The sequence below is a fragment of the Megascapheus bottae genome, chromosome 21 (assembly GCF_031878675.1).
Source record: "Megascapheus bottae isolate mThoBot1 chromosome 21, mThoBot2.hap1, whole genome shotgun sequence".
Classification (NCBI taxonomy): domain Eukaryota; kingdom Metazoa; phylum Chordata; class Mammalia; order Rodentia; family Geomyidae; genus Megascapheus; species Megascapheus bottae.
Window position 1 is genome coordinate 37,586,125 of NC_143529.1, and position 132,717 is coordinate 37,718,841.

At 49.4% G+C, this 132,717-nt stretch overlaps 1 protein-coding gene across 1 annotated transcript; it reads right to left on the bottom strand.

The window, feature by feature from the left end:
• Positions 1-40,991: 40,991 nt before the first annotated feature.
• Col6a3 (collagen type VI alpha 3 chain) lies at positions 40,992-117,151 on the bottom strand. The gene is made up of 43 exons (XM_090355113.1): positions 116,875-117,151; positions 105,199-105,319; positions 96,891-97,493; positions 90,796-91,380; positions 88,551-89,150; positions 86,691-87,263; positions 83,680-84,288; positions 81,194-81,799; positions 78,692-79,306; positions 76,971-77,570; positions 75,937-76,274; positions 74,944-75,022; positions 73,863-74,008; positions 72,357-72,449; positions 71,756-71,809; positions 70,875-70,946; positions 70,209-70,235; positions 70,055-70,099; positions 69,890-69,943; positions 69,364-69,426; positions 68,719-68,784; positions 68,285-68,338; positions 66,368-66,403; positions 65,830-65,892; positions 65,035-65,097; positions 63,761-63,823; positions 62,394-62,456; positions 61,041-61,091; positions 60,777-60,812; positions 60,233-60,295; positions 59,179-59,241; positions 57,750-57,782; positions 57,626-57,662; positions 57,505-57,516; positions 56,911-57,404; positions 54,909-55,005; positions 53,553-54,251; positions 52,059-52,161; positions 50,036-50,484; positions 48,758-49,021; positions 47,699-47,797; positions 42,465-42,629; positions 40,992-41,699 (listed from the first exon to the last, which is right to left on the bottom strand). Exons 2-43 carry the CDS (start codon positions 105,287-105,289, stop codon positions 41,662-41,664), a joined length of 8,964 nt encoding a protein of 2,987 aa, XP_090211239.1. The 5' UTR covers positions 105,290-105,319; positions 116,875-117,151; the 3' UTR covers positions 40,992-41,661.
• Between the last annotated feature and the right edge of the window lie 15,566 nt (positions 117,152-132,717).

Sequence of the window (132,717 nt, forward strand, 5' to 3'; positions counted from 1 at the left end):
GGCTCACCTTCCAAGTAGGTGCTCAATAAATGGGAGTTAATGGCTGCATTTGTAAATTATGGCTTCATCCAAGGAAAAAGTGATGGCGGCGGGGAGGAAAAGTCAAGCATTATTCCATCAAAGGGTGGAGCTGTGCACGACTGGATTTAAAAAGGAAAACACATGCACAGATGGAAGTAAAAGTTTCGGAGACGTTGAATTTCTATTTTCGAGTGTCATACGGAGCCAAGTGTAAATCTCAGCACCATGAACAAAAGGAACCATCCATCCCAGAGGTGGGGTGTGCCAGTCCGATGAAGGGAGCCAGTGCCAGTGTGCCAGCAGGGAGGGGCAGGCTGGCAGTGACATGCAGGTAAGCTTGGCAGCACTGAGTCTGCCCCCAGGCAGCGGTCTGCATCATCTGGCTGTGCTGTGCCCCTCGCCCCACCTCACCACATCCTCGCTGATCATCTTGTGGCTTCAGGCACCTGACATGCAGCCAAGCTCTTCCTTCCGCTTAATGTCACTCAGGTTCCCAAGCCCTCACATCCCCGCTGTCCAGGACAGCACCCCAGAGTGGGCGCCCACAGGCTCGTTCTGTGCTTATCCATCAGAGGTCAGACTCCCAGCATCTGCTCAGCTCCGTCGAATTCGTCAACCCCCTTTCACAAGGCATGGTTCCCACACTGTGCCAAGGCTCCCAGAATGCTTCCATAACCTCACGAGGGCACCCATGCATGTATGTCATGGACTTGATGGCTGGTAGGAGGCAAGAGTAAAATTACCTGGGCCTTGTAATTGGCACCCAAAATAGGAGCTGAGTGGGCCAGAAGGAGGTCACCTGGGGACACAGCCCTTCAACTGAGTCTGGAAGTCATCTCTGAGTAGACAGAAGCTTAGTGGAATTAAAGGACACAGCCCCCAGTTCAAGTAAAAAAAAATAACACACATAAGAATAGAAGGTCGGAGAAGCCTGACCTCCTTCTTCTTTCTTCTAGGAAGTGTGACCCACAGACATTTCTAAACACCAGAAATCTACACCCAATAAAGAAATCACTGGTGAAGGGTGATATCTGCATATGACAATCACTGATTGTCACTAATCTAATGCCAAGTACTCTCCTTCTCAGTTACTAAATGTACTGGAATTCTTTGATATATTTAGTCTATTTTTAAATGAATGCCTTGTTTGTTTGTTTCCAAGGTATCCACCATTACATTCATTGCTTTTTTTTTTTTTAACCTACCCAAGCCGTGACTTGGCCAGTGAATAGTAATATATAAATGTTATGTGTTTGGGCAAGAGTTGCTATGTCATTTTCATGAAAAGATCCTCAAGAATCACTAAGGCAGAAAAGAGCTGTTACTTCCAAGGCCACAAATGGGACATGTCGACATTCTTCCAAAGAAATTTTAAACTGGCTACATACAAGCCTGGGTCCACTTTCTTATGGAAAGAGTAACTTGTGCGTTAACCTAGCCTGAAGCCCCGAGCGTTGTCAGAGCCCCTGAGAAGCTCAGATGGAGAGGGCGCCGCTGCCATGAGTGTTTATGGAAGCCTATGAGTCACTCGGCATCTGGCTGTGCAGTCCCTTTTATCGACTGCAGGCAGGTCTTTTGTGTTCAGATCCGAGCCTACGTATTGTACCAGGAGTGCAAACGTGAAAATATAATGACCTTACATCTGGTCTTCAAGTCCTTAAATAGCTGACTTGCACTCCTAAATGCTTGAGTGCACAGCAGGTCCCTGCCTAAGAAAATAGCAAATAAAGTGCATGTCGAGGGTCTGGAAAGCCTGGCATCCTTCCCCAGACTCCTCAGTCCTCCCTCTGAAGGGCAAGGGGCAGCGCGGCGACCTTCAAGAAGGAGGCACACAGTCCAAACTTTTTGTCATCCCGTGTTTTAGTTCCAGAGGCCATTGTAAACCTGTAGCAACTGAAAAAAATTAAAACAAAATTTCCAGATTTCTCCACATGCCTTGTCACTGCGGGTCTGTCCACGTGGTGCCGTGTGTCACCAGTGAGGGCGGAATTCTAGGGCCCTGGTTCACAGCACTGTCCCCTGAGTCCGAACATATCAGGTTCACAGTGAATGCTCAGCGGGCAATAAGTAAATAGAAAAATGTGAGATAAATAAAATCCATAAAGTTCAAGTATTATCATCTATTATAAAGCAAGGGTTTAGAGTTATCCACATGTTTTTCTCCTTTAATCTTTAAGACGCTGTAATATAAATGTCCACTTTGCAAGTAACAAAGCTAAGATTCAAGGAGATAAACAATTTTCCTGGGCTGCCCAGCTAGCAGGCACAAGCCTGGCCTAAAGCCTGTACCCATGACAAAATACTTTGAGAAAATAAGCCAGTCTGTCTTCACAGGCCCACACCGTGTTCTTCAAGTACCACAGGTTGTCCTGGGCATTTGTTTGTTTGTTTGTTTGTTTGTTTTTATTTTTGTCAGTTGTGAGGCCTGAGCTCTTCAGCTCAAGGCTGGTGCTTTACCACTTTAAGCCACAGCTCCACTTCTGCTTTTCTGGTGGTTAATTGGAAATAAGAGTCTCACAGACTTTTCTGCCCAGGCTGGCTTTGAACCATTCTCCTCAGATCTCGACCTCCTGGGGACAGGAGTTTGGCCTAGTGGTAGAGTGCTTGCCTAGCATGCTCAAAGAACTGGCTTTGATTCCTTAGTACCACATATATAGAAATGCCAAAACTGATGCTGTGGCTCAAGCGGTAGAGCACTAACCTTGAGGAAAGCCCAAGGACAGTGCTCAGGCCCTAGTTCAGTCCCCAGGACTGCCAAAAAAAAATCTCAGCCTCCTGAGTATCTAGGATTGCAGGCGTGAGCCACGGCACTCAGCTGCCCTGTTCCTTTGAATCTAAAATTTGGACAGGAATACAACCAGAGGCGGAGCAAGAGGGGAAGAAGGAAGGGGACCATGAGATAACTGATTCTGTTCTGGAAAATGACAGGACAGAGTCAGATTGTGAAGGATACCCTAGGGGCAGGGTGTTGCCATCTTCTGAAAATTTTGGTTCCCTTTCTGAGATGTCTACTCAGGGTCTATGGAGTGAGGCAGAGGAAGGGTCTCCCACCAAAGGCTTTAAATCTCAATGACACATGGGGGTCACCTTCCCTGTAGACCTCCTCTCCTCCCTTACAACCCATCAGGATTGGCTTCTGAATAGCCGGTTTTCTTCTTTTCCTGCAGATTTGGTAGATGCCTTTGGCCAAGTTTTCCCATCCACTGGTGAGAAAATGTTCTCTAACCTGTCTAGAATTCGATCCCCAAATGCATACACTAGTGGCTCTAGGAGATGGGGTCTTTGGGATGTCATTAAAGTTAGATGAGATCTACAGCAGGTTACTCCCAAGACAGGACCAGTGGCATTGCACCAAGAGGAAGAGACACAAGCTATCAAACAAAGTCACAAGAAGATCCTCACCAGATACCGCTGCCTGGACTTCATAGCCCTCAGAACTTAAAAACTACTTTCTTTCCCTTCTAATTTCTACAGTCTGAGGTACTCTGTCACAGCAGCTGAAACTGAGTACAACACACTCCCAAACCTCTGTCTTTGTCCAGCCCATCTTGCTGTAACTCATCCTTTGGAAATTCTGGCTGTCTGTTTAGATGGCCGATTAGGAGAGCAAGAGATTTACATCCCCACGGCTCGGGGGAATCCTGGCCACCTCTTCCTCTGCCTTTCCATGGTGTGTTCTAGAAGAAATTTAGGGGAAAACTTCAGGAATCCAGACCTACTATGGAAGACGAGTCCAGAGCACTGGGGCTACTTCTCGGGACCACACATCACGAGTGAAAAGTGTATTTTCCTACCCTCACATCCCACTCCTCTGCTAGAAAATGGTAGACGTTGAGAAGAATGGCGACGCTAGAGGAGAACACGCAGGTCGCAGCTCTGAAGACCTTGCCTCTTTGGCTTCGTGAGTGTTTCAGTCGCAGGGACTTTGCACACGCCTCCCAACGTCCCCGATCCCTCACTCCACGTGCAGATGGGGACGCTGTGCTGACCAAAGAGGACACAGAAGCACTGAGGGCAATTCAGGCTGTAAACAAAACTGGCTTCCACCACAAAATGGACAGCTCCCTTTAACATTTCAGAAAATGGCCAGGCCACAGTGGCTCAGGCCTGTGAGCCTGCACTTAGGAGGTTGAGAACAGAAGGATCCTGGCTCAAGCACACACTGATCAGGAGAGAATATGGCACCTTCCCACACCATGGTGGGAGCTGGCATGCCCAGCTCCGCGGGGGGCCAAACTGGGAGGGTCACAATTCCAGGTCAGCCCCAGAGTACCTGTCTGAGAGACTGTCCCAGAGAGGGAGACTCATGACTGCAATCTCCAAAACAGAGAGCCTAGAGGAGCAAGACGGTGGCTCACAAATGAAACGACCCTGTCCCCAAAATATCCAATGAAAACATGGCCCAATGTGTCACATCCACCTAGGAGCCCAGAACTCAAATCTCAGTATCTCAAAACAAAACAACAAAAACAAAAGCAGAAGGAAAACAACCTGGAGACATTCCCTAACAGACAGAAATGCAAAGCCATCGTTATGGAGAAACAACCCCTAGAAATCAATGGAAGGGGCTGGCCTGGCCTGGTTCCCTCCCCCCAGTGGCTGGACTTCCACATGGCTGCACTGACTGCCACGTGGCTGCGCTGAGTCATGGCAGAGGGCTGTTATCAGGGCAGAGCTGGTCTCCCTGGTCTCCCTGGTCTCCCGGTGATGATCTGGGGCAGCTTGCAAGGACTTTGCTCTTACTATCGTTCCATTAAGACACTCAAAGCGATTTTCCTTTGAAGTTTTACGGGTTTTTTTTTCCTCCCCTCTTTTCAGATTAGTTTGAGGTCAGAAAATAAGTCCCAAGGAATCCACAAGCATACACGCTTTTGATCTGGAAAACTTCCACCCTCTCCACCCCATCTTAGACTGTCCTACATCCAGATGGTTTGCAGCTTGATGGAGCCCAGGCTGGAGAAGTCTAGAGGAATTCAGCCGTCAGCATCTTCCTGACAAGAGCTATTTCATGTACGGGGCTACTAAGCCCTGGAGAAAGGAGGCCCACAGACGACCTGGAACAATCGTCTATGAAGCTATTGTAGAAAGAGGAGCAGAGCCAAACACACAGAGGCACCAAATGTTCTAAACCAGGAAGAGCTCGTTTCAAGGGGCAATAACGTAAGCTTTGTGCTTACACAAAATGGTACTGTTTGGATAGTTTGTTGTTGTTGCTTCATTTCCAAACTTGTATTTTGGAAGATTATGGTCTTAGATCAGTCACAGGTCTTGAACCAAGAGGCAAAAACCATACAGTGGTTTAAACAGGCCAAGTTGGGTGTGAGTTATTATTTAGTAAAATTAGAAGAAGGATTGGAGTTTGTGGGAGTGAAGAGGCCGCTCCAGATTTCCCCCTAAAATACAGGGACCTCCTTTGAGACCCCTCTTCCATTCCCGATAGGCATTTCCCGTTCGCATGTCGGTGACAAACGAGTCCTTGACTTGCAAAACATTAATCTTGTGTAACCTACAATTAACCCAGACCCCACAGGAACTTAGTCAACTCAGGAAATTTAGCAAGCTGTGAGCTGTCCATTCCTGATAGCGGAACAAAGGCAAGAAACCAGGTGGATGCTGTAAATTTTATTGGCCACCTGCCTACAGTCAGCTTGTGCCTTATGGTCAATTTACTATATAAAACAAAAGTGTGCTAACTGAAGGGTTGGGGCTCTTAATTCTGACCTGCTGCGTCGGTGACGGTTGTGAGCCCAGACTCGAGCTTGCAGTAAAAGTCTCTCATGCGCTTACATTGGATTTGGCTCCTTGGTGGTCTATGGGGACCCCAAACCTGGGCACTGCAGGAGCCGCATTGTCAGAAGCGTACACTAGTGGAAATGGGAACGGCGGATGTAAAGAGCAGCCGGAATCTCTGGAGCTGAGACAGCAGCGCCCAGGGTAAAGGTTGGCCTCTAATCCCAGCGGAGAAGAGTCACACCTGCTGGAGAAGACGCAGCGTATCCCACTGAGGACAGACTGCTGTGGTGTCGCATCGACCCCTTGCTGGAAATCATCCTCTAATCCTGGCTTCAATGTTGTCTGGGTTTCCAGAGAAATTGGGGCGGTAGCTCGGGGTGGGGGGTGGACATTGCTTCTAATGTGGAGGTGCTGGGTGCCTCGGAGGACTCCCGTGCATTGCAGAAATGGGTCCCGGAGCAGCCAGCTACCCTACAGAAGATTCAGTGAGGAAGTGATTTGATCGGCAGGATGTTGGTGAAGAGACTTGAGCCTGGCATCTGCAAGCATCATAGGTTCTACAGGCACCTGATCTCTGAAGCCTGAAGATTCCCTGGAGAAACTTACCCTCGTTCCAATTTTTCTGCTAGGGAGAAGATTTTGTAAAGTATGAAAATGAAGGGGAGAGGCTGGGAGTTTGGCCTAGTGGTTAAAGTGCTTGCCTAGCATGCATGAAGACCCAGGTTCGATTCCTCGGTACCACATACATTGAAAAAAGCCAGAAGTGGTGCTGAGGCTCAAGTGGTGGAGCTCTAGCCTTGAGAAAGTCTAAGGACAGTACTCAGGCCCTGAGCTCAAGCCCAGGACTGGCAAAAAAAAAAAAAAAAGAAAAGAAAATGGAAGGGAAAAAAAGAGAAAAGTTACATTTAAAAAAAACCCAGCCTGATAAACAAGTAGATACTTAGAAATAGATTGCTAAGTATTCCCATCATTATAAGAGCAGATAATTTTATAGGAAATTGTAGAACTTGAAACTCCACTGCCTGTCTGCCCAAAGAACAAAATTCAATGTATTCTAATGGTTGGTTGTCTGCTTTGTTGGTTAGTTGTGGTTAGTTGTTTTTCTGGCTGGTTGGTTGATTAGTTGGTTACCCAGTTGATTGGTTGGTTGGTTACCTAGTTTTCTGGCTGATTTGTTCATTGGTTGTCTGCTGGTTGGTGTCCCTGTATGATGATCCCACCATTGATATGGCAACTTATAGTTAGACCTCCCATGAGTCTCACAAGGTGTCTTAAGGGAAACACTGAAAGAACAGCAGGGAATGGACTGAGGGAAAGCGTACTGCTGGCTTATTATCCACAGCACTAAGGCTTGTGCTTTAGGAACCGGGAGGAGAAAGAGACAGAGAGACAGAGACGGACAGCTTGTTCCAAAGCCATGGCTGGAAACACTTTACAGCAAAAGAACCCAAGGAGAGAAATTGTGGGGAGAGATGGAAGCTTAAGGCCAAATCACTGACCCGGACTTCATTTCTAGTTTTCACCATAGTTTCTCGTACTGTAATGGACTGCACCCTTTGTACTTTATGAAACAGCTGAACAGAGCACCCACTCCTGCTGTGCAGGAGGACTTGAAACCGCGGCCACTTAGAGACCCCGGGGATAACTATCTCCCCAGACTCCCAGGATCCACAGGTAAGTGCACAGAGGTTGTTCTTCATGAGCATTATACTGAAGCTTCGCTACCAGCCATTCCATGACCCTCCAACCCCCGGAGATGGGCAGCTCGAGGTGACAGAGACAGGGGAGTACAGGTCTTCACCCTATTTTCTCACAAAGTCATTGCTGCTAAAATGACTGACCAACTTCCTGTAGATGAAATCACTGTAAAATAAACAATTGGAGGAGATTCATTTAAAATTGCCCCAATTACATTCACTAGTGTGAATCACTGACAGTGATTCATTGACTGTGAGCCACCAAGAAATGGTAAAGATTCAACATGTATAGATGACACCCAGTAGGAATTTACAAGTGAAAAGTGTGGCTTGTATGTACAGTGGTGCGCAGGTCTCCGTTTCTATCTCCAGTAACAGGAACCTGCATTCCTCGGCGAGATGGCTGAATCTAGGATGGGAGCACAAATTATACAAAATGAGCCTGGAGTATCTTGCTCCAAAGTATAAGTTACTTCCCAAGCTTGTAGGCTTTTATCAGTGACACCTGAAAAAATATAGCTCACAGGGGGAGGATTGTTGATATCTAAACTCTTGTCACCTAAAAGAAAGCAATACAACAGATTTTTCCCCCATAACATGTCCTGTAAGATCTTTGCCATGTCCATAGAAGACAGAGCAGCAGAATTTGCAGCTGGATTTAGACTTCCAAATGTTTTTCTCTGTTCAGAGCATACATGTTCTAGTGCATTCAAGAGATGGTCTTACAAACTCACCCTCCTGTCTCAACACTTGTATTTCTCTTAAAGCAAGGAGCATTCTTAGCCACACTGGTTATGAAACTTAAAGACTAATGGAAGGATGAGAGATGAAAAAGAAAGTAGAAAGCTTTTCTAGCAGAGCAGATAATATGGAAAATAGAATATCAAAGCTTAGAGAAATAATAGATATAATAGAAAAGGAAGGGAAAATACACAAAAGGAAGGGAAATGCAGAAGAAAAGGTGAAAGAAATAAGAAAATAATCCAAGTACTTTAGGACTCAATTTAAAAAACCAAACTTACATTACAAGGGCATTGATGAAAGAGAAGAGATAATAGCTAAGTCCACAGAAACATGCTCAAGAGGAATGGCAGGGAAATTTCCCAGCCCTTGAACAAGAAAAGCCAATGCAAGAACCCTCAAAAGAGTAGACGAGGAAAGAAGGTCTCTACAATATAGTTAAAACAATGGGCACAAAGAACAAGGAACTAATTCAGATTGATGGTTATAAGAAAGAAGAACTATCACTTACAAGGAGACATGTATCAGAAGAACAGATTTATCAGCAGAGACCTCAATGGCAACGAGGGATTTAGTTATCCTAAAAATGGACAATTACCATTCCAGAATGCTCTACCCAGTGACATTTTCATTAATAAGAGAAAGACAAATAAAAACATTCTGTGATAAAAACAAACTAAAGAACTTATCATCACCAAACGGACACTAAAATAAGATATATGCAAACATAAAAACACACAAAGAAATCATATCCTGCCAGTTGTATAGCTAAACATGAGAACTATGAAAGAAGATAAAACTAAAATTAGGGGAGAGATGACCAGAATTATTACATGCATTGCATTTAAACACTTAAAATCAATGTACCCAATTCTTCAATGAAAAGACAGAATGGTGAGTTGTATTAAAAAGGTAAGACGACCCTCTCTTGTCTATAAGAACCACACCCATGGGACAAAAACCCTAGCTTAGAATGAAAGGTTAGAGAAAGATCTTTTCTATAAGACAAGTAGATTTCAAATCAAAATTAGTCCAACAAGATAAAGAAGGTTGCTTCTAAGCAAGGGAACTCACCATCAGAAGAAATAGTGATTCTTCAATGGATGTTACGCTCCCATCAGAAAGATGGCGTTGCCCCATTCGTAAGGAAATGGAAAGACTTGGGAAAAATCACATTAAGTGAAGAAAGCCAAACCCAAAGGAACAGAGGCTCCTGACTTCTCTCATTTGTAACAACTAGTATATGTCTAGGATTTTCCTAGCAGCAGAAGGATTACAAAAGCTCAAAAACTGTGTACATATGGCCATATAGGATGAGACAAAGCAAGATGAACTCCGAGGTTTATCGTTGCAGTTGTTTAATGTACCATGTGAAGTTGTTTCTTTCATCTTTTGTGTTTTCCCCTTTTAGTTTATCCCCTCTTGTTAACTATATGTGACTCTGGTACCTGGTGGGTTGCATATACATTTATTTGTTTACTTGAATTAGCAAAGAGAAGGGAAAAGCAAGATAATGAAACCAAAGACAGAGGGTGAACCGGTGTTACAGTGACAGTGTCAAGACAATATGTTGGAACTTCACCACTTGGGAGGAGGTGAGGGGCAGGTAAGTGAGAGAAAAACATGGGAAGGGGTAACAATGTTCAAGCGGTCATGTACTCGCTATCTCACGAATATAAGTGTAAGTCCTGTTTACGTCACCCTAAAATACAATTAAAAAGGAGGAAATCGTGATTCTTAACATTCATGCACCAAATATTTGCATATACAAACCAACGCTATTGGACTTATAAGACACAAATGGACCTGAACACAGTGACAGCTGATGACAAACGTCATACAGCATTCGACAAGTCATCCAGACAAAATCAGATGAATGCACCACGAAAGAATTGTGGACTGGCCTTTTGTGCAGCTGGAGTATATCCACAGTGTTGAGGAGCAGTTCCCTCGAGCTTGAAGTTAGAGCGCTTGACACTTGCAGCTCTATCTGCGCGTTACAGACACTCAAACATTTTATACTACATATTAATACTGGCAGTGCCAGGTGATAGGCTGTTCCTTATTTAATGACGTAGACATGTGAATCTACGTTCAGGTCATTTTAACTTAAAATTCATGTAACTTTGCAATGTTTGGGTCCCTTTTTGTTACTCTGACAAAAGGTTTGAGGCATGGAGATTTGTACACAGAAGAGGCTAATTAGCCCACAGATATAAAACTCGAGGGCACAGTCCCTCCATCACTTTGGCACTGCTAAAGTCCTCATGACTGAAGGCATCTCAGCAGTGGAAAAGTGTGGCAAAGCGGCAATCACACAGTGAGACAGGAAGCCAGAGAGGAGACATGGTTAAAGATAGCTTTGTCTCTGATTCTTTATGAAAAAGAAAAGGAAAGAAACAAGGAAAGCAAACAAAGAGGTGACATCACCAAAAGAAAAAAAAAGAATTGTGCTAACTCCTCTTTACAACACCTTAGTAATAACAACAATAAAATTATATTTTAAAAAATGGAATCACTCTGAGAAACACCGTCAAAAAACCATTTCCACCATGACAGGAAACCTATTCTACTACTTCTGTGTTTGTGATTTTTCTCACCAGATACAAACATATAGTCTTTCTGCCTGTAAATGAACACTCACTCTCTTTGCTATCTCTTGTCATGATCCATCTGCAAGACAATGGTTTATATCATTGATCCTTGCAAGGAAAAACCTGGAATGATTGTTTTTTCTTCTCACAATGGTTAGAAATGTATAAAAGCCACTGCGTTGTGCAATAACTAATGTGAAACAGCTCTGTTTCTGCTCCAAGTGACTTCATGTGGTTTCCATGGTAAAAGTCTATTTCTGTGGAAATTGCTCTTTCATGGAGTGCTTGGCTGCCCAAGTTCAATGCCACTTCTATACTTGGTGCCCTGTTTCAAATTGTTAGCGACGAATGATGGTAAGTTTGGATTGACCACGATGTACTGTCTGCCAAAGCAAATAATTCAGAAGCTTCTACATTGGGTAACTCAGTTGACTCTTCTGGAAGTTTCCAGACCTCAGCTCTAATATATCAAGACCCACTCCTGACATCGCTGCAATTCTGACTCACTGGCTTCTGCTGCAGCCCAGCCATCTGCTATGGGAGTCAGTCCTCCTTGGAAGCGTGTGCAGGAGGCCTTCAAAGGGCTAGGCAAAATCCCTAGGTGCTCCTTCAGGTGGGTCTGCAGGGACACTCTTGCCCCCCATCTGCTCCTGGTTCCCACCCCTCTGGAGACATGCCTCCCCAGCTGCCCAGAGGCGTCCATCTGCCTTTGGCACAATTACCTCTTGTCCTGGACCTTCCGTATTTTCCCCATGACATCCCTCCTGCAGGATACATGGGTCAGCTTCTTCAGTCACCAGCACCCCTGCTTTGCATTGGCTCCCGAAGACTCAGTCCTCACTGTCTGGGTTTCGATCCCAGCAAATTCTCCACTGGCATGAGGGAATCTCAGGGGAAGTCACTTGTTCCCCTGTGGAGGGGACAGTGCCAGGACCCCGTTCTACAGAACTGCTATGTGTCACAATTCCTCTTCTGTGGAGGGGACAGTGCCAGTACCCCGTTCTACAGAACTGCTATGTGTCACACTTCCTCTTCTGTGGAGGGGACAGTGCCAGGACCCCATTCTGCAGCACTGCTTTGTGTAACAGTGGAACCACAGCCTTACAGTAGCCATTCCATAGGCTGCATGTGCTTGGAAAGGAAGGCGGGGCCTGGGGAGCGCCTGCTCATGCAGATCTCTGCATTCTTAGCTAGGCCCTGGTGTCTGAGTTCTATGTCCACCACCAGTCCCCAAACCACTCTTTCCTCTGCACGTCTCTGTCACTCAATTCAGACAGTCAAGACGGCTTCCTAAGCCATGTGTTCACCCCAGACTCCATTTGGCATGTGTAGATCAAATAACCATTCACCAGGGAGATGCAATCACTGCGATTAGACACTTGCATCTGCAATATTTATTCACTTGATAAATAATCAGAGTTAAGGGGGGGGTTAGGTCCCATTTGTGCATATGCTAATGAAGCCACTACCAAGAGAGATCCAGCCTGGCACTGAGTTTGAGAGGATTGGGTGAAGTTAACATTTCTGTCTCTGAGCAGAGGCAGAGTGATTCCTTGGTTCCGTACGACTTTTCCATTGCCTTTTCGTTAGCAAAAGGCGAGTTGCAAAACTAGTTGAAGCTTGAATTCTTTTTCCATACTGGGCAGTTCACTGCCAAACGGGGAAAGGAATGAGCCTCTACCCTCTGTTCCATTGCCTGTTGGCAGAGTCCCTGGAGGCAACAGCACCCGCCCCGGGAAAGATGGGCCCCTCACCCTCCAGCCGCAGCCAAGGTATCGCTGGTCCTCCCTTTGCAGCTCTGGGGAGGGGCCTGAGCACGGAGCCCCAGGCATCCCGCCTCCCCCTTCCAGGTCTAGGCACCAACTCCCCAGACACCACCTGGGGCTGAGCGTCCTCATCCCTCCTCGCCTGGACGCCTGCCTGCAAAGTAGCTGCCACTGTATCTCTGAAGTCGCTATAGTCACACCTTTTTGTTCAACGGGGATTTTTTCCCCCATGAATGTGTTTTTCAGAGTCAAAATGGCTCGCCAACTTCGGGTCTTAAATTTCTCTTCCAGCCCATCACATGCCATCGTGTTTTCCTGGAAGTATTCCTGTCCACTCCAGACATGGGTGGTGGCTGGCTGTGTGGGGCACTGGGGCCTCATGCCCGCTGCCCAGGAAGGGAGATCTGGTGTCACTCTCCAGGGGAGTGAGATGCCCACTTACCTCTCGGTGTGGGCCTAGAAACCTGCAGCTCACCTGAAGCACACACCATGGGGTGAAGTAACAGAGGCCACTGCCATCCGCTCCAGGCCGCTGGGGTGCAGAATTGTCATTTGCACATGTCCCCCCAGCTCCTGCAGCCGGGATGCTTTTCCTTTCAATATGGCAGAGGTGGCTGTCATGCACCTCCAGCTGTCCTTGGCTGAGAGGGCTGGGCGGGCCTCCACCATCTTCCTCTCCTCACAGAAATCCAGGCGCGCTCCTTGAGTAGGGGACAGGAGAGGTCGGATGGAGAGCATCTGACCAGAGGGGGCACAGGCCTGCCTGGGCAGGGTAGAAGGCAGCCATGGATGGCGGGGTCTTGGAAGCTGAGTGGAAAGGTTTTCAAGGTCAGGATATAGGAAGCACTCACAGTGTGGGTTAGACCGTGGATGACAACGCATGAGCCAGGGGATTTGTTGACACACAGAGGGCACAGAGGTACAGAGATATCTGGGAGGTCAGTAAGGAGGCGGCTCAGGGACTCCAGGCACAGAGGTTTCATGCAGAAGGGGCAGATGAGGAGGCACGGAGGGCTGTGGGTGAAGAGAACTGGGAACGCTTCACAAGGCCACCGGCCAAGATGGCCTCTCATCCCAAACTCCAGGATCAGGTTTGTTAGCCATGAACTCAGCTGTCTGGAACACGGCAGCGAAGCCCAGGGGCTCACTGGGCTTGAATGGCACTGGAGGGATGGCACAGGAGGCGCGCATGTTTGTGGCGATGTTCTGGAGAGGAACCCGCAGGGGCGCATTTTCTCTGCAAGCAAAGGACATCTGCTAGCATCACATCAAAATCACCAAGACACGACGGCCACCTGAGTCAGATGGGCCCAAGCGGCCGGAGATTTACCCAGGGCGACCGCAGCGACAGAGCACCGCTTTGCCTCTTTAGCTGATTCCATTTCCTTCCACTAATGAAAGTTCCATGTAAAATCGCATGTCGTTTTGCTTCCCAGAGGGTCTGACTCACTGGGAGCTTGAGCAATGATGGAAATGAGAAGGTTTGGCAGAGTCTTTGGCACACGCCCCAAGAGAGCAAATGGAACCCACGACCACAGCTCAGAGGAAACTCGGCCACTCTGGACCCCAGGGCTTTCTCAGAGCTAGGCTGGTTTGGGGATGATCCCAAGAAACATATTCCAAAGTTCTTTGACCTCAATTTGGAAATCACTCATGTGGAGATAAAAGAGCCCACACATGGTACAGCATTAAAGGATTTAGAAATCCAACCACCATTTTAATATCACAAAACTTGCTGGATCTGCAGTTTCTATTAACTCTAACATGGATAGTATTACCCATTTTCCTGACTTGTGCAACAATGCACACTTCGGCAAAAAAAAAAAACTTTATCTTAGGCACTTTGTAAACTCAGATACAGATACATGAAATGGCTTCAGTCCTGGAAAGCAAGGACAGAGAAGATTCAAACACAGGTCTTCAGCCTTTACTCCAAGGCAGAAGTACTTCAATTTAACTCACTTGACTGGCACATTAACTTACTGCCCAAACTAGGTCCTAAGTTCCATTGAGATCAGAGACTTCTGTGGACTTACTTGCTGATATGTCCTGAGTAGTTGGGATAGAATAAGATCCTCAAATACCTAAGGAAGAGTGAATGAAGCAGGGGAGAGAGGAAAGAAAGAGGGAAGAAGAGAAGGAGGAATGGAAGGAGGAAAAGAGGGGGGAGAAGAAGAGAGGAAGGTTTGTGTTGTGTAGGTGGAAGATACTATACCTCAGGGCATGCTCTGGCCATGTCTGCATCGGCCTGATGACTGGCAAGGGAGGATTCTGTGACTTTCCCCCACCTGCCCCACCCCTCTGGGCTCGGGTGACTTGACCATCATTCCACGTAGGTCACCATTTTGCTATTTGTTTTATTTAACCTAAACATGATGGTATCATTGAAGGAAACTGACCAATATTTATTGTTCCGCCATGAAGGTTTACACAGCTTTGCAGCCAAGCCTGACTGTGCACCCATCATCTTCTTGCCTAAGCGAGTTCCACCGTGGAGGGTTGCTAACGTCCTTAGGATCAAGCTATGTACTCTGAGTGTAACCGCACGGTTTTCACGCTTCTAAGGATAGCAGTGGCTGTGTTCAGACGGTCTGCCTAGGTGTCTCAATGGCTTGAGTTTTTTGGATTGTTGGTTTATGGTTTTCTTTTTCAGTTTTTTTTCAATCCTAATGGGTGTTTTTGACTTAGGAAGGCAGGGTATTTTTAGTGAATTTGCGACTCACTGAAGTATTTGTAGGCAGTGGTGTTCCACTTATCGGGGTAGACACGGTTGTGCGTGCCTAGCGGCTCGAAAAGCACCGATTGTTCAGACATCCTCACATGGGGAGCGGGCGAAATGGACGCTCGCGTGCTGTCCAGCGGGGTCACCAGGACCCCCGCCTGCACCAGGCCTGCGATGTGCACGGCTACAACTCTCATCAGGATCTACTCCGCACTCCACACGCCATGACATCTCCACGCGGGGACTCAGCAGTGCATTTCAGTCAGTTCAGTTCTCCAGGAAGGAGGCTTCCATGATGGAGAAGTAGCAGTGGAGCCTCTCGAGGCTCTGAACATCTTCTGCAATCCCTGCCGGTGCTGCTCCCTGAATGCCTACCGAGTCCATCATTCTCCGCCTGTGCTCTGCAGTCCTCTCCAGACGTCTGGATTCTGGCAGAGTCCTCCTCAGACCGCCTTGAACTCATCTCTCCCAGCCAGTATCCACGTGACCACTCTGGAAAGCTTCTAAACTGTGAGCTGGACCTTGGATGTCTCCAATTAAAATACCCAGTGAAGGAGAGTGAACTCCAGAAGTGTCCACACTGTCCTGAAACACAATATAGATCCCTTTAGGACCGGCCCTGCTCCCTGTTCGTAGCTTCAACTCTTTTCTTCCTCCTCCAGTTTTCAGGAAACTGGAATCTTACAGAGATTGGGTTAAAAGAGTCATTTCAGTGAAACACACGTACACACGTACACACATGGTCTCTATAAGACAAGTGGTCAAAGTCAGTAAAAGTGCATGCACATTTTCAGCCAGTTGCCATAGAAACATGTGAGGAAAAAACATCTGTCCCAGCCAACCAAGCAGCAGCTTTCCTTGCTCATCGTGAACTGGTTTTGGATTTGGCTGTGGCGATGGCTGGTGTTTGGTGCCTGCTCGTGCCCACTGGGTGGACTGGCTTGGCTCTTCTCACTCTCTGGGTCCTTCTCCTCTTTCCTCTCTCTGAGCTTCCTGTGCCTCGCGGACCCCTCTCTGGTGGGCCCCTAGCTGGGGGTCTTCCCCGCATTTTCCTCTTCAGTCAAAGGCCTCTGGAATGAAGGTCAGACATCTGCTTTCCATCTTCCCACATTGTTTAGCTGAGGCCTGGCGGCCCAGACTTCCCACTCATAAATCGTTACTCATCTGGAACATACCCAGGCCGTGGTGGACGCTTTCTGACCATCTCTCCTTTTTCAGAAGAATGCCTTCCTCCTTTCCATGGCATTTCACTGAGGCTGTCACCCTCTAAGCTGGTCATTTCCTCAACTGTTTTCAAGAAGTGGACAAGGTGGGGGAGAAGCATTGAAATGCAACTCTGACCAGGCATTTTAAGTAACTACCAGACTGGTGGAGTGGCTCGAGTGGTAGGGCAGCTGCTTAGCAAGCAGGAAGCCCTGAGGGCAAATCCCAGTACCACAATGAAAAAGGACTGTATCAGCTGGTGAGACATGAGTCTATTACAGCACAAGTATGGTATTATAATACAAGAATGCTAGGTGTATGCTGGAATAAGGAGACAGGATATCTGCCATTCCAAATAAGCTTTATAAAAGCAGGGGCTGTGAACACATCAAGGCAACTATGTGCCAGCTGATAACGGAGACATTAATTATCGTAACAACTTCACAATGTAGGTGTTGTTAACTTGATTGTACGGATTAGGAAACTGAGCCACTGGGGAGAACCAACAAGTGTGTAATGGCCCTAGGGCAAGAACTTTACCTGGCACCTGACTCAACCACCTCTTAGTTTCTTCACTGCCAAGTTGTCCCATTTCACAGACAGGAGCAACCGAGACATAAGGCAATTAAGTAAAGGAAGGAGTGATTGTTATTTTTAAAATTCTCCCGAACATGGTCTCTTCTTTGTGCATCCATGCAATCCTCCTGAAAGCTGCACTATACAGATGAGTGTCCAGGAAACACTCAGCAAACTTTAAATTTAAAAAGGCTTCCACGGAGATGGTGGGAAAACCACCTCAAACTCAAGCCTGGCTATTCTGCTGACCTCACAACCCACTTCATATGTGAGGGGTGCGGTTTCCCTCCCACACCAGGCAGGCTGGCAGTGGATTCTGCTGCAGACGCCAGTTGGGCATCCCTCACCCAACCCAGTCCCCACGCTGTCTCCATGGAGATGGCCTCAGGCCCCAGGCATTGAGGATTTGGGTCCCGGGACTGTCCCCTCTTCAGATGCCAGTCACAAGCCGATTCCCCAGCCACAGATCAGGTTCAATGAATTTCCTGGAGCAGCCACAGGAACACAGTACCAGTTTATGATGAAGGGTATCACAAAACACACAGCAGAAGAGATCCATGGTGTGGGGCAGGGGGGAGGGGTGCAGGAGAGAGAAGAGCTCCTAGCCCTGCGCTGCACAAGACCCAAACGTCTCCAACCCGCTTTCTACAGAGAATGCAAGTGGTGCCATCTAATCTCACCACCTCTACAAAAATAGCACCTCTCCTTCGTGGCCACAATTCATTGTCTGGGTCCTTGACCTGCAAGAGGTCTGGGATGCGTGCAGGACCTGATAAGTCACATTGGTGTGCTCAAAGTAAATTAAGACTCGGAGCAAAGAAAACAGTCCCAGGCCTACCTCTGTGGTGTCCCCTGCCCTGCGCCCAGAGCTGAGGAAAGAGGAAACAGTGCCATTAGGAGCAGAGCCAGTTAAGGGGTGAGCATCCAGTGATGGAGCATGGGATAAACACTGATTCGCGAATAATTGCCAGGTAAAGCATATTGCTTATGAGGAGCTTATGAAATTCTGGCACTTGAAGGTGTGTTTTATAAGCATTAATGTTTCTGGATCCTTACAACAACCCTGTGAAGTGATGAGCAAGCAGTAAAGGGGGTATTAGAATCTGCGTTAGTCAGACACCACACCCACGCTATAAACCCACTTGCAAGCTGCTGATAATGGAGCCGCAGGACAAAGGACTGGGCACTCAAGGTCGAGGACATTTTTCATGTATTTGCCCTTGAGATTTCCCTGTCTTCTCTCTGATACATATCCTGCACTTGGTGGTGGCATTCTACCTTGTCCTTTCTTTCTTCAGACAGTCTTACTTTGAAAATATCCTTTTTCTTTGATCTGTTTTTTTTTCATACAACTAGTGTCACACTGTGTCCCTGGTGCATGCCTAGATTGTGGTGAAATAACTATGTCCACAATAAAACCAATCTGTACGTATGTTAATATAAACGTATATGTCAGTGAATACTTGATGTTTACTTATTCTTGCATTCATTCATACGGAAAGACCCAGGTGGCGTTCAGCTTATAAATCCAATCTTTGTATGCATTCTATAAACTAACTCCATAATTACCCACAAAAACTACACTCTTGCTTAGTAGATTCCATTTTCCATAGACAAAATATTGGCAATGAAATAGAATCGGAAATTAATTGCAAGTAACTAATCCTGACACACGGAGTTGTCTGAATGGGATGGGAGTGACATTTACTGAGATCCCTTCCCCCTTAGGGAGAGGGGCTATTAGCAGCCCAGATACTCACCGAGGCTTTGGGGTAGAATATTGGATTGCAGGTACCCGAGTACCTGCAAGGTGATTTTGTGCCCTCTGGCTGCCTTCAGTAAGGAAGTGAAGGCAAACAAGCCCTACTCTGGCATGGGTGCCTGGAAGCAGAAAAGGAAGTTGTGGTTCTGAGCAACAACAGAATGATAACAGCAAGCTTCTTCATTGCTAGGGATTCTCCCTATTTCCAGCATAGAATACTGCTAAGGTTCAGATAAAGAGTAGAACGTCCCCATGTCCAAAGCTGAAGCTGAAATACCAGCAAGGGAAACAAGATCTTCAGACAGGAAAGAAGCCCCTGGAGATCCCACAGCGGCTAGCCTGAGCTGTCTCGCGTGTGTGACGGGCAGTGCTCGGATCTCCTCGCTCTACTTCCCACAAATGTGGAATCCCAGTTGCCTTCCTCTACAATCTGTTCAGGCGATCGTTTTAGACAGCTTCACCCCAGTGCTGTTCGTAATTCTTTGCTATATTTAAGTAGTTATACAGCTTCACCTCAGTGCTGTTTTTAATTTTTTGTTATATTTAAGTAATTATACAAAGGAGTTGCCATTTAACAAATCAGTTTATGAGTGTATCTAGAGCAATATTACTTCTTTCACCATTCTCACCTATCTCTACGCTACCACCCCTTGCCTGACTCTTGTTAATTTTGCAGGAACACGTTGGGTTCTTGACTGCATTTCCCCCTCTTCTCTTCATTTGTCCCCCCTTCTTCTTGACCCCACCCCGTCTCTTTCCAGTACCTGCATGGTACTGCTTGGTTTTGTTGAGCTTTGGTTTTGCCTTTCTAATGAATTATAGTATTTGAATTCTCTCTTGAATTCGCAGTATTGGTAGTACATCTGTATGCCTAGCATACAAGTAACATATACACACACAGGGACACAGGGACACACGCAAGTTCCACCCAGTCTTCCTACTCAGCTCTTTTCCTGCTTAGCACTAACACCACTTATGCATTGATTTGTGATATCTGTGTATGAATCAGAGTAGGGTTAAGCTGATGGGATAACAGAGCCAAACAGCTACTGTGTCCGCACAATCAACCTGAGTCAAGTTGGCAATCTGGCTTTTTTTCCACAAGGCCACTCAGGGATCTGTCCTTCTCCTCCTCCTACTGGCCCAGTTATCCTTGATTCTCATACAGGAAGACAATCCAGCCTAGAGAGGTGTGAGCAAAGTTTTCACTGTCCCAGTCCAAGCCTGGAACTAGGATGTTTGATTTTACTCACTCACTTAGGAACCCTTAGACCATATATTCATATATAGCTTCGAGGGGTTCTCCAAGGGAAAGAACATGTGTGTGTGTGCGTGTGTGTGTGCGTGTGTGTGTGTGTGTGTGTGTGTGTGTGTGTGTGTGCGCGCATCTCTAAAGTAGTAGAGATCAACTTTCTCTGAACAGCCATCAGTCTCTGTGCAGTGACTTTCCACTAGAATGAGGGCTGCACAGAAGCAGCACCCCTGCCTGTTCTGTTCTCTATCATATTCATGCTGATTCCCCGCCCCACCCCGCTCACCGCCCCAAGAGCAATGGCGGCCACATGGCAAACATCCAGTAAATTCACCGCCAATAGAGGAACGTGAGCTTGGAAAATGTGATTTGAGCGTGGACTGAGGAGGCTGGGTCCCTGGCACCAACGGGAGTCAGGTGGTGGTTTACTTCCCCACACACCCCGGGAGACCGCCACGGGGAGGATTATAAGATTAAAATCCCCAAAGCCACCCAAGCATGGACAATTTCCTTCACTGAGTCTGACGAATACAATGCGCCATTTTCCAACACTTCTGGCACGCACAGTTCTCAAACCTATGCCCCAGAAGTAAGAGAGAAAGAAATGTTCACAATATTTTAGGAAATTAGGTCAGCAGAAAACTCCCAAGCTTAGCAAAGAGAGCCCTGGAATGTTCTCCATCAGTCTTCAGAAAGCACCTCATCTTTTTCAGCCTTCCACACATCCTTGGGAAGAATCAGACTGTTGGGTGAGCCGCATTCTCACCCACATCACAGAGATCTCTGTCCTCCTCCCCCACCCCCGAGTCTGGCCCAGGCTCTACAAGCAAGGGGTTCAGGCAGGCAGAAACCAGGGGCACCAGACAGACTTGCCAAGGGGTTTCTCCCACAACTAGGACAGCGACCCAACAAAGAAACGTGCATTTTTCTTTCTGTCCAGACGAAGACTGTGTGTTCTGGACCTTCGGCCAGTGCCTGATGGTTCCCGCTGTCCATATTGTTTTCCTCCACTTCCCAGACATTGTGGTGACCACTTTGTGCATGCCACAGCTGGTCTGTATCAAGACTACTTGGTGAGAAAAGGCTTGGACCAGAGAATCTGTGATCCTGCAGTTGGGAGGCAGCGGCAGAGCTGCTGTGACATCACCTTTGGGACCCATGACATGTGTGCAAGCTCAGGTCTACCTGGCAGCAGGCAGTGGAGTCTAAGCTATGCCAAACAAAGTGCCTCATTCCATTCATCTGTAAGTTGCTGTTCCTGTCGGGCAGTACGGTGATGAAGGCAAAACAAGCAGTCCAGTCCATCTTTCCCCCAAAATTGGAACACAGGGATAAGGCAGCTGTGGTCTCAGGCCCTTTGATGTGAGTGCTTTGGTTTTGGTTTTTGTTTTTAAGCTAGGAAAGCAAGGGCTAGAAGAAGATACCAATTCCCATGACAGGTGAACGATGTTGGGGGAGCTCACACATGAAACTCTTGGGTAATAACCATGATGACTGTCTTTTTATTGACCATATGCAATATGTCAACAGGATGGTGACACTCAATTAGGCAGAATTCTAGGACATAGACATTTTCCATATCTGAAAAAAAAGATGGTGGCGGGAAGTCACACTAACCCAAATGTATCTGCTTTCATTGTTTAACCAACACGATAAACTGAGTGGCTTAAAACAACTGGAAATGTATTATTTTACAGATCTGTGAGCAGCAAGTCTGAAATGGGTTCCAGTGGATGAAAATCAGAGATGTTGGCCGGAGACCATATTCCTTCCTGAAAATGCTCAGAGGCGGCGCTTTCCTTCCTGAGGGGTGGCTGCACCCGAGCTCACAGCCCCTCTGCTGCCAATCAGTGCCAGCTACACAGCATCTAACTCTCTGACTCTGGCCTCCCTTCTCAGCACTGTGAAGGACCCTTGTTGGGGTCAACAGATGACCCCCGGTAATCTGTGTATGTGCTGTTTAACATATTAGGTCTCACGTGCAACCTTCCGTCCTCTCTGCTGTGTGATGGACGTCTTCAAGGGCTAAGAGAGGTGCAGGTGGACACCATGCCATGTGACATGTCACAGCTGCAAAGCTAGCAAGCAGCAGCTGGCATTTAAACACAGACCTGACTACAAAACTGACCTGGCTCTCGTGTTCTCCTATCTCTGCTTGATTGTCATACTTACCTTTTGCCATGAACAACTTCTGGAGGCATTTCCAGCAGCCCTGCCTCCCAGCCTTCCTGTTCTCAGCTCAGCCATGGAGCATTTCCACAGTAAACTCTCCCTGAGAACATGAGAGTCCTGTGAAAACCCGTCTTACCTCCTGCCTCCTGCTGACATGGTCCGGAATGATTCTGCATGGCCCTTCTCATTCCTCCTCAGTTCTACCATCTGCCACCTGGTTTTCAACCTTAGGGATAAAGAGAACAAGAAGATCCTCTGCTCTGTTAGAAAACGTTGTGCTTGTTGTTAGGTCCAAAGAGTGAAGTGTCTTTATCTTGAGACCCCAGAGAGACTCGCGCCTTATCTTCACTACTTGACCAGTGTCAGACCAAATACCTACTGCTGCTGTAAACCAATGAGGACCCTGAGCAGGCCACTGGCCATGACCCTGTGTGCATGCTATCCGCGTCCCACCATCAGTCACTCTTGTGCCAACGCCCTCCCGATAGCACCAGCATTCCTTTTCACCCTCCAATAAACCTGTGCTGATGTTGAGCCATCTCTTTGTCTCGTCTCTGTGCCTTCAGCACATGTCACAAAGGAATGGCCCATGACCTTTCTCTCTTCTCTTCTCCTTGGTTCCTTCAATTCCCCTCTCCGTCCAGGCTCTGGCAGTGCCTACACATACCATTGGCTACACAAGCTTCATTGTACCCAAGGCTACTGACAGGTTGGCAATTCCTCAAATGTTTCTGCCCTGCTTGAAATGCCAGGAAGCCACACTAGCTTTGTAGTCGGTGAAACAGCCCAGGCGAAATCTGCATTTGTTCATATTTGACTGATATCACATTTCTAAATATAGTTAAGACTATTGGAGCAAAACACTACCACTTAATCTTGCACCAGAAATGAGTCCATTTGTGGAATTTACATCGTAATAAATGGTTTATACTTACATCCATTAAATTGTGCTTTTACAGGTTCAGCCCCTTCACACCCATTCCTTGTTACTCCCTCAGCCACACACACAGACACACACACACACACACACACAGACACACACAGACACACACCACAGACACACACACACACACACACACACACACTTTACCCCATCTGTATATGTGAACACACTGACTTCTGTTCCCATGCATGGCACTAATGCCGAACAGTCCAGAATCAGAGACAGAGCTCTGCAATCCAAAACCAAAATCTGTGGGATACTGAGTCACTGGTTCCTCTAAACACCATCAGCTGGTTAGTAATGCAGCTAATTGTACCAACTCCACCCACATTTCTCCATGCGGCCACAGCAAATCGTCAAGAGCTTTCCACATGGAGAGCAGACGGTGAGCCATGCAACCACAGTCCCAAGGCCACTCCTGCCGAAGACTGAAAGGAGGTAGGTGGGCAGGGATGGCAGCCCCAGTGTTTATCTTCTCCACATCTTCTACTGAGAGTAACACATTGGCAGGAACCGTTTCCATCAGGCCCCTTACACCGAAGTGCACAGCACCTCCCCAGGTCTGCCTTTGGATCTGCCCCTGAAGTCGCGCTGTTTCCTGTCAGTGGAATAGCATATCATCTACCCTCCTTGTCTCTGACTTACAGTGACTAATCGTGTTGCTACATTAAAGAATGTTTTGTAGCCAAACCCTGGTGGCTCATGCCTGTAATTCTAGCTTCTTGGGAAGCTGAGAAAGAAAGAATTGTGGTTCCAGGCCAGCCTGTGCAAAACAATCCATGAGACTCCCATTTTGACAGAATAAGATGGGCCTGAGGGTCATAAACCTGTCGTCTTGGTTATGACAGGAAGCCTGAACAGACAGACAATGATCCAAGCACACACCACTGCAGGAAGTGAGACTATATCTTAAAAATACCTAACATAAAAAAGGGCGCAAATCAGCCAGGCACCAGTGGCTCATGCCTGTAATCCTACTCAGAGGCTGAGATCTGAGGATCAGTTTGAAGCCAGCCTGGGCAGGAAAAAGTCTTTAAGATTCTTATCTTCAACTAACCACCAAAAAAATAAATGGAAGTGGAGCTGTGGCTCAAAGTGGTAGAGAACTGGCCTTGCGTGCCAAAGCTCAGGGACAGTGCCCAGGCCCTGAGTTCAAGCCCCACGACCAATAAAAGAAAAAAAAAACCGGCTAAAATCCTAGGCTTAGTAATAGACCTCCTGTCTAATAACCATGAGAATTGAAACAGAAGTTCAAATCTTGGTACTGCAGAAAAATGTAGTTCAATTCTGCAGCACCCCACCCAATGCCGGACGCACGGAGAGAGCCGTGGCCTTGTCCAAGGACCCTCCCACACTCTGCCTCCCCCAGCTCAAGCATATGCGGAGACCCTGGGGAGTGTGCATGTGTTCAGACGTTAATGAAGTTCCAGTTCCTATGACTTCCTTTAAGATGCTCTTGTGATAGATGGACAGATTGAAGGCAAAAGCTTGAAAAATGCAAATAATTGAAAATAAGAACAGTCCTTATCCCACGACACTTCATTTTAAGTTTCACATCTCATGAAAGTATTTGAGCTGAGTCTCTAGCATCTTTGGGATGATTCTTCCAAACACAGATTCACCGGTGCCCTTGAAAGGGTGCCTTGACCACTTGTGCCACGTGCGGGCCGGCACTTGGGGCTGCAGGACCACTAACACATCGTGCCTGGTCTGAGAAAGGCCTGTCAGGAGATCTCATGGAGGCACAGTCACGTCTGCACGGTGGTACCACTCAGTAACAACAAGACAGCTGGCCAGGACATGGAGACCATGCCTCCTCACCCTCCCTTGGGACGCAAACTTAGTCTGTGGCAGACATGGGAACTGAGATGGCACTGCAATATCACACACTCCTGTCCCACCAAATGTGCAACCATGACCTCGCCAGCCCAAGCCTCCACCTCTAAAGGCGGGTGATACCCTCTCCACTTTTGCACCTTCTTGGAAATGGCAGCTTCTTCACTATTGTTCCTTTTCCCAGTGTTTCCTCTCTGGGGGCTCTTGTGACCGATGATGATCTTATGGGTGTGAAATGGTCAGCCCAGAGCAAGGCCAGACCACTGCTTCACCATAATTGTAACTCATCTGTGAATATTTTCTTTGAAATGAGCCATGGCTAATTTGTACAAAAGCAGCTTCTACTATGTTGGCTGAGCAGAATCTTTGACCTCCAGCTTCCCACTGGACCTGGTGTCAGAACGCCCAGGTACAACAGCCCAGAAGACCCACTTGCAGCTCAAAGAAAAGCTTGTCCAATGTATAAGCATCAGCGTGATGGAGTGAACGAGCTTGTCTGGATTTGCAGGAGCAAACTTCTCAAATGTAAAATAAGAAGCTCTTCAAAAGTGGAATGTGGAGAGGAGCACTCCTCAACTAAAATATTACATAACACAACACTGTAATACTTCTAACTTTATGGTCCATTTACTTTGCCAGTCCTGGAGCTTGAACTCAAGGCCTGGGCACTGTCCTTGGTCTTTTTCAAACCTCGCACTCTACCACTGGAGCCATAACACCACTTCTGGCCTTTTCTGGGTATATAGTACCAAGGAATCGAACCCAGGGCTTCATGTGTGCTAGGCAAGCACTCTACCACTAGGCCATACTCCAAACTTTTTTTTTGCCAGTCCTGGGCTTGAGCTCAGGGCCTGAGCACTGTCCTTGGACTTTCTCAAGGCTAGAGCTCTACCTCAGCACCACTTCCGGCTTTTTTCTATGTTTGTGGTACTGAGGACTCGAACCTGGGCCTTTGTGCATGCTAGGCAAGCACTCTACCGCTAGGCCAAACTCCCAGGCCCTATTGTCCATTTTTTTTATCTACCTTTTGTAATGAAGAAGCCTAGTGTTCTTCAATAGCAAAAGCAAATACCCATTGAAGATTTAAAATAAGAACCATAATGAGCTATGAGATGACAAAGAGAATTTTGCATATATTAGCTCACTGAACTGATTTTGAAGGTGTCAGAACGGAGGCTTGGAGGTGATAAGGAAGCCTGCCTGAAGATACACAGATTTCTTGCCCAGATCAAAAGATACAACTCTATGGTCCGACTCATGAATGAGCCTTTTCCTCTAACGTCACACTCTGCCCAGTGCCCGCCCTGCCACCAGCTCCAGAGCTTCCCAGTCTCTGATCTCACCCATCAACCCTGGAAACGCCTCCCTGGGCCCACACTGTGCTGTTTCTCTTCTGGTTACTATGAAGAGGATGTGGTTTCCGGCAAGCTGGAAGCTAGGCCCTTGTAACACAAGCTATAGGGTCAGGGAGGAGGCAGGCAAGGCTGGGGAGTGGGAAAGACCACACCCCATGTTCAAATGGATATGCCTACTGAGAGGTTGAGACATAAGTGGGAGACGAGGCCATCAAGGAAGGGCCAAGCAGAGCTCTTCAACAACCTGACTCGGGCCATCTAAAGTGGGCTGAACTGGTTGCACAGAGACCTGATAGCTCCCGGGGCTGCTGTGCTCAAACCTCCAAGCAGCGAGGTGACAGGAGTGTTCCAGAGAATGGCCAGAAACAGATCCTTCAGAGAGCTGAGGCTACAGTGAGCTAAAGCTGTGGAACCACAGCAAACCCCACGCTCGAGGAGCCGTCAAGAGAGCTCTCAAATAAGATACGGAGCGCAAAACACGAGACACCTGAGCTGCCGCCCAGCTGCTTCAACTCCACGGCTCAAGACAGTAAGCCTCTGGCCCGAAGAACCTAAGCCACAAACTTCTGGCTTTGGAAACCTAAAGCCTAAGTTTCTGGCTCTCAGAGGTTAAAGCTGAAGCTCTCTTGTCTTTGATAGCCCAGCTTAATAAGCTTCTAACATTCAAAAGCTCAGGGGTGCCAAAATTAAGGTCTTCTCTTTGGCTGGTCGCCATGAGGTGGGGGATAGAGAATTCTTATCCACGAGCTGGGATCCTCCTTGAACAAAAGCCCCTGAGCAAGCTGCGTCTGACAGCACTCCCCACTGCAGAAATCCAATCTTCACTCTGCCAGGGAGGAGCCACAAAGCCTCCTGCTGAGGGAAGCATCTGTTTGTTCAGCTACGACCTAAAACACCTGACAGGGAGAACTTAAAGGGCGGAAGGTTCGTTTGTGCTCAGAGCTTCAGAGGTTTCAGTCCATCATGAGGAAGAGAGCTCAGCGGAGAAGAGATGCCAGGAAGCAGGTTGGAGCAGATAAAGGAAGGGAAGCTCCTGAAGATTTACCCACAGTGCTCTAGCCTGCTTCAACCAGGCCCGCTTGCCACACTCCCCCACGTCCCAGGAGGATATATGAATGTTGACTCCACCAGTGGTTAAAGCAGACTAGGTGAGAGCCTGCATGATCCAGCTGTCTCTGGAAAACCCCTCACGCACATATCAGAGGCGTGCCTAACGAATCTAGGCTCCTGTCAATGTGGTCGGTGTTTCTGCCCCTTATTTCCTAGCAGTCCTTCTAGGACCTTCTGGCTCGCCATGCAGCCCTATCCCCACTTTGGGTGGGGAGGTAAAGTTCCCATCCCTGGATACCCCACCTGGAGACCTAAGGCCTTTGCATTGTGTTCAGGTACTCACTTAGCCCAAATGGTTCCTCCCTCCAGCCTCTGCAATTCTAGGCTGCTGTCACCTTCCCGGGTGCTGTGGCAGACACACCTGGCCTCTCCCCAGCCTCACTCCAGTCTCACCTCCACCAGGACAACTATTGCCTGGGGTAGAAGCCATGGCCAGAATGTTTGCTTTCTTAATGCCTCCTGCCAGCACAGGGTGTGACCCACATAGGATCTCTCACCCTTCACACTGTCCCCAAACATTATGTCACACCTCAAACATGATGTCACACTTCCATCATGAAGGCATCAGTTATTTGCATTTCCCCTGCTGGGTCAGCTAGACAGAGACTCCCAGATTTATTTTGGCTTTGTAGAGTTAGCACAAAAACACCACCTAGCATAAGCACCCATCTCTAACTCCACTCAAGGACATAGACACGCAGATTCCATCTGCCTGCCTGTCTTTGTTTCTCTCTGTCTATATCTGTCTACCTGTCTGTCTGTCTGTCTGTCTCTCTCACACACAGAGACACACAAAATCACAAGGCTTCTGGGATCTGCTCGAGTCTTAAAATGGCTGGGTATTATGAGACGAGAAGAGGCCAAATCTCCATGGCGTGCAGTTTCACTTCTGGCTCTCTGTTTAGGAAAAACCTTTTCAGCAATAGCTCATGTCAAACCTTGGTCTTCTCTTCCATCTGGCCCAAGCACCAGTGGGATGGCCAAGATACTTGCGAGCTTTGGGTCAGGCACTCTTAGCTATTCTTCTCCAGCCTGGCTTACCCCAGTGGGTCACCTCCAGCTTTCACCCTGAGGCATGAATTTATAGTTCAACCCAGACTCTGCCATTTGTGCAGTCTTTTTGTTCTGGTCCCATGGTTCTTAAGTCCCATCTTGCCTGGACCACAAGCCTACTATCGATGCTTTCCTTTTTACCTGGATGGCAGGTTGGCATGCGGCTTTTTTCTAAGTTGAGTTGAGATCTCATGGACTTTTTGCATATTCTGGCCTCAGATCACCGCCCTCCCAGTTTCAGTCTCCCACACAGCCAGGATTACAGACTTGAGCCACCACACCCAGCTCTGTGAAGACTTTCGCTATTTTGAATGAGTAAATCCAGAGGGCAGATTGACTCCTGAGCAACAGTCAGCAGACCCTTCCCTTGGCTGCCATGAGCAGTGAGCTGACAGTCCTGCACCCTTGCCTTTACCAAGGTGGTTTGGCACTTCCTGATTGGTCTGAGGAAACACCTCTCCAGCTGTGAGAATCCCTGCAGTCACCACTGCTACTGAAGCAACCAGGGGACCCTGTGCCAATCACACCCACTCCAGCCTGCATTGGCCCTGCAGGATTTCCCTGCAACCCTGACAATCTTGGTGACGTTCAGTTGACCTTACTCACAAGTTATTCTTGACCTGGGCACAGCAGTGCGCAGCAATCTCAGGAAGGAGGAAGAGGAGGAGGAAAGCAGGAGGAGCAGCAGGAAGAGGAGGTCTGCCTCCCAGTAGCTCAGCAAAACTTTGTGATTGACAGAAAGACATTGTGCTTCTACGATTGGTCTTCGTGCAAGATGTGTCATTGGCAGGGCTGGAAGCCATTCTGTGATTGGTGGGATCATGATCAGAGCACACAAATGCCACACCCTTTCCGAAGCTGATTATTTAAGCAGCCATTTTCAGTCTTGTTGGGTTCATTTGAGGTGCTTCTCTTCTGTGTCCCAGCCCCCTAATGTGGCAGTAGCAGGCCCAAGAAAGGCTTCTCCAGACTAGCTTTGGCTTACAGAAAGCCTGCCTTAAGCACAGGCTGGTGACAGGTGGATCTGAGTGCTTCCCCCAACCTTAATTTTGTGAAAATCTGCCTCCCATAAATCCAGTTGTGTTCCAAAGGCAAGGTAAAAGTTAATGTGGCTGGGGCTGGGAGTTTGGCCTAGTGGTAGAGTGCTTGCCTAGCATGCATGAAGACCCAGGTTCGATTCCTCGGTACCACATACATAATAAAAAGACAGAAGTGGTGCTGAGGCTCAAGTGGTAGAGCTCTAGCCTTGAGAAAGTCCAAGGACAGTGCTCAGGCCCTGAGCTCAAGCCCAGGACTGGCAAAAAAAAAAAAAGTTAATGTGGCTGATTTAAGTGATGAATTGAACATCTGAGATCTGTTGAAAATGCCCAGTTGTTATGGGAAGCTGGGTAGTGCTGTGGGAAAAAGGGATCCCACATCAACAATAAGGAACTGAGCTGGGGGCTTCCCACACACGCAGCTTTCCCTGCGCTATAGTCCCCTTGGAACCAGAAACCACAGCTCCCAGGCGTTTGCTGTGTGCATGGTCCCGGTCACGGGAAGCAGGCTGAGCTGGCTGCAGGGGCCGGAGACCCCAGAAGTGGCTAAGAATCCCAAGGACCCATCAGGAGCTGAGAGCCTCCACAGCCAAGCCTCTGAACTGTAACCCCAAGAGGTCCACCACAGAACTGCAGGGGATGACCATGAGCAGAGTCCACAAGAAGCTAAAATTACACCAAGGGCGCTGGGTGTGTGGAGATGGTAAGAATGCTGGCTGAGCTGAGATTTTGAACACAAGAGGCTGTGAAAAGAAAAAAGTAGGAGCTAAAACCGTGGACCACAAGCTGTGGCCAAAAGTTCTGGAGAGCAGCTGTAGGTGAAAGAGCTGAGGGTCCCCACATGGAGAGTTGAAGAGCTGGAACTCTGCACACTGCTTGCTGGCACTCTAAACCCAGAGCAGTACCTTCTGCTTTCAGTGCCTAGAGCGACAAGACTCTGGCTCTCAAGATTGAGAGATGCGAGCCTCTGGGCTTGAACACTTAGCTTGTGAGACTCTATTTGCCATTCAGGCCCTCCATGCCAAGGGAGCTTACTCTTGCCTATCCATGACTTCTATCCAGATACAGTAAAAGGCTCTGCCATTCATCACTTCTGATGCTTGGGGATAAAGTTTAACTCAATGCTTTGAAGCAGAGATTAGAGGAACACTGAGGCCTTCAAGCCAGATTTATCTACAAGACACTTGCCCGTATTAAAGTCTTCCAATATGAATGCCTTTAAATTCAGCACTTCTTCCTGTTTCCCTTCAAGCCCCAGCAATCCTTATTGTCCCGCCCTTGCGGCTTTCCTCATTTACAAGACCTGCATGGCTGTGAAGACAGTCGAGCCTGGAGCCTCGCCTAAGCCACGCCCCACAAGGACCCCAAGACACAGAGACAGGGTGGTCCTGGAGCCCAGTCAGAGAGCCATCCTGACTGCTCTGACTTCTAGGACACTCCCATTTCATTCTACTCTGACATTCTCTGACGAGAAAGAGCCCTATGTCCCTGGAGCCCAGGGAAGCAGACCCTTCTGGAGGGGAATATTCCACAAGAGAAGGACTTTAGAAGTGGCCCCTCTGGTGCCATAGTTCTGAAAATTAACTATTGGTTTGGGGTGAGGTGTGAGAAACAACTTCTGCCAAACAAAGGGACCAGAGGGTCCCAGCGAGAGCCAGCAGACAGTTCCTATATTTCTGCAATGAATGAAAACCAGCTGCAGCGGCGAAGCCTGCTGAATTCCACCCCGCTATTTTTAGCCATCGTCGCTGCCACGCTGGCAGAAGCTCCCAGCTAAGTGGCATGCCCTGGGCTCCATGTATGCAGGCTGGAATGCAGCAGCTGATGCGCGTCCAGGGGCAGCACGAGTTTCCTTAAAAGGCAGGAGAAAGGCAGAAGGAAGGGCTGTGGAATGGGGTCTGGACCCCAACAGGGAGGTGGTTCCAATCTCCATAGCACCCTGACAAGCTGCTCCTGCTTATAAATAATGCTTATTTACAGGGAAATAGGTCTCCGTTTGAAACTACTGATTTGGGCCAACAGTCATCATGCAGCCGAGCTGTCTAAGGAAAGGCAATCTCAGTGTGACGCATTTGTAATGGTGACCTTAGAGCCACTCATACAACTGCCTCCCTCCAGCTTCCAGCCATTGACTTTACAAATCAAGGTCATTCTGCCTGTTGGTTATGCCTGATGCTAAGCAGATCCAGTCCTCTGGGCAAACTTTTCCCCAGGGCAACTTCATAAGAAAGTCTTCCTTGAATATATTCTAAAACAGGAGAATCGAATCGAATCCAGAGATCGCAGCCTCACACCCGTAATCCTACCTGTTTGGGAGTCTGAGAAGGGGAGGATCATGGTCTGAGGCCAGTCCAGCTAGAACAGTTCATGAGACCCCTTCTCACAGCTGGGTGCAGCGGCTCATGCCTGTAATGGTGAGCTACATGAGAGGCTGAGACTGGAAAGACTTCCATTCCAGGCCAGCCTGAGCAGGAACATCAGGGAGACTGCATTTCTGTCAGGAAAGCTGGCTGTGGTGGTGTATGCCTGTCATCTGAGCAAGAGGGGAAGCCTAAAATAGAGGGAACACGGTCCCAGTGCACACCCAGGCAAGAAGTGAGTCCCTGTCACAAAAATACTTAGTGTCAGTAGACAGGCATCCTGCTTCTTGATCCTTGTGGCACAGCCCCTCCCCAGAAGCTCCCACGGGGACTGAGTCCCAGTTCACATGGTAAGGTGCAGTGAAGTTACCCAACTTCGCTGACTTTCTAACATCACTGGGTAGCTTCTCACTGGTGTCATTCACGTGTTCCTCGTACTTTGTCAACTAGACCTGCCACCGGATCTTCATCAGTCAGCTTTTAGAGAAACCAAACTAAGTCTGGTTTATACTTGGCCCATCAGGTCCCTAAACTGGAATGTCTGCCAAACTTACCTCCTTAAAGTTGATCTTCAGTAACAGAAATATTCTTTCTCAAGTATATAGGTTCCACCAATTTCATTTTGGTGTGCCCTTTCTGTTTGTAACATCTCTGGAAAATTTGTGCAGACAGAAAATCCATCATCCTCTTGAAATCAAGCATGCCTGGCTCCTTCCTTCTGTACACGCCCAAATACTTTCTACCAAATGAAAGAACAGCAGAAAGCGTTTCACAGACACCTCTGACTCAAGACAGGAAACCTATAGCTATTTTCCAAGCTGAAAATTACTTGAGATCTGTCCTCTTTAATTGGAGGCCTTTCTTATTTGCTTGCTTCCCATCAGCCACTACAAAACTGCACAGGTTTTAAAATACTTCCCTAGTATTCAACAGCTTTGTCCTGATGCTGTGGGTCACAGAATCAGGACTAACATGAGAATGGCTCCCAGAATGGTCTAGATGGGTCTAACACCTCTGCAAGAATGCCAGCTCTTATCCATGATTCCAAGCACGGTGCCAGGTCCCTGGGAACCAAGTAGCTCGTACCCAGCTCCCACCAGCACTCAGCCTCAAGGGAGGCGTGGCACGGAAGCTCAGAGCAGCAAGGGAATGGAGAAAGAGCAGACCAGATAGCCATGCCTGGACTGAGGCCAGTGGCCTTTCCCCGCTAGCAGCTCTGTTTTCTGCAGAAGCCACACCCAGCCAGGTGGACGCCAGAGAGGCTGGATCCTGAGGAGCAGCGGGGGCCAGCGGGAGACCCAGTGGGGGATCTGGCAGAAAAAGTAGGAGCCTCCCTGTAAAAGTGAATCATTGTGAGGAAGACATGCAAAAGGCCTCTCCAGGATTCATGATATTAGCTTCCTACGAAAAGGCTGGCACCCACTTTTCACGGGTGAGGTTCCTTTGGTAGAATGTAGGGGATCATAAAAAGAATTAAAGTAGCAAACACTTGTATTCAAAACCATTCAGAGATGCTGGGGAAAGTACTAGGGTACACTCACTCATGCTCAGGTCCACGCAAGCAGCCTCAGCATGGGCCTTAGAACCACAGGAGGCAGACAGCCCTCAGGCCAGGCTGCTTCTGTACAAGCCAGAACCACATTCTAGGACACCTGGCTTCACCAAGCCTGCCAGAGCCAGAGTAGCCCAGGGTCAGATAGCAGAGAAGGAACAGGAGAGACAGACGCTCTGTCCCTGAGAGCAGACAGGGCGCTCCTGGGAGGGGGCCGGGGAGAAGACACATGCTTCACATCCAACCTCTGGAGGGATGCTCTGGGGAGCCTGGTGAGGAGCTCTCCCCCAGGAACAGCGCGTCCCGAGGCACTGACAGAGCTGCCGGTCACAGTGACTTGTCCACTAGGTCACAGCCGGACAAGATGCACCATGCTGGCCCTGTGTTTTACCATCTGTAACACTATAATGACTGCCTTTGACCAGGAGCGCCTGGAACGGTGTAAAGCACCCTGCGCAGGGCTGGGGGCGACAGGCACGCACTCTGGTCCCAGGAGCTGCCTTAGCGCAGTAGAAGTTCATTTCGAGCAGAAAGTCCAAAAGAAGTGTTCATTCTTGGCAAGGCATCTTCCACGTGGCCAAGACGGCGGCTGCTCTGAGACATCTGCCTGGACTGAGGGCCAGGCCCATGTCAGGGGTCAAGAAAGGACACAGGAGACGGGTCTTGGAGAGGAAGGGCAGAGTCCACCCAGAGTCAGGATCCCCCCACTCAGCTCCCGCTCACTGAGCCCCAAGCCGGCCAAAGGAGCTAACACAAAGTCTGGCTCCATTTGTTCTGTGGGAATCAATAGGAAAAAACTGTACATAAACCTGTTAAATCAATTGTTAGGGCAAAACACACCCGGAATCACCGTTTGGCGGCACGTGCCCTGCTGTCACTCTGGTCTCCCTGGCAACCCTGTGGTGACACTGCTTGCAGCTGGCCATCCTGGAACTCATCCACAGCAGCCCGGGGGATCCTGAAACACTCAATGGGCCACGCTCCCCACTGCAGTTCACACCACCCTGGCATCCCCTCGGGCAGCCAGGCTTGCTTTCCTCTTGCATTGTGAGGCCCCCTACCCCTTGGTACCACAGCCCATGGCTGTCTCCCAACCTCCTTCTGGGGTTAGCTCAAAGCTAATCCTGTTGTGATCTATTGGCCCAGGGGACTTTCCGCCCCGGCTGCTCTCCTCACATTCTCCCCTCCCCCACAGCAGGCTGCTTACTGTGTCTGTCAGTCTTCTCCACAGGGCAAGGATCCAGGACTGGTTTGTGCACTGATTTATCCCCAAAGTCCAGAGCGACACACGGGGCATGCTCTGGGGCTGTGGAGGGCCTTCCCTGCCCCGTCCGTCTGTCCGTCCATCCTCTTCACTGGAACAACACAGTGACATGGTATGGGATCTTCACATAAAATTGAATGTCTGGGGTGGTGGAGTCAGATAACTGTCGTCCTCTCCATTCCAGACCTGTACCAGGTGCAAAGCCAGGCCAGGGGCCTTGGAGGAAGTCGCGGTGAATGGGATGCATGGCAGCGGGCAGAGAAAGGCCAGGACTGGCACCCTGGACGAGTTCTCACGGCTCCAGTCTCCCCCGGGAGTCATGGCCGTGGCGCCCGAGCCTCCCTGAGCGGGGTGGAACATCTGGGCGTGGTCACGAGGATGTCCCGCTTCACACCACCAGGCACTCCTGTGCAAGTCCAGGAGAGGAAGCACAGAAGAGGGAAGGCCGCCTGGTTACCACTCTGCTCACCCACGCTTCACAGAGGCACTTACGTGGGTCCCCTCGTCCCATGAGCCCACGACAAAGGCACTCTCAGGGCTCACTGCACACGTTAGGCTTGTGGAATGCAAGGATGAATGAAAGGAGAAATAGGTAGACAGACCAATGCAAAACAACTTAATGTACAAGACAACAATTCCCATATGAAAATACTCTCTGGGTGGTACAGGTAACCGTTTATGGCAGAAACGAAGACTTCAGTCGAGAAACATCTAATGAATATTTAAATCACTGCATCAGGAACAGTCATTTCTATAATATCATGTTTGCCTTTCTTATAGAAAGAAAAGCATGTATGTGCGAAGGTGTACGTACACACTGGGCTATCTTATTAAACACATAGGTTGTATCTACTTAAATACTGTATTGACAGGACCTAACTATAGCATAGACTGCTTATGAACGTTGTGGCATAATGTTTACTCGGTGTTTTCTCTTGTGGATGAAGCAGGATGCATACGCTAGACTCCTCTTGCTGGCCTTTCTAATGACTCTCTATTTACTTCTGCCCTGGCAAGCGATGGCATAGCGAATCCCCATGAGAACAAACCTCTGTGTGTCTCTGAGTGTTTCCTTAGGATATATATCTGCCTGGAAACTCACTGGAAGAAAAGCCATGACACCTCAGCTGCTCTCTGAACACACTGCCAGATGGGATTGCAGAAGGTTGTCTATCTTAAGTTGAGGTCGTGGTTACTCGGGGAGATTGCTTTGTCAAATCGAGTCAGTATACATGCACGAGTGCATGTAAAGACTTCCCGAAATGCATTTGCTGGATACATCATGTGTTTTTAAAAGCATGGTGGGATAAATGAATCCCACAAGAACAGGGCAGGAAACAAGACGGTCACCATCTGCCACCTCTCAAGTGACTACTGTCTTAAGCAAAGCGCCCAAGCCAAGGGTCAAGCCTGACCTGCTTGTGAGGGCAGGGTACACTGTCAGCCGCTGGATGACAGTCAAGGAGGTGGCCGACCACATGGGGCAGTCATCGGGTCAGAGGAACCTGGGAATAATAAAATCTGTTCAAGGTGTCCGTATGAATTTAAATCATGAGTGGTAATGGCTTTACTTCTTTTCCCACAAAAAGCCTTCAGCAAGCTATCCTCTCAGCTAGCCTCTCCGATGTGTGGGGGAAGCAGAATCATAATGCTAGGGGGTGTTGCCTTGATGCGTTAAATCTTCTTTCATGGAGAGTGAGGGGAAAGAAGTAAGGCTGTGGACAGGCAGACATTCTTATCTGAGGGAAGAAAGGGTCAGTGGTCTAGTTAAACGTAGTTGGTGATTTATTCCAGGGGAGATTTTCTCTTACTAGAGGGCGTACTATTCTGCTTGCTGTTGACTTGGCACGAGTTTCTTCTGTGGCAGGCACAGACCCTTTTGCACACTGAGAAGTGTCGAAGGGTCCCCTGGTCACTGAGGGGGTCCAGGGTCAGTGCTACCACGGGCCTGGGGGGCGGAGCAGCACTGGGACAGACGAGTGCATCAGTCTTCTATGTGGCCTAGGTTTACTGGACGATGACAAGGGTCAAGAGGAAGGTGTTATTCTGTAGGTCACGAGGAGGGTGGCGGAGAGCAGAGAGAGCAGAGGGCCCTGGAGCTGCTTCAGTGAGAACTTCCTGAGTCGACTGGGTCACCCCCTCCTTCCTCCGCTCTGCCCGTGCAGCCTCTCTGCGCCCGTCTCCCATCCGTCGGCGGTACTCTGTGGCCCTCTGCGGTGAAGAGGCATGCACGAGGCTATCCCGGGATGTAAGACCTGGTGTGTATTCCGGGCCATCCTAGACCATGAAACCAGCCATATGGTGGGACTTCTGCTCAAATCCCACTCCAAGCCATCACCCGTTGGACTCAGGCCTCCAGCACAAACTCCAGCCACTTCTCCTCCTTGGTACCACCTCCAGTGGCCTCAGTAGTCACTGCGAGCCGGTGCCTTCCATTCTAGGACCACTCATCCCCAACAGCGGTCACTTCTCCCACTCCATCCCTGCCGTCAGCAGATCTCACACCCAGATCACATCAAGAGCAGAGACAGAACCCTGGCAAGCCACCTCCACCGGAGCTCATCCTCTCACCCATCTCCATGACAGCATCCCTGCCCCTCCTCTTTCCTTCTTTGAAGACCCCTTTCTTCCCTGGGTTTTCCCTCTTCATCAAGGCCACCTGGAAAAGCATCAACTGTAACAGAAGTTTCAATGAACATCAGAGCCACCAGACACAGTCCTACCCTGAGGTGACCAGCGTCACCACTCCACAGCCAGCTGCCCTGCCTGGGGGCTGCAGAAAGGCCACATCTCCTTTGCTCACTGACCCCTTCCTCCTCAGTTCAAGCCTGTCCCCCTTTCCCCGGAAGGACCTGAGTAGGGAAGAGCGCTGTCGTGTTCTTCCTCCTGATTTCACACCCATTTACATCTGTGCCCACCATCCGATTCCTCTCTTGTTGCAAAGACCAAACCTCCTGGTGCCCCCTGGCTCTCCACCTCATCGTCATGCTTTCCGGGCACAGTTCCTGAAGGAGCTACTTTGTCTTGGCTGTGTACGTGTGTCCCTCATTCTCAACAACACATGGCTGGTTTGTGGTCTGGCTCTGCCTCTTGCATCAGCTCAGAGCCCCCTGTACACCCGGATCCTAACAGATCCTTGCAGGTCCACAGAGCCCACGCCGAGTGAGTGCCTGGCCTGCTTGCCGCTGGCCTGGCCTTCCAGTCTCCTGGAGCTATATCACCTCCAGCTCTGACATGGGTGGGCTTTTCCTTGCAAGCAGGCCAGGGGCAGGTGTAGAGAAGCAGTGCGTGGATGAACTGGACCTGCCTGCACGTAGGCAGGGAGAGAGCAGAGGGCCCTTCTCTAATGTACCTGGAGTCCTCCAGTGATGGGGCCAGCCCAGTTTATTTGCAGATGCCTGGAGCAGACCCATGGCAGAGGTGAGGAGGTCCTACTCACATGCCCGAGTCCACTCACTTCCCTGGAGTCTGGAGACTGGAGAAGTAAACACCGGACAACCCTTGCTAAGAGTGTTCGATCCCCAAGGCCCCGTGGGCAGTGTGCATGCCAGGGGCCGTGTCCAGTGAGCATGTATGAGTGCACAGGAAGGCCAGCCCAGCAGGAGGAGGACTTCTGGCCACCCCTACTCCCTCACACCTCAGTGGGGCTGTGAGATGCATGTGCCATGGCAGTCCTGGGTTCCTCTCCAGGCCTCACAGTGGGAGCTGACTTCTCATGGTTTAATAGTGGCCTCCCCTATTTGAGGGAGTTCAAAAAATAATATCAGAGCATGCTAACACCCATCTGGGAATCCACAGCTCTCTGTTTCAAATGTTCCTGTGACAGTTTGTGTTGGGTTCCTGGTGGACTGTTTTTCCAGAGACATCACTAAGGGCTACAGCTTGGGGCACAGAGCTGAGTCTACCACAGACACTGCTGACAAAAAGAGAAAGAGCTGGTGGCCTTGTAGGGACAAAGCAGTGCTGAGAGGCTGCACACTTCCCTCCCTTCCCTTGGAGGAAGGAGGGGCATTCAACCCTTCCTTTTCTGCAGCCAAAGCCCTAAAAATCTTTTAACAACACTCAAGTTGCACAGCACGGTGTCAGGAATTACTCCTTCCCACCCGAACTGAGTCCAGGGCTAGAACCCAGCCAGGTGGTGTCTGAAGATCATGGGAGTTTCCTATGGATTAAGTGACCCTGTAAAGGAGTGAGGTTCAAGCTAACTTAGACCCTGCAAAGGAACTCTACTGGATAAAGAAAGCGAGCACCCAGATCCTGGGGAAGAAGTTCAGCAAAAACCAGGTCTAGGCACCCAACATGGAGCCTGTACGTTCCTCTTGGGGAAACGCCTGCAGATGGGAGCAGGAGCAGGGTGGCAGGGTGGGGGCAGCAGCTGGCAGGCGCCAGCTCAGACTGCTTCTCTGGAGTGCAGCAGAGACTTCCAGTGGAGTAGTCTGTAGACCTGATGACGAAGGAGAGATTGGGCCAGGGACTTCTTACAAACTCCATTCAGAACCAAGATTCAAGCATGCCCAGAATCTGAAACGAAGTTCAGATAGACAGAATCCTGCCTTAAGATTCAGTAGTCATGGTCTCTGTAACCAAGAATGATGAGGAACGGGGGGCGGCGGGGCGTCAGGCTGAGTTCTCATCACTGGAACTACAGCATCAGCAAAGGAGTTGAAGCAGGTGGTGGAAATACTAAGACAGTGTTACGGGTTGAATTGTATCACCAGAGTCCTAACTCCATCCTCACATCCATCCACATATAACCTTATTTGGAAAGAGAGTAGGGGCAGACTTAATGAGTGAAGATGATGTCACACTGGAGTAGGGTACAAACCGAATACAATGTGACCAGGCTCCCTATGGGAAGACAGCCATGTAAAGACAAAGGCTTCCAGAGAGAAGCCATATTAATGGCTGGTGGGGAGCAGCTGCATGTGGAGAAGTCTCAGGGTTGCAGCCACCCCAGAAAGCAAGAAGAAGAGACAAGGAAAGGGCCTCCCTCCTGTGTTTTAATGGGAGCACGATTCTGCCATGATGTTTGGTTTTGGCCTTTCAGCCTTGACAAATGTGGGAGAGAACACGTTTCTTGTGTGCGTTTGGTGACAGGAGCCCTAGCAACTAGCCCTACGGACTGCTTCATCCACTGCACCACAGAGCTGCATCCGCTGGCCCCGCCACACCCTTCCCGTCTAATGAGACAAACTTGGCTCAGCCTGAGTGGGTAACAGGCAGACGCACGTGGAAGAGGCTGCTTCCGGGGAGCTCAAGACCCCTCAGACCTGTGCCAGACAGAGGCTTCTCGGGGGACGTTCCAGAGACTAGGGGAGACTGCCAGGCTCCTAAAGCTTGAAAGTTCCCTCAAACCTCCCTGTGCCCTACAATTCCAATTAGCTCTGTGTAAACTCAGATCCTAGCATCATGGGCCAGGAATCCCTGAGCCTCTCCCAGGACCCCACAAATAGCCAACAGAGGTACCCTTGGCCTCCACTCACTACCCTACCTGTGCCCCGCTCACACGATCAGAGTGACATGGTCACCAAGCCCCATTCCTTCCTGTTCTTACAAAGATACTTCCACTCTGAGAACTTAGAAATGTCCCACAGAACGCCATGAACTCGTGTTAATTACACGAAGTCAGCTCCTCTCTCTGCCCGCCCGGCAGACCAGCCCCAACCAAAACATTACCCAATAAATTCCATTCCCACCAAAGTAGGGGATTCAGGTACCACTTGAAAATGTGTATGTTGGCATGTACATGTGTGTGTGTGGACGTGTGGACGTGCACATGTGAACACACATGTATGCACATGTGATTTCTGAAGACAGTAAGGAACGATCTTTAAGGAGAAAAGTGCATCCTCTTAGAAAGCCCAAATCTTACACAGAGACCCCTAAATAGTATTGGTGTCCAGGAGAAACACTGGATTTCCATCCCAGGCAAACAAAGAGTCATTACAGGGGCACCAGGAAAAGGGCCTGAGGCTGTGGCGCCACACAGGGGTGAGTGAGCTTTAAAGCCAGGCAGAAATCCCCCAGGGCCCCAGGAAGGAGCAAGGACAGCTGGCCCTAGTGCACTGATATGTGCTTGGATCCTCCATGGAAGAACTTCAGACACACTGTTCGGGGGGCTCTGTCCTGGAACCTCGGGAAAGAGCCTGGACCAGACCTGGGACTGGGCCAAGTTTCTCCAGCCTTGGGTGGTTCTGACAATAAAGACTCCGGAAATAAGATAGCCAAGAACACCAAGCCAATGACACTTTCATTATACTTTATTAAAAAGTTTCTTTGTATAAATTTCCTAAAGATTTTAAAATTAAACCCGACCCCTCCCCAGACTCCAAAAAAATAACACACTAAAAGATGCCAAAAATATTCTCTATGATGACTTTCTTTCAATCCTTAATTAAGGCTTTGGTCACAACAGTGCACACAGATCATTGGGGTTTGCCTCGTTCTAACTAGATCAATTGTCAGCGGATTTAGAAGAAAGAAAATGAGCTAATCTAGGAGACCAGGGGGTGGGGAAGGAGGAAAGCTGGATTTGGGGTTTTCCATCTACAGCCATGCTTAACTAACAGAAAATAAAAGTGAACCAAGCAGAAGTATATAAAGGAATTGTTTTCTAGAACTTCAATTTGCCCAGAACAGGGATAACAGGAAACATGTCTAGGAATGTTCACATACACACCAGCTTTGGCTATTACCCACGGGTTGGAAGTATACGACAGAACTGCCTGGAGACAGATCAGGGCTCCACAGATACGGTTAGCACCATGTTGACAGGGGAGCGGCAGAGCAGAAAGTTTTCCCCCAAGGTCGTGTCGATCAAAGCAGGAAAACGCATGCCCCAGCTTCTATGAGGACCGTTAGAAATGGCTGCTTCCTTCTTCTCAAGAGGTATGTGTCGCCCGCCAGCCATTTCTAGGTGCCCATCACATTGACGACGGGTTTGGTGAGCCCTGAGTGTGGATGGAGGGGAAGTCAGGGCGGGGGTGGGGAGAGGAGAGGGCAGAAAGAAAAGCCATGTTACTGACTGAAAAGGCAGCCTTGGTCTTCCTCTTAGTAGTGCTGTGGCTGGTTCCCCGTGGCCTTCTTGGCTTTGGGTCTGGGCCCTGGGTTCAATCTGGTCGCATCCACATGGCTGATTCATCTCCGTGGCCTTTATGCCAACAGAACCATCCCCATCCCCAGCTCTGGCACTGACCCTGGGTCCCAGCCCAGATTTCTCCTGTTTTCTTCCCCATTAGGGGAGTGTCGACCATGATAGAAATATTGCATAACCTCAGTGTTAACACTATTATTTATCAGAAGCAAAATTACTTAAAGATGAACATATGAAAGTATTTATCTTTAGTGTTTTCTGTAATTGATCATTGTATAATTTCCTCAATAATCATGCCTGCTACAACATTCTATGAGTAATAAAGGCTTGATAACATTTCTTGAAGAGTGACCAAGAGTTGATGGGGTGTTTCTTCGCTGGCGAAAATACAAGTATGTGTTTTAGGAAACAAAACAACAATTCAAAAAAATTAATTTCATGTGTGTTTTCTGGTTGAGCTTATCTTTTGTGTATTTTTCATGTGCTTTCTTTGGGCAAATATGTAATTTGTCCTTCTTTTTCAGATCTTGTAGTCGCTGGAAATGTATGTTTCAAGGTAGTTAGTGACCTGGATCCCCCAGCGTCTTTATTACAGCGGTTAACACAGACCTTCACTACTCACCAGGAGCGCAGACTGCTTCACATTCTTCCTGTGAATCAAACCTGTTCTCGTTGCCCCCGCAGCCTCCAAACCAAAATCTCCCGCAGCTTTTCTTGTTGTGATCATAGTACCAAGCCACACGGAATCCCCGGCAAGTTCCCGAGTCCATGGGCAGCTGGCATATATCTAAAATGAGGAGCCAGGGCATCAGGAGAGAGCGCCAGGCACTCCCAGAGCTGCAGCTGGCAGACTGGTCACCACAGGCAGAGGTTTCACCTGCTAATCCCAGCGTCCCTTGAGGAATACATAGAGACAGACCTCTGAAAGGCCTTTCTCTACCACACTCAGAATCCCAGACTTTCTGTGTTGCTGGATTACTTGACTTGGGTGGCTAGATGGGGTTGGGAGAGATGGAGGAGAAGGAATGATGGAAGGGATGAGAGTGATCGAGTGCATTGTACCCAGACACTGGCCTGTCAAATAGGAACCCCTTTACACAACTACTTACACAATAGAACATACGTGCATACATATACAGTATATATTTTTTTAAGAAAATGCAAGTATCTCTGCTTTTTCAGTCCCTAGGTCATTCTGCTCTCCAATTCCTTCTATATTTAAACAAAAATTCAGAAACCACAGGCCTTTCCATTCCTTAGCAAAATGGCATTTAAATTATGGCAGAATAGGCTTGAGAAAAAACTCTCAACAGGTTTCACAGCACACGAATCAGATTCCAATTGGAAGCAAACCTCCTCTGTGATACCTATGTACAGGCATGTGGCTGAGCTAGCCCTGCGACATGGGGACCGAGAACTAGCACCAGCTTAAACTCATGACAACAGAAATGCCCCATACTGCAGTGGCTTAGAAACCCTAGAATCACTGGGGTGCAGTTAAGGAAGTTTATGTTTAAACTACACACAGGAGCACTGACATCTCTTCAAGACCTGCAGAGCAAAGCTTGCATGCACAGCGAGGCTTCTGTTTACAGAACTTTCTGGAACACTCCAGCATGTTCTGGGAAAGAGATACATGGATGCCAACTGTTATCTGAAGCCAAAAATAAATAAATAAGTAGAGTTGGAGCAGATAATGCATGTTCTGGGAAGAGCTACCAGTCTTACTCTTGCAGGTCTCCCCTCAGAAAGCCACCTCCAGCATCCTTGGTGTCCAGCTGAGCTGGCTGGATGCAGCTTCGGCAGGGTAGACACATGCTGGGATGAATGATTCCAAGAGAAGAAATCCTACGTGCATCAGTATCATCAAGGTTGAGTCAGACATGACACACATGAGGGACTGTGGCTCCAATCTGGTCTCAAATGCCCTGATTGCCAGGCTGTCCTGCTTAGGTGATCCCAGCATGCAGGCTGGTGACTCCACACGTCCTCTTGGTCTAGTTTCAGACCTTTTCGGAAGCCCTGGAAACCAGTGGTCCACTGAGAGCGTTGGAGGACCCAGGGAAGCCAAAATAAAATGAAGACAACTCATGCAAGCAGCTACCTTGCTCTGGAATGTACCAGCACACGAGGTAAAAGCCTAGCTTCCAGGAAATGGTGGAGAGATAACCTAGCAAGGCAAGGCTAGTTTTCATGGTTGCTCGTGTTATTTTGTTCTGTTTTGGTGCTGGGACTTGTACTCAGGCCTGGGTACTTGTCCTTGAGCTTTTGTACTCAAGCTTGTGTTCTACCACTTGAGCCACAGCTCTACTTCCAGCTTTTTGGTTCTTAACTGTAGATAGAGTCTCACAGGCTTCCCACAGGCTTCCTTCCAGGCTGGCTTTGAACTCAGATCTCAGATCTCAACCTCTTCAGTAGCTAGGATTACAGGGGTGAGCCACTGGTCTCCTGAGCCTGTGTCAACTTCTTAAAAAAATTATCCTGGACATTAGTGGTATAGCTGACTGGCACAGGCCCTGGGCTCAAACCCCCAGGACTTGCAAATACAAACACAAAAGCACAAAACAAGTCTGGTCATTTCCTCCCATGCATTATAGTCTAGAACTCCACTTTTCATTTTACTTTGGTTTTGACCACAAGTTCCTACCTAGACTCAAACACTGGTCACCATGTTTCCTGAATTCCAAATCAGAAGCAATGCCAAAATACAAACCCTTAAGACAGAATCTCCCCTTTTTGGAGAAAAGTACAGTAAGCAAGGGTCAGCAGCTAACATTTAATAAAAACTAAGGAGCATAATTCTGCAAGTCGACCCTGTAATTCTAACTAGGTGATGCTACAGAAAATGAAATTAAATGAATGAAATGTGTGTATGTCTGCATAGAAAGATGAGTTTAAAGACTTAACCTTGCCCGAATTGTTGAGACAGTTTGTCTTGGGAAGTGTGCTGTGGCTCAAGTGGTAGAGTACTGGTCTAGAGAAAGCCCAGGAACAGTGACCAGGCTCTGAATTCAAGTCACAGGATTGGCAAAAAAAAAAAGAAAGAAAATTTGGCTTTAGAGAAATAATGTGCAGTATAGTCATTGTTAATGGGTTGCAAAGTATCTGTGCAAGTACTAGATGTACAGTTTGTTGGGTATTTGCTACTAAACGAAGAGTGACTACTTGTCACTTTTGTGCTACCTCTAAAAGTATAAATATCATTAAAATATTGTACTCCCTGGAGTAAAGGTCTGAAGTAAGAAGGGAAATGGGGAGGGAAGGAAGAGGAAAGACCTTTATTGGCTTGCTATTTCTGCTTATTCTCCTTCTTTTGCTCTCCAATCTAAATTTTAAACTTTTTGAAGTAAAGTATCTAATTAGTTGAATTCAAAACTTGCTCTCACATGAGAAATAAGGCACCTACTACCTGGCCAATGTAACTGTAACCCTGTACATTACCCTGACAATAAAAAAAAAACTTGCTGGCCGGGAGTTTTGCCTAGTGGTTAAAGTGCTTGCCTAGCATGCATGAAGACCTGGGTTCGATTCCTCAGTACCACATACATAGAAAAAAGCCTGAAGTGGTGCTGAGGCTCAAGTGGTAGAGCTCTACCACTTGAAAGTCCAAGGACAGTGCTCAGGCCCTGAGCTCAAGCCCATGACTGGCAAAAAAAAAAAAAAAAAAAAACTTGCTCTCAAAAATGACTGTGTAGGAGCCAGCAGTTTGGACTAGCAGTAGAGTGCTTGCCTAGCATGCACAAAGCTCTGGGTTCGATTCCTTTGTTACATACACCGAAAAAGCTGGAAGTGGTGCTGTGGCTTAAGTGGTAGAGCACTAGCCTTGAGAAAGCTCAAGGACAGTGCCCAGGCCATGTGTTCAAGCACAGGACTGGAAAAAAATGACTGTGTATATATGCACACACCACGTCCACCAAGCCAAAGAGTACCAAGCAGCTTTGCCAGGCAACGGGCAGTTCCATAATTGTAGCCTACAGGGATCAACTAGTCAGAGTCTTGCTCTTAAGAAAAACATGGAATTGAAATCTTCACCACCGCTGAATTACCAAGTGAAAATTTCACACACGTGCATCTGTTCATATACCACACGTTCACATTTCCACACTCACACGCACAGGAAACACAAAAGAACACATGTAACATCAGGCTGAGACCACCTCCCCACCATTACAACACGAGCCAGATTTTAGATTCACCTGTATCAAACGATCTGCAACCTGGAAACAAACCCAAGCCCCAAGTTTTGAAATAATCTCTGTCATATGGAAGAGGAGATCTTTGCATGGCATCAAGCTGGCTATGGTGGCATACTCCCATAATCCCAGCTACTTGGAGAAATGGAGGCGAGAGGAGGTGAGTACTCAATACTAGTCCAAAGAAAGAAGATTCTATCTCAAAAATGAAGCACAGACAAAAGAACTGAGGTGTAGCTCGGGAGTATGAAGCTAGCCTATCGTAAGTGAGACCCTGGGTTTCAGCCACAGAACACACACACACACACACACACACACACACACACACACACACGCACGCACGCCAGTACAGGTCAGAATCACTCTGTAATCCTGAAACTCGGAACTCTATATTTAAAAAGAGAACAGCTTTGCCAGATTTGTGTTTCAGGATTATGTTGTTTATGTGAACTAAACACTGTTTACATATGCTTGTCCTCTGGACCACATATAAAGGAATCCAAAACTCCCCTGAATCTTGCTGTCTAGTACTCACTCCAAGCCATCTTCTCTCAATGAAGCAAAAATTTGCTAGAAAACAGTCTATGGCCCACAGTGGAGAGAAGAGGAATAAAAGTGGGCAGAGAAGGAAACAGAGCTGTTAGGTGAGCACTGGGTCTTTGCTGATCTGCATCTTGGAGGAAATCCAGTGTGTTCTCTGGCCTGGCTCTGAGGTCAAACCTCCTGCGGGGAGGGAGGGTTCTTGTCCGGGCAGCTCAGGCTGCACTGGAGGGTAGAGGACACGGCTGCCCCAGGCAGGGCAGTGGCCTGTGCACAGCCTTTGCTGTGAGACTCAGAAGAATGCTGATGGGTACAAACCAAAGTTTCCTTCCTCACTTCCAACCCTCAATACACATGCCTGCTTCCATCTTGCAGTTTCAGTTGAACCATCACAAATTCAAATTCTGTCAAGTCTTTTGTGATACAACTCCCCAGAAGTTAAAATTTAAGTTGGTCCAATCAACCATGAATTCCTGGCTGGTTTCTACACATGTCTATTCAAAGAAAACTTTCTAGTTTTCTATCAGTCTTTCCCTTCAAAGGCCTAGAGAAGTTTGAAAAACACATAGCTATGTCTAACAGACCTGTCCCTAAACTCGTCTCCAAAACCAAACTATAACTAAACAATCTTCAGTCTGTTAGGAGGCTGTTTATTTACCTGTACTAAACATTGATGTGTATAATACTTCCAAACTTCCGCCCTTAAATCACAATGCTACATATGTACCCGGACGTGACCCATGGAGGGGGTATAATGGATTAAGTTCCTTTTGGTGGGGGGCAGTTCTGGGCTTGAGCTCAGGGTCTGAGCACTGTCCTTGGACTTTCTCAAGGCTAGAGCTCTACCACTTGAGCCTCAGCACCACTTCTGGCTTTTTCCTATGTACATGGTACCAAGGAATCGAACCCGGGTCTTCATGCATAGTAGGCAAGCACTCTACCACTAGGCCAAACCCCTGGACCCTGGGTTAAGTTCTTAATTACAGGGATGTGGGGAGCCTCTCCGAGGAGGACAGCATCCCGGCAACGTTAAAGAGCTCCCCACCATCCTTGTAAGTAAGCCTTGCTGTTCTCAGAGCCCCTTCCTAGCACCACGCGTGGACCCAATCTCTTTACTGCTCACCTGTTTGGGTAAAATCCAATGGTTTCGTGTTCACTATTAGATTGGTGGCAGAACTAGAGGCTGTCTTCACTGATTGTACAGGTGGAGGCTGAGTTTTCTCTATAAAAGAAAAATGCACGTGAATAGTGAAGCCTGTGGACAGAGGACTCCTCAGAGACTGATTTCGAGCTTGCTTTTCATGACAAGTGTCTTAGCTAAGGTTTCACTGCAAGGACCCTGCCGATGCTGGGTCATCCGTTACCAAGCCAGCGGAGGAAATCCCAAGCCCTGAACACATCCCCTCATGTCCCCCATCATCTCTTCTGCCACCATCCAAGAGAATGGGCCCTGAGCTTGAGGCAGCCTCCATGCTGCTAGCACTCCTAATGGCGGTGTCGTCCCTGCCTCAGGGTGGCTCCTCCATACAGCTCACCCTGAGGCACAGAGAAGAGGCACTTCCCTGGAGGAGAGGGGCCAAGAAGAGTGGGAGGGAGAGCCAGAAGGATTCAGAAAGAACAGAAAGAAAGGGCTGTGAGTGCTGGAGAAAGGCTGGGAAAGCCTGGCCCAGTGGCCCACGTCCTCCCAGCTACTCAGGAAGCCGAGGCAGGATGATCACTTGAGCTCCAGGTTTGAAACACAGCATGTGTGACATGGTAGTTCTCAGGTCTGAAGCAAGGAAGAGGAGGAAAACCAGAAAGGCTGGGAAAGCTGTGGGTGCAGGTGGTAGACAGCTGGAGCAGAAGAGCGGGGAGGGCTGGGCTGGGAGGAAGGAGATGCAGGGGGCCTCTGAGCTGGCCGAGGACACCCACAGACCAGGGTGGCAAGACTTCCCGAGGCCCCATGCTCAGGCCTGCCCACCTGCTCTCCCCGACCCAGCAGCCCAGGCCTAATGACCGGCGCACACTGCACGGGGGGAGCCCCTCTTCCTCTGGGTTGTTTTATAAATCTGGGGGACACGCAAAGCACCCGGGATTTTGTATTTTTATTTTCAGTTAATAAATCTCTGTCGCTTTGCTGCCCTGTTGGGTGTTTCCCAGTGGAACTGATGCCCTGCCATCGCCCTCCCCACCCTGCACTTACGCGTGTGGAAGCTGCCTTGGTAGAAGGCCTGGACCTGTGAGCGCAGGTAGCACACTACGGCCACGTGGTACGCCTGCCCCGCCTGCAGGCCACCAACGGTGCGGCTGGTGACCGTGAGGTTCTGCCTCAGAACCAGGGACTGGTCATGGGCTGAGGTGACAGTTAGGTCGTAAAAATAAGAACTGGGGGGCTCAGGCCTCTCCCAGGAGAGTTTGGCACTGCTCTCCGTGACCTCTGACACCTGGACTTCTCCAGATGCTTGAACTGAAAGACAAACCAGAGTGCCGACGTGAATATAAAATCTCCCACGACCTCTCACACAGGGGAGGGGGCATCAGAGGAAGAGACGTGAGCAGGACATGACATAAACGATTTTAAAGGCATTGCCATCTTCTCTGCTCACAAAATAAGATGGCGCCCGTGTTTTCATGCGCACACACGCTCTGCTCCCATCTGCCTCTGCAACGTACGTAGTATTGGGTAGCAGCTTCTCTGACAGGAATGACACCTGAACACACTGCGGGTCTCACGAACCCACTGGCTTCTTCCTCTGATGAGCAAGCTTGTGAGCTTGTGTTCCTCATGGTGAGAAGAAGCAGGCAGGCCAGCTTTTGTGGAAAGCTTTGTCATACAGGGTTTCATTTCTCAATCAAGCACCCTGAAACTGCCACAGTGCACAATTTGGGATTTCTTTCTGTGAGTGTGGGCCCCAGGGCAAGAAGAAAGTTTATGCAGGCCAAGGGCCTCATCAGAGTCTCCTGCATGGTATTTTAAGGGAGGGAGGCTGGATCCAGAAAACACATAGAATCCTCTACCCCACAGCCAACCATGGGGTGACCCTTCCTTCCCTCTCACTCTACACAGAACCCAAGCCCCCTTAGAACCTCAGTCCATTGGCTCAGACAGCTGGACTGCCAGGCGAGCCAGCTGCTTGGACTGATATCCTTGGAGGTTAGGAGCATCCAGCCAATGCCCAGGCAGGGCAAGCGGTGAGGCTGGTGGGGGGGGAGGGGCAGTGAAGGAAGGACAAGAACTGGGGCTCACTTCTCAGGGACTTCACGAGCCTCAAGACAGTATAAGATGAGACCATCTTATAGCACAGAAGGAACACTAGTGATCGGTTGACGATCCCACACTGGACTAATTCTTTTCACAATGTATCATCCTATGTGTGTATCCCAGATTGGGGAGCACATCGAAGCAGGACTCAAGGGCCACACCCCCAGGGCAGGCAGGGAGGGTGCAACAAGATGGCAGGACCAACTACGGCTTTCTTACCTACAGGTTTAGCAGAGGCTGGCTTGGTAATGGCTGGTTTGGCCTGTGGCCTAGGGGCCGCTGGCTTAGTGGCAGCTGGTTTGACTTCCAGTTTGGTAGAGGCCACTGGTTTGGCTTCTGTTCTTGCAGAGGCTGGTTTGGCTTCTGGTTTGGTAACTACAGGCTTGGGCTGTGGCTTGGGGGCCTCTGGCTTGGGAGGGGCGGGCTTTGCAGCAGCAGCGGCAACAGCAGGCATTTTCACCGTGGGTGGCTTTGCCACTGCAGGCTTTGCTGCTGCTGGCTTCGCAGCCACTGCAGGCCTGACTGTGGCTGTACTTGTGGCTTCAGGCTTTCCAGCCACAGGCTTCACAGGAGCTGGCTTGGCAGGAGGCAGATTGACAATAGTTGTTGGTTTTGTTGTGGTCACTGGCTTGGTTGTAGGGCTTGAAGTAACGTTGTTTGGAATGTTTCTGTTCAAACAAGTTAAATATTAACTCTTCCTGTACATTTGCATGCTATCCAAAACACACAGACAAAACCCCTGGATGACATGGAAGCTGCTGTGATAGCAGAGTGAGGGCAGTCATTCTTATAGATTATGAATGAATAGTGGGCCATCTATCAGATTTCTTGTGTTTAGAATCTGGGCCATTAAGAGAAGATACAGAATAGCGTATATAAATACTACTATTCAAAATAGTTCTCATTACACTAAAATGCATCTGATAACTGAGTACCAATGTATTAGTAAAACCATGAAGGGAGATAATGAGGATAATAAATTGTATTCAACAATGTTCTAATTATAACCATTAACAAAATGAAACATATTTACTGAAACTTACAAAAAATAAAACCATATAGCTCTTTTCACTATTAAGAAAGTGTCAGTTCAACAAAGTGACTATTGTGCTGGAAGGTTATATAGTCAGCTTCTTCCTTCAAGAGCACATATTTTTGTATTAATTTATATATATATATTGGTTTCTTTAATATGATTTCTTGGTCTACTATAATTACTTGGTCTATTATTCTATTATGTAGACTATATCACAGTAGAATAGTAAAACCACAAAACAACACAATAGCATGGACCCACACTTGGTTTTCGCGTTTAGATGAAAATTTAATTATCTGATGGCGGTGTATCATGGTTGGCACATGCAGTGTATTTTCAAACTGATGCTATAAAACTTGAAATGCTAAGTAACTTTGTCCATTCCGTTCTTTTATAGGTAAGAAGTTTGAAACAATGTTGGAGACTGTCCCAGAGAAACCCTGAGATCTTTGAAAGGCTGGAGGAACAGAGCTAACGAATCTCGCCAACGGCACCAGCAGCACAATGCTGGAGAACAGGCTCAGAGCCTCACCGGCTTCCACCATCACCTTGTCCCAGGAGTTACCTCAGCTGTGGTGGTAATGGTTTGTATGTGGCCTTCCCGTGGCTGGGCAGAACCTAGTGTGGTGTTTTGGGTCCTTCCTCAGAGCTAGACCCCTCCCACCTTAAATCTAGATTGGCCCTTAGAGGTACTTTGGCCAGTAGAATGTTGTGAAAAGCAACAATATATCATGCCTGGCTATGTGTGAAGAGATACTGTACACTTCAGCCTTTTGTAATGGAAGCCTGCTCACCTTGGGGACAGGCCCAGGCTAGTGTCCTCATGGTGGATGAAAGACCACACAGAGTGGGCAAAAACCATCCCAGCTGGGATCCTCTGAGACCAGAAGACTGGTGAGAAGATGGCCACAGATATCTAAGAAGTCCAGTGAAGACCAGAAGAGCCATCCAGCTGAGCCCAAGCGAATGTTCTAACCCAAGAATTGCAAGCAAATTACTCTTGCTCTAAGCCACTCGGTTTCTGCTAGTTTGTTCTGAAGCAAATGTTGTGATGTAGCAGAGTGTTCTAGAATACCCCCACATTACCTTAGGGAAGGACGTTTTCTATATGCTAATGTCCTCGTCCATGCAGTTAGGAGCTGGAGAGAGGACCACTGCATTCCACCCACCACTACAATGTCTGGAACCGGCATGCTAATCACTTACACTTGCTTATGTCCAAACTTCACACCACTGTTTACTGGCTGATCCCCCTGGAACCAATCACATTGTTTCTTGATATCTGGAGACAAGTAAAAAGCATGTTTACCTGTAGAAAAGAGGAGAGAAACATACTTGAACCATTTGTGGATCACAGAGCAGTTAATAAAATTAGTCCACTAATAAGGTAAAACATTGCATAGTATTTATTTTGCATACATTGATTTAGTCCATAAGTAAATGGACTGGACACGCTCAATCCAGTCATCTCAAATGTTAAGTATGATGACACTTGGTCCCTAAAATTTCTTAAGCCAATATGTTTTACTGGGCACTGTTTAGGTCATTAGGTTAAAGATAATATTTATTCAACTCAAGGCAAGAACAGAAGAAAAATCAAATGGAGCATTTAACAAGCTACAGACTCTGAATATCAAGTAATAGTCTAGAGGCATTTGCTATTTTTCTCAATGCTTTGTTTTAGCCCTCTGAAGGCAGTCGCTCAGGTGACTGGGTGTTTCATATCTCCTCCTCTAAATCTTCTGGGAGACAAGCCTTTACCATGTGAGGAAACACTGCTTCCGTGGACTTCTACATCCCCTGAGTGGTAACATGGATGCATTGACCAGTGTGTTACCCATCTCCCATGTCTTCTCAGTACACAGCCTATGCTGATTCTCTGAGCACGGTGTCAAGCCCAGGGAATCTAATGGCCTGCATGTCCCAAGGGTCATGAAGTCTCCTGGGATCAGAATGACTAGCAGGGTAAGCAATGGACAACTTAATGACAGGTTCCAAGTTCATCATGAAGAGGCCTTGGGAGAGGGACATAGAGTGAGTAGCAACATAAAGATGGGTTTTGAGCTGGGCGCAGTGGCTCTTGCCTGTAATCCTAGCTACTCGGGAGGCTGAGATCTGAGGATCAAGGTTCAAATCCAGCCCAGGCACAAAAGACAGTGAGACTCCATTTAAGCACTAGAAAACCAGAAGTGGTGCTGTGGCTCAAGGGGTAGGGCGGTAGCCTTGAGCTGAAGAGCTCAGGGACAACACCCAGACCCAGAGTTCAAGCCCCATGACTGAAAAAAAAAAGATGGGTTTTGAAGATGAATATGGATTCCTGTGAAGCTGGAGTCCATCTTCCAGGATAGATAAGCCCATGGGCTGAGAGCCAGAGGAATTAAGCATGAAGGTGGTGGCTAAGCCTGGATCAGCAAGATCCCTTCTGGAAGGTTTCCCCAGTCTCAGAGGGGCGGGTCAATGGTGGGGGGGAGGGGAGGGCATGAGGAGTAAATGTGTGCATGGAGACAAAGACGATTCTACGTGCTCTGCTGACTTCTCAAAGCAAGCATCTGCAGCTTATGACAGATGTCCCTATCTATTTGTTACATGAATGAACACGTCTACATCAGCACATTGACCTATGTTCTGTGACGATAGCCTAAGAGAACGGGCAGGCGCAAAGCTATGAGCGGGGTGTGTGATGTGTGACACAGGACTTACTGCCCACAAAGGATGGCAGCAACCTCCCAAAGCGCATCAGCGGCTCTTCGTTGAGCTCCGTTGACTTATCCACTAGCTTGAAGAAGACATCGTTGGGTTCACTGGCAAAGCTGTACACCTCCTTGACGTTTACCTTCCTGCCAATGCCCAGCACCACGAAGAAATAGCCCTTGCACTTGGCCCGCAGAATGGCTTTCTGGGCCTCCTGCACCTGCTGCTTCTGCAGCTGGCTGGTCATCATCATCACCACTATCTTCAGGTGCCGAGGGTTGGGTGCATTTTCAAAGACGTTCTCTATTGTGTACTCAACGGCGCTGCCTAAGGCGCTCCTTCCCTGGAGCTGCCTCATTCCGCTGCCGAGGAAATCCAGGAGCTTCTGCTTGGAGCTGTAGTCTGTGAGGGAGAATTCCACCTTCACCGGCGGCACGCTGGCGTTGCCCGCAGCCTCGTAGGGGGCATGCTGCACGACGGCTACTCTGGCCAAGTGCTGGGAGGCCTTGGGGTCTGGGCTCAGGTCCAGCTGCCTGACCAGGTAGCCGATGTACTTCTTCATCTCGTTGAACTGGAACAGTGTGGTAGACTCCGAGCCATCTAAGAGGAAAGCCAGGTCGATGTCCACGTCGCTGCCTGCCCCTCTCCTGTCCCGGAAGGCCAGCCTCCAGCTGCCAAATCCACAGGAGGGGTCGACGTTGCAGATATCTAGAAGGAAGCACCACAGCCTGTTTATTCGGTGGCCCTGCTGCTGCCTGTCCTCTTGAGAGGCTGAAGCCTGGGCCCCTCACCCACCCACTCGGCGGAAGCAGTAGGGCCCCAGTGTTTTAGCCCAACCTGAGCTCCTTACTCTCCATCCCAGGAGAGTAAAAACAGATAGCAACCCACATGTGCCCTGCTGACTGAATGGCGGCCAGATTTCAGTTTTGTCATCTAATTCTCCCAGATTAAACAAATCATGAAAATATGTATGTTACACCATAGCCCCTGCGTAGATTTTTAGCAGGTGGGGGAACATGTGCATCCCTTAACTCTCTGCCATTCCTTTCCTCAAAGAAACAGGTTCTAAAATGTCGGAATTCTGCATTCTAAGATCAGAACTTGAACAGAGCCCGCCTTCTCCTTTATTATCTCTAGAAGCTCTTGTTTCTCCCATAGAAGGTAGCTTTGGTTTGGAAGGCCTTTTATAAACAGGGAAACTACTTATGTAACATTGCCACTGGTAAATATGAAACTGAAGTGAGCCTAAACATAACTCAAGTTCTACAAATGGCTCCTAATTCCTCACCCCAATGTCCCCCTGCGGATGTTAGAATTTGCAGCTTCCACTGGACAGCTGTCCCCAACCCCGGCAAAGCACCTTACCCAAGCAAACATGGCAGGTGAGAATGTTCTTCAGGAAGTCTGTGAGGTCCCTCCTGGCAGGCAGGACAAGTGCGTGCCCCACGGCTGTGTTGTTGATCTGGGTTAAACAAAAGGAGATGCTAGCCAGAACAGTGTGCATGAGAAGAAATGACTTGAAACCGCCACTGATGGGGTGAGTCCAATTCACATCAATGAGTTGAACTCTCCTGTTGTCCAGTGGCCAGTGTCTGAACTGCAGGTAGAAAGGGCAGCCCCAAAATAACAGGGCAGTTTTATCCTACTGCGAGGGCTCACCCCCTCCACACGCCTTCTACTAGAACACAAGCAGTCTATTTGAACCTTTCTAGGCTCCCATTTCCAGCTCCTCAACTGTAAAATGAAAATCATGGTGCCTTCTTGCTGGGGTTATTTGGAGGGTTAAATTAGGTACTGTAAGGAATGTGGCCTGTAGTATCCTGTAGCAAATACTGGGGATGAAAATTTTAGAAACTAGAAGTTTCTCTTTCTCAGGGTGCCAAGGATCAACCCTGGGTCCTGGGAACACTAGGCCAGTGGCTACTGTGGTGATTTGAAGCAATACCAGCAGCTAGAAAATGTGAGCTCCATCCTTCCCCACCTTATTGCTCAAACAATAGCAAGCCAAGTGAGGAAATCACTTATCGAAGTTGTAATGGTTTCATGAATAGCTACTGTGCATGAGGGAATGAGTGAGTGGGTGAGTGAGTGAGTGAATGAGTGAGTGAGGAGTGAGTGAGTGAGTGAATGAGTGAGTGAGGAGTGAGTGAGTGAGTGAATGAGTGAGTGAATGAATGAGTGAGTGAGGAGTGAGTGAGTGAGTCCCTGAGTGCCCTGAGTTGCTCTGCCCACACTAATCAAGATCTCAAAAGGTCCCATTGTATAGAGCATATGGCCACCGGGTCAAGTCTGACACTGGCCTCGCAATCAAGCATTTCATGAATAGCTACTTTGAATGAATGGATAATGAATGACTGAATCCACTTCTGGTCTTGTAGACACCATCAATGAAGACTTACACGTACCCTGAATTGTTCTGCCCACACTAAGCTAGGTCTTCACAAAGGCCCCATTGTACAAAGAAGCTAGCATGGTCCCTTGAGCCCGTGTTCTGTGTGCCAATTGGCCTACAGTGTCAGACAGCGATAGCCCAGCTCTCTCACTGACACCAGCACTGGAGAAACTACAGAACATCTGCAAAGGGAGGAGAGTCCTCAAAGGCCATCTCACACTGCCCTGCTCTACAGGCGAGAAAGATGGCGCTCTGACTTATGAAATAGGCAGTGGGAAAGAAAGGGGATAAAAGACTTCTTCCTAGGACTGGGAATGTGGCTTAGTGGTAGAGTGCTTGCCTAGCATTCACAAAGGTCTGGGTTCAATTCCTCAGTACCACATAAACGGAAAGGAAAAAAGAAGACTCCCTCCTGTCTTTCTTATCTATTGTCCAAGTGTATTGAACCTGAATGGACAATAATTAATCAATTGTAACACACAACAAGGTACACAAACAGCTCGAAGGGGGCTGGCCTGTCTACAGGCTGGCTGGACACCTGCCAGGGAAAAGTGGTACATGTCAGAAATGCCAGATCACTGGTGCCAGAATCACTGGAAGAGCTCTGTGAGAGATTCAGTCTCTGTGGCCACGCTGGGGGAGAGGGATCTGGGGACTGAGCTGAGTGGAGTGGGAAGAGGGCAGAGAATCACGTGTGTGAGTGTATACACACACACACACACACACACACACACACACACACACACACACACCACCTTGGCTTGATGAAGGAGGACACAGTGCCTCACTACCCAGCTAGAGCTGTCAGTGAACAAGAGGGACCCAGACGAAGCAGACCAGGCAAAGCTACCCTGGAAATCTCATGGGGGTTCTAGCTCTGCCTCCTATGATCTTTTGGGGACACTATGCAAAGCCCTCTGTATCTGCTCAAAGACAAGAAGAGGACAACATTAACAGAGCACTCAAAGGCCAGACCTGCAAGGCATTGATGAGCTGCCGGTCCTCCTGGCTCGTGAGGAACAAGGGTGTGATTCCCGCATCTGAGAGCTTGAGCACGGCCTCTTGGAGCTGCGGGGAGTCCCTGGTGGCCCTGTTGCTGAAGAAAACGGCCACCTTCCTCATCAGGAATCCGTGCCTCACGCGCTTGTACGTATTTCTGGCCACAAATGACATGGCGGTCTCCAGACTCGGCTGCTTGGATGTCAGAGCCACCTGGAGGTTCCTGATGCTGTCCAAGAGGGCAGATTTCCTCGTGGAGTCAGCAAAGCGGATCTCCGTGGTCACTTCATTGTTGTAGGTGACCACCGCCACACGGGCGCCCCTCGGGCAGTTGCTCTCAGCAATGGTCAGATCCCCCACGATCTGCAACACTACGTCTCGCATGCGGCTAAAGGCGTCTTGAGTGACCCCTTCAGAGGTGTCCAGGGCAAACGCAAGCTCTGTTGGGAAGACTGGGCACTCCAGGGGCCCTGAAAAAGTGAGGGGGGGTGGCAAGGGCAAACTTACTCACTGGGAAGGTGGGAAGTGGGTTTCTTTTCTCAGAAGGAAAACCACCAAAAATCCACTCACCATAGCAGCAAGCTGTGAAGAAACAAAGAAAAGAACAGGTGAAGGACAGGTATACCACCACGTGAGAACCACAGGCGGAAAACCACGACGGCCCACAGAAGGTAGAAAATGATATACTCACGGCACTTATCCCTGATGCTCTGGATGAGGGCGCATTGCTTTAAAAGAAAAGGGAGTGCATGTAAGAAGAGGCATGTAATAAAAGGCTACAAGGCAATGATTTGCGCTGAACACATTCTACTTACATCCACAGAGTCTCCACGGTTGCCTTTGTGACCCTGTAAAATGAAGCAAGGAAAAGCTGAGAGTGCAGTGGACGGGAGTGGTCCGCTGGAGGGCATATCGATACAGAATTTATACATGGGTGGAAATGCCACCATGAAACACACTGACTTGTACATGTTACTATGTGTACAATAAAAAGAAATACTAGTGCAATCTGGCCATAGAAACATGTCAGGAAGTCAGGGCGGCCTTTGGATAATCTTGACCACTTATAGTCTCTCCCCCTAAATTAAAGTGGACTCCAACACTTGCAAAGAGAGAAAGGGAGAGAGACAGAGACCGAGGAGAGACAGGAGGACTAGAGGACATTGCAAAGTGCATCCCGTGGGAGGCGGGCTGTCTATGAAGTCACTCCATGTCCCACAGCCTGAGGCTCATCCTGGACCATTTCAGGTCATGCAGCTGAGCTTTAGTCCAGGACATTGCTTCTCTGAAGAGAAGAGCTTCCTTTCGTGTGTGTCATTCATATATCTTGCCCCCATAGAAACCAAGGAAAGAAATGGCAGAGCGGTCCTAGTCTCTGTACTCAAGGGACCTCAGCTCCTCAGGCTCGGGCTGATGGCTGCCTCCGAGCCTGCTCTCTATGCCTTGCCTGTGTGACAGTCAAATGATCACCTGTTTAGCCATCGCTGTTTCCCTACAGCTATTTCTATTGCTCTGCCATCTGCAGTCTAAGCATGCCCCATCAAGTGCTTCACCTCCAGAGAGCAGAAACCAGAACCACCAAACTCAGCCTTCTCCCCGGTTCACCCAAACCAGCCCCTCAGCCTTTCCCTCTGACTCCCGAGTTAGGATGCCCATTTTTTAATTTCATCAGTGTCATCACAGAGACAAAATCATACATGAAAACAAAGGTATTAGTAATTAAGGGTCTCCTGGGTTCTGCTGTAGCATGGCCAAGACTCGACAGCTCTCAAAGAGTTCACAGGCCAAAGACAATATTCCCCAAACACAGGCCTGGCACAGCTAGCTAGCTTCCACAGGATGCAAGCAAGAATCACTGGGGTTTATCTCCGTGGCTTCTTCTCTACACAAACCTATATGTCAGGAAATTACAATATTCTCTAGGCTATATAATTTTGTTTTTTTTCGTTGTTTATTTAAGGGGCTGAGGATCAAACCCGAGGCCACACATGTGCCAAGCCCCTACTTTGCCACTGAGATGCACCCTCTGTCCCTAGGAAACTTAAAAAAATGTCTTATTACCATAAAACTCAGAGAAATACATTTTCTAGTAGGGTAACAGAAGGGAAAGGACAAATCGTAAGCCAACACAAAAGCAATAAGCCTTCTCTGTGAGGAAAGAAGATGAGAGGACGTTTTCAGGATCGAGCCAGCCAGACGCGGCCCCTACCCCTTTGGCTTGAACAGAGTTGTGTGGGTACTTACAGACGGCCCTGGGTAGCCAGGGTCTCCCTTCTGTCCCACGGCCCCCGGAGGTCCCGAGTTTCCCTGAAATGGGCAGAACGAGCATCACACATTTGTGGCAGAACATGCAGTGGGCCTGATGATAAAGGCGACAACCCTACGTTCCTCCTCCCCGGGAGAAATCTCGTACGTTGAGGTGCTCGGCTATCCCCAGGACTCAAGAGTAGGGACAAATGACCTGAGCAAAGCTGCTGGGAATTCCCGCCACTGGAGTCTGGCAGGGTAAGGTCTGAGACACACTTCCCCCAAACCATCACTGAGGTTATCTCCCGACATCCAAGAGAACTGATCAGAACCAACGAATAGGACGGTGGGTCGGTGTTAAAAATCAGTCCAATGCTTCAGACCCCTCTCGTGAGCAATAAACGATCTCCTCTGACCATCTTCACTGATCAAGCTGACAAGGACAAGTATTTATCATTATCAACCCTGGTCCAGGCTACAACAATGGTTAACAACATTTACCTAGACCTGAGCCACAATTTGCCAATTTCAGATTCTGTGCATTCTAGGAGAATGCGTGATCACCTGAAGAGAGAAATCCAGAACCAACACAGCTAAAAAGGAGGGAATTCACTGACCAGGGTGTGGAGTTCCTGGCCCAGCCGGGCCCCTATGAGCCTAGGGCTGTGTGGGCCCTTCTCCTGGCCCAGCCTGGACCTGGCATGCTCAGCAGCGCCCTGTGCACCTCGCTAAATGCCACTGCCTCGCAGCAGAGGTCACCGTGGCAAAGAGAACCGTGCATCCCTGTTGGTGCTGCAGCCTGAGACTTGAGACTGTCTTACCCCATGCTGGAGGTTGGCTCCGGACTAGGGAACCTTGAGGCATGCAGAGGCAGGGGTGCCAGGGAGCCCCGGGGGATGTGTGGCTGAGGAGGACTGCACAGACCACGGCCAGGTCAAGATTGTGGCTGCAGGGCCCCCTTTCCTCAATCGCAGGCTGTACCTGGCCAGTCCAAACAAAAAGAGTGGACAACAGTCCATCCTGCCATCACTGCCTTCTCAAATACACTCACCCTTCGGCCTCGGACACCTTTGGGTCCTGGTGCTCCTTCTGTCCCTGGATCACCAGGAGTGCCCTGGGAAGAGAGCAAAAAGTAGCAAGTTAAGATCTAGAAAAGACTTTCAGCAGCTCGGTGGGGAGAGGGGGAGGGGAGGGGGAGGGGATTCCCTGGGATGGGCCCCTGTGGGCACCTGCATTGTATTTGCTAGGGCAGATGAATAGTTAGCTGAGTTGTTTCTCTGGACGTTTCTACTGTGGTCATGGCACGTGCAGACGGCCTGATTTATTTCACCACTAATGACTGTGACACGTAAGTTATAGCAGTTTATAGTGTACAGAGTTCTTTTATCATGGCCTGACTCTGCTTACACCGGCCATAGTGTGCTTGTATATATTATCACAGCCATCTGCCAGAAGAGCGAGAAAGTCAGAGGAGCCCAGCCCAGGCCGGATGGCCCGGTCAGTAAAGGCTACCCTGAGACTGAAGCTAATGTCACTCTGATTTCAACCCATAGACACATGGGACCCCCCCCACAGCAGCCCCTCAAAACTCCTACCTTTGGTCCTGGGTATCCGGGGAAACCTCTTTCTCCCTGAAAAGATAAATGACTGACTCAATAGCTTGTCCCCACTTAAAATCAACCAAAATAAATTCTATTTTAGAATGAAAAGTAAGTCTATAGACTCCTTCAGACACAAGCTATCACTGAGGTACAACAAAGTGTAATAAAAGACTCCTCTAAATATTGTACTGAATATGAATCTGCCCTTGGAGCTTTACAGCAGGAAGGGCCCTTCTAGAAGCTTTGGCAGGTACATACTTTTTTGCCTCTGCGTCCTTCACCACCAACTCCATCTCGCCCATCATCTCCCTGAAAGAGGAAAAGAAACTATCACTGTCACGGCTGCCAGGTACCCCCACACCTGCCAGGTCTCGCTGCCGCCCTGCCCCCAGGGCCTCTGAGTCTCTGGAATGTTTCCAGAGGAGGGTGTGAATGCAGCATGTACTGTATCCTACAGGAATGTAAGCAAGGCCAGGTCCACAGGTGAGAGGTGCAAAGGACGTCATCACAGCACTATGCTGGAGGACCATAGCAAACTGTGTCGCTCTCATTGAACTACAGTATTTGAAAGAGCTGAAAGGTGCAGAGGAAGAGGTCCTGGTGGGTGGAGAATCGCAAGTTATCAACCAGGGAATCGCACAGCTGCGAGGGAACTTGGCGGTCAGCTCAACTCTCTATGCTCACAAGCCCGCCTGTCTGTTCCAAAAGAAAGCCCCGGAGGCTTCTGTGCGAGGGTCCTCTGTCCTCCTCCAAGTCCCCGGCCACTTCCGACAGGACAGCCTGTCCTCTCGGTGCCCCGCCCTGCATGCTTAGGCTATGTGGCCCGTTCTGAATGAAATGATTCATTTGATTTTGTTATCACTGTTGAATAACCCCCGAGTCAGAACAATGTATGTGCCATAAGGTGTCTGTATGTTAAAGTTTGGAGATTTCAAGTAAAAGCGACTCCTTCGAGAACAATTCTGTATGGAGTGTAGATTGAATGCACACATGACCAGCGTGTCATGGGTGAGTAGCTGGGGTGCGGTCAATAACCTTTCCAAAACTGAATTATCGAGGAAATAAATTCCATTCCAAGATGTCCCATTCAGAAGAATTTGTTTCCATTTTCACGGAGGCTTTAGTAAATCCAGCTCCACTGTAACCCAGAGACACTGACTTCTTTTGAGGGAAGCTCCCTAGAGTCACATGTACCGGCTTTGAAATGGAGGTGCTTTGATATCCAGCAAATCACCTCCGTCACTTACAAAGAGAATGTGTCCTTATCACTCTGCCACCAGTGATATAAAGCTCACTTTGAAAATACCTGGCTGTTGATTTACTTTTTATTGCCAGCCCTGAGGCTTGAACTTTCTCAAGCTAGTGCTCTACCACTTGAGCCATAGTACCACTTCTGGCTTTTTTTATGTATCTGGTACTGAAGAATCAACCCCAGGGCTTCATGTACACTAGGCAAGCTCTCTACCACTAGACCACAATCCTGGCCCATAATGGACTATTTATAAGAAGCAGCTCTCACTTACTATTTTCAGAGGTATCCCAGTCACAAAAGGAAAATACCCACTGCCTCCCCTGGGCACCATATCTGACTTCCCTGCCAGGGGGCCTTACCGTCTCTCCGCGAGAGCCACGGTTCCCAATTCCTCCCTTTGGTCCTGGTTCTCCTGGCTCACCCTAAACAGAAGAAAGAAGCAAGGGAGGACTAAAAAAAGAGTCAAGCGGAAGGCACTGTGAGCCTGCAGTGAGCCCAGACCCCACTGCCATCTGGGGTGGAGCCACAGACACATTAACAGACATCCCCAGCAGAGGAGGGGCAGCTGCAACACAGAAACCTTACCTTTCAGGTGTGGGTAATGTGGTTTTGTGAACTGCGAAACGCCATATACAGAAAGACAAATAACACGCATTCTCACTCACACGTGGAAGCTAAGAAACATCACTCTCACAGAGAGCAGAAGGGTAGTAGGTCAGGAGAGGGTCAGAAGGAGGGGAATGGAGATTTCATAACTGCACAATGGTAGCAACATGTAGTTAGGATGAGAAACAAGTGTTGCATTCTGCAGCACTGTGAGGGGGAAGGGAGGCTATCGTTCACCGCAATCTATCACATCTAAAAATATCTAGGCAAGGGGTTCCCAACACAAATTGATGCTAATTAGCCAGACTTGATCATGTCTCACATACATGTGTCAAATTGTCACCCTCTACTCCACAAAAATGTACCTTTATGCGTTGATTTAAACATAATAAATGGATTTGTTTAACTATAACATTCATGTGCTGACTCTTGGAAAGAACTCAGGTTGACTCGAGCTTGTCTTCTGTGGCCCATGGGCCAAGCTTCTGAGGAAGAGAGAGCAAGAGACACAGAGCAGGCAGCAGGGAAGGGCCCCACACTGAGTCCAGCAGTAAAAGCCAATTCCATCACGCCAGAGCCTACCAGGGCATCATAAGAACGCATTTCTTTGGTGGAGAAAATGCTGCTCTTTCAGACTGCTTATGGTAGGCAGAAGTTTTTCCTTGTAGCTGGCAAGAGCAGGGGCTCAGCCTTCAGGTCCCAGCTCACTGGCATCTCCAGTGGTGTATGTGGGACTCAGGGGACCCCAGCCCTGGGCTGCAAACCTGCTGTGTGGACACAGCCCATGCTGAAACATGGGGTGCTCTCTGGATGCTACAACTTTGTAAAGCCCTTCCCAGCCACTCTGGGGGCCCAGAGTTACTGCTCTGTCTGCATGTGTGAAGGCAAAGACAGCTTAGACACTACCAGCGGGGTTAAGGAGGATGAACAGGAGAAAGCCAGTCTCAGAAGCAGGGTGAGGAGCTAGGACAGCGACTCCACTGGTGGAATGTGTCCACAGGGAGGCTGGAGTGGGACCAACAGGGGAGGAAGACGTGCAAGTCAAGCCAGTTTAACAGCATGAGGTACTAGGGCTGCCGGTGAACAGGTCTCAGCAAATTTTTCCTTCCTCCAGACCAACCTTTCTTCCCAGAGGACCGGTTCTTCCCCGATCTCCAGGAGCGCCAATGGCACCTCCACCTCCCTGTAACACAAAGAGAGGGGTGGCATGAAGTACCCAGCTGCCACCCGGTCCCTGCCCTCCCTGGTTGACACCTCAGCCCTCAGGGCAGGTGGCCTGTCCTGCCCACAGTGCCAAGGTGTGAGATCAATCAGTGCTACGAACTCTAACATCAAGAACTCCAGAAGGGACTTGTGCAGATCTGAAATGTTGGTGTGACATTTTAGGGCCAAATTTTACGAATAAATGCATGCTGCCATTGTCTGTATGCACATGCCAAGACCCCAACCAGACTTCTAACCCCTAGCCTCGTGACCTGGTTTCCCCTAATCTTCTACTCCCTACACAGAGCAGCCGAGGTACACAGATACCCAAAAACCTGCAGAGAGGATGAATAAACAAGGAATGACAGTCACTCTTAAAGTGGGGTGTGGCCTATGGGCCCCCCCCAAATGCCCCTAAGATAAATGATGAGAACCTATGCATTGATAAAGGTTTCTCTCCCTTACAACTATGCTGACTTTAATTCTTGGCTAATTAGAAGCAAAATGTCACACAGAAATTTTAAAATCGGGTATTTTTTATCTTTCAAGCTAGTATCTCAGGAAACAAAAGCCTTTCTGCAGGCTTCCCCTGAGGCATGTTTTTATATGTTTCCATAGTGACAGACCACTCACTACCCACCTTTGGTTATTTGCTATTCTGTCACAGCTGTCAGGAGAGTAGAAGGGCATGTCTGCTCCTCACAACAAATAGCTAACACATCAGCAGACGTTGAGGTCCAGCACACCTAAACTATACCCTCTGGGTTGAACTTGAGGATGAAGGATTCCTTACGAAAAGCAATGGACTAGCTCCAGCAGAAGGGGCCATCTCTAAGGGCAACACAAACTACTTCACAGCCTCAACATTTCAGCAGCTTAGATCCGATACAGTCCCATCCTAAGGCTGCTCACGTTTTCCCCTTCTTCAGCACACTGGGGCGGGGGGGGGGGAGACACAGTCTCTATCTGGAAGGAGTGCACCAAGCACGTTCTCTCACTGTGAGGGTCCATGGATGCAGGGACTGTGTTGCCAGCCTGAGGGGCAGGCATGTCTGCAATAGACCAGTCCTGGGAGTCTCAGCCAATTTGGCCCTGCTGCACTATGTCAAGCTCAAAACGGGAGAGAGAGAGAGAGAGAGAGAGAGAGAGAGAGAGAGAGAGAGAGAGAGAGAGAGAGAGAGACTGACTTACACGAGATCCTGGTATGCCTTGCTCTCCCATCAGGCCTGGAGGACCAATGGGACCAGGTAGGCCCTGAAAGGTAAAAGGTCATCTTTAAGGCAAGAGCTGTTGAGCTTGCTCTCCACACAGATTCCAAAAATGAAGCCTAGCCAAAAGGCGGAAAGCCAAAGGCCCGCGATGGGGAAGCTGGTCATCTGGGCTACATCCGTACAATGGAACGCTGTCCAGCCACCGGAAGGCATGGCATTCTAAGAAATACCACAGCACAGCTGAATCAAAATAATTCATGCTCAACAAGAAAAGGCAAACACAATGACAGCACCTGTGAAATGATCCCATTAATAAGAAATATCCAGAACAAAGACAGATCTATTAGTGGCCCCCAGGGTTCAGGATGGAGGATTTAGAATGGAGCGTGTTGAGGACTGGCTCTGTACAGAGTCTCCTTATGAGTTCATAAAAATATTTCACACATAGGGCCGGGAGTTTGGCCTAGTGGTAGAGTGCTTGCCTAGCATGCACAAAGACCCGGGTTCGATTCCTTGGTATCACATACTTAGAAAAAGCTGGAAGTGGTGCTGAGGCTCAAGTGGTAGAGTTCTAGCCTTGAGAAAGTCCAAGGACAGTGCTCAGGCCCTGAGCTCAAGCCCAGGACTGGCAAAAAAAAAAAATTCACAGTATTGCACACCATTATGACGTACTGCAGGACATCGAATTGTTCGCTTTGAAAGAGCTGATTTTGCATTGTGTAAACATCATCTCAATGTAAATGAAAGTACTGTAACATGTGGAGGATGCACTGACCTGTGCGCCTCTGGTCCCCTGCTCTCCTTCGAATCCTGGCTGGCCTGGACCGCCCCTGTTTCCCTTTGAGACAAGAGAAGATGTAACATCAGCTTTGTTCTACAACCATTGCCTGACTGGGGACACATCAGGGGGAACACAGCTCCCTGGGGTCACCAATGACAAACATCATAACCCCAGAGTGAGACCCTGAATAGAGCTGATTCTGTGCTTTTACAATTTTCCTTTCTCTTGCCTCACATGATCCTCAATGTGGCTTTGTAGAGAGAAGATATTTTGGACCTAAGCCTGCCTGGGCTCACCGTAGAAAAAACTCTGGGATTCATCTTCACCTGCTCAGCCATGTTCTCTGTCTCCACCCCCTCCACCCAAGAATCCATTCAAAGACCTTATAAAAGAGGATGAGCTAGAGGCAGGGTTGGGCTAGAGGCAGAGGCTCTTTGATCTCAACCCACAGCAGTTTGTTCCCTCAGTCTCCTCAGCGTCTAGGTGAGCAACAGAGTGGCTAAAGAATAGAAGCCCCAACTGGGAGACTCACCTTAGCTCCTGCCGGTCCCCTTCGGCCAAAGCCTCCCTGTGGGAGAAGTCACACAAGCTGTGAGGGGGAGGCAGGGATGCTGAGATGGGGGGCTGGGGCTGGGGTTCTCTAAGCCTCAGCATCCATCCATTGCTCGTCCCCACTTTTGTGTCTAAGACCAGAACCTGTGCCTGGGTAGCCCTGGGGAAACACCCATCAGAACTTCCCTCCTTCCTCAGAGACATTTTTCTCCCATGAGGCTCCTACTAAGTCTTCAATGAATGCTATGAGAATTGCTTCAGACAGGCCAAGCAAAATAACGTGTCCTTCTGGCTACATGGGCGTAGCCAGTTTCAAATGAGCCTGGCGGTCACTTTCCTAATGCAGCGAGCTGCCATGGAACACATTCATTATGATGGAACCGAGTCCCAGGTGCACCAGACGGCCCTGGCCAAATACAACACCCACTCAGTCAAGCAACGCATCCCAAATGCATCCACATGAGCCTAAAACTTGGGCTGTGTCTCAGCAATGTCTTCTCAACTGCTCCTCAGGCGACCGTCCATGCACATGGGAGGGCTTGGTTTGTAAGCAGCCCCTTCATGCCCACTCCTCTGGGAGGGAGAGCCGTGTGGGAACCTGGGGATATCCTGGGTGGTTTTCACACACTTGGAGGTTGGCATTTCAGAGAGTGGACAGAGCCAGCTCTGTTTTAGGCTTGTTCTTCCACTCATCAGCCTAGACACCGCATTCTCCACTCCCAGTGGACCAGCCTGGATCTGGATCTGCTGCCATGACCTCTGTGCTTGTTCACTGCAGTGCTAGCATTAACGAAAGACCTTGGCCTCCTTCCACGGACAAGTTTGTGGGTTGCTTACTCTTCCCCCGCACAGAATAATCATTCCACCAGGCCGCTCCCAGAGGAGGCAGCCAGAGTCCACTGCTGCCCAGGGACTCATTGACCAGTGGTACTGCAGAGGCCCTAAAGTGGTGACTGAAAGAGTAATCTAACCCACTGGAGAGGAGCAGGGCATCTTGAGCTGAGCTCAGTACCAGAGGCCCTCAGGGAAGGGACAGAAGGCCTCTCTGCCAGCCTTCACCCTGATGCAAATGTACAGCTTCAGTGAACCCCCAAAGTAAGGCCACAAGAGCCCTTGTCTATAATAGAACTCAAATCCAAGGTCTTATTGATATGTGGTGTTGAAGCCACAGGCTATATGTATTCACTGCAACCTTGGAGTTGTCATAGCTCAGGAAACAACCAATGATCTCTCTTTGTACATCCTCATATGATTCAGCAATAGTCCGCTACTTTTCTAAGACAGGATTTTTGAATTGTGTTGGCTTAGGGGTCTAGAAGAATAGTGAAGCCTTTAGTCAAACAAGGTACTATTTCTTCTTGAGAGCCTTCACCTTGAATGCTCAGCTGCTGCAGCCTGCACATGCTACAGGGGTTCAGAGAAATGGAAAGGATCCTCACAGCTCTGCAGCCTCTGTGCTATTTCCTTCTCAACAGAGACAAGTCCTAGGCACTGCTCACTGAACTTCCCCTGAGGACCACAACCTTCCTGCACCTCCCCAAGGACCCTGTCTTCCCAGGCACAGGGGCCTGGCTCTCTGCACGTCTGGGTCCTGGAAGCTTTCAAATGTTTTCACGGGGATGATGATTATGGCTTCGGGGCTTCTTCAGCATGCATGCAAGACAAGTTATGAAAAGAGCTCACAACAGACATTCCCAACCTCAGAGAAGCAGCTGCAGAAGGCAGCACGCTCCAACCACTGCACCTGCCTCCGTGTGCACAACACTGGCCCACAAAACTCCGCCAGCAGGCTTCCCACCTGGATTTTTAAACTACTTATGGGATGAGCGGTATGTGGCGGGAAGTGTGCATCTTGTTCAGCATCACCGCACTGCCCTCCAGAGACCTCAGTACTCACATCCTTGCCCGTCTCTCCTGGGCTTCCAGCGACACCATCCCTTCCCGGAAGACCCTGGTGTGAGGAAAACCCGACATGAGACAACACGTATATCTGTGGAGTGTGCCCAAAACACTGCAGATAAGGTGGTCAGTCCTGTCCCCGGATGGAGAGCTGTGGGACTCTGGAATGGAGCACACAGTGCTCCCTCCACAGCTTCACCAGCGTTTTCCGTCTGCATCTAAGGGGCATGGTTAGGCTTGGTTAGGGTTGCTCTGACCCTCCCTTCCTATCCCCTCTCCCAGCACACACGGGCCAGCCTCACGGGGTCTCGGCTGCCTAGCTCGGTGGCTCTGAGGCACTTAAGGCCATGTCCATGGCCTCGGCCAATGAGTGAACGTGGCAGCCATTTCTCTGTCCCTCAACACAAGAACTCTGGGTAGGGTGCACTGTACCATGGGGCCGATGTCACCAGTCTCTCCTTTGGGTCCTCTCTGCTGGCTGTCACGTCCAGAGTCACCCTGAGAAGAACATGGGGTGAGAAATGAGCCACCTAGTCAAGGAAAATCATCACTGCTGGGGTGGCTACTCCAAAAAGTACCGATGGCATCGTGAGTGCAGCGTCTGCAGGGTGCCCCCTCAAGCACCCCCATTCACATATTGTCCAGCAATTCCAACAGAACCCGCACCAGGCTCAGCCAACCTCGCTGGCCCCAACAAGGTGGCCAGGGGTGGACACTCAGGCTCACATCTGCCATCCTCAGCCCTAGAGGGAGGAGGCCTGGAGAAGAGGCCAACGCAGCAGTGGTCATTTCCTTCAAAGGTTTACAGAGCTACACAAGGAAGAAGGCTGCAAATGGTTTCCTTTTCTAAAAACAAATTTACAAAGTGCCAAGAGGGCCTTGGGGAACCAGTTAGGTCCTCCGGGGACATCTTACAAATAGTAAGCTTTATAGCCCCATGTTGTAAGAAAAGGGAAAGCACACAGCTCATCCACACATCCTGAAGCATTTCAAAAGAAAGATTCTCCTTCCCATCTTCTCCCACAAATTTGCTCCCCAGGCATGTATAGAAATAACGCGTAAGCGAGCTGTCCTTACCGGGTCACCCCGAATGCCAGCATCTCCTCTTTCTCCCTTGTCCCCCTTGGGGCCTTTGTCACCCTACACAAGACACATGCCGAACAGAACAAGTTAGGTATTTCTGGGTTTGCTGACAAGTGTTATTGTGGCTAATCCAGGTTTACAATGTGATGCTAGGAAATACAGACGTTTAATGACATGGTTGCTGTAGTAACCTGTCAACATAGGCACCATCTCACACAGTCACTGCACTCTTGTGTCCAAGCAGCTGTCAAAATGTACCTACTTACTGGAATCTGCATCACGATACCATTTTACTACCTAGTCCTCCTCAAATGACACAGAAGGACTCTAAACTAGCAAAACCAAGCTAGTTGGTGCCCTAGGGGACAGACTGTCCAATCGGAAAACACCACAGGGTGTGCCTGGGCAGACAGGAGCTGCACGGTCGCTGGGCACAGCTGTGGGGGTTGGAGATGGCTGCTGCTAGGCGTGGAGAATAGACTACCAGTCCAGGGACCGGATGCACTGTGGTGGCACTTACCCTCCTTCCTGGACTCCCTTTCTCTCCAGAAGAACCCGGCAAGCCTTTGTCTCCCTGCAAAGACAATGAGAAGCCATTAGGCCTGGCACCACTTCTCCTGTACACCAGCTCCATTGCTGTCACAGTGGCGGGGATCTTTGTCACTTAGAAGGTGACATCACCTACCTCCTCGCCGTCAAGACCATCCAGCCCAATTTCTCCCAGTTCACCCTGAGGAGGAGCAAGGCAGACACGTGAGAGCCAGAAGCCACACTGGCAACGTGGGGAATGAGAAATGCTGGGGACAGTTTCAGTTCCCAAAGCAAGTAAACACAAGTACCTTCTCTCCTGGGAATCCTCGAGAGCCCTGGAAGGTAAAAGAAACAGGGTGACATCAGTTATTCCCACATGGCCCTCGGGGAAGAAGGGCCAATGAACGCCCCACTCTCCACTGAATACACCTCAGTGCCCGGAAACCTCACTCCAGGAATACCCCAGTGCCACCATCACATGGGTGTGTCAATGCTAGTCTGCCTGGATCTCAACTCTGTGGTTCCTGGCAGGAACCCAAACCCTGGAGAGAGGCTCCAGAGGCAAAAGCCAACCATGTAACTGTGTCTGGATGATCCATCCCTCAGCACCTGCCCCAGAAGATCAGCAGAGAACGTACTGCTTGTCAGTGCTGGCCGTTCTCCCTCCCTGCCCCCTACCCCTGGGCCCAGGCTCCCCCAACACCCTCCTGACTCTCTCCTGGCTGCTCTGTCGTTCCATAGAAAACTATGCCTCCCTTCCCAGGCTGCCTTCCAGCAGTGGCTGTGCTCTGTCATGTGACACAGAGGGGAGCCACCCTCTGATAAGAGACTGACTGCTGGACAGAGAAGACGGGCTGGTGGCTCCCTGGGCCCGTGGAGAAGCTGTGTTGCACACACACACACACGCACGCACGCACGCACGCACGCATGCACGTGCACATGCACTACTCAGATATCCCAGTCCCGCACAGCACCTTGACGCCTCTCTGGCCGGGACAGCCCTGGAAACCTTGAGTGCCGTTCACGCCAGGCGGACCTCGCTCACCCTGTAGGGGAAACAAAGGCATTTCACAAACTGGGCTCCTCATCCAGTGTCTCTGCCAGGTCTGCCCGCTGGAAAATGATATCAAAGGAGGACAGCCTAGATTTCAACGCAACCATGCTGCATGCACCAGGAGCTTCAATGCCGAGCGCCAGGCCTGGTGAGAGCTGAAGATCCCTCAAGGGAGCACAGACCCCAGCAGGACAAATATGGGTGACACTGGATGGGCACTGCCCCCCACAAGAAGGCTCCCTTGGCCTGGCCATTCCTCTGTGTGAATGGTTCCCAGATGTTCTGCGGGGCCGAAGCTCAGCCCTGATGCCCTGATGACATCTCCAACTGCCCCAGGAGCCCTGTGTCCCCCATTCCAGGGCTAGAGTTCATTCTAAACTCTCAAAGCCCACATCCAACTCTCCAGATCTCAGACCTCAGCCCTTCCCTTCTCTCTGGGCCTCTGGAACTTGGGTAGCTCCAGCATCTCCCTGGAAGAGCCCATGGGGTAACCCACACCCCTGCTCTGCTCCTGGCTCCCCGTCCTCCTTTCGCCCACCTCTGCCTGCCATGATACCCCATGTTCCACACTCTGACTCTTAGTCCCTCCATCCGAAGAAGAGCACATCCAGCTCCCACACTCTGCGTATGCAGAGAATGCTAGCCAAGAATCATTGTTTGGGAAGCTGGAAAATAAAATTTCTCCTGATGAGAAAGAAAGCTGTCCCTAGCAACTGCATGAGTAATGGACCTCAGAACAGAATCCCAAATGTGGGGGATGGGAGGAGGTGACAATAAAGAAACACAGCAGCTTGGACGTACAGGGCCTCCCTCGTCACCAGGATATCCTCGGTAGCCGTCTTCTCCTGCGACACCCTGAAACAAAGACACAGGTTTCTGGATTAGACCCTGGGCCACCATGGTTCCCTGCCCCCATTGTCATCTAGCCCGCCTGCAATTGACTTTGGCGTGGCTCTGAGTAGGCCTGGAACTGAATACCGACTCCTCCCCACTTACTACTTCCATGGAATTACTTTTTCTAGAAGGATCTTTGACATTCTTACTTTAACAAGAAAGCCAGCTGGTATCCCACTGAAAGAGAGGCCCACGGTGAGGCTGGCTAGCAGAGGCGAGCTGCCTGCCCGTGTTAACATTCACCCAGTGGTTTTATCACTGCTTTTGGAAATGCAGAGTCTGTGAGTGAGGAACAAATTCCCTCCTCCCATAGGGGAGAAGAAGCTGGCCACCGCTGGGACTTCCGCCCTTCTCTAGAGCAAGGCCACTGGTGAACCCGCTGTCCTCAAACTAGGATAGCCCTCCTCCCTCCCCTCCATGCTGGACATTCAAAAAGTTGTCAGCCCTTGTAACGCTGGACTTTGAAGTCGAGCCTCAGGTGTCAGGAAGAGGGGAGAAGCCAGCCTACCTTGGGTCCAATGCTGCCAATGGGTCCACGGTCTCCCCTCTCTCCAGAGCATTTGCAGGGAACCCCACAGCACGCCTTCTCAGCGATGTTGTCCTACCAAATGGAAACATCAAGTTTAGAGCTCGGGAAAGGCTTAGCTCAAACATTTCAGCATGTCACAGTTGTTGCTCAAGTGTCACAGTGCAGATCACTGCGCAGCCAGGGTGAAGCGTGATGTCACCGACAGAAGAGCAACAGAGCATGACGTGTGTCCTCCTAGACCAGGGTTTGTTTCTAGAACGTTCTACTCTGGCTATGTTAAGACTGCGTTCCCTATGTTTAAACTGCAAACACAAAGCCTACAAACACAGGAGTGAAGGTTCAAATCCGAGCTCTGGGCCACACCTTCCCCAAAGCTGTAGTCAGAGTTGCAGAAAACGACACCAGTCCTGTAGGCCTGGAGGAGGCCCCGAGCTTCCAGAGGCAGGGCAGCACGAGGCCTCCAGACCCTGAGACAAACACAACTCCAGGTCATGCCAGGCTTGAACTCCTGACCTCCCAAATCACCAGACACCCCACCATTCTTCCCCTACTCCAGCCCTTGACATCCCAGGGCAAAGTCCACATCTCAACCACATTTCCATCTGATAGATTAATGGTGGGCGTACACATTTCTGTGCAAGGAGCCTCCTAGAGCCCTCACTTGCTTCCCCCTCTCCCCCCGTGTCCACTGACCACAGCTCCCCACACTACAAAAGCCTTCTAATTCCAGCCATGAAAGAAGGCAGAGGGGAAGAAAGGGCAGAGGAAGGCCAACCACTCACGTCACCATAGTCTACTATCGCCACCACCCAAGAATAGCTGAGGCCACCGTATCCTGTGTGTCCACCCTACTCTGTGAACTCCTGCTATGTGAGAGAAGCTGATCTGGGAGAAGCACAGAAGCCTCCCAGGACTCCTTTACTCTTGTGGAAGGAACACAGAGGAGAAGACAACAAATAGAAGCAGGGCTCTGCCCGCCAGGGCCTGGGTCCAGTGTGTCATTTCCACCCACAGACAGTCGGGCGTTTGTGGGTGCACTTTCCTATCTCCTTCCTGTCTACAGAGGGTCAAACTTGATGCTTTGTACACTCCTAAATCCAAGGAGTTGAATGACACCAAAAGAATTGAGCTGCTTCTCCAGGGAGCAGAGGAAGTTCCTGAGTCAGCATGCCAGCAAACGCAAACCTGCGGAGCAATTTGCCAGCCCACCACATTTCCAGCTATGTGACAACACCCTTCCCTTACAGCACCAGGTGGTTCTGAACGAAGTAGGTTATCCACCACCTCCCCTCCCCCATTCACCCCAACCTCTCCCCCACTCACTCCTGGCCTCTCTCTGGTTCACCACCACGCACTTTCACTGACTGCACCCCTCCACAGCCTACCGCCCACCCTTAACCCCTCGAAATAACTGATTCGAGATACCAAAAATTATCATATCTAAACTAGATTGTGTATAAAAACCGTATTGTTCTGCTGGCTCACCAGCTGTTCAGCAAGTTCATAATCGAGGTCCAGCAGGTTGAGGCTCAGGGGCCTGTTGTACATGAAGCCCCGTCCGAACTCCAGCTGGGACAGCTGCTCCATGTGGGTTCCCCGTTCGGGGCCCACCAGGATCAGGGCCCGGACGCCTGCGAGGAAAGACACATTGCGGAGACTTTTCTTCTGACTTTGGTTTGGTCTGGTTGTGTGTTGGTACTGGGGGTCAAAGCAGAGCTCCGTGCACTCCACCACGGAGCTGCAGCCCTGACCCTCCCTGGATTTTGTGTTTCTTTAGAGAACATTTCATACAAAAGGTGGCTTTACTCCGAACACATTAGATGCTCTGAGCAGGTGAAACGGAAGTCTCCCCCAGTGCCCCCAACAGTATTGCTACCAGCACGGGAAGTGACATTCAGGCAGCCTATCACACACACACACGCGTGTCAACTCTAGCCCTACACAACAGCGTGTGCTATGGAAGAGCTGGAAGGTACACACTTCCCACATCAAAGAACAGCAGTTTCCTGCCATTGCTAGAAAAAATAAGCTCTGGGGAGACTATTCTTAAGATAAATTTGCTTGCTACTTGGCATCCATTTTGGGAGAAGGATAAAAGATTCCCAAAGCACAGGTGGATATCTGCATGTCACACACCCAATGCAGGGGCATTTGGCAAGCTTGCTCTCATTATTTGTCCATTTTAGATTATTTATGAATGTATTGATTTAAACATCACAGTGTATTTGAGCTGTGATGACATCCAACTGGATGTGCAGCAATCTTTTTTATTTGTACATTAATTCCTGGGGTGCAGATTAGAGTTAAATAAGCCAGTACATCAGTTATTTTGCAAAGAGAACCATACATTCTAGGTGCCTGGCACCTGAGTAGGTCTTCACTGTCGTTAGCCTTTTCCCTCAGTCCTCAGCAGGGAATGTGGCGCCTCGGTGCTGGAAAGGACCCTCGAGCAGAAATCCCAGCTAGGCTCACAAGGACACAGGCAGCACAGACTTCTTTGCAGCAGAATGGCAGGCCCCCCATCACCTGGCCTTGCTTCTCACATCTAGAAAGCCCCCGAATCTACCTTCTTGTCGGAGCTCCTCGGAAGCTCTGTGTAAGTCAGCCAAGTCTCCGTCTACTCCATCAGAAAAATGAATCACCACCTGCAAGCAAAAGATGAGTCAAGACCCCGGCTAGACTGAAAAGAAACACCACAGCCCATCAAGAGGAGCTGAGAGGATGTGGCTGGTTCCAAAGCCTTTGTGTGGCTGCTGTGGAAATGAAAGACCACAATCAAGGATATTGTGCAAGAAATGAAGTGTAGGCTAAAGGGATATGCTCTCTGCTTTGAATTGTTTTAAAGAAATGCAAACAATTATGAGAGTAAGAAATAGAGGCATTATTTCTGCAGGTCGTATACACAAAATGCGTGTCTGTCCTGAATGAACTGTAGCCTGCAAAAAATACAGTGAAGTCCTAACCCCGGTCCATTAGCAACGGGGCCGTTGAATGGCCCTCCACCCAGAGTGTCCTGTGTCCTCAGGACAAGAGGACATTAGGCCATAGGAAGGATCCTCTGAGGAGCCTAAAGACATAGGCCTCCCAGGAAACCAGTTCTGAAGCATCTTGATGTCAAGCTTGCAATTCCGAGCAGTTTGAGAAAATAAATTTCTGTTGTTTAAGCCACAACTGCTGTGGTATAGTATAAGAGAAGATTTAGCAAACTAGGGGGTACTCTGTGTGTGTGTGTGTGTGTGTGTGTGTGTGTGTGTGTGTGTGTGTGTGTGTGTGTTGGTGTGTAGGTATGTTGGTGTAGAAATGTAGAGAGGAGAAACAGAAGCAGACAACAGAGCATATTGAATGGGCAGGATAAAAATTAAATACGAGTTTATCATAAACCCAACTCAGGCTTAGATTCTGGATTCTCAGCCTTCTGTGGAACTTAAGCTAGGCTGGCAAGATGAGGAAGACAGAACGTGAGTTACAATGGTTCATAAATGAGGAGCTAACTCCTATGTGTGCAGGGTGGCAGGAATGCCCTGGGGCCGGAGTCCTGGCCGGGCCCCAGGCCGCCTACCTTCACGCTGTCGGGCGAGGACTGCCGGAACTGGTTCTGGTAGAGCTTCAGCGTGTCCGCGGTGAGGACGGATGTCTGCTGGCTGCCCAGGCTGCGGACCTTCTCAAACAGCTCCGGCTGGTATTCGGCAAAGTCAAAGGCCTCCGCTGGCCCGGTGGCTGTATTGGCCACCACTGCCACCCGCACAGCAGGAAGCTGGCTGCCGCTGCAGCTGATTCCTTGCATCTGACTGATTCTGTTCAGGATGTGGCTCATCTTGGATTCGAGGCCCCTCTGGGCCACAAACACATTCTGACCTCTGGATCCATCGAACCCCAGAATCACTTCCATGTTACAGGCTAGAGAGGAGAAAGGCAGGCCGTGAACTCAAAGATGAAGCTGATGGGAAGCGCTCTACTTCAAGAGTGACAGGTACTGCCCTGGGTATAGCTCATTATGCCGCTAGAGAGCAAGAAGAACGTGGGGTTGGAGGCATGGCGGGTGGCAGCGCACCAGCCACTGGATGAAAGTGTGAGGTTCTGAGTTCAAGGTCCTCAGCCTTGGATAAAAATGCGACAGAAAAAGAAGAGCCTTTTCGTGCGTGAGCGCTGAGAAGCAATCCGACTACCATCTCTCACAGCGTGGGCCATTTTAACGCGCAACTTCTCGTTTGGGAAGTGTTGTCGATTCTGACATAATAACAAGCAGCAGGTGTTTGAATGCTCTGCCCCCCCCCCACACACTCCAAACTTTTGATCTGACAAATGTGAAGTGACAGGAGAATGAATAAATGTGTCGTATTTAGGGAACCACATAATAAGAGAAAATAACTGGAGCTTGTAAGGGCAAAAAGATAGTCTACTACTCTTATTCTGGAAGAACATTCTCCACCAGTGGTCATGTTTCCCAGTGTGAGTGTGAGTGTGTGTGTGAGTGTGTGATCTGGAGGAACCAAACGCTTGAGGAATCCATAGAGCAGCAGAAACATCCTTCTACTGTCTCTAGGGAACGTCTGAAAGGATAGGCCCAGGGTTCTACCGCCCCGAAGGGTTTACCTCTGGAAACCTCGCTCACACCAGGACACAAGGTCTCGTGCATGGCGTCGTGCAGCGTTTCCAAGACCTGCTCGCTCAGCTCCGACAGCTCCTGGACGTTGCCCACCCTGAAGGCGGTGGCACTGTTGGAAGCTATCTTCCCCACCTCCTCCGAGTCAATGTTCCCCACGCCCACGGCAAACACCTTGACGCCCCTCTGGGTGAGGGCCAGGCTCATGTCCTGCGCGTCCTCCACTGACTTCCCGCCGGTGATCACGAAGGCGATCTGAGGGACCCTCTGGTCCAAGCGGCTGCCGGCCTCGGGCACAAAGTGATGGAGCCTCAGGTGCTCCAGGCCCAGCCGGGTGTTGGCGTGTCTTCCGCCCTTGTAGATCACCTTGTTGATGGCGTCGATAATCTGCCTCTTGGTGGAAAAGTCTCTCAGGGAGAATTCATCCGTGGGGTCAGAATTGTACTGGACCAACCCTACCTGGATGGAATCGCCCTCTTCATAGACGGTGTCCACAATTTCAGATGCAAACCGGAGCACTTCCTGGAAGCTGTCCCTTCTGAAGTTGATGGACCCGTCCAACAGGAACACAATGTCTGCTTTCTTCTTCTCTACAAGAAACCACAGCGAGCACAAGGACAAGTTGGGTCTGCATATCCAGAATAGATAAACACAAAATACAGATCAAAACGACTGCTAGAAGACCTTTCTAAGAATTCACTGGTAGTTGAAATCCTTGTTCTAAAGATTATGTCAAGAACAAGAAGGGAAGTGGTGAAAGGAAAGGAGCCACGAGAATTCGATGATGCCAAATCTAAGTTTTCCCACACAACCTGGGTTTGATGGTCAGTGAACTCAGATGTGTAAAAAAAAAACAAAACAATATAAATGATTTCTTCCTGGCCAACAGTAGAGTGCAGTATCCGGTAGGAGTGGTGGGAGATGTATTAGGGACAGAGGTAGGCAGTGCTGAGAGACAGACTGGAGCATGGCAGATACACCATCTAGGCGTATGGAGGACTGCCTTGGCGACTTTTGGGAGCAGAAAATCAGCAGCATGGGAGGGACGATTCTGGGTTTGGGAAACAAGTGGAAACTGGATTGGAGAGAAGGGAAAATTGGAGATAGCGTGAGAGCTGCAGGTGCGCCAGAGACAACCCAGGCAAAGCAGCCGTTGGTGAGACAATATCGGAATGCAGAACCACGGAGAAAACCAAGAGTGCACATGTGACATGTGCTTCTCTGTGCACAGAAGTCAGGAAACGTGAGGTGGCAGAGGGAGGCATCATGTCATCTCACGGGAGAGGGAACATGAGCAAGAGCTTGCAGGCGAGTGGCCCTGGTGGTCACCTCAGCTCAAGGAAGGAGGTGAGCCTGGAGTGGGCATGGGGGGTGGTAAATCCTGCCACTAGCGATGGACTGACATCAGAGCCATGCTCAGTGGGTGACAGACTGGCCGGCTCACAGATACCATCTTATCAGAGAGCCAAGCAACGCAGTACCCTGGGTCACTGGTATAGGGCCTTCCCGCAGGCAGGATGGCGAGCGAGGCCATGTTCCTCTGAGGGATATGTTTCCCTCTTCTGTTCCAACTGCACTAACTTCCCGGTATTGCACTTTGAATATGATCTACAAACGACCCTGAGAAGAATACGATTGTTTCTGAAGCGTGGTTTTGTGAATTGTTAAAATCTTGCTCTTCCGCTCTAGTGGTGGGTGGCACCGCTCGTACCTGGCCTTGAATGGGGAGGCTGTTCTGTCCCTGGAGGTGCGGGTGTGGCACTGGAGGGTCCAAACGAGTCCATGACCCTGCCTTCTATGTTGGGGAGCTCTTGGAACTCGCGCACGGTGAAGACCATCCGGGGGTTGTTGGTGATGGCCTGTAGCTCTGTTCTGTCAATGTTCCTGTCTCCGATTCCTAAACTCGTAATCCCCGAGGAGCTGATGATCTGGGAGAACCTGGAAGTGTCATCCTGGGATTTCCCTCCCAGGAACAGCACCAGGTGTTGGGGCACCCCATCTTCTATCCGGCTCCCAGCCGACTTCACAAACAGGTTTCTCGCTACGAACTCCAGCGCTTTCCCCGTGTTCAGGGGAGACCCCCCCTTGAACCGCAGGCGCCGTATGGCGTCCAGCACGGTGGCCTGGGATCTGTAGGTCTTCAGGTAAAATTCGGGGAAGACGTCGTTGCTGAACTGCACGACCCCGATCCTCACTTTGTTGGGTCCGATGTTGAGTCTTCGAACAATCCTGCTGACAAAGTCTCGAATGTGAGCAAGGCCGTCGGGCCTCACGCCCTCAGAGCTGTCGATGAGGAAGACAATGTCAGCTGCGTCACTCTCTGCGGCTGCGGAAAAAGGAAGGAGGGAGGCTTGGTAAACTCTGCTTCCCACTGCACTGTCTCCCCTTACCATGTGCCGCGGGTTTAAACAACCATGCACAGGATATCCTCCTACCCCTGCTGTGTCCATTCGGCCTTTTGGGAATTAGTCAGTAAATACTGGATGCATGCTGGGCTCTAGTGGCTTATGCCTGCGATCCTAACTACTCAGGAGGCTGAGATCTGAGGATTATGGTTCAGAGCCAGCCTGAAAAGAGAAGTCTATGAGACTCTTGTCTCCAAATAACCCTCAAAAGGCCGGAAGTGGAGGCATGATTCATGTGGTAGAGCTCCAGCTTTGGGAACAAAAGAGCCAAGGGTGGGAGACCCAGAATTCAAGCGCCCAAACTGGCACCAACACAAAACCAAGAGGACTTTTTCCACCAAAAGAATGTCTATTCTGGAAATACTTTTTATTCTCTAAACCACTTTCTTTCTGAGCTAGTTTCAAGTTGAGCTTCGTAGTCTGTTACTATTGCTATTTTTAAAGGTCAGTAACCTTTAGAAACTAATCTTGCTACTGTGAGCTGCGGCTATACACTGTAGCTACAGAAGGGCCTGTGATGGGTACAGCCAGTGTCCTTACTGAGGAGGGAGACACCTGCGGCCATGTCCTCACCCATGCACAGGAGTCACGCGGTGCTGGCCAGGAGGGTTTTCTATGTCTCCCGGCCTGCACCACACCCCTTTTCCACTGTGGCAACGCTGTATGCTGCTTACCACCCTTGCACACCCCAACCCCTGGCTGCCTCGTGTTTCTCCTTGACCGAAACTCTCTAACACTTATCCCAAGATTTTGTTTTTTAACTATGCTTTCCCCTATTCCTCAAGCATCTCTGATTCAAAAATCTAAAATCCTCCACAGTCCCAAACATCACAGACAAGAGATAATTCCCACAGGTGACAAGTCCACCTTTTCAATTCAGTCACATGAGGTCACACTCGGGCTGTGCACGCAGCATCTATGAAAGCCACACTTCAGCGAAGCACATAACATGTATGAGTAACTCACAGGAATTTGGTGTCTAGACTTGGGTTACATCCCCAAAGTACCTCATGATGCATACAGAAATATCCTAAAATCTAAAGAAATCCCAAATGCAAAACCACTTCTGAGCCAAACATCTGGCATGAAGAGTAACACAACTTGTAGAAAGCTCATCAAAGTGACACGCGCAGCCCCCTTTGTGTGACCAACCTTTTGAAGTTCTGAAAAAAAAATTAAACCACATTCACACACAAAACGTCCTCCAAGTTTCTTTGGCAAGCTGATCTACATTTTCCCGTTAGTGAGAATTCTAAGATGCTTCTCAAATAGCACGTAGTCGTGCTGCCACTCGTTGCGCGTTCCACCCACATGCAGCAGAAAATGGCCCGGGGACGTCAGGCTGGCCATTCACTGCTAAGAGGGAGAACAGGCTCGCGTGGGGGAGCAGGCCCAGCAGGCTTGGGTGCTGAGCTGAGCACGAACCACTCGCAGCCCATCAGCACAGCCATCCACGGTGTGTGACAGCAACCCAGGAGCCAGAGCATGCTGTGACCAGATCTGAGCCAGGCAGAGCAGCTTGGCACTGGCCAAGCCACCATGTCTCAAAGCCCCTATGACAGCTAATGGGAGGCATGGTGGCTCCTTTTCCCATCTCCACCAGGCCGAAGCCCCACAGCCTGCCGCAGAACTACCAGCCACACGCTCATACCCGGCCAGTGCATCTCCATTTTCCTGCTTCTCAAGCCAGTCACTGAGCCACACGTGTGTGTCCTGGTGGTCTCTGGCCGGTGGCCATTCAGACCATCCCCTCCACCAGGAAGGGTGACTTGGTCTACTTCCTACGTTCTCCTAGCCCACGGCCTCACCTGGGGGAGGGTAGCGAGTTCTGGCCAGAATCTGCTGGATCTGCTCGGCCGTCAGGGTGGTGATGGGGGTGAGCAGCTTCTGCTCCAGGGTGGGCAGCTCCCGGAAGGTGCTCACGGAGAAGACGTACTCGGGGCTCAGGGAGATCTTTGCCAGCTCCTCCTGGTTGGTGTGCCTGGCTATGGCGAACGGGGCCACCCCGAACTGCTTGAGCTCCACCGCCGAGTCCTCTACCTCGTCGTCAGAAGGCCGGGAGGACAGGAGCACCAGGAACTGCGGGACGCCCTCCTCGACGCGGCTGCCCAGAGGCCTCCGGAAGATGTTCTTCAGCACGTACGCCAGGGCGCTGCCCACGTTCACCTGACTCCCGCCCTGCGGCCTCAGCCGGCGCACGGCACTCAGCACTTCGTCCTTGCTGGAGTGCGCGTTCAGGGGAAACTCCATCTTGGGGTCCTCGCCGAACTGGATCACCGCCACCCGGGTGGTGTCGAAGCCCACGTCGAGGTAGTTGACCATCCTCTCGATCAGCGTGCGGATGTACTGGAACTCGGAGCTGGCGCTCTGAGAGCCGTCAATGAGGAAGACCACATCTTTCTTGCTACCGACAGCTGTGAAGCAAACAGGGTCGTGGGCGTCAGTTTCACTGGCACAACATTGCGAGTATGACTGACTCCTTCTCATTTGTCCTGGAATCCCCCCCCCCCCAACAGGGCACAGGACCTACAGCAGCTCCTGCAGTCAGAATGTCCTGCACACCTCAGGGTCGAGGAAGAGGAAGAGGAGGGTTCACAAAGGATGAGGAAGAGCAGCTGGAAGGGAGGCAGAAACTAGAGCTAAGTCTCCACCATCCCATGGTGGCACTTGCAGAAGAAGAGACGACAACTGGTGCAGACACCGCCTATAGACCAAGGAAGATATTGTTTGCAGGCCTAGGAAGGTGGCACCTCAGCACTTCTGGCTTTGGCCTGTACAGGAGCACATTCTGAGCAGGAACAAGGATGGGTGGCAGATTAGGGGGCGTTAGGAGAAGATATGAAGTAGACAAAGTCACCCTTCCTGGTGGAGGGGGTTTCCAGCATCCACTTGCCAGAACACAGCCCCCAGGCCACTGACGGAAAATGACCGGTGCAGTTATTGCTGGAATGTGGTTGGGGGACAAACAAATTGGGCTGTGTGACTGGATAGTGGGAAGCTACAGGCATCTCCCTTAATAACAATACAGAAGGGGTAGTAGCAGGACGTCATTATTTCTGTGCAAGTGGAAAGGCACTAACCACCTGGGCAGAAGTTGACACCAGTCTGCCTGGCCTTTTGTATATCTGATTAATGCCTATTTTGTATGTAATCAGCTTGTATAAAAGTCAGGGTTTCCCATCCTTTGGGATCAGAGTTTCTTTCTCACCCTAGCCTGGTTTGGGTTGCTGTTACAGACAAGATGGAAGGAACTATGCAGCATAGATATATTGCTAAAAAGACGTACAGCTGGGCTGGGAGTTTGGCCTAGTGGTAGAGTGCTTGCCTAGCATGCACAAAGACCTGGGTTCGATTCCTCAGTACCCCCACATACATAGCAAAAAGCCGGAAGTGGTGCTGAGGCTCAAGTGGTAGAGTGCTAGCCTTGAGAAAGTCCAAGGACAGTGCTCAAGCCCTGAGCCCAAGCCCAGGACTGGCAAAAAAAAAAAAAGACGTACAGCTGAGCACAGGTGGTCACGCCTGTAATCCTGGCTGCTCCGAAGGCTGCGATCTGGGGGATTGCAGTTAGAAGCCAGATTGGCAGAGTCTTATAGTCAATTAACCACCACACAGGCTAGAAGTAAAAGCATGGCTCAAGTGGTAGAGCCTTGCCTAGCATTACCTAGCTCAGGGACAGTGCCAGGTCCTGAGTTCACGTCCCAGGACCAGCCAAAAAGAAAAGGAAAAAAGAATGCGGGTCCTGAGAGGCATCTACCTAAAGTGGATGTATCTCTCCCTCTCTTCCTTCCAGGCACTGGGGCCGTCTTATACTGTACCAGGCCTGGGAAAGGAGCAGAATCAGCCTTGCTTGTGAGCGCCTGATGCTCTTCCCATCAGCTGAGACACTTCTTGGCCTCAAGCAAACTCAAAGGTGGTCTTCCCGTTTCACACTTTCGCTCGAGTAGTTCCAGAGACTCCTCCCTAGCCAGGCTCTGTCCGGAGGGTGGCATCCCGGCTAGTCCTCCAGCCCACCCTCAACAGATGCAACCAGTCACGCCCTCCGCTCCGCGTCCTACCGTAGCCTTTAAGGAATCTGAGTCTAGGCCAGCTACATGCCCTCCTGCAGGCTTTAATTTGGCCATCACGATGAGTCGTAGCAACCCCTGAAAGGACATGTGCTTCCGCACTTTAACTCTAACTCTAGCGATGGTGCCGTATGGCAGAGAAAGCAAGGCTGGACACACTTTGAACCCCACAGTACCAGCGGAGTACCCCGTGGTAAGGATCAAGGCCCCGACACCCACAGCTCCCTCACCTGGACTGGATGGGGATGGGAAGATGGGCTGCAGCAGCTTCAGCTCGTCGCGGCTGAGCTGGGTCACTCGCTCTGAGATGACCTGCTGGACCGTGCCCAGCTCCCGGAAGGTGGGGATGGCCACAGCAAAGTCTGGGATGTAGGAGATGGTCTGCATCTCTGAGATGTCTGCGTTCCCGATGCCAATGCCGATGGGCACCGCGCCGCCCTGCTTCAGCACCACCGAGGGGCCCCGCACGTCGTCCGCAGACCGCTCGGCTGTGAGCACGATCAGGAGCTGGGGAACGCCCTCTGCCACCCGGCTTCCAGTTGAGCTGGTCAGGATGTTCCTCAGCACGAAGTCCAGGGCTGCCCCCGTGTTGGGGCCGGGCCCGCCCAGCAGGGTCAGCCTGCGGACGGCCTCGATGACTCCCTGCTGGTCCATGTGGGAATTCAAGTAGAACTCAGGCCTCGTCCGATCGCTGTACTGCACCACGGCCACGCGCACACGGTCAGGACCCACGTCCAGGCTCTCCACCACCCTCTGCACAAAGTCCTTCAACAGGGAAAACCCACTCCTGACGCCCTCAGAGCCGTCGATCAGAAACACCACATCCTTCTCGCCTGAAACTGGAGGAAGACACTGAATCAGTCCCTGAGGGTGACATTGTCACCCTGCTGTCGCCCGCTCCAGTCTGTGTGAATGGGACTTGGCCAGTGGATTAAATAAAGGATTGAGGGGATACTCCTTGATTATCCAGGTAGATCCAGCATCATTACATTAATTTCGGGTGTCCTCACTAGAAAGAGTCAAGGGTCAGAGCTTGAGAGAGAGGTGGGATGAGAGGTCAGAGAGAAAGAAAGGGTCTTCACTGCCTGCTTCTAGGGCAGAGAGTGCAGCCATGAGCAGGCGAGGCAGGCAGCCTCAGGGAGCTGGGATGCTGAGTTGCTGGACAGTCTCCAAGGGCCTCCAGCAGGAGAGCGAGCCTGATGCAGCTTCACCTGAACCCAGCAATGCTTGGTCCAACTCCTGAACTCACAAACCTCACAAACAAATTCTTTCCACGCATGGCAAGGTGCTATGGCAGAAATGGGAGCCAGATGCCCTCTTTCAGAAAGCCTTGTCATCGAGGAATGTTGCCATACAATTATTAACTTCCAGAGAGGAGCTCAAGGGATCCCTGAGGGCAGGGGAAGAACATGAGGGGGGGGGGAGCCAGAGAGGTCAGAGGTCAATGTCCACCCACATCCAGCTGCCAACAGGATGCATGGATCTGTGGGGATGCTCTGTGGGGAATCTCAGCTCTTCACCAAAAGTGGGTATGCAATGAACCACTCTTTCTGCTGAATCTTTACAACCAAAGCAAGTGCTATAATACAGAATGTTACAGATTCTAAATGAGCAGCTAGAATCTTTAGTGCAGCCTTTACAATAGGGATTTTTTTTGCCTTTATTTTTTGTGAGTTTAGTAAAGGAATTATAGCAGTGATTTCCCTTAAAACAAAGGCATAGGGAACTAGAGAATGCCGACAGGTTTAGTTATCAATATAGCAGCGGTATATGGCCTTATATAATTTTTTTGTCTTTATTGAAAGACAAAATGTTTTGTCTTTATTAAAAACCATCAAACAGGGACTGGGAGTTTGGCCTAGTGGTCAAGTGCTTGCCTAGCATGCACGAAGACCCAGGTTCAATTATTCGGTACCCCACATACATAGCAAAAAGCCGGAAGTAGTACTGAGGCTCAAGTGGTAAAGTGCTAGCCTTGAGAAAGTCCAAGGACAGTTCTCAAGCCCTGAGCTCAAGCCCAGGACTGGCAAAAAAAAAAAACATCAAACAAGAAAAAAGATAAATGGGTAAAGTGATTTGCCCAACCTGGGCACAGCCACAGGGAAAATGGAGATCCTTCGCTGCCATTGTTCCAATAATCTCTGCTTTGGTTAGAAATGGGAAGCAGGCATGTCACTCTCCAGGGACACCAAGGGAGACCCTAGGCTCTGTGGGTTCTGCTTCTTGCCTGTCTCTATCTACACAGTTTTCTCGGCTCATCCCTGTCCCTGCACTCAATCACACGCACCTCTGTAGACATCCAGAGGTTTGTTACAAAGGAACTTGGTTTGTAGGAAGGGTGCCCCCCCCTCTCTTTCATGCCCTTGTCTCTCCTACTGGCCCCTGGGGGAAGTCAACAGGTCACTGTGCTAGAGGAATCTGAGGACAGAAAGGGGACCCTGTGTTCTGCAAAGTCCTTCTGGCTCCAGCTGGGCATCTTCTGGTAGAAGTGTTAAGAGCATTAACTCTCCTCTTTGAGATCCTCCATATAAAATACTTTTTTGGTACAGATTCTGGGGCTTGAACTCAGGGCCTGGACACTTTTTTGCTCGAGGCTAGCTCTCTGCCACTTGAGCTATAGCCCCACTTCTGGCTTTTTTGGTCCTTAATTGGAGATGAGTCTCATGGACCTTCCTGCCTGGTCAGGCATGAGATATCAGTCCCTGACTAAAATACTTCTTTAAAGAGGGGATGTTGGCTGTTTTAAGGGGTTGGGGGGGTTTTGTTTGATTGTTTTGTCAATCATGGGGCTTGAACTCTGGGCCTGGGTGCTGTCCCTGAGCTCTTCTACTCAAGGCTAGCTCTCCACTGTGTTGAGCCACAGCATCACTTCTGGTTTATTCTGGTGGTTAATTGGTGATAAGAGCCTCACTGACTTTTGGGTCCAGGCTGGCTTTGAACCGTGATTCTTAGACCTCAGCCTCCTGAGCAGCCAGGATTACAGGGGGAGCCATTGGTGCGGGCTTGTTAAGTTTTTATAATGTATCTTATTCTGAAATATTCCAACGCGCTTAAAAATCATCACCAAAATTCTTCTGTTTTGCCCCAAAGAATAGCTAGAAAATGAAAGCGGGGAGAGAAAGCTTATTCTTTTGTAACCACCCTTGCCGTGGGGTGGCCCCCGTGGTCCTCTGCTGAGGACGGGACCTGCAGCCCGCAGCAAGCAGGCGGGAGAGAGCCGGGCTGCACTGCGGCCCTGTACCTGGTGTTGGGGCTCCGTTGTGCACCGACTTCAAGAGGCTGACGATCTGTGCCTGGAGCTCTCCGATCTTGGGGAGTGACTCGGTCGTGAGGATGAACGCGGGGGAGGGCACAATCTGTTCCAGCTCCTCAGGGTCAGCGCTCTTGGCTTGGAAGATGAAGGGCACGACCCTGCTCTGCCTCAGGCTACTGGCTGGCCCGTCCACCGCATCAGCTGACCGCCCAGCCACCAGGAGCACCAGGAACTGGAGCACGCCGTCCTCCACGCGGCTGCCCGCGGACTTCACGAAGATGTGCCTCTGTGCGTAGTCCAGGGCGTAGCCCAGGTTGAGGGTCCTGCCCATCTTGAACTTCATCTTCTTTACCAGATTCAGGATCTCTGCCTTATTCAGGTGCTGGTTGAAGCGAGATTCCACTCGGACGTCGTCACTGAACTGCGCCACGGCAATCCGGGTCCCATCCGGCTTCACGTCCAGCTCATCGATGACCTTGTAGAGAAAATCCCGGAGGGCAGGGAAATGGCCCATGACGTTGGCCGAGCCATCGAAAAGGAACAGGATGTCTCGTTTGCTCTCTAGGAGGAAAGGAGATTGGACCGCTGTAAGGAAGGGATGAGGGACCGGCCGCCTGGACTCACCTGGCACCACCAAGTTCATCCAAGGGCCATTGCAGCCCGAGACAGCAGACTGCCCGGCCCTCAGGCGTGGAATATCCTCGCCCTTCGCAAAGGCACAGAACTAGGCTGTGGGAATCACTCTTCCCCAACAAAGCCACCAGATCCTGTTTCTCATCAGACAGACAACACTTTCATGTTGCCATAAGAAAACCATCAAAAATGTATCAGCCCTAGGGTCCCTTAGCTAAAAAAACAAAATAAAAACAAAAAACCCCACTGTCGCCGTCTCTAGGGACAGAGGCTCATGCAGATGAAACACGCAGGTACAGCTGGGCTGTCCCTCCGCCGCTCCAGCCCCGTCATCCCTGCATTCTCGTTAAGGTTGTGGGTTCAGATCCTGTCACTGCTGGGAGTTTGGGTTGCGGCCACTGGTCTTCGGAATCTGCTATAACTGGACCACAGAGACCAGCGGGACAGCCCCAAGGGGCGTGCGTGGCATTTGCATGCCACGTCAGGTGTCCAGGGTCAAAGGTCACATGAACAGCTCACAGTTCTCAGATCAGGCTTCCGTGGGTTTAGCCTTGTGTGAAGCCAGCATGCTGGAGGGTCAAATGTGCCCACAGCCCTGTGACTCTACAGGGTGCCACAGAGCCCTGCACTTCCTGTGGAAACCAGCCCTTCAGTGTCTGCAGAGGGACAGGTGGCTTTTAAATACAGCGGAGTCTAAACGTAAGAGATGCTCCAGGAAGAAAGGAAGTTCAATTGTTAAGTGATCCCAAGGCACACTCATGTAAGAAAAGGGCCTCCCTTTCCCAGTTTCCTGTCCCTCCCCCTTCTCTTCTCCCTCCTCCACCTCTCCCCCTCTACTCCCTTCCCACTCCAACCCTGCTTTCCTCCCTCACCCATTTCTCTTTCTCCCCACCCCATCTCACTTTCCATCCCTTCTTTTCTCTCCTGGATTTTCACTCCATCTGATCTTTATGGGAATGGAGGAGGGGCTTCGGAATAAAGAGCAAGACAACACAGACCCCCTGGGTGTTCTACTCTTCCAGGCACAAATGCCCCTTGCAGTCTCAGCTTGCTAGGATAACATCTGAAGTCCCCTGTGGAGAAGGTTTTTGATCCCAGGGATGGAGGGATGGAGAAATGGAGGGATGGGCTGTCTCTCTGGGGCTCCTGGGCTCTGGGTTTCCTCCTGGCCACGACACTGGGGAGGGAGGGCCGGAGCTGGCGGGGTGGGTTTACCTGCCTGGGTGAGTGGCACTTCCTCCACACCTCCACTAACGTAAGTGGTCAGGGGCTGAATCAGCTGCTGAGGCAAAGCCGGCAGGGAGCTGAAATCGTCCATGAGATACACCAGGCTTGGGTTAAAAGCCATCTGCTCGAGCTCTGCCTTATCCGCCTGGCTGGCCCCCACACAAAAGGTCAGCACGCCCTCTCGAGCCAGGGCATTGGCGGCTTGCAAATACGAGTCGTCCGAGCGCCCGGCTGTGAGCAGGAGCAGCAGCTGCGGCACGTGTTCCCGAATCCTGCTGCCGCCAGCCTCGGTGAAGTGGTGGGCCTGGACGTAGCTCAGGGCCGCGCCCGTGTTCAGGCCAGAGCCCCCCCTGAGCTGCAAGCGTCTCAAGTGAGCCAGCAGCTCTGACTTGCTCTGGTATGTGTCCAGAGAGAACTCCGTGACCGGAGTGTCACTAAATTGCACAAGACCAACACGAATATTGTCACTTCCAACATCAAGGCTGTTAACTAGGTTCATTACAAAGTCGCGCACGTAAGGGAAATTGGTCTTTCCGACGTTGACCGATCCATCCAAAAGGAAGATGATATCCCTTTTGTTTACGTGAACTGCGGTGAAGCACAGAAAACACAGTGAGACATACGCAGCGGAGCTTCCCCTGTGTGTCCGCCCCACGGGCACGCATGCCCGCACGCGGAACACAGAGGAAGTCAGCATGGCAGAGCGTGTCCATCTGGCAAAATATGGCAGCGGCTGCATATTTTCCTCTGGTGGCGGCTGGTGTGGGTGAGGCATGTGGAATTAACATCCGCGTGTGCAAACCCAAGTGGCTCACAGAGAGATGGCGTGGCAGAGTTAGGACGTATAGAACACAGCACCCCTAGAAATGGCTCCTACCAAGGTGCCAGGGTACCCATCCACCCGGGCTTCCTGGGCAGGGATGAGCCCTCTGGGCTCTCAGCCCTGTGCATCTAGGGCGGACTTTCCCTCCATAGCACAGGAGCATTTTCCCCTCATGACCTGGGCTCCTATGACTCTTCAGACAGAGAACCAATTTGAAGAAGCTGTTCTCGGCCTGAGGCCCTCAGCCTCCCCACTATCCTCCTCTCCTTCTCCGGGGGTCACAGCACTGGTGGATTATCCAAGCAGGGTGCCCTCCGGAGGGAGGGGGCAGCTGGTGGGTGCCGAGGTTAGACACCTAGACCAGGTGAAGTGAATCTATCTGAGGGTTTCCACCTGTGGATTCCACCCACCAACGACCAAACATCTGGGCAGATCTTTTCTTGTCAATATTCCCTAAAACGCAAAGCATCGCTGTAGCGTTCGCGGGACTTTAGATATCATGAGCGACGCAGACCTGAGGTCACGCGTGCCAGAGAATGGACACAGGTTGTATGCAAGCCCCACATCACTTTAATGAGGGACTTAGGATCCTTGCATGGGTGTCCTCTGGGAGAGGGGTCCCCCTAAGGACTGGCTGTTAACCCTCTGTTTAACTTATGCCTTTAAAAATTCCCTTTATTCTTTTTCCTGGTGCCTTACTCTAAGGCACACTAATTGTTCTCTGTGTTTATTGAGTAGATTAGCATAGAGGAGAGAGAGGGAGGGGAGGGAGGGAGGAAGAGGGAGAGAGAGGGAGGGAGGGAGAGACAGAGAGAGAGAGAGAGCGCATGCTTTTCAGAGACCACAGAGTCTGGGCAGAGCAGGGGTCCAGGCAGCAGGGGTCATGCACCAAAATGTCTGCAGCAGGCGGTTTGTGAGGTGAGAAGCTTGAGCCCACGATACTCATCTTCTCTTCATTGGAAACAGAAAACTGCATGTAGCCGAGTTACAGGTTGCCATGCTTTGTAAGTAAGGCCTTACAAATAACTTTCCCATCTCCAATTACAGTTAGCAAGGGATTTGAAGAAACATTGGGCTTTGCCTTTCCACCCTTCCAATCTTCTTTCCCATGGTAGGAAATCCCTTGTGCAGAAGGAGGACAGGGATTACCAGACAGGGCCACTGCTTCTTTGGAATCCCTGTCACCTCCAGCGGGGGGGAGGAGGAGGCAGCTGGCCGGGGGTCACTGGGCTTCAACCAGGAATAAGAAATGGAGACAGCACCCCTCGGCCAGAAGACACAGGGACATGTGACCTGGGGGCCCTAGAGCTTACGCCCTACGTTTCCTCATCCACAAGGCCACACTCTGTTCTCTCTCAAACGGTTCTACCTGCCAGCGCCCCTTCTGCAGCCTGCGCCCAGCCGCCATACCTTCCGAGGTTCCTGAGAGGGTCCTGAGAGGCGCCAGCAGGCTGGGCAGCATGCTCTGCAGAGGGACGGCGCGGAACTCGGCAGGCGTGAACACCAGCGAGGCGTCGAAGGCGATCTCTTGCAGCTCGGCCTGGTCGGCCGCCTTGCTCCCAATGGCAAAAGCCATGATGCTGCTGCTCTTCAGCTGCCGGGCAGGCCGGCTGATCTCGTCGAGGGATTTCCCACCCGTGATAAGCACCAGGAGCTTGGGGACCCCTTCTGCAGCCCGGTAGCCAGCCGAGCTAACGAACAGATTGTCCCGGACAAAGTCCAGAGCGGAGCCCGTGTACAGGGCTGAGCCTTCCAGGGGCTTCATCCGCCTCACGGCCGCTACCACCTCTCTCTTGCCCGGGTAGCTATTGAAATAAAACTCGGGCTTTACGGTGTCTGCGTACTGAGCCACCGCCACCTGGATGAGATCCTGTCCGATCTCCAGCCTCTGGATGACTCTGGCAACGAAGTCTCGGATGGCATTGAAGTTGGCCAGCCCCAGGTTGGATGACCCGTCCACCAGGAAGACTATGTCCCTCTTGTTGACTTCGATGACTGTAGGTAGCAAGAGGAACAGGTGAGTCGAACAGCCTTTGCAACCACTTTCCGTGGTGACTCTGCACAGCACCATCTCTGGCAAGGGTGCTGCTAAGTGACACTAAGTGACATTTGCATCCTTCTCTACAAGGTGCCAGCCTGGCTCCCCTCCCCCGCCCTGGCCGACCCTTCCTACATTGAGCCAAACCATTGTAGAGGAACAACCTGTTTACCTGCTGTCACTAAAAAGGTCGTCAGGTCATTTCTGCCATCAGCCTGTAACTTGGCCAGAAAGGACCCATACTTGAGAAATAAAGCAAGCGAGCTGTATTTGCTCAGCTCAGAGGCAGCCTTGAGTCAGAAACCCAACATCAATATCACACCTTGCCAGGTTACAAGTCAAAAGAGAACCCTCTTTTTGGACGCTCTCCCATTCTCGTCAGCTTGACAACCCGTGGATTCCTTCTCCAGGCGAAAATTACAAGTAGCATCCTAAAACTTAGGAAACCAACATCAAAGACAACAAGCCCCACCAAAGCTGTCCACGTAAGAGATGTGGTGGAAAGGGTCATCAGTGGCACATTAATGCTGTCACGACCTCAAGACAGCCACAAAGCAAGAGGCCTCCAGGAGACCCCTGCTTCCAGTGCCTGCGGCCTCTGTCCAGGCAGCCCTGACTTGGGTGCGACTTGCCTGAGGGTGGGTCCTTAAACACCTGCACCCCTTCAGAGCCTGGGGGAACGCTAAGACCTAAAGAGTGAACCTGACAGGACCTGAGAAGGGGTGTTTGCAGGACAGCCCCTCAGAGTCCTGTAACATCTCCCCAGCACCCGACGGCTGGAAAGCAAGCTGATTTAATAATGCCTCTCAGGAGGAAGATTGGTAATAAAGGCAAAAATTCCTAGAGTTAGTGCTGCCTTTTCTGATGTGTTTTTTTTTAAGGTAGCTCATTCTTGATTGTGAGGACTGGCGGTGGGGAGCTTGTGTCAGATCCAGGGATACGAGGCCCCCGAGAGTGATGTAGGGTCTCCTGTACCCCCTTACTATGCTCTCAGCACCAAGAGAAGGTCTGCATCCTAACAAGAGGGTAACATTCATGCACTTCCATCTTACAGGTGCCCAGTGAACACAGGACAGGGCTTGACCAGTTCTTACCAGGCCACGAGCCTGGTTATAAACATCTCTTCAGGGCTTTTTCCTTCCTTAAGTTTAGATCTTGCTGTCTCCCTAGGCTGTGTTTAAAATATCTTTGCAAATAAAATGGAATGTGTCTATGTCTAGTAGAGTTTGTACGCCTTTCTACCAGGAGGGATAATGAATGTGCACTTCTATAGTTGCATGGAATATATGTGCACAATTGTATTTGTCACAGGCAATAATCAACTAGGCCTGTGTTCATCCATGTCACACAAACCCCTCCCAAATCACAAGAGCCCTGATGGCTGAATCACTGTTCGCTGCCCAAAGACACTTTAAGCCCATGTCCACTTCTGAGAAGTTGGCCTTGGATTCTAAAGTGCCCCCCAGAGTCCTGTGGGCTCTAGCCTTAGCTAACGGGAGGAGCGTGTCTAACACCCTGGGAACTCACCACAGATTCCACACCTGGAATTGTGCTTGGCCAAACCAAAGAAGCACTGGAAATATTGAATGCCCCTAGGACTGGGTCCTGTGTCTGCTTCCTGACTCTAAGACTCAGCTCCCAGCCTTAACCTGGCGACTCCCATTGCTGCCATGTCAGCGGTGCAGCCATCCTTCCCTTCACCTGCTCAGGAGCCACGCCAGGGGTGCATTCAGACTTCCTTCCACCTGGTCTGAAAGGCCAGTCCAGGGGCAGGACCCTGCTCTCTCCTCTGCACGGTTCTGCTGGGTTGGTGTCTGTTAGCTGTTGGGGAGGCAAGCTTGAAGGTTCTGGTCACCACCTGGCTATGTGGCCTGGCCTTCCCAGCCTTTGCCCTCTGGCTGACACCAGCAAATCTCCAGAATGCTTCCTCCAAGGAAGCCCTTAAAAGCCCAAGAGTTGGGCATGTGGCCTCACGCCTCCGGACCACGGCACTGCCTTGGAGCTGTCTTTACGTCCATTCCCACCCACCCACCTCCACAAACTTGGGACACAGTGGCTTGAACATCCCAATAAAATGTATGTTCTTGTCCACGCTGTCCGCGCTCCCAGACCCCCAGCTGGCCTGAGCGCCACCCCAGAGCCTGCCACGGAGCCTCCATCCACCCGCCACCTCCCCACTGGGCCTTGTTCCCTGCCCCTTCCTCACACCGTGGCACGCCCCTCCCCTGGGCCTGTCCCCCTGCCTTCCCCCCTCTCCAGATCCTCATCACACCGCTGAGCAGCATCCATGCTGGCCCTCTCTTCTCTATGTCTCGCTGCCCCACCACCAGGACCCAGGCCTCACACCCAGAGCCACAAACGCACACAGGGGGACAGCACCAGTCTTCTGCCCTGCCATGCTCCCAGGAGGCTCACCCCCCCGGAGAATGACTGCCTCGCGGCTGTGCTCCCTTCTCAGTGCTCTTCCACGCATGTCGCCATGCGAGATCCTCTGCACAGATGACTGAGGGAAGCCATCAAACAGCGCCTGTGCTCCCACCATCAAACCACCACTCTCTACCCCAGCCCTCTTACCCCCCACCGTTCTCCTCAGCCCCTCGGCCTTTCTCCCTCATGCCACCATTACTCCACGGGCCCCGATCTGCCCGGCAGTCTCCATGTGACCTTGCGTGGATGCTCCTGACCCTCGTTCTCCACAGCTTCCCGACAGCTCTCCACCACACCATCTCCCGATCCTCCGCCCGTCCTGCATCTCCCCAGGGCCTGCCTCTCCTTGTCCCGCAGTACAAATGCGTCCCCTCCGCATTCCCAAGGCCTCCTCTCTTTTCCAGCCCCATCTCCTTTTCCTTCTCAGACCTTTTTCCCAAACCCAGCTGGGCACAGCCCCGGAAGGCCTCGTGCTTGCCTCCAGCGTGGCACACCCAAGCTAGTGGTTGCTGGGCTTTAGCCTCTCACAGAGGCGGGCTCCATGCACCTTGGCTCCGTGCACGAGGGCTGCACTGTCGTAAAGTGGCTCAGCTACCAAGCTGCATCCTTCCCCCGCTTTTCTACTCCTCTCCTTTTCACTCCACTGCTTCCTCCTGGGGCTTGAAGCTCCCCTGCTCATACTCTTTCTATCCCAGCCACGTTTAATGCCCTCACGGAATTGGTCACACCAAGGGACTGTTTCCTTCACTCTTTTACATTTTGATCATGTATTGCCTCCTTCTAACGAAGCAGGCCACAAGTCACCCAGTCTATTCACAGCGCTGTGTCCTCAGTCTTGGCACAGCATCTGGCATGTGTCAGATAGGCAAGAACATTAGTTGAGTGCTTGTAAGTTAATTGCTAAGCTTAAGCACGATTTTCATAAACAGAGTTAAAACTCTAGTTATCTAGGGAAATCTGAAAGGAGGTCAATGAAATTGCCTGATTTAGTAACGAAGCTGAATCTTCCCCTGAAATAAACATCTTTTCATCAACTGCAAATTCTTTGCCGTAAGTTCAAGAAATCAGAGCCCAGAGGGCTTGTGTAGCCTGCCCGGGATTGCACAGCTGCTCCACAGAAGACCACAGATGGTGCCACGCCTACCAGGACAGTGACGGCGTATCGTCTGTGCTTACAAAACTTAGAGAAATCATTTGCTTCTGACGATATGGCGCCCAGAGAGACTTCTGGAAGTTGACTATTTCCATTTGATTGTTTCCCTCATCCCATGGTCCCAGCAGGAACCCATGATGGGCAGAAAGGCAAGCAGCTGGACTCTACATACCATTGCCTGCGCCCTTCACTGCCGTGTAGAAGCAAGACCCCAAACTTTGACCTTCCTTCCAGCTCCCCTGAGGGAGTTCAGTGGGTCAGGTCTGTGTCCCCATCAAGGGGAGAGAAGCTCGAAGCCTGAGGGAGTTGAAACTCAGCCACAGCTGACTGACCTTTCCCAGCTTAACGTTATCAAGAGTCTTCTCCAGGAAGTAATTCTCATGTATGTTTTCCTAACTATATCACCAGACATGGTTCTAGTGTCCCATGTCAGCAGAGACGACATGGTCCTTAGCAATCTGCCTACAATTTGACTGTCATTACCACAAAAGCCCTCTTTGAAAATGGTTCAGAGGAAGTTTTTGCTAATTCTGTTTAAATTCTCCACTTAGTAAGGCAACATGTGAGAGTTATGGAGTAACTATATCTGCTAATTAGGTGGAGGTCAGTTCCATTTATAATCCAATAAACAAGTTTTTAAATAACACTTTAAAAATTTCATTCTCAGGCCTGGAGTTTGGCCTAGTGGTAGAGTGCTTGCCTAGCATGCACAAAGACCCAGGTTCAATTCCTTGATACCACATATATAGAAAAAAGCCGGAAGTGGTGCTGAGGCTCAAGTGGTAGAGCTCTAGCCTTGAGAGAGTTGAAGGACAGTGCTCAGGCCCATGCAAAGTGCTTCTTTTTACGTAACTGTCAATCCTTTCTCCAGCCTGGAACTCTGTGATACCATGAGTAATGCCTTCATTGGAATAGTGTATACATGGTTGTTGTACAGACACAGGCCCTTTACTTGTAAAGTAAGAAAATAAGTGTTACTCCACAGCAGAAGATTCATGGTGCACATGCTACCGATCTTCCATAAATCTCATTCATTTGTTAGTTTCCACCGAGCACAAACTCTGCCGTGGTGCTGGAAGGATGATGAGGATCAAGGTCTTTGAGGACTGACCCTGTCAGCAGGCCCCAGGCTGTCAGCCTCACCAGGCCAGTGGTGGAAGCCTCAGCATGGTGTCCGCCACCGCGGCACTCAGGCATCGACTGGCCTCCAGTTGGTCTAACGTTACAAGGTCATAACATTAGTATGTTCTGAAAAGTGCTCAGCATCTCAGCTCATCACATGAGCTGTGGACTACGATGTCCGCACAGTTCCCGTGGGTGGCTAATGGACGTGGGCTGCATGACGTGATTGGCTTTATGTTCTGAATGTGATTTAAATCATTTGTAAATATTTAACCCAATGGGTGGTCTTCTGACCTTACTTCAGAAGAGTCCCTCTCCTATTGTCACAGCCACAGAGGACACATGGTAATTTTCCTCCACTTTGGGAGGGACCCTATCTATGAACACACTTTGAACACACCAGTGATACTGTTATCCTGGCATAGCTTTTTCAGAATGGCCACGAACCATTCAAGACCGTTCTTAGAAGGGCTGGATTACAAACAGCCTAACCACGCTCAGGTTGTGTTGTCCTGAAAGGCACACTTTCTCTTTGTCTCCGGAACCAACAGAGCTTCGGACTCACTCGCTGAGCTCTAGCTCTACCGAGTACTTTGTTGAGCACATCCGCCCCGTCCAGAAGCCTGCTGCTCCCATGAGGACTGGACTGGGGGTACTTACAGGTTGTCCCGACACGTCTCACTCCGGTGCCCCCCTTTCTCCTACAAAACACACCCTGGCAGCAAGCACCCCTACCCACAGGGGCGGCGAGAAGGACATACGTACCTTGAGTGACAATCGTTGGCGGTTGCAAGACAATGTGCCTTTGGGCCACACCAACAATGTACGGCAGTAACTGCTCCTGGAGGTCCCCAAAGCTACGGAATTCCGGGACAGTAAACACCAGGTTGTCATCAGTAGCTATGTGTTGAAGCTCCGCCCTGGAGGCGGCCTGGGCTCCGAGGCAGAACGAGAACACGCTAGCCTGCTTCAGCGCTATCACCCCATCTCCAATCTCATCGCTAGACGGCCCGGCACTGATGAGTACCAACACCTGGGGGACCCCGTCCTGCGCACGGCTGCCCCCTGCCTGCGTGAAGTGGTTCTCCACCACAAAGTCCAGGGCCAGGCCGATGTTGGCCAACTCGCCCCCCACAAACCCCAAGGCCTTCACTGCTTCCAGAACCTGAGCCTTGGAAGAGAAGCTGGCCAAGGAGAACATGGTTCTGGGCTCGTCACTATACTGTACCACCCCCACTCGCATCTGCTGGGTTCCAATGGGGAGTCTCTCAAGGAGATTTACAAGGAAGTTGCGAATGACAGCGAAATGGACACCTCCGGTGTTGTTTGATCCGTCAATAAGGAAAATAAGGTCAGCAGAGTCTTGTGCTTTAAAAGAAAGAAATGCAAAACATGTGAAAGCGTTAGAACAAGTGACCACATGCATCCTTCAGTGTTCTGACATGTTTCTTTGGAAACCAACAAGAAACACGAAGTAGGGATGAATGAAACACATGGCGATTAAGGAATGTGAAACTGTTTTTCAGTTCTGCATTCTGAATGGATAAGAGGCAACTTCTTAGATCGTGTTGTGGAATACAGACATTTAGTATCGTGATTTCACTGGCACCATCTTTGTAGTTCAATTTCAAAACATTCACTTTTCCGAGGGAAACATCTCGGGTATATCATCTGCAAGGCTCTACTCAGCTTGGACAGAAGTGTAGCTGCAGGAATTTTTATATTACCACACTGCCAGAGAAAATAAGTGAGTAGATGAACAAAAATCTAAAGGCTGTTTCTAATTTGGGGATCATTTCTGCTGCCTCCTTGAGCAGTGAGCACAATTTTATATGCATATCCCCAGCTTAGAGAAGAGAAGCCCAGGTTCAGAGCTCAGCAGCCCATCTTCCCAGGTTAGGATTTGATTCCTCGTAAAACCATTGCTCCAGCAAAACCAGAAAAGGAGTCGAGCACGTGCAACTTTGTGGAATCAGCCTACATGTAACGTTTTCATTCTTAAAAATACTGCAGTGGATTCTGATATTTCCTTTCTCACATGCTGTTGGGTTCTGTGAAGCTTGAATGCAAGCCTGGAACCTGACAAGATGCTTCATTCATCTCCTTATGCCAGTGCCTCTATATCTAATCACATAATGCAGAACAATGTTAAACAGAGTGATGTGAAACCAGTCATGACATAATTATCCAACCTTATTTTTATGACACTCTAAGTAGGTCATCTGGTAGACCTGGGAGAATGAGATAATCCCTCAGTCAGGCAAAAGATGTAGAGCCGGCTGAGTGAGACCATGTTAATTCCCTACCTCCCATTCCGTGGCTGAGAATGGGGTTACAATGGTGCACTGGGGAAAAAAATCAGTAATCCAGTAAGTCTGCTGAGCATTTTAGAGGCATTGCTTAAACCCAGACTGATTTAAATTAGAATTATTCCTTATAAATAGTTTTGATAATGCAGCTGTGATTAGGGACAAGAAGAGATGTTTATGTGAGCAAATATACTCATATTGTTGGGTTCAGAAAATGTATATTTGGGGCCTAATTGTAGTATTGGGAGAGCATTCGTTATGAACTTTTTAATGGCAGAGAATGTGTTATATTTAAAATTGAATTTTGCAAATAATGAAAGGGGTGACGTTAATCAATATTCATGGCATTGTTAATCTGCCTTGTTAAAAGGAAAAAATAAGAATTAGATCAATTCAATTTGACTGTGCCAGAAAAACTGTGTTTATTCTCACTCTGAAAAAGCATGCAAATACTGCCCCATAAAATTGGCAGGTTTTCTCTAACGCAAAGCAAACTTGTCTGAGTACAAGCTCAGGCAGGAGGTGCCAGCCTTGGGAAGGTTCCTTTTTCCCCTAAACACATGGGAAAAAATCCCCGCTGACATCTCTGCAGAGTAATTCTGTGCACAGTGAAAGTAAGCAAATTTGAACGGCTTCCATCACGATCCTTCTCAGAAGATACAGTGATGAGAATAATTGTTTTGCTATAGGAATGACAATCTTGTTTTGTCGGTTTGGGGTTTGCTTTGGTTTTTTGTTTCTTTATTTTTTTTCTTTCATTTTCACTCAATAATCCCATGCTCTTGCTTTGAACTCCAAAATATGTGCCACTCTTCAGCCCAGATGTAAGATTCCAGATGTTTCTAGGAAGGTGCAGAGCCATGGAGTTTGAGGTGCAACAGAGAGCCATAGAAATACTTCATATTGTGAGGCAGAAGGCAGATGAACCACACCACAAAAAAAATCCCTCTGCATTTCCAGCTCTAAGCCAGTGACCCCCCCCCAAGGGATCAGAGTAAGGGATGAGAAAGGGTCTCCCTCTTGCTCAGCACATGGAGACGTTTCAAAAAAGACTTCACATGATCCATGGACTCAATAAAAATGATGCCTATGTCACTGTTAAGACTCAATTCCTTCTTCATTTATTACTCCCTTACTTGGGAGTTGAAATCTGTATAATGCAAATAAGACAAAACAACCCCGAGGAAAATCTGTGAGCATTTTTCCCACAAGCTGAACATCTACAAATGTAGGTCATAAAAACGTTGGATAATTTGTCATCACCGCATCAAACAACAACGTGATCTTCTTACACATACAATATGGCACACACAGAGCATGCTTGGCTATTCAGGAGAGCTGAAGCCTGGTGTGGGGCCCGAGAGGCCTATGATAAACACTAATCCCAGTGTCTCTCTCAAGCGGCAACACTTTGAAGATGTCTGGTTTCCCTACTTCTGTAGCTCACTCATCAAACCCTCTGCATCTGCTATGGAAATTTTTCCTAGGGAACAGTTAATGTCTACCAGAAATCCTGTTTCCCTGAGCATATGATTGGGCACAAGACCTTCTTGACTCAATTGGTGGCTCCTCTGTTACAGGAAAAAAGACAGAAAGAAAGGAAAACACATCCCCATCTCCTAGGCAAAGCACAGTGCTGTGAGCTTCACTTCTTTTTTTCCAAATCTTAATACTCTGTTGAGAAAAGTGACATTTATACTGAAATCATTTCATAGGGGTCTTGTGTCCAGTGTTAGAAAGAACAGCAAAGGGTGTTTGTAAAACACAAGAGTCAAAAGCTGATAGCCTGAACTACGTTCATTTAGAACAGTGGCAATCATTCACAGCTTATGTGTGGAACGTTCTTGTCTTATGCTTGTGAACGCTTTCTAGGGAAAAGTCCCCTGGTAAAAACGATAAGGAAAAGAAAGCGGCCTAACTGACAGCCATGTCTGCCTAGTCCTCCTAAGTGTTTTCCGCCAAAGCTCTAAGCAGACGTGAACTATTCTGATGTTGTCCATTCCATTTTATCTGATGTTATTTTTTTTTCTGTGAGACATGCAGTAGGATCTGATACCAGAACTGGAGAGTGCAGTTAATTAGAAAAGACAACACAGAAGATTAATATTCCACCTGATGCCGTGAGTGGCTTCAACATTAGAAGACAGAGATGCGTTCTTGGCATAAAAACAAAGGTTTTTATCATCTGTGTGGAAATATGACATGTTGGAAGACTCACTTAACTTTTCCTGGATCCACTTATAAAATAGCCACATAAGGAAAAATTCCTCTTTGTCATGAGTTTAGCAAGGCATCCATGTTTTTGAAGGCTCCTTTCTTTACTGATGCCTTCAGTTGTTACTTTTTAACCACTTTCTTTGCTGTTAACCTTGTAGTCTGAAACAATGATGGCCCTAGGAGATAGCAAGACTGAGACGGCCTGGTCTCACACAGCAAAGGCCATTTCAGGGATCCTCCTGCGGTCCTTTGGAGCGTAGGATTCTGAAGGTGACCCTTAGAATCCCAGTGCTGTTTTCTGGCAGGACAGACCTCTGTAGCACAGTGCCAGAGGAGGGGCCTGCCCCGTGGAAGAGGCCCATCCATCGTGCTGGCCCTTCCCGGTGTGCAGGGGAAGAACCCAGGCCGTCCCTCCCCTTAACAATTGCGCAGCTCTTCGCCAAGGAGGACGGCAGCTCTCCCCCTCCAGCAAAGCTGAGATCCCGGGGGACCCTCAGGGAAGCCTTGGCTCAACCCCAAACCCCTTCTCTCCCCCAAGCTCTGCCTGACTGTAACAGCTGGCTTCTCTCTGCCTGAGCATGGCCTCCATCGCCTCCCCCGCCCCTGCTTTCTGAATGTCTGCTATAAACAACTGTCTAGTGCTGTGTTCCCACAACAGCCTGTCGTTGTGATCACAGTCCAGGGGCTCTGCCTTTCCTTGGTCACCCCACACTACCCTTTTAGAGTTCAAGGTTTATGTACCAAAGCCTCGGCTCGCTCCTCTTCCCACTCCACCCAGCAACCACAGCAACGAGGGGCTGGCTTTCCGTCTATCACGGAGGCTCCTCTTGGTGATCCCCACTTCCTAAGGCTGGCTCTTACCACCTCCTCCGTGCCTTGCACACCTGAGTCCTGGCTGCACACTCACTCTTCCCTCTCTGAAGAGCTGTGCACCAATTCGTGGCACTGCAGGCATTCCACAGTTCTCCGCCCCTCTGTGTGACTTCTGTGACTCCAGGCCCAGTCTACACCCGCAATGAATGTGCTGTGCTCATCGGGAGAGGACTGTTGTCCGTGTAGACAGCCCTGATAGGCACCATTCTCTCAACTCCTAAGCCCTCTCAGCCCCACAGGCCTTCGGACTGTCGATGTACACACACCAGCTCACACTGCAAGCGAGCTGAAATTCCACCAGTCCCCAAACGATCCAGAACTGACCGCTCCACATAGATGGTGCCCTGCCTGCAGGCCCCTCCTCGTGACCCCTTGTCCCTCTAGCTCTTAGAACTCTGCCAGCCTGTTCCAGTTCTCTACCTGGTGAGGGCTCCACACCGGGGATTTCCCAGCTCTGCACTAGAAAGTATTCTTTCCTCTCTGTCTCTCTTCCTTTGTGACTCCAAACCTGGGATCCTTTGATTCCAAGAGTTCCTGAGATGCTTAAAGAACGCTGATGGTTCTCTCCACTGGCAGACTCTGACAACCAGGCAGCGAGGCCCCTGTCACCTCCCAGGGCACTGTGCCCAGCGGCTCCAACCCCTCCAGGCTCGAGTGCCATTTGCTTTAGTGAGATGACCTATCTCCACTTGGTCCTTCCCAACTTCCCTCCTACTGGCTACAGGTCCTTAGAGACAAAGTTTCCCTTCTCTTATTCCCTTTTCTTATCTTGGAAAACATGTCTGTTTCCTCTTAATCCTCCTTAGCTCTCTCCCACTCAACCCAGAACTCCCACCTTTCCCTTGTCAAATAGCTGCCCAGCTTTGGACTCTAACACAGAGGTGTCCCTCTGCCTCCCTGGCGGATAAGGACACTGGTTCTGGGCACTCATTGACATTGCTTTGGTCCTGTTCAGTTCTGTCTTGCTTATTAAGTCTCCTTCTTCCAGTCTGTTAGGAACTCAGCACTAGAGGAAGTTATCTACCGTGTGACTATCCAATAGCACATTAATCTAGGGTCCATGCTCCCAATATTTCTAGGGTGGCCCTGATAAGGGCTTGTGGGATTCAAAGAGTCTCTGGGGACAGAGTCACTGTTGCAGCAGGAAGGACCCCAGAAATCCAGACCAGAGCCAAAGCAGGCTTCTGGCTCGTTCCTCAGCTGCCTCTCACCCTGTGGCCATTCAGGTTCATTTTCTTCAAACAGACTTGGGCTGAATCACAGCTAGGGCTCCGACCACTCTGATCTTTCTCAGTTCTCTGACATGGGTTCCATGGGGCAGAAAGAAGAGCTCTCTGCTCTTCACCAGACACTTTCCCCTCGGCTCCCACACTTCCTGTCCTAGAGCTGTTCTCGAAGGACACGGACCCTCTGCACGTGGGTAGGTAAGAGAAGCCCCCTTGCGAGGGAGTTGTAGATGAATGATATGGTATCTCTTCTGGTACCATCATTAATGGCATTCATTGAGTTAAAAAAATATTCACTGGGCACAGGTAAAGGCTGTATTTGAGAGGGAGACTCGGGAATGATCAGCAAACCTTTGCTTTTAATTCTGAGAACAGTCATCTCGAGCACCCCTAAGCACCCTCTACTGCCATCTCTCAGGCCAGCACTGGCCAAGCTCATCTCGACAGAACAGCAGGGCAGGGAACAGCCTGGCGATGCAGCTGTTACCTGTGATGTCTTTAAGGGTTTCGGGGTCCCCAGCCCTTCCTGGCCTCACGGAGGAGCGCACACAGGACACTAAGCTTCCTACTATGTCCTGAAGTGAGGGAAAGTTCTCTAGGTTGAACACATGCATACGGACCGGCTCGCTCTCTGTTTCTTTTATCGCTCCTTCATCTGCGTCCTCAGCTCCAATTGCAAACTCGTTCACGTCTGCAGACGGAAGCCGTGCCGAGGACAGAGCAAAGCCTTCCTGGGAGTGTCCATCGTGAGCACAACGATTACCTGAGGGACTCCGTCACTGGCCGGGCTCCCGGCTGCCTCAGTGAGGTGAGTCTCAATTACATATTCTAATCCTTTTCCGGTCTGACTGCTTGCCCCAGGGTAAGACAAGTTGGAAAATGGGACAGGACTTGTTGCTTAGTGTCATATGTATGTAACAGGAACTCAGTGTGTGGGCTTCCGATGAACTGGACCAGAGCAAAGTGGAAATCACTTTCTCTCACAGCTAAAGATTCTATCACAGCATAGAGAAACTCTCGAACAAGTTGGAAACGTTCCTCTCCAATGCTCCCAGAGGAATCCACTAGAAAGATTATATCAGCAGCGGCACCGTTTTTGACATCTTTAAAAAAAGACATTGGTTTACATTTTTCTACTGTTCAAATAATGGCTTCCTGTCAGTGCAAGAGCTTCCTAAACAAGTTCAGCTGCCGCTAGGCTGTAACTAAGTAGTTTACAACTTACCTGAGGCGCAGGCCCCGGGCACGTGGACTCAACAGCTCTGGTACCCAGACCTGGCCTATGCTCCATGCTCCGAGGTTCCAGAGTGGGAGAGCATCTCCTGGGTGCCTCAGAACTCAAGCACGGTTCTTGATGGCAGTTAGTCCCCTACACCGACCACCAGACCACGGAATCTCCTATCACAGTGAGCAGCTATGGTTTTATAGACTCATTCTTCACTTTGGAGTGTGAAAACTACTGCTGTCTTACATGACCATGCACCCAATGCGTTGGGATATTTGTAGGAAAATCAACGGAATGAGTGGATCTCCTTTAGGTGAGGAAGGCCCAGGTCACTATGTTAAACCAACTCTCAAATGTCTCAAATTTCTGAGCATGAAGAAAAGATGTGGAGGTAGTTAGTGCCTATTGGTCATGGCCTGGCCAGTAGATTCGACAGACACTCAATAGTGTTGGATTCATCCATAAATGAGTCTAGTTCTCTCTTCCCCAAGTGTGCCAAGCTTCCATGTTCCAGAAAGAGTCCTTCAGCAGCCATGGCCAGCCTGGCTCCTGGACTCCACTTACCTCAGGCTAACAGGGACCCAAGCTATGTTCGTCTTCCACTGAGGGATGCTAATCTCCCTCCAGAGCTACCTGGTGTGGGGCAGAAGCAGGGGGCTGCAGAGCCCCAGCTCTCCAGAGAGAATAGGTGGAGACCCAGGTCAGGGTTGGGGGCTGCCGAGACAGCTCTCCAGGAAAAGTGGAGTGGGGGGACGCCTAGCAGCCCCTCCCAACCTGAAACGTATGAAACTGTCCTGACACTTGGAAAACAATTTTTCATTGCATTGTTGGAATCTATTTTTGAATTGATTCTTGTTGGCATCTATTTCAATTAAAAACTAGATTTTTTTCCCACTCAATGTTCTGTGCCCAGATTTTTTCCCTCAGTAGTTGACTCCTCTCTATTTTATGTGTTCAGAGACTAAAGTAGAAGTTCTTCCAGTGATGAACCTTCTGATACAGAAACTTCCTGTTCACACCCAATGTAAAAACAAGTACCTTTCAATCTGCCTCCAAGAAATCAAATCCACGTCTCAGCTGGATAAGGAGCATGTGACTCACCTACAATAGGCCAGGGAGCTGTCCCTCAGCATATCCAGGCTCTCTATCAAGCTCATAAAGTCTGAGATCTAGAGAGAAACACTATTCCTTCATACAAAATTCAAGACACTTCCGGACCTTACCTGCATGTTGCTGTTGGGCATAAGTCAGAGAAAAGCCTGCGAGAAAGAGGCACAAGATGGCCACTAAGGACAAATGTCGATGTTTCCTCATTTTGAATTTGTCTGAGCACCAAGTTTGAACCTAAAAGAGAAAATAGAGCAGGAGAGAATGGTCAGGCGCTTTTTTTTTTTTACTCTTATGCTGAAAAATTCCCCCAAATCCAATGGTTTCGATGACTCTTTTAGACTGCCAAGGGAACCATCTATCTTAAACCAGCTGCACACAGGCTGATGGCAAGTGAGCAGGGAAGCTGGCAGGTGAATAGAGAGGGAAGTAGAGGTACAGTGTGTGCCATGTATAACACAAGGCTTACAGCACTCACTGCTGCCATGCCACCCACTTAGTGTGTAGGTACAGTCCATGATACCTGCAGAAAAAGGCTGCAGAGTGACACACTGCTCTGCATGTACTAAAAACAAGTGCACAGAGGGGGAAAGGAGGATGGAGAGAGAGATAGAAATGAGAAGAACAAATCTCTGTCTGATGGGACCACAGATTCCTGTAGGTCACAGAAGATAGCCTTGCAATGGAGTTGCCTACTTCCTGGCTATTTTTTCTTTAAGTCTGATGACATGGACCACGGAGCCTATATGAACTTGAACGTGGCTGCCCCCAAATCAAGTGTGTGATCCCAAACTGGTGCATGGTGTGTGAGGTGTGCAAAAAGTAGCTGACCCATGGGTCTGGCTTTATGACCATGCTAATCACACCTCCCTGGCTGTTCCCTGTGAGACTGGAGGCTGGCACTCATCAGGGAGAGACTTGACTAGGAGCAGAGGGGGAAAAGTCAAGATTTGAACTAGAACCCCCTGCTGTGTTTGGCTTTGCATGTGTTGCAACCTGGGCAAAATCTGTTTTCTCCTTAAACGCAAGCCATCCTAGCAAATTCATGTGAGCAGCATTTACACAAGGCACCTGGCTGGCACACTCATCTTTAATCCAGAGCCTTTTCATTCTGCCATTTGCACAGGAATATACTGTGGCTGGTTTCAATATGGAAGGAAAATCGCTATGGCCAAAGAAACACAGGCACTCGATTTAAGAGGTTTTCACGTATATGTCTAATTCTAAATACTTCTTATGAAACATTCTTGGATAATTAATAATTTGAGTTAAGAAAAGGAATGTTTTCAAACTATGGTGAAAGTGTAATTGTGTCTGGTGTGGTGATTCACACCTGCGATCTCAGCCACCTAGGTTGAGATCAGGAGGAAGAGGAAGAGGACTAGGAAGTGAAGAGAAGTCCGGGCTAACGGTCCGCAGGGCTTCATCTCAGCCAGGGAAAGCTGTGCCTGCTGGCGTGAGGACATAGGAGGACATAGGAGGAGACACAGGAGGATTGTTATCCAGGGCAACTGGGACATAAATGCAAGACTTTATCTGAAAACAATGAAGGAAAAGAAAGACATGGAAGGCACGAGGGCTGGGAGAACTGGTAGCATCACTCAAGTGGCCTGTCACATATTGAGCAAGGTCAGGGCCCAAACGGCTGAGAATGACCACTGGAAATACCAATGGGCCAGAAGGGTAGAAGCACTTTCTTGGAGTTGTGCATCCTCATCAGCATCAACTGTTTGTAATTTCCCTCTTTCTACTCTCCTGGTCTCTCTAAGCCAATGCCAATCCCTGTCCTCATATCCTTGTCCTCGTGGCATGGATATCGGGAGCCACAGTATAAATGACCCAAGTCACACAAAGCAAAAGGCGCCCTGACATTCACATGGAAATCCCCTCTTCCTGGAGTTTGTTGATCCAGTTCAGTAACCTCAGTATGGGCTTTTGAAGGACCCAGATAAGGATTCACCCATGTTGGGAAACACAAAACGCTTGGAGCTGGATACAGCATAAGAAGGTCATTAAAACATCCCTCCTTACACAAGGAGAACGGTAAACGATAAGAGCTCTTCTGCCAGCCTCCCGTGAGGGTGACATGGGAAGTCTTGCCCAGTCTTGATGCAGCACAAATGGCAGAGACAGCTCACCACCGTTGTCACCATTTCCCAAGCATATTCCATGCAATACTCACTCCACGGAATGTTCTAAGGGGGAGAGGAGGGGACTCCATAAACGCTAGAGTTTGGGGACATTGAATGTGGAATAATTGCATCATACAATAACAACATAGCAGCTCCAAACAATGCGAAGGACCTTGCTACACCTTAGCTCTGCCGGAATTTACCAGACATAAATACGATAGCATCTTTTCTCCACAGAAGCTGTTTGCACCCTACCAGTCGAGCCATGGTCTGCTTTACCTAGGTCTCGCCTCTCTGAAGCATCAGCTAAAATCCATGGACTCGACTAGCCCCAAATGCTTCTAGATCCGTTTTACATCCTCTGTCTCAAGACCAGGCTGACTGGCCCTGATGGACGTGAGGGGACAGAAGGACACCGGCATGGGAAGTGTTCGGCACAGCAACCCACGGTGACATTGGGAGCCTGGCAAGACTCCACGGTGCGTGCAGGAGTAAGGTGTATGGTGTGACCTCGTTGAATAAGTAACAGACAGTTTATCAAAAGGCATGTTTGGAAACTGAAATGTGTGTTGACCTTGACCAGAGGGTGGATATGAGTGGGAAGGGTGGATAAAGAAAGAGGTCAAGTGGACAGTGTTTTCATAATCTTCAAGGTGATTAGGTGAAGACAGCGGAAGGAAAGCTGATGAGAGTGGGTGGGAAGGGGAGAGGTAGAACGGGGAAGGGTGACAGTTATCAAGATGCACTGCAGACAAAAATACATTAAAATGAAAACCTGGGTAACAAGTTGAAGATAACCTAAAAATAAAGCTTTTTAAAAACAGAGGCCAAGCGTTTGGCCTAGTGGTAGGGTGCTTGCCTAGCATGCACGAAGACCCAGGTTCCATTCCTCAGTACCACATACATAGAAAAAAGCCAGAAGTGGTGCTGTGGCTCAAGTGGTAGAGCTCTAGCCTTGAGAAAGTCCAAGGACAGTGCTCAGGCCCTGAGCTCAAGCCCAGGACTGGCAAAAAAAAATAAAATAAAAACAAGAATGGTTGGGGCCTGGAGTTTGGCCTAATGCTAGAGTGCTTGCCTAGCTTCTGTGAAGACCTAGGTTCCATTCTTCGGTATCACATACATAGAAAAAAAGCCGGAAGTGGTGCTGAGGCTCAAGTGGTAGAGCTCTAGCCCTGAGAAAGTCCAAGGACGGTGCTCAGACCCTGAGCTCAAGCCTGGCCAAAAAATAATAATAATAAATGGAGAAACCAGAGAATGAACTCCCAGACTCATTATGACTGGATTTCCAGGGAAAGTCACCTGTGCTGAGCCAGAACTGCCCTGAGATTCAGCCTTTGAGACAGGAAGAGCTGAGCCCCGCAGCTAGCACAGGGCGCTCTCCATGCCGGCTTCATCTCAGAAATGTACCCACAGTGACAGGGGAGTACACTGTTCTAACCTCGCCCAGAGGGCTCTGGACGACTGTCTGCCGCACCATCTCCCAGCAGCAAGAGCACAGCAGGCCCTGGGGATTCGGCGTCTTCAGGAAACGTCACGTTGGGAATGAGGGTGGACCACCCAGAGGTGCCTGAGACCATAAGAAAGCCAGCCTCTGCCTCTTCTGGATGTGACACTGCTCTGAGCAAGCACAAGAGCGATGGAGAGGGTCTCTCTCCTCGGTTTGCTCATTCTGCTTCCTTGGATGGCCTATGCCTCCTGCTCTCCCCAGTAAATAAATGCTGTCTTTCTCTTATTTGGATCAAGAACCAGACCTTATGAAGGGAAGGGTAACAAGATGCTCATGGCAACTTGGCAAAGGCATAGTCTCATCTCCTTGCCTGCTGGACAGGCAATGCAGAAGAGCAGTCTGCAATGGTCATTGCTGTGCATCGGCAGTGTGCCCACATCCTGCTGTGCCACTCTGGGCTCGAGGCACTATGACAGCCAGGGTGGAACCCATGGCTGGCTTACCTGGGAAGGACTCCACCACACCACAGCCCCAGCTCTGCCCCTTCCATCTGTAGAGATCCTTCAAGTCCAGCCCCTACCCTGGAAACCCTTTAAACAGTTCTGTCAATCAGTTCTTCTCTTTCCTATCCTCTGTTAGACTCATTCTGAGGTTTTCTCCCAGCAAAAAAGCAAGTGCGGTTGAATGCTTTCCATTAATTGGTTTTATGTATACTTTAAATGATATGAAAGTGTACTGGACATGTGCTTACCTGACTCTATGTAAATTCATTCACCAGACTTTCATTTCCAAAACAACCTGTAGTTTTCATTGTTCTAGACCAATATTTTAATATAGGACTGACTCTGTAAGTTTTGTGGAAAATTACATTACCTCTGCCTGGGGCCCTGTTCTTTGTGATTATAAAAGGCAGCGATGCCTGGCCCTGCCCAGTTTTTAAGCATCAAGACGTTCTAGCAAAAGTGTTCATGTGAGTAGTATGAGAGAGCTGGTAAATTCTGATAAATATTTAATCCATGCAGCAGAAACATGATTTCAAGTAGTTTTTGGTGGTGGTGGTGGAGAATTACAACACGGAACAATGCAGGCTCTCACTACAAAGGACTGGACTGTGAGATGAGGTGTGTGGGAAGAAGGACGCAGTGTGCGGTGAGGGGCGTGTGCTGCTGCTGAGAGCACGTGGAGGGAGGAGAGCACGGATACCCCTGCCGGGAGGCGTCACAACCTTCTGCTGTCTGCACAGGAATTCGCTTTTCAAGAATCCATCCCAGAGTTAAAGGGAGAGAAGGGAAGCCCCGGGGAAGACAGGGACAGGGCTCCTGCAGCTCTGAGAAGCAGCTCAAGGGCTGCTGCTGTTTGGGACAAGGCATGGCCCAGACCCCGCCATGACGAGCCCAGCCCCCGCGTGGCTTGCTCCAGCCAGACTCTCAGGTGAAAAGCAACCTTCACATCCCAAGCTCCCCCAACCCTCCACCCAGGGCCCGGTCAGGTGATCCTTGGATTCCTAGCACAGCTGATGAATAGATAGTCACATTTTCCTTTGCAATTCTATCTGTTTCATTAGGTATTATATCCAGAATTTTTCAAATCAAATTTCCTGGCAGCAAGTGGTGGGAACTACTTGGATGAATTAGGAAGCACAGCCAAACACTGAGCTGTTAGGGAGCAGCTGGTGGAAGCCATACCGCCTGCCTCGCAACCACGAGGCCCTGAGTTCAAAACTCCAGTGCTGCCACAAACAGAACGTCAAACACCAGTTCCACAAATGATCACCAAGTTTGCCCCCGCCTCAGATTTCTCCTCCCCCAGTTCAGCCCTGCTACCCCCCAATGAGGAGAGACGAGGGAACACAGCAAAAGAGCCCACTGGGGTTCCATCTTCAATGTGATGTCACACACTCACCAGTCCAATGGCACCCCCCACACAGTGCTCCACGTGACAGTGAGTGACTAAAGCCAGATGAGGCCAGCTGGTCTGTCAGGGCCACCTAGATAAAAGTCACTCCAAGGCTACATTTCCAAACTCAAGGGTGGAGCTGAGGGAGACTTGCAGGCACAGTTCTCCAGCTAAACCCCTGCCCCCCCCCCCATCTTGGAAGGAGAGAAATAGATTCCCATCGTGGTGATGCTGAATGTCTGACTCTGTTCTTACAAATGTGAAAAAAATGAAAGCCAGACTTGGCTGTGTGCGCCCTGTGGGCGGGAGGGGAGAAGAGCCATTTGTCGGGGATTGTGTGTCCTTCGGATAACAAATTCAAAAAGACATTCCCTGAATGTTCATTTAGCTCTTCTAATTCTTTTGTTTTTACCCTGCCTTGTTGAAAACGGAACCCAGGGTACCTTTTCCCACTTAGTTTCTGCCTACTTGAAGTTTTCAGAAGCATTTCTTATTACAAAGTTCACTCCACAGTCTTCAACTTGTGATCACATTCTACCCCATCCCAGAGACTTTCCCAGGCTATTTTGCAATGCTGTGAAATTAGTTGTCATTAAGCCTCCTCAAAAGCATTTCCCATTTTCCATGTCTGGAAATCTTTTTTAGGAAAAAAGACACACACACACATGCACACACGGAAATCATTTTAAAAACAAAGGCTTGAATGCATCCAGAGCTCTCATTTTGAAGTCTTTTATTTGGTTTTCTCCAACACCACTTTATAAACCCAAGCTGTCTCCTATCCAAGTCTAGTCTAAGGCCTCTGTTAACCCCTCACTGTCCTGCTGAAATTGGGGCTGCAGAAATCAGAACACGGTGAGAAGATGTTCAGTGTGAACTGAGGGGCAGTGGTTAGAGCATTGGCTTGGCTAACTTTGCCAGGAACCCTTTCTTGGCCTCAAGAATAGGAGCACCTGGCTGTACTCCTTTCCTCACTCCTTCCCTTTCTTGCCTGCATCCTGGGGAGATTGCTGAGAAGACTGCTGGGACCTCGGAGACAAAGCAGGGGAGTGGAATTGCTCTTGGACAGCTTTTCCAGGGGATCCTCAAAAACAAATGGCATAGAATGAGTCTAAGAAAACCAACCCCCCCCCAAAAAAATCCTCAAAAACTGGCTGTCTTTTTCTTTAAAAAAAATCTGCTGTAGTCTGAGCACCGGGGACCCCTGTGTTAGAGGTATTCTACATCGCTAAGTACCTGTTGGCCAGAAGAGCGTGTGAACCCATTATCCTACTAATGGTAGACGTCAGACCTTCAGACTGAGGCTAGGTCCATTTCATAGTAAGGGAGAACTCGAACTAGGAATGTTTCGAAAGGGATAACACAAAGTCCTTTCCACCAGGGCCCAGGACACAGGCTGCTGTGAACTCCCTTGGAGTGTACGTAATTCTTCCTCTCTGCCTCTCTGAAGCCATGGCGTTCCATTGTAGAATCAAAATGGCTAAAGTGTTCTTCATACTAGTAGGAAACATTACGTTTTCCTTTGCTTTCTGATTCCCAAGTTAGTCTTCAAAATAGAAAACTTGCAAAATTCGACTTTCTTACAGTGCCTGCCAGTCAGACTGCTTAATCTTTCCCAGGCTCACTTCTTAATGCACAAAATAAGGCGGATGGCGGGGGCAGACCGTGGTCCGCAGGCAAGCCTCTCCTCTGCAGTGCAGGCTCGGGCTGTGCTCACGGCCCCAGGCTCACCTGGGGCCCCTTCGGGGCTCTATGTGGTTTTAGCTGAGCTGGCTGCAGCTCCGTGTGCCAGCACTAGCTGCTGAATCAACTAATGAAGATTCCAGAAGTGAGAAGCCAGTTTCCTGGAATGGTTTCCCTTGAGATCTGACTCATATCCAGCTGCTGCTCCGCGCTTAATTTTGAAACGAAGCCGGCCTACCATCTCTTCCTTCCCTGTGCCTCGGGTCCGAGGCAATCTGTGGTGGAAGACATCCGGGTTTCACAGACAGAGCTGTCACCCGAGTTCTCCCTGCCATCCCACCACTCAGGTTGTTCTTTGCGTCTTGCGTGTCAACCTGGGGAAGACGTGGAAGTGGGTGGGGCTGAATGCAGCCAGGCCTCTCGGAGACCAGCCCTTTGCCTTGGGGAGGAGGTTGGCAGAACTTTTCATATTTGTTTCATTTTTTTTCTTCTCTCCTTTTTCTTTCCAGATTTTTTTAAACAACAGTTCATTCTCCTCTGCTAAATCAAATGCAAATAAACGAATCCTAAATAAAACTGGTAAACGCAGAGCTGGGCACGAAGGGCTCACATCTGTAGCCTTAGCTATTCAGGAGGCCGAAATCTGAGGATCAAGGTGCAAAGTCTGAGCATACAAAATCCAAGAGACCCGTTTTTCCAATTAACCAGCCATAAGAGACAAGCAAGAGCACAAGGCTATGAGATCAAGCCTCATATACAAGCACTATATTTGTACACACATACATACCCATATGTATATACATCTAGATGTATATACATACATACACACACACACATATATATACATATACCTAGATATACATATATAGGTACTCAGGAAACTGATTTTGCCTCAACTACCAGCACTCTGCACTAGAGCCTTGTCCTAAGCACTCATCTTTCAAAGCTCCCTGCCCTCGCCTGGTGTGGGAAGGGTATAAAGACAAAATCTGCCAAAGTGATCAATCTTTTTCCAGTCATTCAAATAACCAAGAAGAAAGCAAGATCCATGCCATTGTTGCTTTTGTCCCCTCATGCTGGGGCGTGTTACCGTATCCTATTAAGCTGAGTGAACATGAGACTACAGAGGCCAACCACAGGCAGACAGCACTGGGATTCTCGACCTGGGGATTCTAGCAACACTTGCCTCAGGTTCACAGTCGTAAGTCAGAGTGCCAGTAACATAATTTTAATTAACAGATAATTCAAATTCACAAATATAATCTGTGGGACTTTCAAAATGTGTTTAAACTGACTTTCCATTGGGGGGGAATGTAAAATGCCAGACCCCAGCTACTTTAGGAATTCCTGGATCTGCCTGTTTTCATGTAAACATTCTGCACAGATGCCACACACAGCGTGAGGATGCTGTTAGGTAAACTTTTGAAATTAGACACCAACACATACTTTCTTTATAACTTCTCGTGTGCCCAGGGCTCTTCTAATGGAGAGGGCACTCGAGAACACAGAGAGCTTTCTTTGAAGACTTCCAGTTTCATCTTGTTATACTCACACACGAACGTGGAAGCAAGATTCAAATAGCAGGTCCCTCTCAGATACTGTGTGTGGAAAGAGACTCAAGGAACCCTGGAGGCTACTCGGAAGCCCTGCTGGGCTATCCATCAATGACACCCCAAGAACACTGAAACCCCACCCAGAGAAACTCTGCAAACCACGTGGAGATGATCCTGTGTTCAGAGGGACACAGTGCCCTCTACAGGAACAAAACCAAACCGTATCCTCAGAATCCACTAGTCCAACATGGACGCACCAAGTCACGTTTTCCTCTCTTTCCCCTTAGACCAGATCATTTCTGAGACCCATTTCCCACATTCCTGAATAAAGCCCCTCTCCTTCAAGTCAGGACCTACGGGTGCCACTGAGAGTAAGATTCTCCTTACCATGGTTTCAACAGGACAAACAAAGCCTTCTGTTTAAAAAGCAAGATTGTCTCTTGGAACTCTTAAAGTGGAAACAGACTTTATCTAGAGACTTTATCTAGTTTGAAGTAGTAGGAACCTTTGAAAGTTGCCCTCTTGAAGATTGCAATCATTTTTGGAGCTCTGCTTTCCTTAGCTAGAGCTACCAGTAGGTTTTGGAAATGCCAGGTCCCTCCCTAAATCGTCAACTATTTATGCAGTGGTGGTTGTGTTTTGATTGTCTGCCTGCCATGGCCAGAACACCATGTAAAGTTCGCTCCTGTAGCTCTGTTGGGAAAGCCTCCTGGGGACACAAGGTCTCATTCAGACGGCACCACCACCCATTATTCTTCCCCAGGAGATACCAAATTCTCAGCTCTCTTCCACAACCAACTGACAAAAACAAATTTTCCAAGAAAAGAAGGTTTGCTAAAATTGTTGGCATGTTTGCAAGAAAGTCTCATGCCACAGAATTGGGGACTTGCTGGTGAAGTTTCAATCCTAAATGGAATTTCACCAAAAAAGATTCAGACCACGGGTAAAACGACTCTTAATCTAAGTCACCCAAGTTCTGGGAAACAGGCAGGACACCAACAGACAGGGCTGTCTACCCAACTCTCAATGAGGCCCGGGGAGGGGGGACACTGGCTTTGAGCACCCCACACTGAGACCAGGATGCAAAGCTTCACTGGAAACACAAATCCATGGAGTAGGGACTTTCCTCCTAATTTATTGTCTCTTCCGGTGGGTGACATGTGTGAAATAAAGGGAAGTGGAGACATGAAGACAGGTCTTCTCCAGAGATATCACGGAGACCTCCAGCCCCTCGCCTGAGGACCCACCATGGTGGAGTGGGGTACCCACCGCCTGGCCCAGGGCTGAGATTCTAGGGCTGTCCCCAGCCACCTCCCAAGAGGGGTTCCAGCCACTCCCTCCATTTCCCAGACAGGAAAATCCCAAGAGAGCCACGAAGTCCCACCCCAGCCTGGTCATCGTCCCCAAGTCTTCTTCCTCTCTCCATCCAAGGTCTGCCCAGTGATTTCTCATGGCTGTGAGCAACAACAACAGTAATACTCTGTGATGGTGGAAAGGCCTTGCCTAAGAAAAGGTGCCCAGAGACAGGACTGTTATCCCTTACCCCCTCACCCCATGCCCGCAGTCATGCCACAATGGCACAGAGCTCAGCTCTAACCCACTGGGCCTCCCCGGCCCGAGTGAAGGAGGCACCCCCTGAGGCTCCGTCATGGAGCCCCTCTGCAGGGCATGCTTCACTCTCCATTCCTTGCTATGGAGTCTAAGCCACTTTTTTTCTAATACCTTCCATGGAGTGGGACAGGAGGAAACCCTCTTCTAAGGAGAAAGGCCAGGTGGCCCTCTCCCCATCTGGGAGGGGTCCCTTGACCCTTGGCTCTGCCATGGGATTCCTTCTCTTTCTCATCTTCAAGGCACGGAGGAGCCAATGGTGGCTACCAGCTGAGTATCCCCTGTCTTCATTCCAGGGAAGAAGTCCCAAGTCCTGGAACAGCCCCTCTGCCTTTCCACATCATTTTGGTTAGAAACGTCGTGATTCTGATTGTGAAACGATTCCTGTTCAATGTTTTGCCATGGTAAGAACTGGTTCCTGGGGTACTGGGGACTGTGACCCAGAACCGAAGCACCCCGCAGGCTGAGAGACCCTGCCGCTCTCCTCTGGCTTCAGCTGTGAGTGGGGAGGGAAGCAGCCGCATAGGGCAGCGTCCCTGGCTTGCCAGGGGGTTCAGGAGGTCCCCTATGTCCAGAGACGCCTCTACATTGGCCCTGGACTTGTTGTAAGACTGAGTTTTCTTTAACGGCTCCCCCAGTACAGCCCAGGGACCCCCCTGAGTCCCCATCCTTGTGTCATTCCTGTCCACCTTTCTTAGGTGGCAGACTTAAAGAGGTCACTAGCACCAGCAAAGAACGTCCCCAGGTCAGGAGAGGGGACCTGAGCCCCACCCTGGACCCTCCCGGCCAGGGAATTGCCCGTGGGCCTCCCAGCTTGGCATGGTGCAGTGAACATCTGGAGAGCACACAGCCTGCAGCCTCATCCATTTGGCATGTTGCCCCAGCTTCGCATTCCTTCTCCTCTGACCCCGTAGCTCCCCAGAGCAAAGGACTGTCCCAAAGGACAGTCTCCAGTGTGACTTCAGACTCCTGAAAAGAAGCCCTTCCGATCAGAGCTGAGTAGGTCCACGCTGACCCCAAGCTCAGGCCCCCCAACCTTGTGAAGACAACCCTCGCTCTTCCTTCCCCCGGGTGGCCCGGGGCAGGGGCCCAGTGATGCCATCAGAAGACCCCGAGACCCCCTCGGGTCTGCTCCACCGTCCCCCGCCAGACACTTCTCAGAGCAAAGCACGTTCCAGCCGAGTTAGGAAGAAGCGAGCACCACATAAATCACAAGCTGCACAAACAAAGCCATCGGAACTCCCTGACATCTCCTTCCACGCCTAGGCAAACCCACGGCCGGAACCTCAGCCAAGCAACCCAGTCGGTAGGACCAGTGTAGGAACCCGCAGCAGACTCCTCCAGAAACCCGGCGCATCCGCCGGGGATGGAGATGCACAGAGGTCCTGTGGGAGCTCCTAGAATGGGGTCACCTCCGGTTTCCAGAACATTCCCTTCCCCGCTACAGTGAGGGAAGTGGGACATCTCACTCACCCTGAGCAACGGGAGGACGCGGGTCCCTGGCTTCTAGACTCAGTTATGTCCGACCAGAATGCATATTGCTCCTGCTCGCTGTGTCCCTCTGTCTTTCTGCAGCCTTCCTCCACAAAGCAGAGCGGGGACCAGGGAGAGAGGAGGCTGCGTCCTCTTGCAGTCTTTGCTGAAGGCTCGAGAACTGAGCCGCCTTTGGTGGAAAGCTGAGCTCCAAACTGGACAGGGTCCAGGGTACAATCCAGCTCCTCCTCCTCCTCTCTCTCCTCCTCCTCTCCTTTTCTTCTTCCTCCTCCTCCTCCCTTCCTCCCGACCCCTCCTCTCTCCTCGCTGCAGGACAGACCCAAACTGTAAATGAAAACCAGACCCTGGGCTCTGCTGCTTCTGGCCGCTGCTATGAGCTGATGTCACTTCTCTTCTGAGTACCGTCTCCTTCCTACAGATGCTCAGCTGTGCTCCTGCTGCCCTAACTCCTTCAGAAAAGAAAACTTGACCACTTCTACCCATCACCTTCTGGGCTGGGCTCTGGGTGGCAAAAAGCATGAATTTTGGAATTTCATGACAGGTCTCCATGGTTTCCTGCCATGTTTCCAACACCATTGGAAAGGAAAACAGGAAATGCAGTCCCCCTCCCAAGCCCTAGCCACACCCTTCCATTGCTTCTTGAAGTTTCTGAATTGAGACTTCTGCTAATAATCTCCCTTTTCAAATACACAAACCCGCAATTAACATCGCCTCCTTGGCTTTCCACTAACCAAAGCTCTGTTTGCCAGTGAAAGGCAAGAAAAGGGAATCCACTTCTTTTTTTCCTTGAGTTCTATATATAATGGGTCTGATTGTAAGCCTTGGGCTCATTCTGAAGCCCACACTGAGAAACTCAGGGTGGCTATAGAGCTCTGAGTGCCAAGAAAACTCCTGGGAAGAAACTGAGCCTTCTTCAGACCTTTGTGGCTTTCAAAGCTGTGTGATGGACGTAGCACTTCTGTTGTCTCTCTAGCTCATACACTCCGCATCCCAAGGCCTTTTTATTTCATCTGTTTATTGACTTGCTTGTGTATTATCTTCCAGTACCAGGATTTGAACATAAGGCCTGGAGCTCCTCAGCTGACTTGCTCAGTTGGTGCTCGACTGCCTGAGCCATGCCTCCAAGCCCAGGTCATTGCTGGTTAACGGGAAATGGAGTTTCTCGGGGTTCTTTCCCCAGGCTGTTTTCAAACTGAGATCGTCCAGTTCTCAGCCTCCTAAGAAGTGGCTTGAAGGTGTCAGCCGCCCATTCCAGGCCCCCAAAGAGAGACACTGGTTCTGTTAGATAAAATTATGGCCCTGTTACACAGATTAGCAAAACCATATTCAGAGAGGCTAAGCGACCCCTCACTGTCTGTCCTCTCCCCGCCCCCTCTCTCTCTCTCTCTTTCTCTCTCTCTCTCTCTCTCTTTCTGTCTCCCCCCTCCCTTTGTTGGGAGTAGATGAGAATCCCAGACTTGGCTATCACCAAACTTTCTCAACATTCTACCACTATGTGGCCCATGGAAAAAGTCAGATCATGAAAGCCAGCAAGAGATGTGAAGGCCCTTCCGGTGTGAAGAGTGAAGAGAACGTGAGCTCCTTCCCCTGGGGTAGCCTCCTGCCTGCTGGAGAAGGAGAGGAGCAGAGCAGAGCAGCACGGGAGCCTGCTTCCCCCACAGCTCCTCGGCCCCCTGCCCACGCATGGCGGGAATCGCCCCCATTCCCCCTGCCTTCCACAGGACTCGCCCCCACTCTTCCTGCCACCCACATGCACACACAGTCAAGAATTGTTGAGGCGTGTCGGGGTGGGTAACAGGGTGGATATAGACCCAGGTGGAGGGGTGACCCACAACCATCTTTAGAGCAGAGGTTCAGAGAGAACACCACACTGCCCACGTGACATGAGACAGGAGCTGAGCTCCTGCAGGGCCTCTGGCTCCTCCCCACATGGCACAGCCACAGAAATGGCCCCAAGGGCCGTGGGGGAGACCTGTGGCCCTCCCTTGGTCAGGAGTGCAAAGTCAGCACAGGAAGAAGCTTCTCCAAGGCCCATTGCCCACTGCAGGTAGACAGCGTTTAATCCCACAGCGCTGTGCTGCAGGCAGGGCAGCTCACTGCCCTTCATGGAACCAGCACATTGTGTGTGCTCCCCTTTGTCTAGGACAAATCCAGCTTCGTTTCTTCAAAGTAGCCTGTTGTTATTAGATTTCTTGATCCTGGCCATTCTAACTGGAGTGAGGTGGAATCTCAAAGTTGTTTTGATTTGTATTTCTTTTATGGCCAGAGATGTTGAGCATTTCTTCATGTGTCTATAGGCCATTCTTATGTCTTCTTCAGAGAAGACTCTCTTTAAGTCTTTGGCCCATCTTTTAATGGGATGGTTGTTTCTTTGGAGATTTGTTTTGGAGAGATTCAATTTTTTTAGCTGTAGATGTATTTTAGATATGAGGCCTTTGTCTGCTATATGGTTAGTGAAGATCTTCTCCCACTCTGTGGGCTTTCTATTTAACTTGCTAGCTTTGTCCTTTGTCTTAAAGAAGCTCTGCAGTTAATGCAGTCCCATTGGTCCAAACTTTCTTTAATTTGTTGTGTTTCTGGGTCTTGATTAAGAAAGTTTTAACCTGTGCCACAGAGACCTAGTGTATCTATTATTCCTTCTTTTGAAGTTTTCAGGGTCTCTGCTTTTACCTCCAGGTCTTTGATCCTTTTGGAGTTAATCCTGGCGCAGGGTGACATAGAAGGATTTAACTTTAGTTTTCTGCAGGTGCTTAACCAGTTCTTCCAGCACCACTTGTTGAAGAGGCTGTCTCTCTTCCATCCCATTTTTTGGCTGCAGGTTGATTTCTGGTCTTCAGTTCTATTCCATTGGTCCTCAGGTCTGTTCTTGTGCCAGTACCACGCTGTTTTGGTTACTATAGCTCTGTAATAGAACCTAAAGTTTTGTATTGAAATTCCTCCTGTGCTGTTCTTTCTGCTAAGAAGTGTTTTTGCTATATGGGGTTTTTTACTATTCCATATGAAATTTTGGATTGCTTCTTCTATTTCCTTAAAGAATGACATTGGGATATTGATGGGTATTGCATTGAATTTGTAGAACAGATGCTAACAGGGATGTGGCCAGAAGGAATCACTACTACACTGTTGGTGGGAGTGTAAACTCATTCAACCACTATGGAAAGCAGTATGGCAGTGCCTCAAAAGACTAACCATAGAACTCCCCTATGACCCAGCAATTCCACTCTTCGGCATTTATCCAAATGTCCAGAAACAAGGACATACTAAAGCCACTAGCACAATGATGTTCATTGCAGCATTATTTACCATAGTAAAGATAAGGAGCCAACCCAGATGCCCTTCAGTTGATGAGTGGATCAACGAGATGTGGTACTTATACACAATGGAATTCTATGCTGCTGTCAGAAAGAATGACATTGCCCCATTTGTAAGGAAATGGAAAGACTTGGAAAAAGTCAGATTAAGTAAGCCAGACCCAAAGGAACATAGGCTCAATGGTTTCCCTCATTTGTAATAATTAGTACACATCTGGAACTCTCCTAGCAGAGGATTATAATAGCTCAAAACCTATGTATATAAGATCATGTAGGCTGAGACTAAATGAAAGAATCTCTAGGATATGGAAACAAGAGCTATATCTTGAGTGATTGTTGTTCTTAATGTACTATTTCTCTTTTCCTTTGTTGCCCTTTGGTTAATCTCATATTGTTACTATAGCTGACTGTTACCTGGCATATTGTATATACGTTTATATGTTTATTTGAAATAGGAAAGGGAAGGGGGGGAAACAAGATGATGGGAGGGGGTGGGAGAGGGAAATGGGGACAAAAACATGAGAATGGGGTATCAATGTATGAGAAGTAATGCACCTACTGTCTGGTGAATGTAACTGTAACCCTCTATACATTACCTCAATAATAAAAAATAAAATGAATAAGAAGAATTTGCTAGCCTATACATGGCAAGCATGAAGAAGCATGAAAAAGATTCACAAGATTCAAATAAGCAGCCCTGCTCCCCAAGCCATCTCATTCTTTAAGGTTTCACTATAACCATTGACAGAGACTGTCTCTATTACCCAACCGAGGCTCGAGGACCTGTAAGAGCCTCCTGATGCCATTTCTCCTCAGCTGTTGGGTTGAACTGGCCACGACCCATTGCCTTCCACGCCATTCTCCCAGCCACACAGCCAGAAGGTTTGCAGCGCCATTTCCCAGGCTCTTTGAGCAGGGACTAAATGGAGTTAGGCTTCCCCTCTTGGATGTGGTGTTTGGATGATTTTTCTCTACTTGGCTGTCCTTTCTGTCACAAGCCAGCACTGTGTAGTGAGCACACCAGTGCCTTCTCCTGTCCTCGTTCTCAGGAAGGAATATCAGGAGTGCCTCATTCTTTGCAGGGCACTGTCAGTGGAGGCTGGGAGCTGTCTCTCCTGGAGGCCTGAGTGGGGTGGGTAGTCGGGATTCTTACACAACCCTCACATCTGTGCTGATGGTTCTTTCCCTTCCTCTCATTGATGCTGTTAAATCTCATTAGATTGAGACTAAGCCTTAGCTCCAATGTGTAAGGGGCCCTCTGTTCCCAACTGGCTTATGGCTCTTGAGCCTCTGCTTGGAAAAGAATGGCTTGTGTCCATTGTCCCTGTCCTGTTTAATCCCTTTACTGAGATTTCCTCTGAGACATTCTATATGCATCCAGCTGACACAAACTCAAAGGCAGCGGCGACATATACAGACTTCAGATGCATTGCAACCTCTCCTTTATGCCATACATAATGTGGAAGACTCCACTATAATGTGAATGAATTGCACAAAATGGGAAGTTCTCTTCAACTATCACCTGTTACTTTAACTCAACCAAAGAAGACCAGGCTGATGATGGAGGAAATGGAACTGAGCCCTCCATGTGACCGTGAAATTGTCAGTAGCAGCTTGAGATGACATTATGGGAATGTAAGACATGTACTGGCAGCCACTTTGGAAATAGGAGACTGTATGACTCACAACCAACTCATGGGAGGAAGCTTCTGGAAGTCCGCACAGGAGAAATCCTTGTCACCTCCCTTCTGTCTAAGATTCTTGCCTAAGGTCAGTTCCCCACCGGCAGCATCCCCATCCCATTATTGCCATAGCAACCCAAACCCGGTAATAAGTACAGGCAGCATTCACAGAGTTAAAGGGAGCCAGAAACCCACCACTGTGACCTTTGTCCCAGCTGATGGATACAGGAGATGAGGACCTGGTCCTCTGAGTTCAGAACCGTTCTGTGAGTGCCCTTGGGCTGGTGTCAGACCCTGACCTCAGCCCCAGCCCGTGTGGAGGCCTGGCTTCCGTCCTAGCTCAGAGCCCACCGCCCCCCACGGGTGGGAGCAGTTGCTCACTGGTGTGAGGCTGGGGCTTCACTTACTCAAGAGAAGGGAGTGAAACTCCAAAATATACTCAGAGCAAAAGGCTCCAGAGGCGGCTCTGCTGCTTCCAGAAAAGAACAACTGCCATCTCATCCAGGGCCGCAAACCTGGAGCTTCCACTGACTGTGCATCCGGAGGGCAGCCGATGGGTCTTCCCATGTGGACCCTGGGCTGAAGCCTCACTGAGCGGCAGAGTGGAAAGTCCACTGCTTGTCTAGGAACAAGGCGCTGGGCCTCCTCGGCTGTGAGCAGACCACGGGGCTTGGCAGAGACAGCAGAGTCAACTGCAGCTCTGTCTACTTGTCCACGGGACCAGTGGTAGCTGAGCATCCATATCCAGCAGACCCTCACCACCTTCCCTGGCTTTGGCCTCACTCCTTATCTGTCCATCCTCCGTTCCACTTAGCACACTCCTGATGCTTCACTTCTGGACTTAGCCCAACCCCAGGCTCCATGACAAACATGGAAGATGCTGGTATCTAGATGCCCTCCCCTGCTCCCAAAGCTTGACATTCATCAGCCAAACGTCCCATGAACCCATCTCCTCACGAAGAATGCTGGAGTCAATAGCATTTGAGCCAAAGGACATCTCTGTCCTACCTACTAAAATACTGTGAAGGAGGCCTTAGTAAAGGAGGCCATGGTACCAGCAGTTGGCTGAATCTCTTGCCTTTGCCTGAATTTGGTGAAAACCGTTTGCCTGCTTCCATCTAGGGTTCAAAAGAGCTGCCATCTTCTTGCAGATCTACACACACACACACACACACACACACACACACACACACACACACACACACACACTGGCAGTCCAGGTTAGAGACAGCCCACGAGTGGTCCAATCAGAGTCTTTCCTTGGGTTTCTTTTTGCACCACACCCAGCCCAGGGTCCTGTCAGTGATGCCTGGAATTGTATTTTCTGTGCTTGGAGGAAGCTAGCCAGAAAGGAAGGATAACACATGGGAGAGAAATGGAGGGAATGGACCATTTCCTCATTCCAGACATCTTCATGACCAGGCCTGCCCTAAAGTCTGATCCTACCCTTACCATCCCAACTCTGCATTCAGTTGCATGAGTTAAAATGTATTTATCTGCTGCACTCATTTGAGTTATATTGCCAGCATTTATAGCCAAAGTGGTCTGGCCCAATGTACTAATAAAAAAATTACTTAAAGAGCTATGCATTGGTGATGCATGCTTCTAATCCTAGCTACTCAGAAAACTGAGATCTGAGGATCATGGTTCAAAGCCAGCCTACACAGGAAAATCCATGAGACTCTCATCCCCAATTAGCTATCAAAAAAAGCCAAAAATGGGCCTGTGGATCAAGTGAGCACAAAAGCTCACAGGGACAGCACTTGGTCTCTGAAGCCACACACACACACACACACACACACACAACATAAAGAGAATACATTTTGCAATAACTGTCCCCCAAGTCTGTGTCTTCTTCTGTTGAAACAACCCTCATTAAATTGTTCCTTAACATCATTTTTCTAATCAATGCAGACAGAAAGTAAAATCTTTGTCACAAAGTGACCCAGATTCTGCCTATAAACTAGGTACTGTCAGATACAGTCCCCAACATCACCCAGCGAGGCGTGGCTGAGGGCTAGCAGTCCCACAGTGAAGCTTTAAGTATGAAGAAAGATCCTTGCAATGGGTTCACATTCTTGCTAAGGAGAGCCTGCTGCAGCAGCCTATGTTATCTTGAGGTAGTAACAAGATAGGAAAGATGTACTAACCTCTCCAGTTGGAGAATAAAAAGATCATATTTAGTAGAAGTTGTATGTCAGCCCTGAGGTGGCTCTAGGAAAATCGGTGTAAAACTGCCCAGTTAGAAATACAGCATTCTTCCTAGAATTTTATGAGTTATAAACCAGACTCAGCTGATTAGTTTTAAGTATGTCAAACCCAACTGTGAGACGAGCCAAGAAACATTTTTGTAGCTGATTGAAATTCAGCAATTTGAGCACAGAGATTTTTGGTTTTATAATTAAAGGACTACACCAAAGTTTCAATTTGACTCTCTTTTTTTAGTTTGAAATCCAATATTCCATTGGCAAAGGTGGATCAATTATTTCTATAATAACCTTGGCCTTGGCCTTGGCACTGATTTTCCTCAGCCATCTACGCATTTCAGCTTCAAAGTGATTGTGATTCCTTCATAGATTCATGGACAGCACCCTAAAAGGCTGTATGGTGAAAAACTGCTAGGAAGAGAAGGTGATGCCAAGACCAACCAATGGGTGTCGCTTCCCCTGGGAAACGGGGAGGCCCTCAGGAAGCATTTACTTGGGGAGGCCAGGAGAGGGCGCCCTCACTTCCAGCCATACAACAAAGATTAAGGACTTCCAATCTAGCCAATCAAGCCTTCTAAGAAAATTCCCTGAATAAGTAGCAAAAATGTAAACAACAGCCAGAGACGGTGCTACAGGCCTGTAGTCTCAACACTGCAGAGGCTGAGGCAAGGGAATCATAAGTTCAAGGCCAGCTGGGGCTAGAAAAAGAGGAGTGAGAGAATGAAGGAGGATAAAGAGAAGGGAAGGGGGAAGGGAGGAAGAGAAGGAGAAAGGGAGGGAGGGAGGGAGGGAAGAAAGTCAAGAGAGAAAAAAGGGAAGAAAACTAATCACAAATTAGAAGGACGAGCCAGGCATGCTGGTGGCTCATGCCTGAAATCCTAGCTACTTGAGAGGAGCTCAGTTTGAAGTCAACTAGGACAAAAACAGAAGCTGGAGTGACTCCTCTGGACCAGTGGTGTGGAAGAGGGCACTGCCGGACTGCAGTGCAGCAGGACCTGGCCATCGAAGGAGGCCCCATCTCCAAAAGAACCAGTGGCCTGGCCATACTGTGTAAGTCCCTATACTGTCAAGGAAAGAAAAAATAAACCTGAAGGAAGCAAATGATGCAGAGGGAAAAAGCATGAAAATGAAAGACCAAAGAACCCAACAAGAGATACTCTAATAGCAAATTCTAAAACCACTGCAAAGTTCTTGGGAAATTAGGTTGGGGGGAAAACTATGTAAAGATATGGTAAAAAGTCAGAGGAAGGTGTAAGGGGAGCCAGGAAATCACAGCTGGAGGCCTGGCATCTGAGAATGAGAGCAGAAGGCAACAGAGAGAAAAGATTCACATTGGGAATCTGCCAGCAGTAGCTCTTGCTACTCAGAAGGCTGAGATCTGAGGATCATGATTCAAAAATCAGAGACTCTGAAGGGGTATCAATGTGTGAGTAGTAATGTACCTACTATCTGGCGAATATATCTGTAACCCCTCTATACATTACAATAAAAATAAATAAATAAAAATTTGAGACTCTTATTTCCAGCCAGCAAAAAGCCAGAAATGAAAGTGTGGCTCAAGTGGTAGAGTGCCAGCCCTGAGCCTAAAAGCACAGCTCTTGCTCAGCTTAAGGCCCTGTGTTCCAGCCCCAGTACCAGTAAAAATAGTACTAATGATTAATAACAACAAGAAATGTAAAAAATAAAACAATTGGAGGGTGAGTTTTCAGACTGAACAGTAAAACAATGACTGATGGCTTCTCACCAGGACAGGAAACCATTGTGATATTTCACAAACAATAGAGGACCCTAAAATTCACTGGGCATTCTAAAGGAAAACCAGCACATATTGGAAGATGGTGTGGTCTGCATCTGAAATGTTCTCCACAGGTCCATGTGTTGAGGGCTTGGTCCCCAGCACACAGGACCGGTCGCCAGATTTGGGAAAGTGACTCAACCAATAGAATACCACAGTGGATGACTTATGAGTTGATGGGCTATAAGGATATGACAGAAACTTAAGAAGTTGGACCAAAAAGAAAGGAACACACTGGAAGTAAAACGCCAGAAAGGACAATTATTAACTTGTAATCACATGCAGAAAGAATTATTTAACCAAAATTTGTGACATGTTTATGAGGGACGGAGGCGTATCTGGCACAAGAGGAGGAAGATTTCGTGACCATAGAAGGATGTCAGAGCACGCTTGCTGTGGGAAGGGCAGAGCACAGAAGAGCATGGAACTCAGATGGACAGACAGAGGCCACGGGGGAAGAGGGTCAGGGCTGCCGTGAGGGAGGGTGGACACGGGGCAGCTAGGCTTGGATTCCATAGAACATATACAATCCTTTTTGTTTTTTTAAACAAGAAACACACACTCCACTTGGAAACCAAATAATGTAGTTCCCGGTTTCCTCCTTTCAAAGTTCCTGGAGATAATTAAAGGGTAGAAAGCTGGGAACAAGACCAATCCCAGGAACAGCAACCCCGAAGCCCTACTTTTTAATATAGAAATTTTTATTTTTTGGCTTAAGCTTATACATTTTGTTTCCAAGGCAGAAACTTACACATTGCTGTTCCGTGTGTATCCTTTTCAATGTGCAAAGAAAAACAAAAACCTGCCGTGTTCTCAAACTCCACAACACCCTTCAAAACAGCCTCAAGAGGGGACATGTGGTTTGCTGTGTCACCTCTGTTTCAGAGTTTCGCCCTTCAGTAGGCTGAAGCAAGAAGAGCCTTCCTTGAAAATGTGTTTTTCTTGCTGGTTTTCATTTTACAGCTGAGTCTCTGTGGTGATTAAAAGACAACTTGTGTGGTACCGAACCCATCCCAACCACATCCCAACCCAGCAAGCGACATCCATCCAGGCCATCCATGACAGGGCTTGCTGGGGGCCGGGGGTGCTGTTTACAGAGTCCCAGTACCACGTCAGCTTGTCTAGGGATTTTGGCTACTTGGGCCTCATATTCACGGGAACCGCCCTGTGAGCTGTGCCACCTGTGGTGCTCTCAAATGGTCTTCTTCACCAGGCACCGCGGATTCTACCTGCACTCCTAGCTCCTCATGAAGGATTACGGTTGGAGGCCAATCTGGGCAAAAATTGAACCAAATCCCATTGCAATCAATAAAACGCTGTGTACCTATTGTCGCAGCTCTCTGGGAAGTATCAAGAAGAGGATCACCAGACATTGTTTTTTGATTCAAAAATTATGAAAAGAGCAGGGCACCAGTGACTCGTGCCAATAATCCTAGCTACTCAGTAGACTCAGACCTGAGAAAGGCATGTTGAAGCCAGCCCTGGCAGAAATGTCTATAACACTCTTTTGTTTTTTATTGTATCTTATTGTCAGGATAATGTATAGAGGGGTTATTGTCTATGAGACTCTTTATCTCTTGCAAAAAGCCAGAAATGGAGTTGTATCTCAAGTGGCAGAGCACTAGCCTTGAACAAAAAAGCTCACGGACAGTCCCCAAGCTCTGAGTTAAAGCTCCGGCACTGGCACAAATAATTATAATAGTAAGAAATAATAAAAGCAAAAACATCTGTTGGCATGGTTCAAGCAGTACAGCACCTTCTTAGAAAGACTATCACCAAAAATAAACCTTAAAAATCCATTTCTAATCTTTCTTCTGATGTGAAGAGTTTATTGACTAAATCTAAAACATATGAAGGTGGCTATAGGTAACTGTTTTCCATTCATTTTGGGCTGGGTTCCTTGACTTCAAGCAAAAGTGCTTAACTTACTCCACTACCGATTCTTCTTAGTAGCTAATGCATCCCTGCGCTCTACTCTTACTCATGATCGTTTTTCAAAGAATCTACACATTACAAAACAGCTCAGGCTTTCTTTGGATTTCGTGCGTCATTAAAAACAACCAATGGCAGGCTGGGTTTGAGCCCCTCCCCAGCGGAGCCTCAGGAGTCAACCCTCAGCACAGTAGACTAGTCCAGACAGAAAGAGGCCAGCATACAAGGCACAGCCGCCCCTGTGGAAGCGGAGGGAGCCAGGGCCAGAGTCTCCTTCAGAGACAGAAGGCCAGGCCACAGCCCGCTCGCCACATGGACACCGGAGGTGAACTTCAAAAGGTCCCAAATGCTACTCAGGCCCAGCAGTTACCCGACATCACAGCCACCTCCCCGACAAGGACAGGGATGCTCCCTTAGGGCTCAGTGCACACACCAGGAACCAAGTCTCACCAGCTCACAGCAAGTTGGTGCCAGCCAGCCCTGTCGACCCCCCTATTGCTGGTTCTAGTGAGCCCTGCAGCCGCTGGAGGCTGCGCTTCTGAGCCGGGGCCCTCCCTCTCCTGGTGGACCTCCGTGCTTGTATTCCTCCCGCACATTCTTCCAGATGCGTGAGCTTTGCACGGGGCTCCTCACCTGCCCCCAGGCCAGGTGTCCTGCAGGGAACGCAGGGACGTAGGGATGCAGGCCCACTGCTCTGAGCTGCCCGGAAAGTGGCGGGGGCCAGGCTTTGCGACTCACGTGCTCTTAGACTGAGTGACTGTGGGGCAGCCTGGCTTCAGGAAAGCAGGCCCCAGGGTGGAGAAACCTCATCTTCCACAGGCCTTGTGCACGCTTCAAGAGACACACTACCTCCACCACGTGACAAGGAGCCCTAGGGGCTCACCGGATGCACCCCGCATTCTTGGGCCTCATGGAAACTCTCTGAGACCATCCTGTCCAATGAGGAAAAGGAGAACGTGGTGCTAGAGCTGAGAGTTGAATCTTGACCTTGGAGCCCTGCACACCTCCCAAGAGTGGAGAAGGGGAGAGCCTTGGCAAGGCCTCAGAGTTCCGCTCTGATGGTGGGCATGGGAGAACTCCCTGGATCCCCATCCTCGTTTTGCCTTCTTCCTCCATACATAACCTCCACGATGCTATCCCCCCTCCCTCCTCATAAACTGCTACAATTTCTGTTCTGCAAGGGAGCTGAGACAACCCAAGGCTCCTCAGTTCTACCTCAGGATCAAATATGTGGCCTCCATAATCCCGTCTCTGGTGGTTCAGCTGCGTGTTGTCAGAGCTTCATGCCACAGGACTGGAGAATCTCATCAGGGAGGCCACCGAAGAGAGTAGCTAGAGCTCCGCCTTTACTTTACAAAGGAGGAAACTGAGGCAAGCAACAGCAGGATCTGGAACCCAGCTCCCCGAGCCCCAGCCCTTCAAATCCTAGGGTTTCTCGATCGCATTTTTCTGAGCTTCCCTTGTGGTCTGCTAGTTCCTCTCACCCTCAACCACAAGCATCCTGAAGAGGACATCGTGATTTCCCTCTCTGGCCCATTCCCCCCCCCCCCCCCAAAGCCTTTACTCTGGAGATCATTGTTGGAAGACACACCGTCAAGAGACTTTCCTTCCGCAGAGCAAATCGTACTTGGGTGTTCTCTTGTGCCATCCACATTGCCCACGTGACTTGGGGGTCACATCTCTCTTATCTTTATGCAGAAGCAGCTGTCCCCACCCCACTTCTTTCTAGGTGTCCAGCCCTCAGTGCCTATCCAAGATTAAAACACTTGAAGGGTCTTGTGTTTATGTATTTAGTTAGTTGTTTTGTCGGTCATGGGGCTTGAACCCAGATCCTGGGCTCTGTTCCTGAGCTCCTTTGGTCAAGGCTTACACTCTACCACTTTGAGCCACAGCTCCATTTCCAGTTTTTAAGGGGATAATTGGAGACAAGAGTCTCATAGACTTTCCTGCCCGAGGTGGCTACAGACTGCAAGCCCCAGATCTCAGCCTCCTGAGTAGCTAGGATGATAGTGCCTGGCTCCAGATAAAATGTGAAGGTCTCCAAACAGGCATGGTTTGTCCTCAGTTTAGTGAGCAATTTTTTGGCAGAGGCTATTAAATGGCCCTTTTGGTCTCTGGGGGTTGCAGCGTCTTCAATCTCCCCACATACCAGGAGAGAGCCACCTAGGCAAAAGCGAACTTGTCCCATGCCCGCCCTGAGGTCCGTCGACGTGGGCTGTGCTCTGGGCCCTACACTGCTGCCGAGTGGTGGCCAGCCTGAGCTTACCGTATGTGCCTAAGAACGCCAGGGAGCCAGAGAGGCAGGGCTGACTGGAAGGCTAGACCAGCAGGCAGCACAGTCTATAAGGATTCACAAAGAACTCAGCGGATCTTAGAAAAGAGAAAGAACGCTGGGTGATGATGCATCCTTCCTGACTTCAAGAGTTCCTACAAATCACCAGCAATCGGTACAGCAGAGGACTTGCATTATCACAGATACACAGGTTAGTGGGATCCAACAGAGTCTAGAAACAAACCCTTAAATTTGTGTTCAGTTTAAAAATACACGTACATTTATGAACAATGACAACCCCCCTCAAAAAAAAAAAGCACAAAGGAAAGAGTACTCTTTTCAATCACTATTGTGAAAACAACTGGATACCCACATCCAAAAGACTAAGCTATGATCTCAACCTCACATCATAGGAAAAATTATCTCAAAATTAAGACAAAGATGAGCGAATGTTCTGGATCACCTAAAAGCTAAACCAGAACACTCAAAGAAACCCCAGAGGTGAGCAGAGAGCCTGTGGCTCATGACTATTCATTAGGAGACTGAGAGCTGGAAGAAGCCAACCCAGGGAGAAATGTGCGTGAGATCCCCCTCCAAATAGCCAGGAAAGCTGAGCAGGGGTCTTGGCTCATGTGGTAGAGCACCAGCCATGAGCAAAGCGAGCTGAAGTGAGTGACAAGCCTCTGGGTTCAAGCCCTAGGACTGGCAAAAAAAAAAAAAAACAAAAACAGGAGTAAGTCTTCACCATCTTAGTCAGTGGAGTCCACACACACACATACACACACACACACCACACACACACATACACACACATACACACACACACACATACACACACATACACATACACACATACACACACATACACACACATACACACACACATACACACACATACACACATACACACACACATACACACACACATACACACACATACACACACACATACACACACACGTACACACACACACGCACACACACATACACACACACATACACACACATACACACACACACATACACACACACATACACACACACACATACACACACACATACACACATACACACACATACACACACACATACACACACACATACACACACGTACACACACACGTACACACACACGCACACACACATACACACACACATACACACACACATACACACACATACACACACATACACACACACATACACACACGCACACCACACACACACACATACACACACACACACCACACACACACACATACACACACACACACACACCACACACACACACACATACACACACACATACACACACACACATACACACACACATACACACACACACATACACACACACACATACACACACACATACACACACATACACACACACATACACACACACACACACACACACACACACACACACACACTGGATTTAATCTAATTTAAAATCTGTTGTGTTTCAAGAAATAATTTCAAGAAAGTGAAACCACACCTCATAGAATGGACAAACGATTTGCAAATCACTTCTCAGATGAAAGATTTTGTTCCTAGAATATATTCACAAAACATTTACAATTCAATAATTAAAAGGCCACTCCATTTAAGAAGCTGTTTAAAAAAAAATGCCTAAGGGCCAGGAGTTTGGCCTAGTGGTAGAGTGCTTGCCTAGCATGCATGAAGACCCGGGTTTGATTCCTCGGTACCACATACATAGCAAAATGCCGGAAGTGGTGCTGAGGCTCAAGTGGTAGAGTGCTAGCCTTGAGAAAGTCCAAGGACAGTGCTCAAGCCCTGAGCTCAAGCCCAGGACTGGCCAAAAAAAATGCCTAAATAGACATTACTCCAAAGAAACTATGTAAGCAGCCAGCAAAGGACAGAAAGACTTTAGCACTGTCAGGCATCAGAAAGCAGCGGTAGAAACCCCGGCCAGGTCTCACATAGGCAGGAGACACTAGGAAGGCTTAGCAAGGGTTGTGAGAACTGGAGGCCCAGGGTTCTCATCCACTGCTGCTGTGGATAGAATATGGCCCAGCAGTTCTGACTATGCCTATGTCTAAATGAACTGGAAACATGTCACACAAAGCTCACGCACACAAACGGTCACTGTGTTATTAATAATAGCCAGAAGGCGGAGACAACTAAAATGTCTATCAAGTGATGAGCGAATGGCCAAATGTGTGGTATCCATAGAGTAGAATTCTAATTACTCACTAGAACACTAAAGTGGTTCGTGTTGCCATTGGATGAGACCTTAAGGCATGAGCTAAGTCCAAGAAGCCAGATACGATAGATGAATTGCACATTGCTGGATTCCATTTATATACGATGTCTGAAGAGGAAAATCTTCAGAGGTGAAAAGATTCTCAATCACACAGAGCAAGGGGCAGAAAAGGAGAATGAAATGAAATGGATTGAGAGGGAATGGGATGACACCAATCTGGAATACCAGCCAAGCCGTAGAGAAGGGGTGGCAGGGTGCAGGCAGAAGAGAACTGCACATGGTGGCCAGGAAAGTCCAAGATAAGAGGCAGAGCCATCTGCTAGAAGCATGGCCACGGGTCTGCTAACTCTGGCTGCATTTCTCTGCCAGCCAAAGCCTTCTCCATGACACTCCTGG

Excerpts from the sequence above, each read along its gene's own strand:
- Col6a3 (XM_090355113.1), bottom strand. The coding sequence starts at position 105,289 with ATGAGGAAACATCGACATTTGTCCTTAGTGGCCATCTTGTGCCTCTTT. Across the intron at positions 70,100-70,208 it reads GAGGATTCCCAGGAGAGAAG|GGTGAACTGGGAGAAATTGG; the intron begins GTACTTGTGTTT and ends GCTCCTCCTCAG. Across the intron at positions 68,785-69,363 it reads CTGGCATTCGGGGTGACCCG|GGTGACTCTGGACGTGACAG; the intron begins GTAAGGACAGCT and ends TGTTCTTCTCAG.